Source organism: Melitaea cinxia, chromosome 22 (genome assembly GCF_905220565.1).
Source record: "Melitaea cinxia chromosome 22, ilMelCinx1.1, whole genome shotgun sequence".
Classification (NCBI taxonomy): domain Eukaryota; kingdom Metazoa; phylum Arthropoda; class Insecta; order Lepidoptera; family Nymphalidae; genus Melitaea; species Melitaea cinxia.
Window position 1 is genome coordinate 5,289,733 of NC_059415.1, and position 144,179 is coordinate 5,433,911.

A 144,179-nucleotide genomic window follows, 5' to 3' on the forward strand; every position below is an offset into this window, starting at 1 on the left:
TTGTAATTTTCTATATTAAAATTATATTTGTTTTTAACAAAATGATTATATTTAAAATGAAGAAGCTTGGTAGTTTCATTTTATCATTTAATGTCAATCAATATTCGGAATCGGTGGTCCGATTCAGAATATTGATTCTGAAAAGAAGAATCAGCAAGAAACTCCGCGGTTGCTATTTAAATACTTGTATTTGCTCGAAAAACGATAAAAAAATCAACTTCAATTACATTGACAGAATTAAGTAGACGAAAATTAGTCAAGTAAATACGCGCTATCTAAGATTACTCAAAAAGCAGTCATCAGATATCGATCAAATCGAATGAACAAGTTTAACCAAAAGACAACAATCCGCTTTCGATTTAAACAAGACTTATCAAAATTATTTATAAAGAATAAAGTGGTACCCTAGCTAATTCAACTTACTACGTTTTAGTAGATGTGGCCACATAACATCCTTTGATCGATATTCACTGAAGTAGTTTTACCTAATTTTGATAGATGGCGTTGGACGTCTGGCGTTGCAACAAATTACGCACCGTCTCATAAATACGCGTCATCAAAGATTACTCAAAAAGTACTCATTATATATCCATTATATTATAATGGACTCCCATTTTACATAAAAAGTTTTAACTTTTGATTTAAAAAAAAAAAACATCAAAATCGGTGCACCCAGTAAAAAGTTACTTACTTACTTGACAATTGCGAAATTTACATTCGTATTCTAACGATATTGTAGCCATTTTTTCATTGCCTAAAAACAGGTATAAAACGACATTTTCTAAAAATGAGTCATAGCTATATCGATTTATCGCCCCCGAAATCCCCTGCATACTAATTTAATGAAAATCGTTGGAGCTGTTTCCGAGATTCAGATTATATATCTATACTAATATTTTAAAGAGGTAAAGTTTCTAACTTTGTTTGTTTGTAGGGGGTAATCTTAGCAAATACTGATCCGATCATAAAAATTCTTTAACTATCAGAAAGCTACACTATTCAGGAGTGACATGAGCTATATTTTTATTGTAATTGAACAAAAAATTCATTGAAAAATAATAGTATATGTAAATCAAATGGAGAAATGCGGATGAGATGAATGCTTTACCGGCTTGCGCTGACTAAACGGTTCAGTATAGATGATTAATAATAATAATAATAATAATAATGATAAAAATAAAAACTTACCTAGCAATAAGATCTATGTCACAGGACCGATGGCCGTTGGAGTAGACGGCTCCTGGAGTGGAGACCGCGTCTTGGCAAACGCAGTGTGGGACGTCCCCCGGCCCGTTGGACCGACGATTCACGTAAGATTGCCGATGTAGGCTGGATGAGGATTGCGGAAAACCGGGATGTCTGGCGTGAACTTGGGGAGGCCTATGTCCAGCAGTGGACTGCAGTAGGCTGAGCTGACTGACTGACTGAGCGATAAGACCCGCCTTTGTGCATATTATTATTTTGTAAGTTTTTAGTTTTTAAGATACCTATTTACTTTAACTTTTATGCACAATAAAGTATATTTCTTCTTCTTCTTCTTCTTCTTCTAAGTTGTAATAGCTCAGATAGAAAATCGGCCGGTCGTGATCAACCGAGAAGACCACGCTTCAAATCCGCATGTCTCCAGGATCGATTATTTTTCCTCTTTTTCTAATTGCAGTCATGACTTTTGTTTAATAACCAGTTCATATTTTTTGTTATTATTTCAGTAAAATCGGAAAGGTTATTCATATTCTATCAATATGTAAATTCGTATTTAAATATGATTCCCAAAAACACGATTTACTAAGAATACCGAGCTAAGCTTGGTCACCCAGGTACTTAGATATAACTCGAAAAGTACTTGGCAAATCTCAATTAAATTTAAATGGGACCAATTGACGCGCAACACCTTTCAGTTCATCAAAATCGGTCAGCATCAAAATCTATTGAAATCGGTCTGACTAGTCAAAAGTTTTGAAGTAACATATATTTAAAAAAAATACAATCCAATTGAGAACCTCCTCCTTTTTTGGAGGACGGTTAAAAAGCTTTCTTTTGTTATAGATTTAGTCATACTTTACATGAAATACAGCGCCACGCACAAAACTCATACATCTTTATCATTAATATCTCATAATCTTACTATGCTTGGATAGATGGCGCTACAAGTAGCGATATTGATAGTAATAAAGTAAAAAAAAAACTTTTTTATTATAGAACTTCAATCACCAGAGAACGTTCTAGCGCAACGTTATAAGCTATTAAATACTGTAAAATAATAATAAATATTCTATGCCACTAGTCGTAGCCTGTAGTCTTTTCAGGAAAAGGCCATTTTCACTATTTTCACCCAAGTAGCATTCGGTCTTCCAGTTTCGACATCTACTACAACGACAAGAATATACCATTAAAACAATAAGATTCGACGGTCTTACTGAACTCAGTCAGTAATTAATGACTCAACAATTCATTCGCAACAGTTTTAAAGCACTATATATTTCATTATTAATTGAAGTTCTGTTCACTTTATGCTTCCTAAAACTAAAATCATATTATTACGTTAAATTATTTAATATATAGATTTTATATTATTATTTATATATTACTACTTTCGTTCTTCTGTATTTTTTTTTTTTTTTTTTTTTTAGATCTATCTATTTTTTCATTCGCAAAGAATTATTCAATTTCGTGCAGACATTCGGAAATAATGCGCGTACGTACATTAGTAAGTACATTTTATTTATACATATTTCATATAACAGCTGTACTCACAACTTCATTCAGGATTACACATTTGACTTTCATTTTCTGTTTTAAAATGACCATAGCACATAATTATAGTACTTAGATATCAATGAAACATATCAAGTTGAAATTCTCTGAATGCCTTTGCTGTCAATAAAGTAAAAACGTTAAACTGTTAACTGAACACTGGGTACATTACCTAAGTTTTTAATGTACCTAATGCGTTGTGTGTTGTTTTTACTACCTTTTTATTTTCAATAGTTTTTTTTTTTTTTTTTTTTGAAAATTTAAATACTTTTTGACGTTTGTTATGTGTGTTTAATCATCTTGTGGCAAATTAAATATTATCATATCATTTCGACTAATTCTGATATTATCAGTTACAAACAAACTGTGTTTTACATTTTAATTAAAATCTGATTACACTGCAGTGGTTATAAATATGTTTGAAAATATCTTAATCAAAACATAAAACCAACGAGAAAATTCTGTTTCAGTCTAAAAAGTCTAAGATTAAAATCTTTAGATAGATTATTTTGGAAAATTGGTCGATTATGCCGGAATAAAAAAATATATTTTTTCTTTATTATTAAAAATATTCCATTTCCAGTCCATTCTTGAAGGGTATCATTAGAATAGTATTATTTAGACTATAATATATCATATATCCAAATATCAGTCTGTTCGTCTTTATCACAGCTTATATAGTTGGTCGTCTATATAGTATGGACTATAATTACTAACTACAAACCTACATAGTAAACATATTTACAGTAAATCGATAAATATAATTAAAAATATATGAAATTTAAATGTAGAACATAGACTAGTATTTTGAAGCAATTATAGCTCGATCATTAAAATAATTCCCAATCTATACTTTAAAAAAAATGTATATCAATCAAAATTCAACACCATGTGTATATTATTTTTGAAAAAAATTATAACAGTTTAATTACGTGTGTCAAAAAAGAACCTTTATAATTAAAAAACCCAACTTCCGTTGGCTATCCTGTTTTTAATAACATGGACGATAAAGGCTGTAGGGAGGTAATTTTCAAGGAACCCTGTCAAAACATTTTTCAATTATAGGAAAAAAAACACGCTGTGTCATGATATATATTAACAGATGATAGACGTATTAACAGCTTTTGAAGTGCAAAAGTAATATACAATTTATTTTTATTTTAATTACGTATAAAATCGAATGATTAATTTTATTCAATGTAAATTTAAGTATGAAGAAAAATATGTTACATAATAAAATAAAAACAAAATAATTTATTTTGTTTGTTGAAACTCTCTCTAATTCTTCATTTAACAGGAGAATAGTACCTGTGTCAGTTATAGACGTTCTAGCTATAGGTATAATTTCAAAAACGTCGCTTTCATACTCCTAGGATTGCGGATCATGCTTTGGGGAATTGCAATCTCTAGATACACATCCCTAGAAATGAGACTTCAAAATAAAGAAAAAAATATCTCAGGTAAATCGTTGAAACTGATTGAATCCTAAATCAGACTTCAGACAGAATTTCGTTTGCTATTCGTCTCATTAAAGGAATCGCAAATCAGATAAAGCTGCTTTATAAATCAGAAAGGATTCAAGTCAGTCGAGTGCAACAAATAATCTTTAAACATTTTTGAATATCATATCAAAAATTGACCGCTCCAACGGGGTTCGAACCCGCGTGTCCGACTGACCGTGTCGGCGCTCTAGCCAATTAAGCTATGGAATGATGTACCCGCTAGATCGAAATTTTTGATATGATGATTTTTTTATTCGGTTTAAGCGAACCGTGGCGCCGTCTATAGTGAGCTCTTTACAGAAACCCGTAACTATTCAAAGTTTCATATTCAATGAAAATCTTTGACAGGAGACGACACCGTGCTATTTTTAATATCTACGATTTTATTTTTGTGTTACCCACACATTAGGAAATCTAAACATTTTTGAATATCATATCCTAATGTTAGTTAATTCCTAATGTTCGGGTAACACAAAAATAAAATCGTAGGTATTAAATAATCTTTAATTTCCCGACTAGAATATAATAAATTCATAGAAGTTCTAAGCATGTGTATTAACTGTAAGATGATCGCTCGCCTTTAAGAAACGTTGTAGAAGCGCAATGGTCTCAAATGATGTACTGTTTGTATTCTTTAATAGTAAAGTTCTGTACAGCGAAAACGAAACTGATATAATTTAAAAAGCTTGTTTGGTTGTCATTTTCACGATCTAATATCAATAATAAAGTTAAATCGTTCGAAAAAAATCGATTTATAGCACTAGATACAAAGCACCATTTCAATAAACAGAGACCTAAACCGTATACATACATTGCAGGACAACTATGCTGCCACATCTCCTCTAGGGCGTCATTTAGGCTATAATAGGGGTTATCAAAAAATAATTCAAACTCAATATCCAAAAGGAGGAATATTATAAGACTAAATCGACTTGTTACTCTCAAAATACCCTTAAAAGAAACAAAATTGTTGACAAATACAAACATGCAGATTTTTTTCGAGAGTGGTTCCAGCCTATCAGTTGATATGGACATACTCCTAATCCGCTTTGGGTTTGCGGCTCTATTTGTATGTTAAGTTATATTCAAAGTTATTACAGCTACAACATGTCAATAGTATGCTCAAAGCTTCACATCATCATATATTTTACACACAGTCACCACGCTGGGCTGGCTTTGTCGCACTGAAGACGCTGCTGCCCTGCTTAGGCTTGTGTATTTGAAATCCAGCAGTTGGATGGTTATCCCGCCATCAATCGACTTTTTAAGTTCCGAGATGGTAGTGGCGCTGTTTTAACCGTTAGTCGCCTCTTCCACAACCACGGTAAGAGAGATGGTGGCTATATTCTTTACTGCCGTAACCACACAGCATTCAGCTTCAAAAATAATGTTCGTTAAAACTTTCGATTAATAAAACAACTTCCAACATAAACTAAAAACTTAATGTAACTTCTTTTTAATCTTCTTAATGCTTATGAAATAATTTTATATACTTTATAAAACTTCTGAGAAATATCCCATTAAAGAGGAAAATTTAATGATGTAAGAAGTATCTTGAATCTATTTTATAAATCCAATTCACAAGAAATTTATTTGAAAAATAAAACAAAAACGCCGAGCGTATCATTGGAGTTAATGAAATCCTAGACTGGATTTCCTTTGCAATCAAACTCTTTGAAGGAATCGTAAATGCGATGGACCTGCTTCATAGAATCTAAAAGCGCTATAACAGTTAAGTGCTGAATTACGCTATAATTTCACTGTGATCAAATCTATTTGAGTCATAGAGAATTAAAAACTTTTGCTAGTAATATGTGTTAAGGGTATGAATGCATCAACTCGTTTATTTTGTGATATATATGTGATATTTTTCCTACTTCTACTACACTAACTACTAATTACTATATATATATATTCCCATCGTGCCTCGGAGAGAACGTGAAGCCGTCAGTCCCGGTGGTTGACATAAATGCCTGATAGCAATTGCTACTCTCAGTATGAAACATCCGCCAACCCGCAGTGGAGCAGCGTGGTGGATTAAACTCCAATCCTTCTCCTACATGAAGAAAGAGACCTATGCCCAGCAGTGGGATATTATGTTACAGGCTGAATACCTACAATGCAAAAAAAGTACTTCTGATTCCAGAGGCATTTAGTCATTAGAAGCCAAGTTAATTATTTAAAATTAGTAATTTAATAGTTATAGAAGTTTCAAAGATTCGTATCTTTTGAAACTTTCGAGTGAATCCTAATTGAGGTAGTTTTTATACTTTTTTAATTTGACCAAAAAGTATGAAATATTGAAACACCGTATCATCGTCACATTTCACTATATATCGACGAGTCTTTAAGTATCTCTATTAAAATCATTTGATAACTGAATCCACATTTACAGTAAAGTCTACTGAGACACGGTTAAGTACATAGCTCTTGGTTACGATTCCTATGGAACAATTTATGCCTATTTTTTTAAGCCTATGTCCCATTCGGGCTGAAAGGCTACGCGCATGCCATATTTCACGGCGATCAGTCGAACAGTAAAAACATGAAAATAGAATAAACATATGAACTGTCTTCCAAACTTATAATATGTAAATATATTGTTTTGTGTAAAATTGTTTACACTAACTTAAATGTAAAGTAAACGAGCGGAGCTGTATACACAAAATCAATGATTCTAAGAAAACCGATACTTATATTGTCTAACTAAATATAAATAAACAAATAAAATATTTAATCTGATTCTAATATATGTATTTTTTTGCTAATATTATTTTATGAGTAATTTTAACCGTGATAAAAGTAAATAAAAAAAAAACTAAACTAAATTTATCTTTTGAATACACATTGATAGCAATATTAGTAATTAGAAGATTAACTATTTGTTGTAAATAATTTATTTATTATGTTTTAAAACAGACAATTTTATTCTCTTACTATCAGTTTTATATTATTACTATATAATAATAGCAAGTAATCTTTTTTTATTGTATAATTATTTTAACAACATATAAGGGCACAGATGACATCCATCATAATCATCATCTACTACACAACTCTTAAGTTAAATGAATTGTTTTCGCCTCAAAAATCATTAAAATAAATTTAACGATTTTGTCGTAAAAGCTAAACAAACAAACAAAGTTTTCAAGCAAAGGTCGGTAATCTATTTCATCCCTTATGAGGTTTCCTTCCTTGTTTGACCTTAAAACTATCTTAAACAGATCTCATCAGTCATGTCAGTAGTTTGGTTACAAAAGTCACAGACATTACTTAGCTGATAATCTTAAGTATACAAAAAAATTAAGTTAAGATTATTACTTTTTGGTTATATGTATATCTTATTTTTTATCCATCTTATACAATAGAAAACTACTGTAATATCCTCTAAATCACAAATACGAAGCTGTAATTGGTCTATAATTATATCTATCGTCAATTATTGTTTACATTTAGATTTAATTACTTTTTTAAGCGTCTTCGGTGCGACAAAACCAGTCCTGCGGTCACCAACCCGCCTGCCCAGCGTGGTAACTATGGGCAAAACACATGAGTTCACACCGTTTTTGGCGTGAACTTGGGGATGCCTATGTCTGGCAGAGGAATGCGATAGGCTACAGTAACAAGTGACTTTTTGTAATTTTTATCTGCTCTTAAACAGCACATTCCTACATTGTAAAGATTGAATGTGTGAGACTAGTAATTCTCTCAAAATCCTGATAACTTGTATTTGAATCAATCTGTATGTTCTACACTGGTATTACGTAACGTTGGTTATCCTACTTCCTTCTAACAATTAGAGAGAACGTAGCGATGTTCAGAATAATTGTATTAATAACAGCAAGGTAATCAACAAGGTAAATAATATCCCCCAATATTAATTATTAATATTACAAGCGTATTATAGGAAATGCTTAAAATCAATTATTTTAAGAGCTAAATTAAATTCATTAGGTTACGAGAAGTACATGCCTCAGAAAAGTAATCAATATTTTATTTCAAAGCAACCATCCTACACAGCTCACTCTTAAGGACACTCATAATAATAGTACACTGATATTAGGTCTCCGATATACATATTGCAAAAAATCATCAAAATTCACACAAAAATTTAACAATCTGATGGAAACATAAACAGTTTTTAAATGATTTAGAAAAAAATGGGATTTCAATTTGACTGTATTTTTGTGTGTGTGTGGAGGTCCATAACTTTTTCGTGCGTATAACGATTCTAATGATTTTTTTTTATTTTTTTTTAGAAAGTTGGTGCTTGTCGTGTTATCATATTTAAATTTAATCGATATCTAATTAGGAATTTTATATATTTCCTGCATAATACGTATTTAATTGACTGTTTTACCGACTACGTACATCGAATCTCGATGTAATTACAGTCGGTCTTTTTTCATTCATTCGCAAGCAAATTTTTCAAGTTTTTTGGACTAAACTGTTACTAATTAATTTACAAATCCACTACTTAATAATATAAATCAGTTCTGTTTCCAAGCAGTTCTTGAGGTAACATGTTGATAGTTACAGCATAGTTTGAGGTGTAAACCAAAGGGATACATTATTAAAGCAGGCCCGCTCTGAAGCTTAAGTTATTCTTGTTAGTTTCGAGTTAGCTACTCGCGGTTAAGCGTGACATTGCTTTATAAATTACTGTTTATATGTGTAAATAACACAGCGAGTACACAGTATAACGTTTATTTTTAGACTTACTTGACACTTAAACAACGTAGTAAAGACAGGAAATGTTGCCACAGACAATATAAAAATCATAGTCACATATATAACATTATGTTAAGATGTGACGTAGTAACCGACTGCTAAAAAAAAAATAGTTTTTTTTTATAAACTTTCACTACACATATTATAACAAACAAATTGTTTTGGTAATACAAATACCTACAAAACTAGAAAATTTACAAATGAGTTGCTGGTTTATGCAAAAATAGAAGAGACACAAACATCTTATTCCTTTTTATATCTTTTATTAATTATTGCTCAATTTCTTAGTTTTAATATCCGCTCTGATTATTTGACAATTGTCCGTACAAAAATTTTATGAAAAGAACTCCTTAACTCCTCTCCTGAATAACTTAAGTTGGAATAAAACTACAAGGAACGTAGCTATAGCAGCTACATATCGTAAATTTACTTAGGATGGTACCATCGCGATATAGTAACTTATAGACTATATTAGATATTAATTACTTCTTATATTTATTATGAACTAACGAATTATACATGGCTCATTATTATTTCTCATTATTTATTTTACTTTCATCGCCTTCAAAGTGATAAGAACTGGTTTTTTCAAGTCCCCTTTAGTCACCAGCTTTAGTTTCATTTTATTTTGTTTCTACTTAATATCTTTATTGCAATATTTAATGGACATAAAACGTAAATAGAAAGTAAGACATTTATCACAAAGATTTATCATATTGTCAGCTATCCTTTAAGTTGGACTGATGCGGTTGTGATCGCGAAACAAATTTTCCCAAACGACAAATACAGTAATACCCCGACTTACGCTACCTCGACTTACGCGAATTCGGAGTTACGCGATTTAATTTTCTCGTCTATTCGTTTTTTGTTTGACTCCCCCCACCCGCATTATTATTCGTTCAGTTTACATCAGGCACAGACGTGTAGTGCGGAATCGGCGCGTAGGTACATAAGTTACGATTTTGTGTTTTTTGGGAATTGATAGTCAGATCAATTATGAAAAGTACCCCGCAAAACTGTACCCCGACTTACGCGAATTCGACTTACGCGGATAGCGCTCAGTCCCACCTATCGCGTAAGTCCGGGGTATTACTGTATTTGTATAGGCCATATAGTCTAGAGGTCTATATCTCATACTAGCTGACCCGGCGAACTTCGTATCGCCTAACAGTGACTTTTAAGTATTATCACAAATCTTTTGTATGGGAGTATAGAAAAGTGTTGTTTTTAGACTTTTTCAGGAAATTTAATTTTTTTTTTAATTTTTCTCTCCGTAAGAACCATCCTCGTACTTCAAGGAATATTTTAAAAAAAGAATTAGTGAAATCGGTCCAACCGTTCTCGAGTTTTGCGCTTAGCAACACATTCAGCAACTCATTTTTATATTATAGATAGGATTCCAATCTAAATAAGCACTTTAGGTGAAACCATTTTTTTCCTTTTACAGAAAAGTATTTAAATTTTATTTTTCAAGTCTGATGCTATAAGCTGTACTTTAAATCTCTAAGTAAAGTAACGCTGCAGGATTTACTTCTGAATTAAAGGAGAACAGATGCAGTTCAAATAAAGCTCGGAAAACGTTGATAGCGATGACTATGAATATTCATTATAGCAGCAAAACTAACTGAAACTTCACGAGTTCCGGAATTAGTTTAAACACCTACTTAGGTTTGGAAATGTTGTAAATGGTGATATCAACCAACTTTACATTCTTTCGATCACGTGTGATTTTTGCTGGGTTTACTTGAATATGGGTTAATTAAAAAGCTCAAAGAAAGAACTCGTAATCAATACTGAAAATACAAATAAATTATTGTTAGTACACATTCACTGTTATTCGAACTTTAATCATAGTTGCAAAACCGTTAAAGTTAGTACTAAGAAAACCATGCAGTTCACTACCAGTAATTAATTCAAATGATATCAAACTTTATAGTCTTATTTCGAATTTCAATTCAATTCAAAACAATTCTTCGTTTAAAAGGTTTTAGAACATATTCGTCGACGAGTGACAAAAGATAAATGACAACTGACAACTGACTGGACGGTGCGACGGGAAGTTGCATGTGTGCATGTGAAGTGCAATGCGAAATTTAAAACAAACAACGCAGGGCAGCGTATTTGAACGGATTTGGATGATTTGGCAAGTTATTGCAAGAATTTATAAGTTGGTGCAAGATCTGTTTCTTACTTACTCTGGTGGATAAAACATAATGTACACTGCTACGATAACATACCAAAAAAAATGCGTATATAGTGTGTGAAAATTAAGCATTTCAGCGAGAGAATACAATTTAATTTATTACTCTACTGCTACTTTGAGTTGATCTTTATGGACATATATGAATATCAGAAATCCTAAAAAAAATTGTACATGTGTAAAAAGTTACGCAAGAAATTTTGTTTATTTTTACCTGATTAAATGAATTTCATAGAAATGTAAGTCTAATACTAAAAGGTACGAGTATGTAACCTTTCAGTAGTCCGAATTTAAGCTTGCGTTTGGTAGGCTTATTCCAAGTAGATATGCCTTATCAAAGTCATCTAAGCTAAACACTAAGGGTAGGGAATAATTTATTATATAATACTGTTATTTTCGATAAAAAATTTGCTTGTTACATCCTTATTATGTACCTCCTCCTTATTATATCAGCTATGGTGAAAATCTCATCAAAATTGGTCCAGTCGTTTCAGAGATCAGCCGGAACAAACAGACAGACAGATAGACAGAAAAAAATTGTAAAAATGTTATTTTGGTATTAGTACCGTGTTAATCCATTGTATGCATTAATAAAAGCGGTTATTTTAATATTACAAACAGACACTCCAATTTTATTTATTTGTACAGATGTATAGATGAACATTCATAGTACTTAATTTTTTTAAATATATCAATCAATCAATCTGCTGTATGGTTACAGCAGTATAGAACATAGCCACCACCTCTCTTCCCGTGGGTGTCGTAAGAGGCGACTAAGAGATTACACAGTTCCACTACCACCTTAGAACTTAAAAAGCCGACCGATGGCGGGATAACTATCCAACTGCTGGCTTTGAAATACACAGGCCGAAGACGGGCAGCAGCGTCTTCGGTGCGACAAAGCCAGCCCTGCGGTCACTAACCCACTTGCCAAGCCTGCCTAATGTGGTGACTATGGGCAAAACACATGAGTTCACGCCATAATATCTGGCGCGAACTTTAGGAGGCCTATGTCCAGCAGTAGACTGCGATAGGCTGAAGTGATGATATCAATCAATAACTAATCTGACAGCTCAGAGATGACAGATATGAAAACATCAATATAATGTGATTAATGTGATTATAAACACGGTACATCGAAAATATATTTCACATCTCATTGACTCCTATGGTGACAGATGCTCTGGTACATTTTCCTCCTAAAGAATAAAAATAAAAAGGAAAATATGATAATGGGATCAGAAACTAAGTACCATTTGCTGGAAAGTTGAAACTACTCCAACAATATTGATACAAAGTTACTGCTTTAGTTTAATTTTGTGTTATAAATGAGAATGTGTTTAAATTTGACTAACAATCAATGCAAATATAATTTAGCAGACGTTCATTGTACTACACCACTGTTCAAAGTCTATACCCACATGGACTCCACATTGTGGTTGAATTAATTAATAATGTTCCATAATTTTGGGCAACGATTACTACTGAAAGTTCATTTATTTCAATTTTCGACGACAAATACGGCATATTATGGCTTGTGTATAACACTATTTGATTTAAAAAAAAATAGATTATGTTGCTCATTTCAAAGAAATGTTTATGAAAATGCAATGGACGAAAATTTTATAGATTCATACTATGTATGAATTTTACCTGTAATTTTGTGTAAAAATTACCACTCTAAGGGCCTCTTTCAACTGGTTCTGGAGAAAGTATACCTGCACATAAATTACGAATAGACTTAAACAGTGGGAGTTATAATAGCCCATTAGGACCTTTTTTTTAGTGCGGGGGCACCAGAGGGGATTCAGACTCATATTGAATTAAAACCACCACGTGTGTTCCGCCGATGCGCCTATGTGGGGGGGTCGCGGGGACGCTGTAGCATGCTTCCGCAAAAGGCCATTAGGACCTGGCAATTGCAAGTTTTAGATTCACAATTGCAAATAGAAATGTGCTATAAGCGTAGAGGAATTCAATTCTGAAAATATAATAATAAATTGTAAGCTTTTATCCGTTGGATAAAATCATCTGTCAAACAGCGTTAACGGCAAATTGTGAAACAGACTTTAAATGTTTAATGGTGGGTAAATGTTGAGAGTTGTTGTATTTTTAATGGTTGACGTTTAAAGGTTGGAAATGAAAGTTAGTGTATTAGTTTTTTTATTTTATTGTGATCTAATGATCACAATAAAAATGCAATATAAGTAATCTATATTGTATTTTTACACAAACACAGAGAGAGCCTGGTATAGAGACGTAATAATCAGAAAGGTTATCATTATTTATCATTATTTATATTTTTTTAAAGTATTTCAATAAAAACTTATCCGTAATAATAATGCTATAAATGTAAATGTAGGTTTGTTTTTTAAAAAACCGCCGCAGGTAAAAGCTAGCAAACAAAAGAATTGAATACTTTATTTCTTTCATGGTCAATAATTCTAATTATTAATTTACAAGTTGTAAAAGGAAATGTATAATCTCACCCTTTAGTGCTTTTATCTTATTAAACAAGTTTCAAGAGACAACAACAAACTTCAATCTCTTTCGAGACACCAAGAAATACTACTTTCCTAGGACTTAAAAGGTGTTATTAGTTTAAGTAACCAAGCGACTAAGACACGGTATCGCGCTGTCGTTTTTTCTTTAACCTTTGGACTTTATATATTAAAGTTTACTATCAATTTATAATCTGCTTTTTCATATTAACTAGACTTGTCTTACGGTTTCACTTGCGCTAAATTTTGGTACAGAGGTTTCGGTAAAGTGGTAAACGTCGTATCATTTGTTGAAAGTTGTAACGTATTGTGAGGTAAAATTTTTATACCATTTTCCAATTGAGATTGGAGGTTCCGGTTGTCATTATAAGCAACTAGTAATAATAAGAATATTATGGAAAAAGCATAAAGATTTTATAATATTTCTTCAATAAATAAAAAAAACAGTTTGATAAAAAAGAGATAAAAAGAGTATTATACAGTTAAAAAAAGATAAAATAAATAAAAGTGAGTACCTAATGAATTTTATATTTACAGAACAAAAAAATTGTAAATATAAAAGTATCTCTAGATTTATATTTTGCAGTTGTTCGTAGTTTGTGAAAATATATTTTCTATTGATAGTTTATCGTCTCACGATTTTTGGCTTTACCTTTGGGCGCCATCTTTTATGGAAAAGATGAATTACATTAACGGATATATCAACAAAACTCACAAGGGCACCGCCTCTGTCAGAAGTAATATTCTTGGTCCATTGGGCCTAAATTAATAAGATCCCGGGAGGACTACTCTCGGAGAGGAATTGCCCGGGTAAATAGACACAGCTTAGAGGATCGTACCCGGATGGACCTTGTCGTCCATTAGGAAGAACCCGACTGACTAACTAATGACACAACGAACGTTAGAATCAAAACAATGATAACTAATAACATATTCATAAATCTTTGCTTTCTTCGCACTATGCACATTACAATGTGTACAAATTTGAATAGAAATCTGTATTGTCGTTACCTAAATCCTCGGTCAACATAATTATCTGCTACTTTTTTTTCTCAGAAATATAATAACTTCCCAGGAGATTTAAAAACATTGGACATTCGTGCTTCAATTTTTTTTAGCCACATTTTGTACGTAATAGTAAATTTACATTCGAAAAGACTGTAATTTTAGCTGTCATTGTAAGTAAAATATAGGTTAATGTGGTGTTAGGTTGTAGTGGGTTGTAGTCCATTATTGTCCTTTTGAGTCTCTCGAGCGTGCATCGGAAGGCACGTACTACAATCGGCTCCGGTTGTAATCATAAGCACGTAGTAACAACAGACAGTCATGAAAGGTAATTTATTTGTTAATACGCACTTTAACTGCACGATGATTTGGTTTCCAACCCTTTCCTTATACACATTAATTATTTATTGAATCTAATTATAATAATGACATGGGCCTACATAAATTATAAAATTAAAAATACAATTGAAATCTATAACTAACTACTCCTAAATAACACACACAACTGAAGGCTATATTATAGGAGAAGTGATTTTGTATCTTTATTTCTTGTGCTAGAATAGACATTAATATGAAAGTGAGTGAATTTTATTATGATAAGTAATGTCAGAAAAAATAAAGCGAAATATTTCAGTAGGCGTTTCGGATAATTTTAATTATCTTTTGGGTGTTTTATATTTACTTGAGTATAACTTGAATTTAGTTACAAATAGCTACAATTCGTTACTTAAAAAATACCGATCTTTTTTAATTATTTATTTGTAAGCAACTGAAACTAATAAACGCCGATATAAGTAATTGGTCATGTTAAGGCAGTAGTAGCATAACAACACATTATTATGTTTATTTTCATTGTTAATCTGCTAATTATTGTATTTATAGTTAGTTTAGGTATAATATAATTACCGAGAGGTAGGTAGTAGAAGTTGAGGTATAGTTACAATAAATAACGGCAGTAAAACCGAGACAGACTTTTATTAATAAACAAATAGAAAATTGCGAAAATAAACCAATTATTCACATAATGTCATAAAAGTAAATATCTTCAATGCGTACAAAAATAAATATGTTTAAACTAAAATTTAATTGGACTAATCCAATTATAGATCAAATATAAAATCCGGTTTGAGAAGCTTGGACTTGCATTTTATCAATAACAGCTGTTCCGCTGATAATCAATTAGTGTTGTTTATTGAAATAGCAAGGAGTAACGGCAATCGTAGCTTTTATTAAAATTTCGTTCCAGAAGGACGTCATCTTCACTCACAGAACCGTGAAATAATATCTTTTATTTCTACAACTATACAAATAAACGCTTTCTATACTAAATGCATGCAATGATGTAATGCATGATGTATTCACGGTACATATACCAAAATAATGTTTTTTTATAATTTTTGTCTGTCTGTTTGTTCCGAAGCGGCTGGAACAATTTTGACGGGACTTTCACTGGCAGATGATGTAATAAGGAGTAACTTAGGATACTTTATTTTTTAGATTTTTTTATTTTAGTTTATAGCTCTACGAACTAAACAATAACTAGTTTGTTAAATTCCACGCGGACGAAATCGCGGGCACAGTTAGTTTTATTAATATAACAGCTTTCAAAGAAATTGTGTCTTGTGTTGAAGACAGAACTATCATTTCTGGGTATACGTTAAATAAGTAGGTACATGAATTCCTAGGATTTGTTGTCCTCATCGAAAATGACAATTTCATGAAATTTTTTAGCATTTTTACTAAAAAGGTAAAGGCGATATTTTTAGGGCTCGAAGTGGAGAGTAACAGGAAACAACGACGGGGGTAGGCAAGCCGGAATAGTCAACGATGACGATTCACCCATTTTACTGCAAGCGATTTTATTATACAATTAAAATCCACTGATATTTTTTTAAAAGATTCATTTGAATTGTACAATGCATAACTATAGATTATTAATAAATCGAAAAAACGGCTTCATAATAATTGTAGTTGCTCGCAAACGAAAAAACCAACTTCAATTACATCGACAAGTAAAATACAACGTAAGTAGACAAAAAAAAATTAACAAACGCACCAGTCGTCCCTACGATTTTCGAGTCCTCGATATCTCTGAGAATCCATCATCAGATCCTGGTTTTCTTATCATGGTACAACCTTTGGGATATCTTCTTTCCAAAAAAAAAAAGAATTGTCAAAATCGGTTCATAAACGACGAGTAATTTAACCCCGAATATACATAATATTATATATACGGTCGAGTTGAGTAACCTCCTCCTTTATTTAAGTCGGTTGAAACCATATAATTCTTTGCTACATAATCTAATTGTGTGAAAATTATACAATTATATTAGCATTTGCTATGCTAGCAAATTCTAATATATTTGCATAATTTTAACGGAGACAGGGCACAGCAAGAAATTTTCTGCTCAAAATATCGAGCAGCCAACTGTGGTAGTATCTCGACCTTACAGAAGATCACAGCTAAATAATACAGTTTTCAAGCAGTGTTGTGACCAGACCTCCTGGGGGTAAACTGGAGATAGGTTCGCCAAAGCGCTTGCGATGCTTCTGGTGCTACGGTGCCCGCTTAAAGATCAAGTGAACCGGGCGCTTGTTTTTCGACCTAGTTATACTAAAAAAGATAATTTTACCACTAACCAGTTAGGAAATTTTTAATTTAACAAAGTAGAAAAATAATATTTCGTAAAATATAAAACAAATCATTTTAAACGTCTTGCTTTTTATCAATGTTTTGAATAAAAGCTGTATAAAAATAATTTACGTAATTAAAAAGAAACGAACAAAAAACAGAAGAAAACACAGAACAATGGTGAATTTATTCTACACTTGTTCTAAATATATATAATTTATAAAGGTGACGTTTCTCTCAAAAAAATCCTAAGTCATGTAGGAAGCAAAAATGTTAAAATGCGGGACCAAGTCCTTTCAAGTACAAAGGACTCCCCGTAATATATGCCAGATCGACGATAAGCAACAATGCCTATTTTTCTCGCATTTACCCTAAAACACCGTCCATCTTTCAACAATATTTATTACTCCCTTTCTGAGTCTGATTTAGAACCTTCCATTGCTATCTTAATTTCTGAAAATGGTTTTTAACGCTCTTTTCAGATAATTAGGTTTGGTTTCTTTTTCGTAATTTTATTAATCGTAACAACATTCTTTGGCAAATTATGAATGGAGTATTCTCCTAGAAAAGAAAATTGAATTTAAAAGTTATTACATTTTCTCTCAAACAAGACAGGCAGTAGCCGCTCAGATGCGACAAAGCTAGCCCTGCGGTCACCAACCCACCTGCCCAGCGTGATGACTATGGACAACACACATGAGCTCGCGCCATTTTAGGCGCGAAATTGTGGAGGCCTATGTCCAGCAGTGGACTGCGATAGGCTGAAATGATGATAAAGAGATGATGACATTATCTAGTTATAGTTGAAATAAGCGCGTAGTAATAATTATATCTTGGCTATCCAAGTGTTATATTTTGATGGGTCTTCTAAAAATAATAGTCTAGGTCATCAATAAAATAGACAGTATAATGCCGATGTTTTATTTATTGCGTGAAAAATGTAACTTATTTACTTTTACAGCAGTTCTAGTACAACTAGATATCTTAAGGCTAACTTAACTAAGTAATATCACATATCACCAGCGACGTCAAACACAATATTAATTCAGGCAACACCTGAATAAAATGTTCCGAAGTTTTGGCAAGGTCACAGTAAATAGACATATTATGACATATGGTAAATAGTAGGATAAAAATACTAAATATTCCCATTTATTTAAATAAAAACTTATTGAAAATCAAGTGTTATGTGTACTTTATAAAGATACAACATTTTGTTAACAATGGTAACGATTCCATTATCCTTAAAATTGATATAACAAATAATTAATTTGAGTAGCTAGTCAAATAGTCAGCATAGTTAGAAAAGTCTCCATAAACTATGACTTGTCTAAAAACAAACTTGTCAATTGTACTAATTTGACAATAAAATAAATAAATAAGTACTGTCCAATAAATAAATTTATCGAAAAAAAAAATGAATGAAATAAATATACAATAATGCTTAAAAATAAATTAATATAAAACAATTAATGATAAGTACAAATTCGTATTTGAATACTGGGTATTAAATTTCAATAAGAAAAATCTCGATTTAATTTCTTTTTATCAAATTATTTTTTAACATTTCCTAATTCATTGATTCTAAATGTAATTGTACTTATATTATACTACGTTCGAATGCAATGTAACAACCACATGAACCATAAAACAACATATGCAGGTTTTAAAACAGCAGCCGATGATGTTGTATTATTGACATATACAACAGGCCACCAATGCGTTATCGATATAACTTGGCCATCGTTAGCATTAGGCTTAGGTGTTGTTGCATGTTCCAACATGTTATCTGGCATGTAATTACCGCACGTTGGAAAATCACGAGGAATCGGAGGCATATCTTTATCCTCACCTACTTTGAACACCAAAGCCATACCAACTTCTACGTGAAATTCTATATGACAGTGAAACAGCCAATAACCAGGGTTGTCAGCTTTGAATCTTATAACTGTGTAACCGCCGTCTGGTACAGTAACGGTGTCTTTTAAAGGAGCATTTTTAAGATTTCTCTTAAGTAAACCAGCTTCATCGTATGCTTTAACTTGTTCGATAGTCGTTTCATTAGCTAGACGTCTCATTCCTACTACTCTGAAATTATGCCCGTGTAGATGAAATGGGTGATTAGCGTCAAATGTTACGCCTTCATCAACTATAATAACCTCTACTACAGAATTCTTTCTAACAGACAATACGTGAGAACATTCGCAATAGCCTTCTTTGCACGATTCATCAATACTGGATGCGTTGCAGAAGTTGTCTGGCGATGGACGTGCAAGGAGAAGAGGACTTGATGGCATTTTCATACTGATGTGATTTAATTGTGGCGTGTATAGACGATCTAGGGGATCAGGAACTGTAACAAGGTTGTAAATTGTTAGTAAGACACTCTTTCATAATCGTTTTTAATTGTTAAAATAATAAAATTCTCAGTTTTTTTTTTTTTGAAATACTTGAATGTCTCTAGCGCGTATTGCATTAAATTGCATAAGGTAATTCTTTATAATCAATTATTTATATCATCATAAGTATTTTACTAGTATTTAGTCACTTGAGTAATCTTTACTTTTACATTGAGAGGAATCGTTACAGCGTGAAGTAACTGATACAGACCACGATGCCATTTGTGCATATATCTAAGAACTCTCTGATTTACAATGTTTAGAAGTTTACCATCAAGTAGCTTATCAGCATACATTTCAAGTATTAAAAATACTACTCACCTTGATAATATCCATAATAAGGGGATCGGTGAAAGTGTGAATTGTTCTTTGCATAAAAGTCATATGCGACATAAAACTGGTAGTCCGCTATTTCTTTCAAGCTGTCGTCGTAACCTTGAAGCGACTTCATCTCAGCTACGCTTATCGTTTCATCTTCTTCCTCGCCTTTGTTTAATGCGTTCAATTGCTGAAAACAAATTTTATTTACAATTGAAATTGTTTAGAAATAAATTTAAGAATCTGTAATTTTTGATATTATGATTTTTATATTCGGTTTAAGCGAACCGTGGCGCCGTCTATAGTGAGCTCTTTACAGAAACCCGTAACCGACACGGTCAGTCGGAGACGCGGGTTCGAACCCCACTGGAGCGGTCAATTTTTGATATGATATTCAAATATGTTTAGAATTCCTAATGTGTGAGTAATACAAAAATAAAATCGTAGATATTAAATCTGTAATTTTTAAATGGTTTACAGTAGAAATAATCAATGTAAGCTTTATTCTTATGGAGGAAATATTAAAAATGTATCTGTATATACTTATATAGGATATGTTTATACCAATATCAAGATCTATATAATTTAATATAATTTTAAAACCAATTATTTAAAGCTGTTTAAACGTCACTAAATAATGAAATTGTAGAAGTGACGCAATTATTACAATTATCAGTCAGTTAAATAAGTATATATAATATGCTATAAAATAAATCCATAAATTTCTTCATCAATTTTAGTTTCAAAATTTAAAAGCTTACTTTATATTACCTAGACGAATTTAATAAATTTAAAATAAATAAAACTTATTTATTGCTCCTAACCCACTTTGTCGAAGGAATAAAGTTGTAAATTGTAACAGCGTTAGATAGCAATAAATATTTACAAATACCAAACTTTGATTTTATTAATATTATTTACATAATCATATAATAAAGCTTGGAACATAATAAGTACATACGTATTGGTTAAACGTACGTCTTATTCAATATCATTAAATCGTAAAGACTGAACATAAATCCTTATTATTTTATATCGGGTAAGGGAAGTACATCCACTACACAACACATACAAGATATAATCGTGAAAATTTTCTATAAACACGTAATCATACATACAAATGTAAACATGAATATAAATGTATAGTTCAATGTAACTTCAGTACTAAATTCCTCCACGTAAAACAAAAAATTGAAACCTAGTATTTTCGGATACGTTTTTTCTCAAAATCTATAAGTTCATATTCTATTTGTATATAAAACGCGCTAATTTCAGGAGCTACTAATCCGAATTGAAAAATGTAATGTATAGCCCATTTACCGAGGAAGGGTATATAGCCTATTTTTCCTCATATTAACGCGTATGAAACTGTAGAGCATTATTAGTATACAAAAAGCTTTAAATATTTTAATAATGTTTTATTCAATTTTATTTTCTTTGGTCGCTTCAATATCAATAATAACCTAATTAATATTTTTTTCCTTATTAGCTATATTAATATCAAGTTCTTAAAAGTAATAACGCTATTAGTAATCAGGAAATTAAATATTCAAATACGTTATCATGAGCATATTTTTACGAAATAAATGATTTGTAAATTTTTATTAAAAATAAAAATAATGTACTCTTACTATCATATTATGTCATATCATATGCTATCATATCATATCAAGCAGTTGTACTAATGTAATACAAGCGCGTCTTCTCTGCTGCCGAGAACACGATGAATAAAATTTTTAATCTTTATTTGAAAATTAGCAGTATTAGTGTAAAGACATAAAAAGTATAATTATTAAAAAAGCACGCAGGACAAATTAAATATTACCTTGTATGTAATAATGATTCTCAAACAAAAAGAAACCGATTTCAATTCACATCAACAAGTATAGTTCAATACAAGTTATTAGGCATAACTAAAAATTTCACATCAGATCTCTCTCAATCTGAATATCCACTCGACAAGCTTTTGAATTTAAAAAAATCATCAATAGGTTTATCCAGTAAAATGTTATGACGTAACACACATACGAAATGTAATAACACAGCTAAATCGAGAACATCCTCCTTTTTTGAAGTCGATTAATAATGTTAATTAGGAAACAAGACCGTTACAAAGCTAAAATGTGTTGTTTGTTTTAGCATATTTTGTGATCATTTCCTTTCATAGTCCTCGTGAATGGATTTTCAAGCAACATTGCAATTATCTCTTCAACCAAATAATAGCTTAAGGCGCTTTACATTCAAAGGCGACAGCGATAATTGTCACACTTTAAAAAAAAATGATATTCATTCCAGGTTTAAATTTAAACCAGTATTTTATTTCTTTGATTTATTTCCAGACATTAGAAAATAACAATGATAAGACATTACACAATATACTTGTATAATGACTAAGAGTTGTAATAGAATTAATCACAAAATGTCAAAACGTATAAAACTCCTGCAGTAATATATTCATATTTATTCCAGGTTTAAATTTAAACCAGTATTTTATTTGTTTGATTTATTTCCAGACATTAGAAAATAACAATGATAAGACATTACACAATATACTTGTATAATGACTAAGAGTTGAAATAGAATTAATCACAATTTGTCAAAACGTATAAAACTCCTACAGTAATATATTCATTTAATATAATTCTTAAATTTTTATAATATACCTAATTTAGATGAAAAAATTGTTTGGGTGTATACTCTGTGACGTTCTAAGAAGATCGTTTAAGATCGTTATTATATGATTAGTATATTACTATAAAATGGCATAAGCTAAATGAAGCATTCCTGGATTATTTAAGACCAGTAGGTTAGTGTAGTTAAATCAACATTCGTATTCAACATACGATGTGATTGTGCGTTGACATGTTCGTATTCAACATACGATTTGATTGAGCGTTGACATGTGATTTATACATATGTAAGTCATTTATTTAATTAATCATTTTTATTAGTGAAATCATCTAACATTAGTACTTCATATTTTTAATTTCATTTACGTCTATTTCGCCCTCGTTGTTTATTTTGTTAAAAGGCTTCCAAATTAAATAGAATACAGTTCTTACAATTATTTTTCTAAATTAACTTTAATGACATCGTTTAATAGAAATGCAACGTCTCGAATATTATTAATTACAAAGAATCTTATTAAAAATCGCTCACGCTTCCGCTTCCTCTTACGCTGAATCTATGTCCTACCCCATAAGACATGGTTTGGCGGTACGCCAATCTACGAACGGATTAGGTTCAAGAAATTATAACAGTACACTATTTGAAACTAAGTGTCTAACAATGTATTTAGCAACAGATTTATATTTCTCGCCGTCTCATATATAACAACTTTTTGAAATAGAAACAAAAAAAAAATACTAATATTTACAACATCCAACACATACAACAAAATAATATATATTATGTTTGTTGTTAGTTACTTTTTGTTCACTAACACCTACTTCGGTACTATTTCAAGATTTTATATTATTTTGAAGATAAGAAATCTATATATAAATAATAATGAATGTTGTTAAGCGCATAACTCGAGAATGGCTCGACTAATTCGGCTAATTTATTTTTTGTTTCTTAAGGCCTACGGAAGGTTTTAATATTATATGAAAAAAGTGATCACTCGGAAAACGTTACATTTAATAAATTTTTACTATTAACGTTTGACAGAACAAAGTACGTCCGGGCAGCTAGTGAGTAAATTAATAAAACATTCTGTTGATATGTTAAACAAGTGCTTTCAATTTTAACTAACTGTAAATAAGTGACAGAAACATTTTATTGCATATTTGTAAATTGTAAAACAAAGTAATAAATATAAGTGTGTTAAGTGTACTAATGTGTGTGACAATGTATAACATGCAATAGTTAATGTGATAATTATATCAAATATTTTATTGTTCCAACTGTGTATTATTATACAAAAACATAATTATGATAATTGTTGTTATACATAAGTAAATAATTAACTTACAAGTCCTTCGTTATGAAGCTCCTCCCATGTAGGGTCGCCGGTTGGCTCAGACTCGATCGCGCCTTCATAATGCAGCACAGCTACTTGCTTGGCTTTTGTGAATCTGTATATGAAGTATACATTATTATATATGGACTGGTATAAGTCTTACACTCTCCGGCCCCCACTAGCATTACCTCTTTTCTCGCTTGTCCGTAAACATCTAAATACACAAACACAAACACCCAGACCACTGCAAACACATGCATGGCCTATACTAAAGTGTGCTATATGGGGGGATCAAACCCGCGACCGTTGACGCATCACTGTTGCTGTGTTCACTAAGCCAATATCCTCGACTAAATTATAGAAATTGCTTCACACAGCTGGCCCCATATGGTACAGAACGTTTGAAAAAATCGTATACTTTTTTTGTAATAATAGATTCGTAAACCATAAGATCCTGTATCGTGCCCTAACATAAACAGTTTTCATGAGCAGGTACCAAACAAGTGAACACTAGTGCAAGAATGTAAGAATAAGAGATTTATCTATTTACCAGCCGAACCAACATACATTGTCCTGTAATTTATTTATTTATTTATCCCATCATACATACTACGTAACACGTACATACGTAATGGAAAACGTTAAACGCGTGTTGAAATCAACCTTACGTGTTCTCAAATTATATGAAATTTTGGCGTAGTTTTCTGAATTTTTAATCCATAAGAACATTCTACAAAGCCTTAAAAAAGTTAAGAAACAAATTCGGCTAAAATTAAAGCTATTTCGTGTTTTCAGGCTAGCCATACATTAAGCGATTCATTTTATTTATATAGTCAGTCACTTCAGCCTATTGCAGTCCACTGCTGGACATAGGCCTCCCCAAGTTTGCGCCAGACATTCCGGTCTTCCGCAATCCTCATCCAGCCTACACCGGCAATCTTACGTAGATCGTCGGTCCAACGGGCCGGAGGACGTCCCAAACTGTGTTTGCCAAGACGCAATTAGAAACTATATTTTATACTCGTATAAATCAATTATTTATTAGGAAGACAAATAAAATTGAAGTGGAACTTTTATACAAGTATTTTTAAATTAAAACTCTAATATATTTCAGCTTGTAATAGTACTTAAATATAAAGAATTACGAAATTCAGAACAAAGGAAAACGCGAAACAATTTCTGTAGCTCGGTTATGAAAAAAAAAATGAAATTTTTTCACTATCTTTAATGACGCTTACCAACAATGGCGCCGACAAAAACAGTTACAGACTTCTTTTAACTGTCTTAACGAATACAACTGTAGTACGAGCTGTCTGTATGTATTTTTAGTTTTCACTAGCCGACCCGGTGAACTTTGTACTTCGATTTTTGGTGTGATTTAATTGACTTTACATTTTCATTTCTAAAAATCTTATCCTGACAACAGCGAGTACAAAAAGTATGTATATATACTAGCTGGCCCCGCAAACGTTGTTTTGCCATATATGTTATTAACCCCCTTAACCCCCCCCCCTCTCCCTATAACTTAGGGGTATGAAAAATAGTTGTTAGCCGATTCTCAGACCTACCCGATATGCACACAAAATTACATAAAAATTGGTCCAGCCGTTTTGGAGGAGTATGGTAACTAACATTAAAGTAAACTAGCATTGTGACACAAGAATTTTATAAATAAGATATTATTTATACAGTATCAATAATTTATAATGTAAATAAAAATGGATTACCAAAATTTATGTATGCGTATAACTTCCAAAAGATTGCACAAAGGTGGATAGTTCTTTTTTTTTTATTGTTGCCAGGACAAGGTAGAAAAGAACAATGTTTTCACGAATGAAATAATATGGCCACTAGGTTAGCTAGAATGTTTATTTTATCACAGAACAATAATTAGGTTTATATAGTACACAAAGTTTTGTCGTAAGCCAGAATTTCAGGCAGACTAATTACGACTAGGTCAGCAAAGGGTAGTCAGGGGGCAGAGATCAACTGCCGGAAGATGCTTATCGAATACTAATGGTGTTGCAAGAGCTTATAATTACTTTATAAGAGAGTTTAGAGTGGAAATATGTATATTAAATAACGAAGACAATGGATTTGCGCAGTCGTTAGGTGTCCAATCTCGCTTGTGCCAAATATATAAAGGCCATCATTTTATACCTGAGCGTTTGTGTAAGTGCAGTAAAGAGTGTTTTTTTAATAGAGTAACTGCGGACTATCTCACCGTTTCTCCTCTACGCTTCAGCCTGTAATATCCTACTACTGGGCATAGGCCTCTTTCCCCATGTAGGAGAAGGATCAGAGCTTAATCCACCATGCTGCTCCAATGCGGGTTGGCGGATATATTCCCTACTATGAGTAACGATCGCTATCAGGTGTACATGATAACAACTGGGACCGACGGCTTAACGTGTTCTCCGAGGCACAGTGGGGAGACCCACAAGGACTGCACAAACACCCAGACCACGGCAAACACCTGTATGTCCAATACAAATGTTTGTCATGTGCGAGGATCGAACCCGCAACCGCCAGCGCAACAGGTATAATCCATGGCTCTCCTCTACAGAATTCAAATTCCGTATTGATGTTAATTTCATTTAAACTATGATTAATTCAAACATAATTATATTTTTACAACAAATATAATTTTAATTTTTAAAATTCCGATTCATATGTATTTTTGAAGCGTAATTGAATAAAGTAATTTTGATTTTGCTGTTATATAACGCTTTTCTAGATACTCGATTGATTTACATCTCACTGGAATTTATTGAGAGTAATGAATCAATTAACATATTTTAAATCTTTACTGACGAAAATGGTAAAATTAAACCATTCAACCAAAAAAATAATCACCTTTCATCGCAGTCCATAAGTCCCCTGAAGCGTATCCAATAATTGTCTATCTCGTTGTTTGCCTCCAATATAAAATCGTACCTTTCCCCCGCATATGTCACGAGGGATGTTGCTGAAACAAACAATATACAGGTTTGCTATACACATCCATGAAACGTTTCTAGTATTACACCGAAAATGTTTCAGATATAAAAAGATATTCAGTACCATTTCATACATAAAACATTCAATATTGTCTGATAAAAATTAAAATTAAATATGCAATAAATATTATTTTAATAACATTATTAATTGTTTTTAAAATAAAATGGTAACTGTTTACTTTATTCATATTTGAGTCGATTTTAAAATACATGGAAAAACATTTTAAAAATACAATACGAATGTATTTTTAAAATAATTTATAATATTATTTTTAAGTAATAATTGAAAACAAAATCCTTTGAATGGACAAAATCAAAATCAGATTACTGTAAAGAAATAGGACTTTCTCGATCTTTGAATTTTCAAAGAAAAACCTCAATCCGATATAGAAGGGCCAAATGAAGGAGTTTTTGTGATTGCTGATTCGTTTCTGTGGATTTCATTTATGAGGCTTGTTGACTATTGGATAAATACAGCAGTATAGCATCTTATAGCAGACGAACAAAGTTATTTTAACTTGGATTTAAATTACTACAAAGTTATATACTGCAATATAATTCCATCATCAGTTATTTTCGTGTTTTACGCGCCTTTCTTAAGGATTTACATCAACTTATCAATTTGAACATGGCGTTCTTTCTAATTTACTACGATTTAATTGATCAAGGGGATTGCCTATGCTGAGTGACAACAATGAGTCACTATTTTCTTCACATGAACTATAGTTTGGTTTCATTGGCGCTAAATGAATGCTTTAATACGATTAAAAGAATATGTAACAAAATATCTGCCCTGAAATTAATTTAGTAAATCTTTATATACTAAAATATTTTTCTTCAATTCATTACACGCTCTGACGGTATCTTATTATATTATACTATTAAATTAAACGAGCAATTCTTGTATATATATATATATATATATATATATATATATATATATATATATATATATATATATAATCTGGATCTCGGAAACGGCTCCAACGATTTTCATAAAATTTAGTATATAGGGGGTTTCGGGGGAGATAAATCTATCTAGCTAGGATTCATTTTCAGGAAATGTCGTTTTATCCCTGTTTTTAGGGAGTGAAAAAAATATCGTTAGAATGCGAAAGTAAATTTCGCATTTGTCAAGTTAGTTGCAATAGCTCGGTGGGAAATCGGTCGGTCGGGACCAACTGAGAAGATCATGGTTCAAATCCCCATGTCCCTGGTCAATTATTTTTTCTTTTTCTAATTGCACTGGTTATTTTTTATTTAAATAGGCTGTTCCTACTTTTTTATTTATTATGTCGGTAAAATCGAAAAATATTATTCATATTTTATCATTATTATTTTTTAATTATTTTTTTATTTTTGATTTTTTATGTTTATTTATATTATTGTCGGTAAAAAATATATAATTCGTATTTAAATGTGATTTTCAGAAAAAAAAAAACAGTTTTTGAGACGCAATTACTCTCAATCTTGTAATTGTGTTTGACACGCGTTGCGGCAACGGTTACGCCATGGATTGTACCTGTTGCGTTGGCGGTTGCGGGTTCGATCCCAGCACGTGATAAACATTTGTATTAGCCATACAGGTGTTTGCCGTGGTCTGGGTGTTTGTGCAGTCCTTGTGGGTCTCCCCACCGTGACTCGGAGAGCACGTTAAGCCGTCGGTCCCGGTTGTTATCTTGTACACCTGATAGCGATCATTACTCGCTTAATATCCGCCAACCCGCATTGGAGCAGCATTGGATATTACAGACTAAAGCGTTGTAATTGTGTATTTTGTATCAATTTTTAATTTATCGTTATTTTTCATTTTTATTTTGCGTTAATTCATTATTAATAATTGTGTTTGCAGGCAAACGAAAAAAAAATCGACTTCAATTACATCGACAAGTAATACAATGTAGGTACACGAAAAAATAGTCAAGAAATCATCATTACAGCCTATACAGTCCACTGCTGAACATAGGCCTCCACAAATTTACGCCAAAAATAACGTGAACTCATGTGTTTTGCCCATAGTCACCACGCTGGGCAGGCGGGTTGGTGACCGCAGTACTGGCTTTGTCGCACCGAAGACGCTGCTGCCCGTCTTCGGCCTGTGTATTTCAAAGCCAGTAGTTGGATGGTTATCCCGCCATCGGTCGGCTTCTTAAGTTCCAAGGTGTTTGTGGAACCTTGTTATCCCTTAGTCGCCTCTTACGACACCCACGGGAAGAGAGGGGGTGGCTAAATTCTTTAGTGCCGTAGCCACACAGCACAAGCACAGCAGTCAAGAAATACGCATTATCAAAGATTACTCCAAAAGTTGTAATCAGATCTCAATGAAATATGACCACATGATAAACATCGGCATTCGATTAAGTTAAAAATCATCAAAATCAGTACACCCAGTAGTATGTTAAGTATTATGTAGTTAATGTAAAGTTATGCGGATTTTCGAGAGTTTCCCTCGATTTCTCTAGGATTCCATCATCAGATCCTGGTTTCCTTATCATGCTACCACACCAGGGATATCTCCTTTCCACCAAAAAAAGAATTATCAAAATCTTTTCATAAACGACGAAGTTATCCCCGAACATAAATTAAAATATATATATACTAGCGACCCGCTCCGGCTTCGCACGGGTATAAAATATAATTATAGCCTATGTCATTCACTGAAAAATGATTAAAATCGATCCAGTAGTTTTGATTTATTCATTACTGCCCGTGGCCCGCACGCGTTAACTTTAGAGTAAAAGCCGGCCGGAACTGTCGCAAACGCTACGTATCGCAATTTTTAAATCTATAATATCTTCAAAAATATTCATTTAAATCATATGCTATAAAGGGCTATATTAAATCAAAAATGTATTTAAGGTATTTAATTAGATAAGGATTAATGCTGTATTGGTTAAAATCACTTTGAAAATTAGCCATTATTTATCGTAAAAAGTAAATGACAAAAAAATGTTATTGTGGGATATCCATAAGAGGTAGACATATACTATAGCGGAGTTTTCTGTAGAACTTTTCAATGTGTATAATACTTAGTACATTATTTTGATAAATCTCGTAGGGTTCAGGCTGCGTTTGCAATGTAAGCGAAAAAAATGTAATTATTTACGACATCACATAAGAAACCTCAAAAATAACAGTATTTCTCCACTATTTAATGGATGTTATTATACATATAAACCTTCCTCTTCAATCACTGTATCTACTAAAAAACCTCATCAAAATCCATTGCGTAGGTTTAAAGATTTAAGCATATATAGGGACATAGGAACAGAGAAAGCGACTTTGTTTTATACTATGTAGTGATAGTGATATATATATATATATATATATATATCGCACCTTCGGTGCAACAAAGTCAAAACAGCTCATTTCTTAATTTTACAGGAGAGGATTTTCAATTTTTTTTTTTCGTTTTTACTTCCTCATTTCTGGATTACTATTTACAGTAGGTTTGAAAATTATCAAAAAGTCCTAATAAAAGACATAACAAAAAAAGTGTCCTGAATTGTGACTTTGTTGCACCGAAGGTGCGATATATATGTATTGAGTTTCCTTCAGCCAAATTGAGTAACCTCCTCCTTTTTTGAAGTCGGTTAAAAAAGACTTCATCCAAACCGGCAGCGAATCATTTTAACTCTCTCTTCTACTACTAATCCTTCACGATTTACTAAAAATACCGAGCTGGGCTCGGTCACCCAGGTACTTGAAATAAACTGACATAATCGAGTTTTATATATAAACAAAGAAAAAATTAAAAAGCTCAAGAAAAGTGAAAATCAGACGTGTACGTCAATTTTGGGCACCTACTACCTACATAATACCATCCATCCCCTCTTTAAACGGATTTCAATAATCCAGTATTCTGGCCCCTAAAATTTTATAATCTGGAAAACCTTAGTCAAACCGCTTTACTCAAAGTCGTCTTGGATATGTTGGTGTATACTATCGTCATAAAATTTATAAGATAGCAAGAAAATGCATGGAAAACATGTTTATCGAAATTTAAGTGTCTGTAAGGATATCTGAGCGTGCTATCATCTCGTAAGGAGCACCGAGTGTATATTTAGAATATTCTAGATAAAATATGTCGGCTTGTGATATTACTAGCCGAATATCATGTACATAAGCAGATACGTTCAGAATTACGTTTTAATGGACTTTGATAAAGAAACTGTGATGGAGGGGGCTGCTATTTTGCTTAAGAATTTTTTTAAAGCTGATTAATAAATCGTTGTGTAAAGGTAAAAGATTTATAGTGAAGGGTTACGTTTGACTAAAGGGGAGTAATCCTCTTTATTTTATACTTATTATTTTCTTAGCGTTTGTGGCTTTTATGATGCGAATTAACGTTTTTTTATGTATCAAATATTATGACAGTAAGTCATGATATTCTACATTTACGTTCTACCACAGCTATATCAATATACGTATACAGCTGTAATATATTCGGAAATATTAGCAACATATGGAAAACATGATTGATGGAAATTTCGTAGGCTGTATATCAAAAGCACAAAACAAATTTACACTGACCTAACTTGATACATTTTCCTTAAACGAGCTATTTTAAAATCAATCAGACTTATATATTTATAAAAGTAACTTATAGCATTAAATAGTACCGCTTGCAATAAAGGATATACCTTATAAAAGCCTCATTCGCTTACTCGACATTTGACTGGTAGGGAAACGATTGTCTTTTAGATTATACCTGAAAAGCTATGTTTGTCTATGTATACATTATTTTGTTATAGCTATTGTATATTTATTTACGTTTTATATGAGAAATTCAGTATCGAGTTTCTTGGTTTGGTTACTTTTTCTCTATTTTTTTCTCATTATAGGGAATATATCCGCCAACCCGCATTGGAGCAGCGTGGTGGATTAAGTTCTGATCTTTCTCCGACATGGGGAAAGAGGCCTATATAGAGCAGTGGGATATTACAGTCTGAAGCATATCTCTATTTGTTTCTCTTATAAAACTACGAGGTTCGATTTTTGAATTGTTCAAGTTACAGCATACCCTAAATTGTATTGCTATTATGTACAGAATTTATCAAAAAGCATATTTTTATTTTTATGATAAATAAAGTATCTTTAACCATAACCACTCTACCGGAGCGTTTAAAATATTTTACACTGAAATAACAATGTCGTAATAATCACCTATAAAAAAGCACGTAACTAAAACAAATATTTGTGAAAATCTTCCACGTAATGACGTTATTATACGGTGATGTTTGTTAATAATTAAAATTTCGAAAGTAAAATCAGAAGCGATGTACGAAAATCAACAATATTGACCTTAATACTTCATTACGCGCTTTCGCACGTAGCTCCGTTTGACTTGTCTATTTATAAAAAAAAATTAAATGGGTACCTTTATTTTATTATGTTTTTACCAGGAAGAATATATATAAGAATAAGTGGTTCCGATATAGAACAATCAAATATTTTTTCATCTGAGTTTAGTTATATTTGACAAATTAACTTGAAAACAAAATTATTAGTTACTTACAAATTTGATCTGCTTGGAATATATAATTAAGTATAGAGATTATACCTCTAAGACTACTATTACCTTCAGGTTTAAGCCTGCCGGTGTATTTATAACGTCTTCTGTATCTACGAGCTCTAGACTGTGCTATTTATATTTCACGAACATCAAATAGAAATTACTAAAACTGTAAAGGTAAATTTTGGTAATTCAAGCTAAGACGTCTTTAACATAACATGACAAAATAATCAAATCTCAAAGCGCTACAACGCTTTACGTACTATAATCTATATTACAAAGAGAGAGAGTGAATTTTATAAGTTTTTTTTTTTTTTGTTCAAATACACAATGTGTATGACAATTTGAAAGTTAATCTGCCTGTATGTACATTTGTAATTTGACGATACGTTGCCTTATAATTATAAAGTTAAGAACTTGATACCAGTTTTTTAGTAACCACTTTATTTATAAATACTTTTTTATAGATATACATATAAAAATACATATATTACTAACAGACTCTGGAGAGACATTGAACCGACAAAACCCTGATTATAATAACCCATGATTAAAATTAAGCTAAGTTATAGGTACAGACGAACCGATGAGCGGATGCTATGCAAAAAAGGAGAAAAGCTTCGTCCCGATCAAAGTTCCATTGTAACTGAAGTCTAATGAAACTGTCGAGTTCACAAATTGATGCTTTTAAAACTTCGAACACCCCTTTTAAGCTTTATCGTTACATTTTCGAATCATTACGGATAACCGGCTAATGTAACCCAATTATAACTGGCTTAATTAATGATGTCGGAGCACAACGACAGAATCTGCTTACAACTTTTGACCGGGGTCGAATTAATAAATTTTCTATAATAAAATCATTTATCTCGAAGCTGTTTTAATATTAAGGACCTTTTTCAAGTTGCGTGTTAAAATCCTCTTAATAGTAGTAGTTGAGACGTGGCTGAGGCGTTATTTGAGATGATATAATAAACGCATCTTGAATATAATTACTGTGAAATTTGTAACTACATTTAAGTACAAATATTAACATTTTTGAATATCATATCAAAAATCGACCGTTCCAGCGGGGATCGAACTTGCATCTCCGACTTACCGTTTGCTTTAGCCAATTAAGCTATGGAACGATGTACCCGCTAGATCGAAATTTTTGATATGATGATTTTATATTCGGCTTAAGCGAACCGTGGCGCCGTCTATAGTGAGTTCTTTACAGAAACCGTAACTATCCAAAGTTTCATATTACAATGAAAATCTTTGACAGGACACGACACCATGCTATTTTTAATTTGTACGATTTTATTTTTGTGTTACCCACACATTAATAATTCTAAGCATTTTTGAATATCATATCAATTTTGAATTTATATAGTTAGAAACATGAAGATTTATTTTTAAGTTATGATTGACCACGAGCCAAATTCTACTTTTAAAGAGGTGAAATTAATGTTGACAATCCGTAGTATACACGTACGTCTAAAAATCTGTCATTTCTGGAATTATTTAAGCATTAGGCTATCCTCAGGCTTTTGATCATTAACACAAAAGTACGTAACGAAATTTGACATTTTGTATATCATTGCGTCATTTTAAAATTTATTAATTATATTGAATACAATACTTATACTATCAAGTAATAGATAAATTCTAAAAAAAAAGAAAAATAGATATATTAAAAATAAGTTGATTAATTGTTTTGATATCAAAATTCCTCTTTATTTTTCAACGGCACATTTTTTCCTTTGATATATGTAAAAACATTTAACGGAGAAAAATACATTTGAAACAATCCATTTTAAATAATAAAGTTAAAACCATTGCTTATTTCGAAACAGCGGGTATTTTCGAACGGTATTATTATACATTTTAAGGTAATACTAGCACACAAGTTTTGATTTAACAAAATTAATTATGTATTTATTATTATTAACACTAAATAATACTGATAATAAACATTAAATAACGTCTGTATGCTTCATTGTACTTAAAACTTTAAGCCTATTTATGTATAACATTTTCAGTTTTGTTGCGATACAAAAACGTATTGAACAGGATGCAACAAAAAAGTGTGTGTGTGTGTGTCAGCTCCAACGGACGACTGGAGTTTACTCCTTCAGATCGACTGTCGAAATAGGCATAATAAGGCTTACTAGTCTAAAAAAAGATTAATTCTATATAAAAAGATAAATAAACGAATCAAGTAACGCCATCTATCGATAATACGTTACGACAAGATGGCGTTATTAAAAAAACGGCGCTACGCTTTTAGACTGTACACGATAGATGGCGTTACGAGAAACGCAACGAGATCATTCGTTCATTACATTTTACTCCTCATATTTTTTTCTTACCGGGGGCGATTATTAAGGAGTAAGCCCCAAATATTTGTAGGAAAATATCTAATAATAGCGAAATAAGTAATAGCACTAGGATGACAAAAAAGGTTACGTTCCGCTTGATGGTAGGCGGATACCGTAGCATTCGGATGCCTGCAAACACTACGAGCATCGCAAGTGCGTTGACGACTCTCAACCCTCCAAGATTTCTGGCTACCTTACACCGAAAGAACATAATACTGTTTGAGAGTAGTATTATTAGTGGTCTTAGGGTATGATGTACTGCCCCAGTCAGACTGCTCGGAAATTTCGATCATGATATATATCTGCTCGTACATCAATGCTGTATTGTATCTCAATTTATTAAATTAGTCTTATTTATCCCGATATTATCACTGTATCACTGTATCAAAAATTATACAGGAATAAAACGACAGATATAACCACATGACTATAGTCACGAAAATTTGTAATAAAGGAAAATGGGATGTTAGTTACTCCTTTACGCAAGCTGTTTCAACTTGACACAAAAAAAAAACAGTAGGAAAAGAGATACATAGAAATTGAAACAAATATTCGCGTGGAATTTTTAATGTAATTTTTAAAAGATAGCTTATTATGCACTTATCATTATAATTCTTGTCAAAATGTCTTCGGAAAATAAAATAACGTGAATAAAAAGGGAAACACAGTTGATTTAATAAAATTAGGACAGATTATGAAGGTCATTATGAAATTAAATCCAAATGACTAAGTTGGCAGACGAGAGCTCGGCTTAAAACAACATTTCGAAATCAGAATCACAGCGTTTAGTTGGACAGCTCTAACTCCTGCGAATTTACATATTCAAATGCAAGATCAAAGACCGTACATGATGCAGATGTGTGCTAGAAGCTTCCGTATAAAAATTACGTAATGATTAGAATTTTTGAATTTTAAATTAAAGTTTGGCATTTTAAATTAATGATGTCAATTAATAATTCGTTACGTCATAGATCAAAATAATATTATAATTCTAATTCAGGCTTTCAGTTGTACCAGGGGACACTGTCGATCTCGCCAATGTCACGTGGGAGAATCAAATATTATATACCTAACACTTATTTTCAAAAAATTATTAAATTACTTTTAAAAAAAGGTAAAGTCAAACTGTATTTTCAAATGTGAAAAAAATGAAAATAAATACTGGCTGACAACCTTTCAATTTAACACTACTCTGTTTTAAGTTTTTCGACGCAAATAATTCAATACAAAATATCAAAAGAACGGAAAATTATATCAACAATTTGTTTCAGAACATACGCATACGCATACGCTTTCAGCCTGTTCCATCCCACTGTTGGGCATTGGCCTCTTTCTTATGTAGGAGAAGAATTGGAGCTTAATCCACCACGCTGCTCCACGGCGGGTTGACGGATATGTTCCCTACAAGTAACGATGGCTGTCAGGTATTTATGATAACAACCGGAACTGGCATCACATGGGTGTGTTATGTTATTTTTTTTCTTAGTTTTGGAATCGATGGTTATCTATACTAATATTATAAAGCTGCATTTGCTTGCTTGCTTGAAGCTGTTTGTTTGCTTAAACGTGCTAATCTCAGAAACTACTGGTCCGATTTGAAAAATTATTTTAGTGTTAGATAGCCCATTTATCGAAGAAGGCTATAGGCTATTTTTTTTTAATTAACGCGTGTGGAACCGCGTGGCACAGCTAGTATCGGTATAACTTTCGTTTGCACTCTTATGACTTGTGAATCATAAATTCGCATACTTATCCAATAGAGTTCAGTACGCTATCGGCAGAGGGTAAAAATAACATTTGAGTTTTTAAATTTCAAAAATTTTACAGGATACAAAATGAAGAAAAAAAATTCGATGATCGATGCAATAACGCATTTTTAGTCAATTTGCAATTTTGTATCAGTGTTTGTCAACCGTTGAAATGTAGGCACAACAAATACAATAAAATTACAAAATTGTATAACATATCATAATATAAAATATTTTCCTACAAAAACTCATTCATCCTAATAATCATAACAAAACGAAGAAACATCAACAGACTACGCTCGAAATCTTGATACCAGTTATACGGAGCAGAATAGAACCATCTCATAATTTCCATAATTAAAGTCCGCATTGTGAGTACACGCGAAACTCCCAAACCGTAACAAGCACACTGTTGCAATTTGTAATTTTATGAAAATTGTTTCACTAAATTCTCCACCGCATTAAGGTCGCCATCCACGTGTCTTAAGAAGCGATAATATATTAATACTATAAAATGGAAGCCATAAATGTTTATTATGATCATAATGGTAATAAGAACTGTCTGCTGTACTTTATTGGACATAGATATGTTTGTTATAATGATAGACATATGATTTCCATCTTAATTTTTTTTAATATTTTGAACATATACAAGGTCGTCCTAAAATAGGCAATGTATTGTCTGTGTTGCTTAATGGTTACTGTAACATCCAGCTGGCGTACATAAATATATTTTATTTTTATTAATTTTCCTATCACTCTTGTTTAGTATACCAGAAAATTTCTGTAAAATATATCCATTAATCCATAATAAACTGTGTCGCTTCATAAAAGAAATTGTCTAATAAGAGGATAAAACTCATTTTACGGGATTTAATTTAGAAACAAAACGACAATAGCTCTGTTCCTAAAAACAATTAGGATTTTGTTGACAATGTTTTGTAAAGACACGTGTCTATTGTTTGATGTAACTCTATTAACAGCTTAAAATTTTCTGACATTCGTTAGATTAGGATTTTGTTACAACAAGACCCGAGCGATTTTTAAAAGCAATTGTAGTATTTGTATTAATTTATTTCAAATTTAGACTTTCCATTGCAGTCGTTTTTAAAGATACTAGGATTAATGTAAAATCTTTAACATTTTTAGACGTCCCATATATTTTTCTTAACGAATTTTTTTTATTAAAATTTATGTATAAAATGCCTGTGAAGATCCCACATAGATGTATACTATTTTTTTTTATACAATGAAAGGCTTGCGTTTGACCACTATTTCACCTGATGATAAGTGAAAATGCGGTCTAAGATGGAGCTCGCTTACCTAGAAGTAACCTATTCACTCGCGACTTAAAGATCCCCAGGTTATAGTTTTCCGGAAACACAGACGCTGGTAGAGAGTTCCATTCTTTGGCCGTACGGATCAAGAATATACTAGCGAATCGCTTAGTGCGTATACTAGTTGTGTCCTGCAGTGCAGTTTTGAGCACGCTAGTTTGGAGAAAAACATACTAAAATATTACACGACCTTCCCCGGTACATAGACTATCCAATACAATAAGAATTTTTCAATTCAAATGTTTTTGATTACTAGAAAATTAGTCTTTTAATGTGTAAGCGATACTATGTTGCGCTATAAATAGCTATAGTTTTGTGGAGGGTCTGGTCTTAATGTAAATGCATCCACAGTTGCATACGGCCAGTTCTCATCTCCGCTCATTTAAAACGATTGCTCGGGAGCTGCGAACATTGATGTTAATTCAAGTATTCCGATTCATATAATATAACGCAATATAATATAACACTAGTTAACGGATGACAGTACTCCGACAGTAAAAAGTTTTTGATTAATTATTATTTTTTACCATTGAATTCTTCAATGTTTATAAGATACTAGCTGCCCGGACAGACTTCGTTCAAGCAAAATTTGATAGTAAAATAATATTTTTTTTGTATTAAAAAAAAATAAATTAGCCGAATCGGTTGAGTCATTCTCGAGTTATGCGCTTAGCAACATTCATATTTATTTATATAGATTAGTGCTCTTCTAGTGATCGAAATTCGACCATAATTAATTTAAATTTTAAGTTTGAACATTATTAAGGTTCTCTTGTCAAAGACTATACTTCTATAATAATAAACAAAATAATGTATAACGTGTGTGTGTGTGTGTGTGTGTGAATGTGTGTATGTGTGTGTGTGTGTGTGTGGAATACATGGTAGTATGTGTATTGTTTTTTTTTTTTACTTATCTAATGTATTTTTAATGAATAATTTTAAAAAAATATTAGCATTCCGCATTATTTCTCTATATAAACTCTAAGTGTGCGAAATTTTCGTATAAAGGGCTACAAAGCTTTTTCTTCATGTATTGATATATAGATCTATTATTCTCATATATTAATCTTAAATATGCATTTTATTAATTAAGGAGAAATCGGTCCTACTGGCTTATTCTACCTCCCGCTGTCAAAGTCTATTTGTATCGTCATCCGTCAAATAGCGTTATCCACAACTGACAATACATAGCCTTAATAAATAAATAATTCTTACAGGGCTTTTCTTTGAATTTACACATATAAATTTATATATACATATAATATATACGTATTGTATTTTAATAATAATAATAATAATCTTTATTTCTTCAAACGTTAGTACATTATATTAACACATATTACATCAGTTATATTTAGTCACAGGTAGAACAGTATGTCTCTGGTCCCCACACTAGGATTCCCTGTGTCGTGGGGTCCAGTCCCTTCCATTAGCTTAATACGATTCCGTTAGTTTAAACAAAAACAATGCATTTAAAGTTTATAATTTAAAAATAAAATAAAAATAAAAAGATTAAAGTTTATTTGATTGGAACATACAAGAACTAAGGCAACAAATGGTGAGTGTGTGTTTGTGTGTGTGTATGTGTGTGTGTGTGTGTGTTGTGTGTGTGCGCGCGCGCGCGCGTGTGTGTGTGTGTGTGTGTGTAAGTACGTGTGTACATCAATGTCATTGTGTATAATAATAAATAATATATTTATACACTGTTTTTTATACCCCGACGTCTAAAGTAGTAGTGCTGATGATTGGTGATGTATGCCTGTCTGCAAGTGAGCGTGAGTGAGTGCGCGTGCGTGTGCTTGCGTGCGTGCGCGTGCGCACTGCATCAGTATGTCGCCTCTGCCAGCCCTACGACTAACGTCTTGGGATCGAGTTAACTCACTGAACAGAGGGGACAAGATACGATTCATTAACATAGATTATATATACATACATATACATACATACCCATGCACATATATATATATATACATAGATAATAGGTTTGCGTGCACATGATATTAAATATCTCTGTTCAATAAGGTCTCTGTATGGTCATAGCTTTTTGGTAGTAGCCATTTTTGAATGGTGGTTTTGAGATTGGACGATGTCAGGTTTAATATAGTGTTATTATGCTTAAAGAACTTATTGTATAGAAAGGGTCCCATAAAAGTAAAAGATTGACGAGCAAAAGACGAACGAGCTCTCGGTAGGTCCCATTTAAGAGTTCTGCCTGAGGCTCGGGCTATAGTCTTCGCAACTTTATGAAAGCGGACAAGCACCGATGATATGTAAATCTGTCTCACGCGGAGAATGTTACACTCCAAGAACAATGCGTTTGTGGAATAGCGCCATGGTTTGTTAAAGGCTGTTTTTAAAATGGCTCGCTGAGCGCGTTCTAGAGGGAGAAGATATGTCTTTTATTTTTATTTTGAAGGTTATTTTCCTATATTCTATGTCATCGCTTAGCACGTGATTAGTTTTTACTAAAGTTTAATTTCACAATTCAGAAGTCATAATATAAGCTTAAATAATCAAGAAAACTTTAAAAGATCAAACAGGCGATATAATATTTTGAATTTACACAATTTCAACGAGATCACACATCTTCAACGTTATCGGCGATATTTAAAGCATTCTCACCGTAATACGCTAAAAATCACGAGAATATATCGAGAGTTACGTAATTTTAAAATTTTCGTTTTGAAATATTTGATAAAATATTTCATACGTTGGAAGTGACGACGTGATGTTTACTATACGGAATATAAACCTACTTTACATTTTATAACGAAACAACAGTGTATTCAATTAACTCTGTCCAGTTTTATCCGGTTTTTGTCGACGTTATATTCCTTTTTTTTTGAGTAAAATTGAAATTATTCAAGAACCCGAATCGAAGGGAAACTCGTTGCTATCGTCTTTTTTTTTTTTGTTTTGTACTTTGTATGAAATAAATCTTTTATCTGTATCTATATATAGATATAAATAAAAATAAATCGCCGAAACGTATGTAGACGCATAATTTCGTAACGACTGCAAGAAATAAGATAATTCGTTTTTATGGGATCGTTATTATTAGAAAAAGGTTTTTATAAAAGCAAAGTTAAAAATATCTACATATTTACGAAAAAAAACAATATAACGGTACGAAGAAAAATATACAGGAATGACACAAATAATTACTATATGTCGGTAGAACTCATGCACGTACTAAATGTATAAAATTAACTTTAGTTTCCAGAAATTAATCACATTCACCGTTTTTACCGTTTAAGAAAAAAATATGCCATAAACACCTATTATTACTTTTAAAAAAGTTTTTTTTTTATATTTACGTTTAATTAAGTCCAAGTGCGAACTTTCACACGTCGCATTTTAAAAATGGGAAGACTCAAACTTTCGTGCTCAAATAACCCGTTCGGAAGGCGAAAAGAATCAGGTGTTCAGTTATTTCAAATCAAAAGCCTAAAAATGTTTTTTTTTTAATTTTTCTAGCTTTAAATGGTCAATGATACCAATAGAACTGCTAACTCGTCTGTACCATTACATTTAATTAAGTATGAAGAGAATAAGCACACGAAAACTTACAAAATATGAAGGTGATATATATTAATTTCTAATTAAAAAAAAAAACAGTTAAAAAAACTATGATTCATATTGTTTTTTTTTAAGGTAAAAAAGTGCCACAGGTAAAAATTTTCGCGCCATTATACCTTGTTAGAGATGAAAATTGCACCATTTTTTTGTTTCTTTATTTCAATGCTTGAAAATACAATTTTTTCCTTATCGGGCGTGACCATAATTATTTTTCTTCAATTTACATTTATGCAAATGAAAAAGTAGCATCTAATTGTTTAAAAAAGGGTTTATCTAAGCCCTTTTTTGTTTTTGTTTGTATATTTTATTTAAAAAAAAAATAACCGTCGGCACAGTTTGTAGTGCTTTCTGCTTCACGAGTTGCGGGTTCGATTCCCACCTGCATCTGGGAGTAATATATGTATTACTTCAATTTATATTTATAAAATAACATATTTTAGTTTGTAATGTCAGCTGTTCCCTATAACACAAGCATTATGTTGCTTACCGTAGGAACAGACAATCTTGTGTGTATATTTATATGATATATGCATATTATAGATAGGCTATGAGGAACCAGTTAGTCTCTCAATAAGGATATGGTATTACACAATACATATTTATCATTATATCTCATACTAAATGTGCTCCACGGTTCACACGCATTAATTTTGTGTAAAAGAAAAGCCTATAGTCTTCCTTGGTAAATGGGTTACCCAACACAAAAATGAATTTTCAATTCGAAACAGTAGTTCCTGAGAATGGCATGTTTAAACAAAGAAAAAACTTTTCAGCTTTATAATATTAGTAATCATCATCATTATCATAATCATGAGTGATATAGATACAATATTAATAGTAATTTTATTGGTGAAAGTAATCATCTGTATTCCTGTATGTCCATGTGATCTATGTATTTAATGAATTTTCTTATCTACTTTTTGTTCTGGAAATAAATCTTGACTAAGTGAAATAAAAGTAATATGAGAAAGGTATTTTTTTTTCTAAGTAGAAGAATTATATTTGATTTGAAATATTTATAAAAAAATAAACAAGTTTCGAGATTTGAAAGTCATATTGTTAAGTTATATGTAATTTATTTGTTTCGGCGAAGATGTTGAAAGTTATCACCCGTCAAAAAATATGACATTAGTAGAAATAAATTGGGTAAATAATTACTGAGTTTTTATTTCACTAATAAAATAGAGTCTCCAGTATTGTAAGTAACGTTGCTTACAATGTAATTGCCAACCGTAAAACAAAAACCACGAAACAACGTTTTGAGCAATATTTTGTACAAAAAACATTTGCTAGGAAATTCTTCCGTAAATCTTGTAGTTCTCACAATAATAATGGTACTGTAGTCTGCCAAAATTTAAAGCAATAATTTTTCGGTAGATAAATTTAGTTACGACAGACGGACGCCAGCCGAGTCGCTAAATAACGTTTTCTCTTTTTGGTGCCGAAATTACAACGAGAAAATATAAGTAAAACGTAGTCCCGGACAAACGAACCAGATTTCGTATTCAAGGGGAAACGAAAACAACGAACCGCTCACTTAGGGCTTATCCAGAATTCGTTATAAGCAAATTAAATTTGGAGTCGCTTTTAAAAATTGGCCATTCATTAATTTTATCCAGAAATAATGTTGGTCGAACTTATAAATGTGTTTTTTTTTCACGTTTTACAATATTGCTATCGTCGTTTCATTGTTAATTGTAAATTTCTGTCACAATTTATTTATTCTTTTGTTCATTGCGATTTCTTTAGGAATTTATAAACTGAAGAAATATTTTATTGTGTTAAATTCTTGTTATACTTCTAAGACTTTTTGTTATGTCAGTATTCGTTATTTACCAACCAAATATTTTTTACGTCATGTAGGATGTAAGACTTCTTTTTCTCAATTAATGCTTTTTGTAAAATAAATAGGAATACTAACTTAGACTATTTTCCTTATGTACTAGAAAATTGTTCTTAGCATTATAGAGTGCCTAAAACATGAACTTAAAAATCCAAAAGGCTCGTTCCTCCCTGATTGCATTACAATCCCATATCTGTAGTAACACTATAGTAATATTACTAACAGAATATTTAAATTAAATACCAAAAATATTACATTATATATTTTTTTTACTACTGCATTCGTGAAAATCGTACAAAATAGTTGAAAATCGAACTTACCATTAATAGCTTCCAGCTCGTAGCCATCCGAGGCGATCACAGTGATGTTATGTCCATCCACTGACATCTCAATAGGGCAGTTAAGGAATTCAGCGTTGATCACTCGAAAACGATATTTGTAACCCTGAGAACAAGCGCGAATTTCCCATGAAATGCTTCGAAATAATCTAATGGCAGTTGGAAACGTTCAGGAGTTTACTTCAGATAGTCTTTTCAGCTTAGCTGCGGTTTTTCAATTACTATTTGCCTAATCTCTCGAAGTGATTCCTGAGTTATTTTTCAATTATTTTGTTTTCTTCTATACGCTTTGTAGTCTTTGTTTAGTACTGGTTACAATATAATAAGTTTATATGCTTTTAAGCTATTTTATTTCATTTTTGACACAGCAAAATAGTAATGCACATTGTAGGTACCTCACCACCATTTAAATCTCACTGTCATCATTATTCTGATCAGATTATTATACAGAGCAAACCTCGCTCGTTATGTTATTTTATACAAAATTTGTATCATTATAAAGCACAGTTTTAATTTCATACGTTTCAAACAATATGTGACCTGACAAATTCCCAGCGGTAATTCGCGCCAATTGTTACTTGTCAAATATACCGCGTTATGCAAATTTCCGCATTAGATGTGCATTTGGATACACGTAATTGTATAAATTGACACAGAGCCAGTACGTTATTGTGTGAGCAAAAATTTATATTTAATGACGATATTCACTCATTTCGGATGGAACGAACGAAATGAACTGATTACATTTTGACGTTGTTTACTTTGTAAATATTACTCTTTCGTTTAATTAAATAATTTTTACTGAAAGATGTAATTTCATTAAAATTAATGTACCTATTTGTGTAATTAGATACATAAAATAATGAATGCTTAAATATGGAGTTTTATCTCGACATGTGGAATGTATATGAATTAAAAATGAACTACCTACATCTTATAAAACGACAGCAAACAGGTATGGTATATTGAAATCCAGTGGTACGATTTCAGATTCTTGAAATAACGTATAATATTATATTAAGATTACTTTGAATAATATACCTGCGAATACAATATTAATTAACTCCTAATTAAGGCTTCTATATTAATATTTAATTAACATCCAGTATTAAACTAAATTGACTAAGTCGAATTCAAAGCGTAGCGTCCTAATATAATTTCGGGTTTACGAAAGATATGACAATAATTTTTTAAACAATCAAACAAAATTTATAAAACTTAGTTAATGAAATAATTACAATTATTATTCAAAATTGAATATAAGTAAATTTACATGTAGTTATGTACACCTCATACTTTGTTATATGCTAATTAATTAGAGTAATTAATTACGCAGTTTTTTTGGTGTTTTTTTTTTAATTTGCTAGATTCACTATTTACTTTTTTAGTATTATATTTTCAAAGATTTTCTATTTACTATGTACTGTTTGTTTACATATAAATAAATTAAAAAATAAATACCTGTTCAACATCAAATCTGGCAGCCTGCATATACGTCGGCTTGGCTGAATCGTTGAAGAACCTGAAGCGCCCGACTCCGTTGATAAGGAGGGTCGGTGGTTTATTATCACCTTTAGCGTGGTGGTGGTCGGTGAACATTCCGACGGAGAGCTCGTGTATCCAGTCCGTTACAATCATTACGTGCTCCGATCTAAAAATATACATTGTTTTAGAAAACTATACATTTTGCAACTAAAAATAATGTTTAGTTGTTTATCTAATATATCTAGAAATATATTGATAATACATTATGGCAGTGATTAGCACGAGACAAATATAGGCTAATATACGCTACATAAATGTTTTCCGTTGTCTAGAGATTTATGCTTGAGCATTGTGTATGTTTCCGAAACCTCAACACAAAGGACATATCTTAGCGGGAAATGTTAAGTGACTCATTAATTCAAAAGTGTAAAATACTAGCTTATATGCATTCCCTGGCTAATTAAAAAATATTAAAAACTACTATACTTTAGTAGATCTAAACTTAGAAGAATAAGATACTTCATAAGATCTAGACTTATAAGTTAAATTTGGCACGTATATTTAAAACGGCTATTCAAGATATTTCAAAAAAAATGAAATAGAGGTAAAAGTTTGGGTCGACAAAATATTATATTTATGGCACTAAATATGGGGATTGTTGAGGAATTTAAATTGTTTGTGTATAAAAAAATTATTATAAAAAGATTACCAAACAATTACTGCTATGTTTTGCTAAAATAAGTAAGCTAAGTACGATTTTTTTATTTCACTAGGTCGGCAAACAAGCGTACGACTCACCTGATGGGGTAAGTGATTACCGTAGCTTATAGACGCCTGCAACACCAGAAGCATCGCAAGCGCGTTGCCGACCCAATCCCCAATCCCCCCAGGGAGCTCTGGTCACTTTACTCACCAACAGGAACACAATACTGCTTGAAAACAGTATTATTTTGCTGTGACCTTCTGTAAGGTCGAGGTACTACCCCAGTCGGGCTGCTCCATATTTTGAGCAGAAAATTCCTGCTGTGCCCTACCTCAGTTGAACACGATTTTTTTCTAATTCTTAAACATATTTAAACACATTGCCATAAAACAGTCACAAATGAAAGCTTAGTAGTCAGATGTTTCAAAGACCTAACTATGTAAAGCGCATTAGTCATAATTGATATTGGAGCTAGTTCATTGGCCGGATCACAAAATATTCTAAAAATCACGTGTTGATGACAAAAAACCGTGAATCATATTTCCAGAAAAGTTAACGACTTAACCTAATACATATAACATTGTTTATGTACGCGTAAAAAACTAGCTTTTGTCAGCAATTTCGTTAGCATGGAAAAATTACTTTGGGTGGCATTATTTATTTTTCAAAACGATTAATTATTTTGCTAATAATAGGATACCTACACTAAAATTGTCAAGTGGCTAAATACAAAGTAAATATTTATAGTCGATAACGACGAACAGTCACACAAACTAACCGAGTTAGGGCACAATTATCCTGCTCAAATCTGGTGAAGCCCGATTGAAAAAGTACCTCGACCTTACACAGCTAAATAACACTGCTTTAAAGCAGAGTTCTGCGCCTTTGGTGAGTAAGGTGAGCAGAGCTCTTGGAGATAGTTGGGGGTAGGGACGGCAACGCACTTGCGATGCTTCTGGTGTTGCAAGCATCTACAGGCTACGGTAAACGCTTACCTTCAGGTGCGCAGAAGCTTGTTTGCCGACCTTATAAATAAAAAAATCTTTCATTTCTTATTTCAACTCCTCCATACCCCTTTCTATAATTAAAGGTACCTAACTTAAGCCCTTTAGTCTAGTCTATCTCTGGACCTACTAAGCTTCACGAAACTCAGAATTGTGGTTTAGGCATAAAAACGTAACAGACAGACTTACAAAAGACAAACAGACTTACTTATGCACATTTTATGATTACTACGTATTTCATACCAGTTTCAATCGCTAATTCGAAATTTTATAAAATCTTTTATTATAAGGAAATTGTATTATAACTTTAATAGCAGTGGTGATGCCATTCAAAACCATATCCGGTAAAAACACTAAATTATGTTTAAAATTATTGACATCGTTTGAAATTTTAAATTAATTTGATTTTATATGACTATAAATAATAAATAATCTTGCAATATTTAGACAAGAAACAAATTAAGACACATTTTTTATCGACCGCAGTGATAAAAATGAAAATAATTAATAAAATCGTGCGACGATTTAAATATTACCTTGTACATAATATAATTTGAAAACAAAAAGAAACAGACTTCAATTCACACCAACAAGTATAGTTCAATACACGTTAGTAGGGATAGCTCAAAATTTTCACGTCAGAGCTCACTCAACCTAAATAGGACCCACTCGACAAGCTTCTATATTTCTATATTTATAAGGCACATTGACATTTATTTTACCGTTTCATTTGATTTAGGGGTTTGTAGGAAGCGTGTTTCAGAGACTGACTAATTTAAGACGAAACGGGTTTGGTTGATGTGAATGCAAATTGGCGCATTATATCACTCAGCATAGGATTTGGACTGCTCAGAAATGGTAATATCCAAATATGCATATTTGACATATTACAATAGTTATTTTAAAATAAAGATTCAGGTGTCGTTGTATGGAAACTCAGAGAATACATAGAAACATAAATTCTTTATTGTAAAAGAAAACTAGTAACAGGAGGCAAATCAGTGTGAAGTTTTCCATCAGACGGGACCAAGGCACGTAGAATTACCGTTGGAGGCTGAATGAGAATTGCAAAAAAACAGGATGTTTGATGCGAGTTTAGGAGGGCACATGTCCCGTAGTGGAATGCGATAGACTCAAGTGGTAGTTCTCTTTAGTAATGAAATTATCTGAACTAATGAAATAAGTTAGCGACAGAATAAGAAATGTAACTGTAATCAAGCTTCAAATGTTAGCCTATATTACGAGAAATATTAAATATGTTTTAACAAGTGCGAAAAATTTGTCTCTTTGAGAAATTTAAGGCTATTTAGATCAGACCAGTTGAAGAATCTCTATTAGTTAACATCACTTAATTTCCGTAAAATTATTTTTGTGAATACAAAAAAAAAAAAAACTTTTTGCGTTTTTAATAGCGGGAAATCATCCTATTTTACTTTTTTTACAGTATTTGTTTTATGAAAAGTTATTTAAATATTGTAATTATTTATTTTATATTATTTATTTTATATTATTTATTTAATTTATTATTACTGAAAAACAGTTTCAATCATAAATTGTTTTTATCTTACGTGTAAATCATATCAAGAACTCATATTCTTCAAATGTAATAAAATAAAAAAATTGATTTCATACAGCTATTTACGAGACGGATTAAATTATCAAATACTAGCGACCCGCCCCGGCTTCGCACGGTTGCAAAAATTACCAGTACTTCTCTACTATATTATGCATGTATAATACATATAAACCTTCCTCTTCAATCACTCTATCTATTAAAAAAAACTGTATCAAAATCCGTAGCGTAGTTTTAAAGACTTAAGCATACATAGGGACAGAGAAAGCGACTTTGTTTTATACTATGTAGTGATCACCCAAAGTCAGAAAAATCAATATACAATTTAGAAATCACTGTAAACATTGTATACTTGATAAATTGTAAAGTTAGGTACATTAAAAATTTAAGCATGTTTACGGTAATATATAAAGTACCTTCCCTATCTCACGGAACCAATACCGGATATTTCGTATCGATAATTCAGAAACAGATAAAACACAAATCGAGCACATAACAACTAATTTCCTATATAATTATTAGTAAGCGGAAATTCGTAAATTGAAAACGATCGTCACTGATGTTTGCTAATGATTTACTAATTATGTCTTTGTCAAATCGAATTAATGTCGAGCTGCGCTGAAGCCATTACCGCGGTTATACGCCAGGGTATGGAATATTTTATACCATACTCTGACGTAGCGACGAATGGAAAAGCTCGCCCATGGTTTGATGCGGAATGCTATCATGCAGAAGCCAAAAAGCGGTCGGCATACACTGCATGGGCTGAAGCTCGAGCGCGCAAGTCTCCAAATTCTCGGAATTTGAAGAAAGCTTTTAACCAAGCCGCCAAGGCATGTAAAAGGACGTTACGCAGGACTAGATTCAACCATATCAGCCGCATTGGGGCCAAACTAGCTTCTTACCCTTCTGGGAGCAAAGCGTTTTGGTCCCTGGCAAAAGCCGTTGAATCTAACCTTTGTCGGCCGTCACTTCCACCATTGCTGAGGACTGATGGATCACTGGCCCACTCTGCGAAAGAGAAAGCGGATTTGTTTGCATCTCTTTTTGCTGAGAACTCGCGTCTGGATGTTGCAGGAAAAGCTCCACCAATCTCAACTCGTGCTGACTGCATTATGGCGGAAGTACGCATACGCCAAAAAGAGATCCTTAAAATCCTGCAAACTCTAGACGTGAACAAGGCCAGCGGACCGGATGGTATACCAGCGATAGTCCTGCGTACCTGTGCCCCTGAGTTGTCTCCACCTCTTACACGCCTGTACCGCCTGTCACTTAAGACTGGCAAAGTGCCGAAGTCTTGGAAGCTTGCCAACGTGCAGCCTGTGCCCAAAAAAGGTAGTCGTGCAGACCCTGTCAATTACCGTCCCATCTCGGTCACATCCATACTCTGTAAGACTATGGAACGTGAACTTAACAACAAACTCTTGGCCCACTTGGAAGGTAACGATCTCCTCAGCGACCGGCAGTACGGTTTCCGCCAGCACCGTTCGACTGGGGACCTTCTAGTGTATGCCACACATATTTGGAGTGAGGCCATTGACAAGCACGGCGAAGCACTTGCCGTGTCTCTCGATATCTCGAAGGCCTTTGACAGGGTTTGGCACGCGAGCCTTATAAGCAAGCTTCCTTCATATGGTATTCCACCTGGCCTTTGCACTTGGATTTCTGACTTCCTGAGCGAACGTTCAATACAAGTTGTCCTTGACGGGTACTCGTCGGACCAAATGGCTATCGACGCTGGTGTTCCTCAGGGATCAATCTTGTCCGCTACCCTCTTCCTGCTGCATATTAATGATCTGCTCGTCCCCGGTACCTTTGGGTACGCTGACGACTGCACAGTGACGGACAGATACTTTTCGAGTGCAAGGGCTAGTAAGGGTGTTATCCAGTCTTGTCGAGAGGATATGGTCAGCCGCTTGAACGTCGCCCTCCAGGCAGTCTCCGAATGGGGCGATGCCAATCTGGTCACGTTCAACGCTACAAAAACACAGGCGTGTGTGTTCTCCTCTAAACGGAGCCCTTTACACCTGGCTCCGACTTTCCGGGATGTTTCTGTGGAAATTACCGACTCCCTACAGCTCCTCGGTGTAGAGCTATCGTCCAATCTGAACTTTGGGCAACACATCGAGTCCAAAGCAAAAACTGCAGCAAAAAAACTAGGTATTCTCTCTAAGGTCAGGCGATACTTCACTCCAGAACAGCTGCTCCAACTATACCAAGCACAAGTTCGGTCTTGTATGGAGTATTGCTGCCATCTTTGGGATGGATCCGCCAAATACCAACTGGCAACTTTGGACTCGGTGGAAAAACGAGCTAAGAGACACATAGGTGACCCTACTCTGACAGACACCAAGTTGCAGAGTCTCGATCATCGGCGTAGGGTAGCTCGTCTGTCGGTGTTCTACAAAATATATTTCGGTGAGTGTGCGAAGGAATTACACGATCTAATTCCCCCAACAACCTTCCGCCATCGGGACACTAGGCGCGGTCGATCGTTCCATCCTTATGTCATCGATATGCCACCTACGCGCACAAAACGCTTTGGCTCTACTTTCCTGATGCGCACAGCTAAGGAATGGAACTCGTTGCCCGCGTCTGTGTTTCCCGAACGATACAATCTGGGTGCCTTCAAGGCCAGAGTGAATAGGCTGTTATTGGGCAGGCATGCTCCACCTTCGACCGCATCGTCACTTAACATCAGGTGAGATTGTGGTCAAATGCCTGCCTATTTGTCGTAAAAAAAAAAAAAAAATGTTATTGGTAAATACGTAAATATGGAGTCATTATTTAGTTTATTTGACGCTCTCATGATTAGAAAACTGATTATTTGGTGATGGACTGACTGAGTCTTTGATGTAGTTGGCAACCCTGTTTTGGTTTCGTGTCGCAAATTTGACCGATTGTATATATATGTATGTGTGTACATATGGATTCAAAAGTATACTTTGAATATTTACATCAGTCATCTGTCACTAAAACACCACAACACCATACCTTAAGACAACAGATGACCACGTGTGTATGACAGACATACTCGTAATTATTTGTTTTATTATTAACTACATGATATACCTACAATCTTGTCATATGAAATTTTCATAAGTACTATATCCAAAATATTCTAGTTTAAAAAAAAAATGTTTTATACTCAACGGCCCTACTTGGATGTAGATCCAGTGTAACGGTTCCGAAGTCACACACAACATAATCAAAACCCAGACAACGAAATACTGTATCTGTACATACAAATATTAGTCATGCGTGAGAAATTGCAACCGTAGTGCATCAACCAGTTGCTATGGCAACGTATCTATACACAAAATTAATCCATTCTTACCTATCATAATCATACATATGTCCATACGGGTCTTGAGACTTCGGCTTCCTTATAATGAGAGCGCCCGCTGCGCCATCCGCGCGCTGCATTCCAGAATGTGAGTGCCAAAAATGTGTCCCAGGGTGTGTGGCATTGAATTGATACCTAAAACAAGGATAAAAAAAGATAATGAAATAATTTAAACTGACTGACATAAAATCCCAAACAGTAGTCTAGTAATAAATATTACGTAGAAACATTAATTAAAGTAAAACTCCCAAAAATAAGAACCCAATTTGCAAAAAAATATATTACTTTCGATGGAGCACATTATAACAAATTACCCTCCTATATAAAAAATGTAAACTCAGTTAATGGATTAAGTCTCGACTATCAAAATATATTTTAGAGAATACCCAACTTTATAGTGATTAAAATATATCAAACGACTTAATTATATTCTATTCCGTTAACTAAGTACCTACTTATAAAGCGAATGTTTGTATCATTACATTTATTATGTTGTTCTCATGTAAGTGAATTTTTCTTTTTGAGAATCAAATTCTTTAAACCTAAACCTAAAATTTCTTTATGCTCGCTTGATTCGGGGAGTAAGTTGATGAATGCCTGACGAGAGTGTTTCGAAAAGTGTGATCAAGCGAGGCGACCGGTAGTTGAGAGAGATATAAGTTAGTGAAGATATAAAGATAGAAAGTCAGGTTGTTCGTGATTTAATTAATAAGATGTAAGACAAATATTTTAACGTATATATTTCCAAATTTGTACACTAATTTGCTAACAAAAAATAAAAATATTTAAATTGTAACGATTAAGGAAAGATCAACGAATTTATATTAAAAGTGAACGTCGTGAACGTCATGAACGTCGCTGCTCGGGCGCGCCGTCCGCTGCTCCTTCACATCGATGCCGGTGCTTTGGTTTATTCATTTCGTCAAGAGATGGCGCAATTCGTAACACAGGTATATTATTACTTTTCTGTATGATATAGAGTCACGTTTCGTATATTATTGTAGGGGCAACTGACGAAGTTTTACTTTAGTGTTTTGGTCTAAAGCACAATCGTTTTTTTATACCATCATTGATAAGGTCCTCTTGCTGGAGAAACTTCATCTTCATAGAGCTAGAGTCTTAACCTCATAGAGATAGAACTTACTCCAACACGATGTTGCATTGCGGGTTAGCATAATTTCCCTATCATCAATAACAATCTTATTAGGGGTTTACGACAACAACTGATTCCAAATTTCAATAGAGAAGATGGCTGGCTATTACCACCTCCTTGGGATCCCATTATTGATATAATTAAATCAAAAACCAAGCATAATTTACCACAGATCAAAGACTCAATTAGCACATTCTGCGTAGATAGGACTAAATAAAATATTGATGTATGTCGGGTAGTTTCGAATAACTTGGTAACGTTCGGACGTCTGACACCTCAGTCCTCCCGTGACCATGGTTGCTGTAAAGTATTCGAAACGTCGGGAATTAAAAGTTAATAAACCGCGATAAAATCCGAAAAAGTTGTTTCATTTAAATTTAGCTAACAACTGATTTCGATAGCTTTACGCATTCTCTGAGTCACGGAGGGAGTAACAAGAGAAAAATACACCAAAACGGAAACAAATATTTGTATTGATACAAATATGTACCCTGAGCAAAAATGGAACCTGCGGCACACAGAATACCAGGTTAGTTATCATGGCTTTTCACTAGTTGCCAATATAAAAAGTTTCAAAGGTTATACGATCCATCAGTTTGGAATTTATATTACTCTACGAAATTTTTCGAATAATACAAAAATAACTTACGATTATTCTTTTTCCACATTTAGTATCGTATGCATGGAAAACACTCATTTCCCGAGGGACAAAACTGAAGAGGGTCATGGGATAAGACTATTGTCTAATAAGTAATATCTAAACCATGTCATAAGAATACTCGAAATAAATGACAAGACCTTTGGTGTTTTTATGAAACTATGTATATGTATTTTATTTCGATTATACAAAAAAAAAAACAGAAGCTCTTTAATTAATCCCAATCTTCTTAGCAAATTAATATTTTCTTATGAACTTTGGCTAAAATGGTCTATCGGGTACTCAAAGTTAAGAAAGGTCAATCAAAGGTACCTCGACCTCTGACGGTTCAATGATTTGAACTGTGCGTTAACTTTTCTTATTTTTATTTGTATACAAAACTAGACAAACGTTGCTGTTTTGAGTTCGTTGACGTTTATGACAAATTATTTTATGAAAATTTTCCTAGATTTTAGAGACATATCCTATATCACTCCAGCTATGGAAAACACTTCTCAGCTGAACTTTAACGCTTGCTTGCAACCGTGGTAATAATAAATAAAAAAGCAGTGTAATTTAGATCACACGACTAAAGTAAAACTTACTTCAAAACATAAACTTGCTCTCTCTCTCTCTCTCTCTCTCTCTTTCTCTTTCTATCTTCACTAACAAAAATAATATAAATCTTTCTCTCAACTTCCGTTCGCCTCGCCCGATCACATTTTTCATAACGCTCTCGTTACGCATTCACCAACTTACTCCCCAAGTCAAGCGTGAGTAAAAATGTTTACTTCAAAAACATATTCTCGATTTACAGAAAAATATAAAAATCTTTACCTAAATGTAGATTCAGGTAAAATTGGGCACTGAGTGACGTATGGCGTTCCATCCATGTACGGTGTTCCTCGCTGATGTTGTCCGTGCCAGTGAACTGTCGTTCCTTCCGTCATCAAATCGTTTTCTACGTCCACTATTATTCTGTCATGTTGGCACACCTGAATTACAAAAAGAAAACATATTAGTATTAATATATATTTCTTGTGTGCGTGTGTATGTCATTGAACTCCTTCCTCCTAGACGGCTGGACGGATTTTGATGAAATTTTTTGTGTGAGTTCAAGGGGATTCGAGGATGGTTTAGATTCACAATTTGGTCCACTGGAAAATGTTTATTTAACTATTTTTTCATTTATAAGTAGTTGCTAATTTTGGAATGTTTTACATTGAATCCGGTAGACTGCGTCACCATCGCAGCATCAAATATTAAATATTATTCTATTTTAATTTCAGTTCGTCCCGACAGTGGGTGCTGCGATCAAATTAAGAAAAATATTTGAAATTTTGTGTTATGGCAAAACAACGTTTGCGGGGTTAGCTAGTGTTAGTATTATAAACTTTTAAATGATTATTTGATGATATATTGAGGTTTTAACTTCTCACTGCTGGGCATTGACCTCTTTCTTCATTTATGAGACAGGGCTTATTAACATAAATAATTGTATTTATTTTAGCCATAAAAACGAATTATTAGCTAATAAGCAGGTAGGAAGTAGGAAGTCAAACTGGTTAATTACAATGAAAGGTAACACAAGATAGTTATTAGTTAACGGGGGGGGAACCAACTTCTTAGCATTCGATGGATTCAACGTGTCCATCGGGTGGCAGAGGGAGAAACTCTGAGCAGTTCCTAGGACTTACGATCTAGGTGTAGGTTTAAGCAGACCCTCTTTAAGATGCGCATCAGTGCTCACCTTCACTGCTCGAGTTGCCCACCCCGCCTAGCCAAATTATAGATCGTAGTATAACATCTAACAATTAATTCGTTTCCACAAATTAATTTTATCGAAATCATGCCAAGCCAGAAGCAAAGACTGCCTTAGCCGCGGTTGCACCGTTCGTTTTATACACGTCAGAATAACTCGACTAATATAATGAGTGAGGGTAGGTGAGTATCGAACGATGTGCTAGGTGGCGTGACCGGTGCATCTGTTGTTTATAAATTCCTTATTAATTGCCTACGGCAGCGCAACTGCCGACAAGTATAATATTTAAAATAATTTAAAAAACGGTTTTCATATTAAATGATAATTTGAATATATTGTACTTACACTTACACTTAAAAATAAATGTTTATGTATTCAAAAGGTTAAGAACTCTTCGTCAACTTCATAAACAATCAAAGAAACCAAATTCGTATACATTCTTTCATAATTTTTCATATGTCACTTGACTACCAGAACACATATACTAATAGCTTTTCTAAATAAAATTAAAATCAGTAAAGTCTTTATTCTTATTCATGTCATTTTCTAAAGGTTGTCTTGGAAAGATCGCTCTTTAGCGATAAGACCGGTTTTGTATACATAATTTTTTCTTTTATAATTATTTTTTGTTACATGTATTACTTCTGGTTGTACAATAAAGTATAAATGTATTTGTGTAAAGAGACTACAATATGCAGTCAATATACAATGTAATTTTATTCTTTACCAGACATTACAAAATATAATTTCTCAGTAAAAATATGTTTGTATATTTTTATACTCCACAGGATTTTCATTTTACAGCGTTACAGAGTGTCATTGAGAGTCGTGATACACACCCTAGCGATGCGAAAGTACCTGTTTAATTATGCAATACTTCAGTAATGTCTACCTTAAATATATGGGGATTTTATTCAATGACTTGCAAGTGGTCTTGAGCTGACTTTGCACTTAACATCGTTGTTATGTATGTTGTAGGCGACTAGTACGAATAGACGTTCAATTGGATGGCTAGACCTTTCATTATACAACGGCACTCGACTACATGCCTAGTTTTGTAAATGACTCATTTTGGTATTTAAAACTTTCAACTTCACAAGTAACTAAAAGGTGTGTTTGTTATTTTATTTTAGAAAAAGTTTGCAAATTATTTTAGGTTAAAAACTCATCACTTAAGCTTACAATTTGGATTCAAGTTTATTCTAGCTGTTGCCACGACGTGTCTGCTTTGTCTGTCGGCTTTTCAAATAATCATAAAAACCCAACCTTAAACACGTTTATTATCTAACAAATGATGTATATTATGAATTGCGCGTATGGTTAATTAAACAATTACTTTATTCTTTTTTTTTTGTTCAAAATATTATTTAATTTAGTAAAAAAATATTACAAAAAGTAAATATACATTATTATGCCTCGGCAAGTTATTAATCTCCAACAAAAAGGTAAACGTTTTTGTTGAGTTATAAAAAACATATACAACTATTGTAACCATATATCATGGATAAAAATTAAGTATTTAACACTAATTTTTTAATTTAGGATGTATGTACAAGCACATATAGTGTTTAAATATATTAATAGCGGATGCTTAGTAATGAATGGTTATTAAACTTTACCTCGATAGCAGGTCCAGGCATTTTCCTATTAACGACATTTAGCGCTCTATTAATCCCATCAGCAGGTATACAATCCAATCTCTTGCAGTCCGTTGCGTTATATGGACAATTGTAGCACGCCTTACTCATAGTTTGGTACCACTCTAAGTTGAAATGGTAGTAACAAATCATTGGTTCCACTCCTTCCATACATTCTCGGTGACAAGGATGATCACCACCAATTAATTCACCAGTCACTTCATCATATTGCACGTGAGCCCTGATATCATTCTTTTTTTCTATCAATTGCTTCATTAGTCTCCTTTTTACAACACTATTAACAGCTTCTTTCTCCGTTTTCTCTTCTCTGGTTTTCGTTTGGTATTTAAAATTATTGCTTGGAACGTTTGATACTGATGGAAACAATACTTTTGAAGCGCTTTCTGGTGTTTTTATTTGTTCATTGTTTTCTATGACTTTAACGTTTGATGATTCTGTACTTTCATTTGATTGGTTAGAACCGAAGTTTATAGATACATCACTTGAACTAATATTCTCAACTAGATGCGGTAAGCTATAGTTTGTCATCTGCTCTAAAGCCACTGCTTTTGTTTCATAAAGTGTTGTGGTTTCAATATCTGCTTGAAGATTGATTTCTTTAGCGTCTGAAACAAACAAATTTTTATATTGTATAGGGTTGAAATTAGAGAAAAAATCCTTATTATATAAGTCGAAACCAGATTTTTGATAATGATAAAAAATTAAACGATAGTTGATACGGATAACCTAAAGTCAAGTATTTGAGCTTTATACTACCACAAATCCTTACATCAAACAACTACCAGCATCACCTGCTCCTCTTATTTGAGAGTCATATGGTTCCTTTAGTGGATGATATATCGAACTTGAATTGGTTATAATCTTATGCTATTAGAATACGTTAAAATAATTTCAGATCTAGTTGCGTTTTATTTTAATGACCCTCCCAGTAGTATATCTCTTAAGTATATCAAAAAAAACCTGAAAATATAATGACCCTTATGTAAATAAACCTTGCGGGCTTATGTGCCTATATATAAAAACGTATATATGTGCGTTTATTTTTTTACTCTCTTATTCCACTACTCTAAATATATAAATAATCATATCTATAACACAAGCCCGAGGCTGTTACGGATCACCTTACCAAATACAATTTCGTTACGTTCTATTATATTCGAATACATGACTTCCGAACTTCTTAGATGTTGAAAATACATTTTCTTTGACCAAGTGGCTTCGTAAATAAAGTTATAAGCGACATTAATGTTCATGGAACATACTGCATATAATAGTTTCATGAAATTTATGATATTTGCTCTATAACTGTAAAGTGAGAGCGGAAATGTACTGAACATTATTTATCCTTATAAATCACGGTTTTGGGTTCCTGTAGTAAATACGAAATGAAAATTTAGCATCTACCGTTTTGTAAATAATATGTCCTATTGTATAAGTGGTAATAATTATTGAGGTGCAGCTGAATGGAATATACAGTACGAGCTATCATTGGTTTCAAACTTATAACGAAATTTATGTATGGGATGATGGATAATAAGCTATTTTTTTTTAATTTTGAAGGATTTGATTCTAATACATATTATATTTTAGAAGTATTGTTATTCAAATATTTTTTTTTTTTCTTAATTCAATAAGTTAGGACTACTTTTTGTCTCGTTTTAAACCTCACTACTTATATGGTATTAGTATTCTTGCTTCATTTCACTTAAATAAAGTTCCCGAACTATTATCATATTTTTGTCATTTACAAAAAAGTTTTTAAGCACGTACAGACCATTTATTTCGTATTTATTTTATTCTGAAACTTTCGCTGTTCTAAAATGTCTAGATTTTTACAAATAATATAAAATTATGTTTGTTACTACCAAGTATTAAAGCTACCTTTTTAACCGACTTCCAAAAAAGGAGGAGGTTCTCAATTCGACTGTATTTTTTTTTTTTTTTTTTTTTTTTTTTTTTTTTTTTTTTTTTTTTTTTATGTATGTTACATCAGAACTTTTGCCTGTGTGGACCGATTTCGACAAATTTTGTTTTAATCGAAAGGTGGTGTGTGCCAATTGGTCCCATTTAAATTTATTTGAGATCTAACAACTACTTTTCGAGTTATATCTAATAATGTGTTTTTACTTGACGCTTTTTTCGTCGACCTACGTTGTATTATACCACATAACTTTCTACTGGATATACCGATTTTGATAATTCTTTTTTTGTTGGAAAGGGGATATCTCTAGTTTGGTACCGTGATAAGGAAACTAGGATCTGATGATGGGATCCCAGAGGAATCGAGGGAAACTCTCGAAAATCCGTAATAACTTTTTACTGGGTGTACCGATTTTGATAATTTTTAATTTAATCGAAAGCTGATGTTTATCATGTGGTCACATATAAATTTTATCGAGATCTGATAACTACTTTTTGAGTAATCTTTAATAACGCGTAGTTGCTTGACTATTTTTTCGTCGATCTACGTTATATTACTTGTCGATGTAATTGAAGTCGGTTTTTTTTTCGTTTGCGAGCAAACACAATTATTTGTAAACTATTTATTTGATTGTGGTTTATTAAATTTTTATACCATTGTTTAGAAATAATATTTGAAAAACGAGTAAACGAACAAAACCTAAAAATTGTCTGGTTAAAAATGAAAATAAGCAAATATTTACATCAAATCGTTAATGTGGACAACATTTATATTTTATCTTCAAAATGAAAATATATCCGGCAAATGAAACCCGACTCCAGTTTCGACACACGATTCTGTTTTAATTGGCCGCTGTACAAAAGCTGGCCGTTTCATATACATCTCTACTAGAAATTGTCAAAGCTTTGCGGTTACGTGCAACGTCTCTGCGGTTAAGGGCATAGAGGCTAAAATTCTTCAAAACTTTGAAACAATTGTTATCGTTTTGATTTCATAGAATATAGAATCGTAGAATTGGTACGTCTCAAAGTTCTACTTATATTAGAAGATGCAAAAATTTGGTTAGATGTTGATTAGTTTTTTCACGTCAAAAATTACTATCAACCGAACTAACTGCAATAGATTTTATATTTAAAGAACTGAAGTTTTAGAACAATACATAGGATACTTTTCATCCCTAGATTCCAACGGGACCGTATTAGGTGGGTGAAATCACGAAGAGTAGCTAGTATTACTTATACAAAAGATTGAACGAAAGTTTGTTACTCTTTACACACTAAAACTACTAAATCGATTGTAATGAAACTTTGTACATAGAATATTTTTGATTCCGAGTCTCGCACACCATCTTAAATTGCGTTACTTAAACTGTGCGGCGATTGTTTTGAAAAAATCTGTGACACCCACTTATTTAATCACCAAAAGTATAATTTAAAGTAATAAGTATTATTTCAACTAAGTCTATTTCAACAGTTGATCGTTATCCATAATCAAAACCCCGTTTTATAAAAAATACGTCACCTATTTAATAAATTTTGCATTTTCCATTTATTAAATTATTTTATTTATTTATTTATTAAAGTTATTTATTTATATGTTTATCTTATACACTGTTTATTTACATTATTATTATATTCGATTGTAGGATTCACTTTGTTTTTAATTTAATCGCAGTCCACTGCTGGACACAGACCTCCACAACTTCGCGCAAAAAATGGCATAAACTCATGTGTTTTGCCCATAGTCACCACGCTGGGCAGGTGGGTAGGTGACCGCAGGACTGGTTTTGTCGTACCGAAGACGCTGCTGCCCGTCTTTGGCAGGCTTTTCAAGTTCCAAGGTGGTAGTGGAACTGTTTTATCCCATAGTCGCCGCTTACGAAACCCCCGGGAAGAGAGGTGGCTATATTCTTTACTGACGTAACCACATATCAGTATAGTTATATAGGATATACAAATAGACCAAAAATAATTATTTGTATATATACAAAAAAAAGTGTATGTGTCACCTCCGACGCACGACTAGAGTTTACTCTTTCAGACTGTCTTAGTAGGCACAAAAAAGGGTTAATAGTTTAATTAAAAAATTAATACCACATCGAATGGTAAATAAACGAATCAAATAACGCCAAATTAGATCATTCGTTCAGTAAATTTTATCCTCATATTTTTTTCATCCCCTTACATGAAAATAGAGTCGTAAGGAGTTAACTCCAATATACCCGTTTAGGCGACTGCAAGTGCCATTAAACTATAGCGGTTGTCAACGTATTACTGTACAAATAAGCACGTTTATTATCAAAGCATAATATATAATCTGGTATCTTAAAGCTTTCACAAAAAATACACAAAAAAGTTTTTACAACTTCCAGAAAACTCAAGGACGCTTCCAATCTACTAATGTAATTAAAGTAATATGTAATAACATAAATTATATGGGCATAAGAACTAAATAAATTAAACATAAATTACAAAAAAGTTTAACGCTGCGATTATTTGCGAGATTCGCTTACAAGCTTTTTTTACATATATTATACACATTGGTAAAAAAAAAATCTGGCCTTGCAAAAAAAATTATTTATATTATATAGATGAATACAAACAAAAGAATCATCCTATATGAAATAGAGACCTCACCCAGCACTACGTCAAATACTGACTTATTTATTCCCAATAAACTGTTAATATTTCCTCAAAAAGATTCACGAATTGGCCATAGCAACCTCAAAGACTTTTTCTTTTAGGTAACTAATACCAATTCTCGTAGAGTCCTTTCTACGCGCTAATCAAAACATAATAAAACGGATATATCCATCTATCCCTTCCACCGTTCCCCCAGTTCCGAGTCCCGTGCGAGGCGCGCTATCGTTTGATTGTCGCCGCAATCACGTACCACCAATCAAGGTTGTAGCGAGTTGCTCAACCTAATCGCACCATTCATCTTACACTTGTAGTGCGGCAAAGAATTCTTGATACTGTTTATATTAAAGAAAAATTTGAATAAATATTTAACCTACTACGTAACTTTGCATTTATTATATTTATTGTTATATTTTTTACTTTATTGTTTCTTCAACTTAATAATAAAGTAAATAAAAAACATTATGTAACAAATATTAACTTTACAATTAATTTTATTACAACTAATTAAAAAATGTTAAATAAAGTTAAAGTAGCAAATCGTGACAAAAATAGAATATGTAACCAAAATAAAGATATAATGTAATTGCAAAAAACGCCTAAATCCCAACTACCATCTACATCCCTAAGAGTTCTCTCTCTGTAACCCACCACAGTAACACAATAATAGAACTTATGAGCAGTGTTATTTAGCTGTGATCTTCTGTAAGTTCGAGGTATTTCCCCAGACGAGCTGATCCAGATTTTGATCAGGATATTTCCTAAAATGCCTCGATAAACCTTTTCCATCCATCCATTTAAACTGATTGTAATCAGTGCTTACCTATACCTAGTTCTTATTATTTTTCTTTTATAAATTATTTTAAGTCTTCATATCATCAAAAACTATGCTCAATTTCAAAACGTGAATAAATGACGCGCTACAACGTTCATTCCCGTCCTCAAACTGTAGTGTTTTGTCAATTAATGAAATTTATTAAGTAAGATGGTGCGCTACGGAGTATTTAGTTGAAATTGGTCCAAGAAACTTCATCGCGCCCTAACTTGGACCAAGTTAAATAAATTTCGTTGCGCGCTCGCGGCTCGCGGTCGCTAAAGTATTCAAAGTGGGTCGAAATGCAGACAGGAGAATTTTACTCCGAGGTCCTTTTATTGCATTAAATAGAAATTGCAATTTGTTATGTAGTTTTAAACGTTTTGGATTATTTTCTTGTTGGTGTCCTAGCTTGTTTACCATTGTACGTAATTCACATAAAGGAATTTATAATAAGTTTGAAAACTTTTCAATATTTTAAAAATTCAAAATATAAACCAAAGCTTAACATAGAAGAAGTGCGTTGCGGGTTGTTTAAAGTAGGTATCCGAAACGTCGGGCATGTAAAAAACCTAATAAATCACGATAAAATCTGAAAAAGTCGTTTCATTATAATGAGTGAAATTCGCGTAAACATTAGATTACTTACACAAATTAAAAAGGGTTTCCTTTTTATTTTTACTTAATTCAAGTTTAATTCCAGTTTTATTTTGTTTATATATAATCACAATATTTTTGACATTTAGCTGATTATATTACATATCCAAAATTTTTAAGTAAAATATCAAGATATCACGATCGAAACATAAGTTTCACAATTCATAGTTCGGCGGACATTCTCTGAAATCTGTAAGCGCGTAGTATTAGTACGATTGACTGTTATTGTTGCCGATTTTGTCGTTCAATTTAGGTTCAATTGAATTTATATTAACTATTTGTGCATTAATTTTAACTCCTTTATGACTTTCAATTGCATGAAAATAACACAGATTATTATGCAAATGTCACATAGAATAGAGAATGTACGAAGAATATTGATAGATGCGGTCGAGAAAAAACTTTCGTTCTTCGACTCAGGATCTTGAAGAATTTATAAATTTTATAAATAAACAGAAGATCGTAACCGTCACTTGTCACTTTAATTCATACAATTTAAAATACCAAGTTATATACATCTGTTAGGTATATTATGTTTTCGTACAATAAATGAAATTACGAGTAAGTATTACACGGAATAAATTAAAAACATTTTAAATTATTAATAAATAAAATTGGAGTGTCTCTTTGTAATATTATAATTGTGTTTGTAGGCAAACGAAAAAAAACCGACTTCAATTACATCGACAAGTAATACAACGTAGGTAGACGAAAAAATAGTCAAGTAAATACGCATTAATAAACTTTCCGTCATGAAATATTTACAAACGTGTGTATATTTAATTATCAAACATTAAATTCACTTAAACACAAAACAGTATAACTTACAAAATAACGACTACTAGATCAAGAGCTGCGTGTAATTGAGCTAAAAACAGGTACAGCCTTGGCACGTAGCAGCCCATTTCTAATACGACATGTTCAAACATGTTATGCAATCCATTTGCGAGCCGGAATGAGCAAACTTGCATGATCGGTTTTTGAATTTGTAAATTACGCTCGCTGTGAGATAGGGATTTTAAAGGTTTTTAAAATGATATTTGCTTGACAATTTTATTTTATTTAAATTTTGGACCTGTAGTGTAGCGGTGTGTTTTTCTCAATAAGTTTAAATATAATAATATCTAAATTTTTATTCAAAACATTCCCCTAACAATTTTTATCATTTTTTTTTTTTTTTTGGTTATTCAAAGTCAACGAAGTTAACGCAGTCGCACAAAATTTGAAAAAATTTACGAAATCTCGCAAAAAAAAACAGTTTAACATTTGAAGTCTTATTTATCAAAGTCACACACAGCTTTCGTAATAAATAACATTACAAGATTAAGATTTCATACGATTAGTAGGTATTTGAAATGTCGTCGTACGTCTTTAACGTTTTAAGTAAGCAAACTGTTGCCCAGCGAATACTAGTACAATGTAGTAACTTTGTTTTAAAATACGTAGACTGTTTGACTAAAGCACACATAGCTTAAAACTTCAACAAATATTTACATTGATCTTTACGATCATGCAAGCAGTTTTCATAATTCAATGTTAAACATTTTTAGATGTGCAATCTTTCGAATATTTTGTTACATGACTGACGTCTGAATGTTAGCGTCAATCTTTGACTCGTTAGTAAAATAATGCAGTTAAAAAAAACTTGGATTGGATTGAAGTTTAATTGTTTCTTGTCACGTTTATGGTGGCGCGTATGGGCTTCTATTAAGAAGCCACAATTATTTATATTAAACGTAATATGTTCGATTCCCAGCTACAAAATATTAAAAAAAACTTTGATTAACTATACTTAGTATTTATCAAAATCGGGATCGCAAATTTTATATTTTATATTTTTATTAAGTATTAAACGAATTATTAAATTTTATTCGTGTTAAAAAATAATAATAATGTAGTCTGATGTTAAATAATTATTATTGAATAAATTAATATGTGCTATTTTATAATTCGCATTATTTAAATCGGTTCAGTAACGCTCCTAGGTCCATTATCACTATTGGGTATGTGCATGTTATCGCATTAGAGATATAGGTATTCACTTTCTTGCCCTACAGCGGATTAAAAAAATGAAACAAATACTCAATAAGTCAAATTCAAAATCAAAATAAAACAAATCATTATTGACATTTTTGAATAATCAATAATAATTAACATTATATTCCTCATTATATCAGTATCCATTAGTAGTATACTGACTCATTTTGATTCAAGTAAATATTATAATACAACAACAATGAATTAATATTAATTAAAAGGAAATAATAATAATTAATAGTAATAATACGATTACATTAATCGGTGCTCAGTGTAATGACGGAGGCGTCGACAATTAACACAGTTTACTGGCCCTTACGTCAGTTAATCCTCCCTTTGCATCGTTTTCGTGTTACACGTCCAGTAGCAGGGCTGAGCTATATAATGTTGTGATATGTCACATATTTACGCTGATATTGAATATAATTTTTTTTGTATTCAAACTTCTTTACGCGCGCTTGACTTGGGAAGTAAACTGGTGAACACGTGACAAGAGCGTTACGAAAAGTGTGATCGCATAAGGTGAACGGAAATATAAGTGACGGATATATAAGTTAGTGAAGATAGAAAGAGACAACTACGTTTCGTACATTACTGTAGGGTCGTGTGGTCTAAATCCTCGATTTTTTTACACAACACTAATATCAATGAGTGTTGCTGCTTTAATTTTTTTTTTATGGACTTTGTTCATTACTATACTAAAATAATGTTTAAAACTTTAGAAAGATATCAAATAATCTATACATAATACCCAATTTTAAGTCAGTATAATCGCGGCCTGTGAACATTGTCAGCGCAATAGAAGCCGCTAATGCAATGTTGGTATACAAAGTAAGTAAGGCGTAGTAGGTCGATATTTCATATGAGAAAGTATAGGATAAGTTATTATATGACTTTTTCATACACACTATCAAACAGTAATTCACATTTTTTGCCGATATTTAATGTTATATATTTAGTTTAAGAAATTTTACTCAAAGCTAGGCTATGCTACAGCAAAATGTAGCCTGTCTTCTATCATGAACATAGATTTTATAGTAATTATATCTTATAGCTCCGCTCTACCACTGTACATACGTACTTAAATCTCAAATTCAAGTTACTTGAATATTGAATGTCCCGCGATTATCTATTCAGGGAGCGACAGATACTGAGGTGTAAACCTTAATTAATATGTTAATTGAGCTGCGGTACTGCGGGTCGACCTTTACGGTGGGGTGAAAGGACACCTGGATCATACATTAATATACGAAAAGGATTTTTTTCTAACAAATCCTAATGTATGTATCGAAATGCTTCTGAAAACATATATTTCTACGTATAGCTTAATTCTGAAAACGGATTATATTTTTGTTTAAAACAAACCTTTTGATAAATACGCTTCAGTCTCTAATATCCCACTGCTGGCGGATATATTCCCTACTATATGTAACGATAGCTATCAGGTGTACATAATAACAACCGGAATCGACAACTTAACGTGCTCTCTTAGACCCACGAGGATTGCACAATCACCCAGATCACGGCAAACTTCTGTATGGCCAGAACAAATGTTTGTCATTTGCGGGGATCGAACCCGCAACCGCCAGCGCAACAGCTACAAACCAGTACTGTAACCGTTGCGCCAACGTATCGTCTAATTTATAAATACGTATCAGTTCTATTGTCAAGGAAACCATACTACTAAAAATGACATATGTTTCTATTACTGAGACAACAGAATGTTTGTCTTTAACAGAAACTTTAGTATCTTATCTTAATTTTACTACAGGAAGTAGAATAGGCCATTAGCATCAATTTCATTTAATTTAATAAAGTACAGCTTTTAGATTTATTTTTGTGAATCGAAATATCTCATAAATAGAGTAAAATTCGATGGCGAAAAAGAATAATACATCAAAAACTTTTATCACCACCCGTCAAATAGCGCTATCCACAACTGGTAAATCAGGCCCTAATCGGTAATATTGTAATGTCAGAAAGTAAAATAACAAAATATCAGATTTCACATCATCATCATCATCATCATTTCGGCCTATCACAGTCCACTGCTGGATATAGGCCTCCACAAGTTCACGCCAAAAATGGCGTGAACTCATGTGTACCATGTGCCCATAGTCACCAACTGGGCAGGCGGGTTGGTGACCGCGGGCTGGCCTTGTCGCACCGAAAACGCTGCTACCCGACTTCGGCCTGTGTATTTCAAAGCCAGCAGATTGGTAGACGTAATAAATTATACTTAAATACTAATAATACTTTCCTAAGAGACAAAATGAAATAACGGAATAAATATTTAAAGTTATCTTTTCTACAAAAATCTTCACCACTTGCTTTTCCTGTTCGCGGGTATTCCCTCCTTCTTGTTTTGGAACTAAAGATGGTAAATACCAGTTAACTGGTTTTAAAGATACGGCTATGCATGACTAACTTCTCAGGAATGGTGCTTTTATGATTAATAATATCAACATGCCTTCGTCGAGTTAGCCCTACTGTTTACTGAGTAAAAATGTTTTATTTGATAGTTTTTTTTTACCATGCATATAATAAGATTAATTGCTATCGTCATAATTTTAATCATTGCACACACTGACGGCTATTTTTTTAAGAGTAACAGCGTTTCTTGGCGATTGTTTTCTTCAGAATATACATTCCGAATCAATGATAGCTTAATTAAAGTATAATTAATTGATTAGAAAACACAAAACAGTCGAGTTGAATATACTCGTGAATCGGTAGTATATCGTCGATCATATATATATCTAGGTTAGTAACTTAGCACTGCAGTTTGCAATTACTATCCTATACCTATGTCTTTAAATGTTATGATATATTCAACGATAACAAAAAAATACAATACCGACAGTACAATTATATTTTTCGTATTTCATAAAAATATTTTTGTACATGTCTCACCGAACTCCTATTTGTTCAAAGCTACTAATTACTATTTATTATCTAATAATAATAAGTCACATAATGATAAAATATTTTATATTCCATTACTTTATTTATTTATTTCAATTTTAATCACAATCACCGTACGATCGAATATTATTTTTGTATCGAAGATAATTGGAAACATCAACATACATAATTACAATCACTCGTACAACTAAGGGCAAGTTTCACCAGTTATGGATAACGTTATTTGACGGTCGACAGTATCCAACAGATAAAATTTGATATGGTTTTTTTTTTACCATCGAATTACATTTCGCAAATATGAATCTAACAGTATTCATTAATTGATGAAAGACAGGTCGTAATGGTCTTTATTACATTCTGCTTTAAGAGCAGTATTCTCGTAAATTATAAGCCTATCCGGAAATTATTTGCCGGGATGAACATTATGTATTATCGATGAAACCGACCCTAAGAAGTGCAAAATAGTGCAAAACTGTTATTTTTTAATATCATATAAAAAATCGACCGTTTCAGCGGGGATCGAACCTGCATCTCCGACTAATTCGATCCCCGCTGGAAACGTCGATTTTTTGATTTGATATTAAAAAATGTTTAGAATTCCCTAATGTGTGGGTAACAGAAAAATAAATTAGTAAGAATAAAGAAATAAAAATTTTAAACTTACAAGTTGAAAACGCCAAAGCCAGGAGGCAGACAATGTTGTATACACTTATTTGATGCATTGTTGTGAATTCTGAAACAATATAAAATAAGTAATTAATAAATATTTAATTTTAATATTGTTAAATATAAATAAACACACAAACAAATAATAAGCATAAGTATACTGTAATAAAATATTAGGAAATCACATCTAGTAATTGTATCTAAAAATAAATAAGTATCTAAAAATTGCTGTATTTATGTATATTTGTAATTTATACACTATTTTAAACGACTATTCAAGAATGATTTTGAAGCCTTTTTGAACATAAAAGTTTTAGGTTTGTGTTTCGATGGTGATATAATATGTTATGTTCCTTAAAGTTCGACCACTTTAAGGTTACCTAGAAAAGACACAGGTATAAGATCGCCTTATCCCTAAATTAATTTCTAGTTATTATTATTATTATTATTATTTGTATCGTAGATTTACTCTGTAGTATACAGTAGTTATAGTCTGTAGTTCAGTATATTATATGTACAACTTCGTGGTCTATATAGCAGCAGAAAAAAACCAATCGAAACAAAATCTAATTACATAATGTTTTTCATAAAAATTGTGTATTTAGGTAAGGTCAAGAATATTAGTATTAGTTACTAAAACATTGTTAAATATTCACCGACCGTAAAGAATTTCGCAATAAAAAATCTAAACAACCAACTGTCATATTACAGTGTGATATGAGGTATTATTTTCCGTTGAATGACCTCAAGGCTTATTCTGGTTACATTTTATTTATTTATTTATTGAAATTTTAATACAAGATAATTACAACTATTAAAACTTTTTAAATGAAGAGAATTGTAAAGAAATATTTTAATAATATATTTAACATACACATTCAGTCGTCTGTTTCGAAGATAGGTCACTTAATATCTTGTTTTTTGGCAACTATTGGCATTTTTGTAATAAGTATATTTACATATAATACATATGTAAATAAAAATAATACACCCAGACTCCAAATCCTAAAGTAGAGAGCTTGTCAAGCCAATACATGTATAAAACATAAATTATAATACACACAATTTACCCTGACAGCATTTGTGTGTCAATGAAACAAATAAACACTAGTCTTATAAACATAATGTTGTAGAGATTACTGCAACATTAGGAAGTTTAATGTTAAGACGTCATTCGCGTAATATTTAATTGATAAACTACATTCATCCTCTTAAGAAAATGATACAGTTATTTAATAGCTAATTGAACAAGTCACGCACATTTGTTTCTCAAGAATTAATAAGTCATGCTGTCCATAAATGCAAATTGACCCGGATATTTAAGCATTAATATTGGTATCAATACTAATTTTATTAAGCTTAAGAGGTGAAAAAACAGTTTTTTTTTAATTTGATAATATCCATAGGCTCAAGTTCTACCTTTTATCAAACATAATGGGTTACGCTTATCTACACTCGATTTACTGCATAAGACCGCAGATCGAAAGACCCGTGAATGTCTAGTAAAGTTAGAACATGGTCCAACCCTGATAGCGTTTCTTTGTTACAATTTCTTGTTTGTACGTGCTACTTTCAGGAACTACTGGTTCGAATTTAAATTCTTTCTTCTTCTTTCTTCTTCTTCATAATAGATGCGGAACATCAATGAAAATTGTGCGAAAGTTATAAATATGATGATATTATAATGATATGATGATGATACAGATATTTGTCGTGATGTGCGCTTTTGTGTTTGTTTGTGTGGTTGCGGATCATGGACACAGAACTATAATTCTTAATAGAATAGTTGGATAAGGTGCTAGTGTTAAATTAATGAACTTTTCCGGTTTTACTTGATTACATAGATTATTTATTTAGATTACTAGGTGTTTTATAACATACTATTTTTCATACATTACAGTTTTCTAAAATCAGTCCTACAATTTTAATTTATCGATTTAATCAAACATAAATTTTATCTTTTTATGTATGAGGATAACAAGAATAATTTACATATACAACAAGGATAATTTAAATTTACGATTGCATCATTTAATTTTTATCACCTACAATAAAATCATTGCAATCGTTTTAATTTACATAAATTATTATGTAAAACAATTATAAGAACAATAAAAAAATATTATTATAATAATTATCACACAATAACACGAATACATAATAGTATATATCACTACAAATATATACGAAATTGAGTTCTAAACTGTCCTATAAGCAACATGTTTTAACCAAAACCAGACGAGAATAATTGAATAATTAATTGTGTAATATTGCGTTTTTTATTGTTCTTTTTATGAAATTTCATGCTTTAAAAATAATCTATTTATATGAATAAAAACGATCGATGTATGTAATTTATGTACGCGCATGACCGAACGAATTCACCAGATTGGTTTTTTAGTTCGATATTGCCAGGCTTAAAAAAAAAAATAAAAAATAAAAATAAATATCGACACATTCACAAAAATGTATAGTTATACTACGTCCGCAAGTTCAGCTAGTTTGATTTTTAAAAGTTTGTTCATAACAACATTAAAAGTTCGTTCGCTATAACGTCGTAAAGGTACAGAATAAGCTCGTGGGGCGTTACGTCACTCGCTATGTGTGTCAATGACGTTAGCCGACATTACTGTTTTGAGTCGATCAGCTGACTTGCCGCATGCCTAATTTATCATATTACGCTGTACATTATTCTAATATGTCAACGGTCAAGTAAACGAGTAAAAATGCTGATTTTTTTTATTGATTAAAAAAAATGAATTTTGTCGATTTTTGAAGCTTGGAAGTAAGCTGGTGATTGCGTGACGAGATCGTTACGAGAAGTGTGATCTAGCGAAGCGAACGGAGAAAGAGAGAGAGGAGGCGAGCACACATTTTATTGCTCTCTTTCTCTCATAGCCATACTTTTCGTATATCTAAGACACAGTGCAGGCCTGTTGTAAAAGTGTGTGGTAAAGAAGTTTAAGCACACTCGTCCTTTTTTTATTATTGGGTCCATAATATAGAACCTTTTTCATAAAGCCATATAAAGCATTATAGGATATTGCATTTTTTACAAGATTTTTAATTAGCACTTTATCCTGGTTTTAACTTATTTAACTTATTCAAGAAAAACCTTTTATTTCTATACTTCTAATACTATAAAAGATATGTTTTGGTTTTAATGGATAAACTTCAAACTACCGGAGCGATTTTAATAATTCTTTCACCAGGAGAATGATATAAGGATTATCATTGAAATATATAAGGCCATATTTTAACGGGAGAAAACGGGATAGAAAGCAGTAAGCTAGTTTTAAATAAAGTGCTCTATTAGTGATAAAAATGAAGTAACTATTGCTTTTATACTAGTGAAGTTTGATTGAAGAAGCTCATATCAGGAACTTATATTAAGGTTCGAATTCTTGTAGTGTTGGATAGCCTATTTGTCGAGGAAGGCTATAGACTATATCGAACCAACAATTTATACTACGCCCACTCGAATTTCCAATAAGTTGGTTTTTAATGCGAACTTGACAAAATGTGTTTTATATGTAATAAAAAAATTTGAAATTGCAATGAATAAACTAACTATTAAAGATACCAAATTGTATACGTTTTTCCCTTTTATAAACCTCTATTGTAAAGTTCACTTTTATGAGTAAGCTTAGACAAATTTCTGGTGTCGATATGATATTTTAGTACGTTTTTTTTTTCAAACTAACGCGGGTGAAGTGGGCTTACAACTAGTTTATGATATAAGTATAAGCTAATACATTTATTTGGCCACAAGTGTACTTGTACACTATAAGCTCAAGGCCTGCGGTGTTTATACTGCGGATATCCATTTCAACTTAAGACAGTTATTACGTTCGTTATGTTAGTATGTTGAATTCCGCTTGCACAACACACTAAAAGGCCTGAGAAAATCATTGAATGAATTTTAATGACAAATATATACGTATTTTTTTTTTACTTACGAGTTTATTCTATAGTGGGAGAAGAATTGTGAACATATGCAAGATATTAATAATTATCAATTTTCTTAATTATTTATCGAAGCCTTACTTAATCATTGATTAAATACTCGTAACATGCTCAACGTAAAAGACAGATGCGCACGACATAACTTTTGACTTGATTCATACTTTTACTTTTAAGATAATAACTATTGTATTGTTTATTTGTTAGGCTTGTGACACTGTCTTTTAACTAGGCTAAGAGTAATAATTGTGTTTGCTTACAAACGAAAAAAAAAGACTTCAATTACATCGGCTAGTAACACAACGTGGGGAGACGAATAAATATCCAAGTAAATATCCATTATTAGATACAGCACACCATCAACAACTTTCGATTAAAAAGAACCATAGAAATCTATTCACCCAGTGAAAATTAACGAGGTGACACTCATAAAAACAGTCGAATTAAGAACCTCCTCCTTTTTTGAAGTCGGTTAAAAAATAATAGAAGTGGCATGGTGACATATACTCGTAGTATTTATTTTTATAATTATCGGCGCGGATATTGAACGCTGACCTTCAACTTTACTTCAAAATTTTATGGATATAGATATATAGTGAGTATTTAATAATTTATTTTTTTGTATTTTGTACTGAAAAAAAAATATTTTTTGATTGTCACACGTTGTGCTAAGCGCTTCTAACTCTCTTGCCGAGTACTCAATATATGGATATTGATTACTCGGCCGATACCTATAGACCATACTAAATTCTACTTGAAACAGTTTTGGAATTATCTCTTTGATACATATCTACATATGTACAATTGTACATGCATACTCACACTAACACAAATACCGTTTCAGAAATTGTAATGAAATAATTAAAACTTAAGGAAATTAATTTTAACGGCTTATCCAACTATGCCACTTCTTTCAAAACTCTGTTCTTAGTTATAGTTATCATTAAAGAGGATGAGACATACCAATTTAAGTTACACAACTATCTGATTAAGAACAAGGGTTCAAGAGCAAAGGTAGGCCAATGTTGTGTAAATGCTATTATGACAAAGTTAACATAACTTGTTATTAAGTTTAACATGACTTTAGTCGCGTAATTTTCGATTTTATGTGAATTTCAAGTGTCGAATTGACCCTTTAAGAAACGATGTATGTCCTATGATATGAACGATTTAGATTGTTTCGTACAATGAGCGGAAGTAAGGCTCATTAGTCATTTTTTCCAGACAACCTAATGTCTGGATATTAATACTTACACAAAATACAAAACTGTATAAAATAAAGGCCGGTACAAAGAGACATTGCAATCAACGCAGTAGTTATTGTATAGCGTATAAGGCATACATACACTTCTTTATACATTCAATCATACAAACTTTCCCAATTAACGCAGTAAATAGTACTATTTACGTTAATAAGTACTTATTACGTTGTTTGGAATTCGCTTACTGCTCTAAAATTAACATATGAATGCGCTTTTATTACTATGTACTGGATCGATTTAAGGCATATTTTTACTCGAGAAAATACTTTTCTTGAGGTATGTTACAAGCCATAAAACATCACGCTATGACTTATAAGAGCATCACGGAATGCAAAAAGCCAATCAATTTCTAGAAATAAAGATTCAGATGTCATTTATATATAGATATAATATTTTTTGTCATGACTTAACAACAAACGAATTACTCATTCCATTTTACACAACAATTTAATTTATTTTTTCTGAATTAAATAATAAGAAATTACGTAAAATTACAAACAATCAATCATTCTTTTCTTGTCCATTCGCTAATTCGTTTTCCGCGTCCATTATGGAAAGGTCTTTGTATTTTTAACCGACCTTGAAGATGGCTTACGACGGATTGTTTTCTATTCGGTGAGATTATGAATGGCAAGGTTATGGGGTCTGGAGGAAGGAAAACATTATCTATGGTTGACCACTTTTATTTTAGCTTAATAATGAAAATATGCAAATCTTAGTATTGACTTGTACTGTTCAACTCTATATAATACTTATGTGATGACACTACATACTGTAGATATGTATATTTTCGTACGACTAGGTCGGCAAATAAGCGTCCTAGGGTAAGCGGGTGCTGGGGCTCGTGGATACCTGCAACGCGCTGGCTACCTTATACCACCACGGGAACACAATGCTACTTGGAAGAAATATTATTTAGCCGTGATCTATAAGGTTGAGTTACTTCACCAGTCGAGCAATTCCAAATTATGAGCAAGATATTTCCTGATGTGACCTACCTCAATACGATTAATTAAGCCGTAAAACACTTTCAAAGTGCCCGCATATGCATATATTATAAAGTAAATTGACTGTATCCAATTAAACATACAATTAGTGTAAGTTAACTCACGGTTATAACTGTAACAAAGTCAGTGATTTGATGCATAGTAATTTTGCAAAAAGTTTTGTAAGAATATCAATAAATTACTCAGTCTGTCGGCGTCTAACGGTTTTTCGATCTACGGTCATTAGGTACATATACACGCTAATCTATAAAAATAGTTTTAATAAATGTGTTTATCATTTTTTGTAGTTTATTTTCATTTAATAGAGGTACAGCAGGAAATACCTATCTAGCTCATAATCTACAGCGGTTCGATTAGGAACAGAATTCAACTCAATACAAAAGCCAAATAATGCTACTCTGAAATAGTATTGTGTGCCTATTATAAGTCCTCGTAAGATAGTCAGAGCTCCTGGGATTACTTTGCGTTGGCACGCATGCAATGCCTTACATTTTGCAATGCTTGCTTTTTGGTATTGCAACACCAAGGCTTTCATAGCCATCAAGCAAACTGCTTGTTTGATATACGAGTTATGTACAAATAAAAAAAACTTAACTACTAATGCAACAATTAAATCCATGAAGGCGGGACTTATATTAATAATACACTCATGATATAATGAATAATAGGAATAAAATTGCAGTCAGCAATTACTTTTAATTTTTATACTGATAAATATCTATCTAGTGTTAATTGACATTGAACCACGAGAAAATAAATGAAAACTGACCTAATTGCAAAAAAAAAATCAAATATTTACAGAACAACATGAGATGCACTTTTAGTATTTGTTTTTTAAAATTGTTTTCGTTATTTTTATACCACTATAGTGACAATCAAGCGTTAACGCTCACGCTTATAGTAAACGTTTATAGCCTGTAAACACCTGCAACAATAGAAGCATCACAAGCGTGTTGTAGATTTCGTACACCAAAACAACAACAAAAAAAAAAAAACAAAAAACAAAAATCAGAATTATACCCGTAGATTAAGGAAAATTTTCAAATATGATGAATCTAATCTTAACAAATGACGAAATAGCCATTTTGAACACCAGTAGAATATTTATTGACGATTACAACAGCAGCTAAAGTGACAAACAATCCTCTTTACTGAGATGTACTCGTATATTATTAGTACATTTTTAAACGAGTAAATAACATATTAGTCTACATAAATACACCGCTACTCTTACTATGAAATAAAAAGTGAATATTTTATCTCTCAATTCTCAAAGACTTCCGCAATTTAGACCAAAAGTTTATTTGGGATTTTTTATGACTATAAATATTTGTAGCCTAATTTTATTGATATATTTATAATTGTGTTTGCTGGCAAACGAAAAAAAACCGACTTCAATTACATCGACAAGTAATACAACGTAGGTAGACGACAAAATAGTCAAGTAAATACGCATTATCAAATATTACTCCAAAAGTTGTAATCAGATCTCGATGAAATTTAAATTTGACCACATGATAAACATCAGCTTTCGATTAAATTAAAAATTATCAAAATTGGTACACCCAGTAAAAAGTTATGCGGATTTCTGGTTTCCTTATCATGATACCATACTAGGGATATTTTCTTTCCAAAAAAAAAAAGAATTATCAAAATCGGTACATCCAGTAAAAAGTTATGTGGTATAATACAACGTAGGTCGACGAAAAAAGCGTCAAGTAAATTAGATATAACTCGAAAAGTAGTCGTTAGATCTCAAACAAATTTAAATGGGACCAAATGACACACACCACCTTTCGATTAAAATTTTTTTTGTCGAAATCGGTCCACCCGGTCGAAAGTTCTCATGTCACATACATTTAAAAAAATACAGTCGAATTGAGAACCTCCTCCTTTTTTAGAAATCGGTTAAAAAGATTAAATTAGCAATAATATAATAATAATATATAAAACAATTATTAACATTTCTTTGGTTTCCAATAACCTTAACCCTTAATATCGTTCATAAACTTTTTTAAAGCCTTTAAAGGGATTGACGTGTTAACTTCAACCACTATCCTACCAATTTTTTTTCTTCTAAGTAAAAAGGTCATTGTGCTAAATGAATGAAACGACAAATTTATTTCGTAGAAATTTTATCATCAACTAAAACCAATAGACTTAATTAAAACCCTTTTTTTAACTCATTTTTAAATGAAGTCGGACCGAAAATATTATTGTAGACTCTCAACAGCACGGTAACATTACAGAAGAATTATAATGAATTTATAAGGGTTTATTAAATTATTTTCAATATTAGTCAAATCTAAATTTTAAGATTGTAATTTTGCCTAAATCAAATGTCCTTTGTGTATTCTTCTTTCTACATTACTTTAGCTAAATCATCTGGCACTATTGAAGCCATTAAACCAAAAGAAGATGAAAAATATTATATATTTGCGTTATTTTGGTTTATATTCAGTGGCACTAAAAAAATTAAGTAATGACCGAATAACCTCAACGAGGGTGGAATCACACAAGTCATATGACAAAGTAATATATTATATGAAAACGGGATTTCCTTTTAATTTTCTTATCATTTCCTCCTATTAAATAGTTCGTTTAGGTATATTCTGAGATAAGGTAGGGTTTTACTGTGGAAGATATGTACTTTCTCACGTTTAATATATTATGACACGATGAGATATCCCCATAATTACGCATTCAAGATAATTCATTGAATTCATTTTTTGTTATCAATATACAAATACCGTTTTATTATAAACATTAAGGACATATCATTAAAATGACAGTATTAAATATAAAATAAAATATATGACGTAAAAACCGCTATGTATTTTATTATATATTAAGATAACGATATTGTTAACAGCCTCTTAGGGTTTTAAATTTACCAAATAAACTTTTGTTTAAATAAGCAAAATAAATGTGACATTATTGTTAATAATAATTTTTTAAGTTTTGTATAATAAATATATATAACAAATTGAAATAAATAATAATAATAAATAAATATCTTATAACATTCACACACGGTCCTCTGCTCCTATGGTAAAAACTAAATGCTTGTGCTACAGGCAACAACCGACTGTTATAACTATTTTTTACGATAAATTTACATAGAAATAATACACATATAAATAAATACAAATATTACACCCAGACTCAGGCGGGAATCTAACCCGCAACCCGCGGAATAGGAATCAAGGCCACTAACAACATTCTAAAACGAATAACGAGTAACAATTTAACGACAATATATAAAATAAACATTTTATTTTCGCAATTTTACATTAATGAATGGTTCACACTCAACGGCCCTCCGTAAGATTATCTCCTGTGTCCGAAACCATATACAATACACAAGCACAAACGCCCAGACCTCTGTATCCATCCTCTGTAGACCATCTGTATGGCCAATACAAATGTTTTCCATGTGCGGGGATCGAACCCGCAACCGCCAGCGCAACAGTGCTGTGACCGTTGCGTCAACGCGTCGTATATATCATACAAATATTATATATGTATAACCTTAGCATCCCATACCATTTCATACCACTTGATTGATCTAAAAGTAATTATTTAAAAATAATAATTTATAGTGACATTATATTATTAATATAGGTATATTAATAATTCTGAAGCTACCGTGTCTTCATATTCTTCTGTCTAATTTTCGAAATTAAAATATTTTATTACATCCGCGTTCTATAATTCTTGATTAAATAAAAACGTTATAATGAAACAAATTTTTCGGATTTTATCGCGGTTTATTAAGTTTTTTAGACGCCCGACGTTTCGGATACTTTACAGCAACCATGGTCAAAAGAAGACCATGAGGATAAACGGTTATATAAAAAACAAAACAAACATTAAATCAAAAGGCTCTTAATTCAAGCACGTAATATTTGGTAAACATTGTATCAAGGCGAACGCGTGATTTACTTGTAACGCCAACAGTGTCCCATAATTTATCTGCGTGTTACAGTTTAGTTCTTACTTGACAAAATTTGAAGTGGCAGTGGGCTGGTCATCTGTGTCGCAGGACCGATGGCCGTTGGAGTAGACGGGTCCTAGAGTGGAGACCGCGTCTTGGCAAACGCAGTGTGGGACGTCCTCCGGCCCGTTGGACCGACGATCTACGTAAAATTGCCGGTGTAGGCTGGATGAGGATTGCGGAAGACCGGGATGTGTGGCGCGAACTGGGGGAGGCCTATGTCCAGCAGTGGACTGCGATAGGCTGAAGTGTGACAAATTTTTACGCTACTTTTGACGGTGTTTTTTGAGTTACTATCGAATTTTTTATGTACACATAAATAAATGATTATTTTATGTAACAATATTTTTTAACGTTCATAAATATATTCCTAGTATTTTTTTTGGATTAATGTTGTATAAACCAACAAAGTAATATGCTTAAATCTGTATTAATCCTAATCCCACGTGACATTTAAGTATATTAAATTTCAATTCACGTAACTAATAATCTAAAATGTTAAACCAAAAAGTTAATTATAATTAACAACCCATTTTAGGTTAGTAACTAATTCAAATAAAATTAATGTCACGTATTTTGAATGTTTTAATAAGGAATTAGACAAGGACTTGCAATAATCATATGTTTGAAATATTCTGACATAATTATGCAAATTCAGAATTCAGCATAATTAATTGTTATATCATTCTTTCGCTAATATACCTATATCCGTTTTACTGGAGATCGCTACATTAGCGATAAAAGCGCTTCTTATTTTTTTTTTAATTATTTTATATGTATGCCATGGAAAAATATTACGTATAAATATGCTTTTATTGTATTTCAAGTGACAGCCGACTGATAAAATGGTTTCTAATATTCATCAAAATAAATATGCGTATTACTCGTGGGGCAATAATAATATAATCGAACACTAGATCCTGAAGCGGAACGCAGTCATTGCCAACTGCACTAATGCCCAAGCCATATTACAAAAAATATCTTCATTAAATTTATATAAATCATTCCAATACCTACACATTTTATATACGTACGTTTTCCCCTTGACAAAGTGAAGTTAACGATTATGATTATTTCATAAGATAAAAACAATAAAAATGTAATCTGAACTAACGATCTCTTATTGACTAACACGGACCCGTTAAATGTTTCATAATGCGTTATCTCATAAATGTTCACACATTGATGTATGTACTTACTACATGTGTACACTCTAGGGTCAAAAGAGCCATAGCTCAGGGTAGCACTCTGACAGGGGCGGCGCGAGCCTAACACGAGGGGTGGCTCAAGCCGGGCACACGTACTAGGGATGTGTAAAAAAAAAGGTCAGCCGAAACACAATGTGTGTTGTTAATTTCATGGAGAAGATATTATACATTAAAATTACGGGATGGATGATTTAAAAACGGAATAGCTGATCTAAAAAAAAGTCAGCCGAAAATTTTCAAACACAATAAACGATTATTTATTTATCGATTTAATTTCGAAAGAGACATCCCTGATACATACGCCGCTTTTACGTTTTTCACTTAATTTATGAGGCAGCTTTATTAGCCCGGGGCGCTGAATTTTTAAATATACCACTGAATAGGTAGACACATAAAATTTCTCTCCTTAAACACTTAAACATCTACATTAACTTGAAAATTTCAGAAACGTCTACACTACAAGCACTTCTTCCTTAAGGGGATCAACTCGCAGACCTTCCCCCTGCACGTTTTATAATAACGCTATTAAAAAAAATCCCAAATTTTATTAATTTTTTAACACAAATAAGTATTGCGATCAACCGACCAAATACAGATGATTTGTTTCCGGGACTGTTTTTAGTTTAAATGTCTAATATTATTCTAGATCTTTGTACTAACGTATTATGTTAAAGTGAGAAGATAAAGAAGAAAAATAATAATTTGAATGCGTCCATGAAAAGTATCTTAAAGAAAAGATTACCTACTAGTGATATGGGTGTATAAAGCTGAAATACTTATTTATTTCTTTTAATATACCAACTTTAAAATACAAATGACACAAAAAAAAAGTAGGCTGACAGAGAGCATTGAAAGACAGTCTCATTTGTGATAAGTAATCTCTGACAGAAAAGCTTTAGTGTGGGGAATTACATCTTTATATAATTTTGGAAAATTTGCGTGATATAATTGGAACGACATATTATAAACCGGAGTTATTTTTCAAGTCTCTAGTTATGCTCATCAAGTCATAAGCCTATAAACTCATTACAGCAGAAATATAAGAGAATAATGGTGAACTACTAATACAACATTATTAATATATTCATTGATATCCCCTCCACTTATAGAGTTTAAGTTAACTTATAAGTAATTTATTCTCAAGGATAGTCATAATAAAATTGGCATACTGTATGTTATTGTCGCATTTTTTTTTTGTGTTTGTGATAAAAAGGAAACTCATTTCTAAAAGCGTTTTATTTTTCATAATATACATATATTGTTTGACATGTCAGTGACATAGTTTTATAGCGTTCTTTTTTCAATTAATTTTCTTTCTGATAATCAAACATGCTAAATAGTATTTTTACAATAAATAACGAATTCCTATACAGTCTTTTATTTTTGTACGAACAGCTTAAAATACTTTCAAATTAAAAAAAAATCGGATTTAGAAATTGTCAAATTCAAAAGTAGGATGTCAGAATAAAAATAAAATTTATTTTAAGATTTTACATAAAAAATTAAAATATATTGTATTTCCCGTTTTTTTTTTTTTTTTTGTACAGTTGAAATAAAAGTTCCATAAACGCTGACGCCACAGTGACCGTCTTTGGTTCGATTTCCGCTTTGAGCGGATATTTGCCTTTGTACAAATATCTTTTCTACAGTCGAGCAGTCGTTATTAAGTTTCAACCCCACTTCTTTGAAGGAGAAGCAGCTCTTGTCCAATGCACCATTGACAACCTTATTCATTATCATACTTTCATTATAAATTTTAACCGACTTCACAAAAAGGGGGAGGTTTTCATTTTGACTGTATTTTTTATCTGTATTACCTCAGAACTTTTTTCTGGGTTATGTCGATTTTGATAAATTTTTTTTAGTCAAAAGCTGGTAGTTACTTGTCATGTGGACAGATTTAAATTTGATCGAAATCTAATTATCACTTTGGACCTATCCTTAATATTGCGTATTAACTTTTTTATTGACTACCAGCATCGTATTGCTTGTTGATGTAATTGAAGTCGGTTTTTTTTTTCATTTGCAAGTAAAGAGTTTTATCCTCAAACAGTAATTTATATAAGTTTCGATATTAAATGTGGAATTTTCTGATGAATAAATAAAATATCATATAAAAATAGGTAAAAAAACTTTTTAAGTTAAACGGTTTTATGTTAAACATACATTGCAATGTTTAAGATAAATGTACTAAAAACCAAAAAATAATAAAATAGATACAGTCGTGGGAATTATAAACATATGCATAGACTAGACTAAAATAAAACCGTGGGGCACGTCAATTGTCTACAATCGTTGATTAAAATGTTTGTTTTGTAATGTTACACTATAATTAGGCAGTTGTTCAACCGACAACGATGGACGTGTGATAAGTAGGGCTAGAATGTGGAAACAAGCTAGCAAGCTCGATTATAAGCGAGTTTTAGGGTTTCATAGTGGTGAGCGAGTAGTACTTTTATCATATGTTTTGTCGATTAAAGACAAACTACGAGCAGTGAAACGATTCCTCGCCAGCCAGCAGTGTGAATGTCCAACGATAAACTAGTTGAAACATCTCTTTTATTTACATGGAGTGTATAACTATTGGAATTTCCATGAGCAAGAAAATAGTAAGTAATTTCCTCACCGTCTGCGGGCCAACTGCCTATTTTAACGACGAATTAAACGATTCTTCTATCGCACATTAAGTCGATAATTTGTAGACAATTGACGTGCCCCACGGTTTTATTTTAGTCTAGTCTATGCATATGTTTATAATTCCCACGACTGTATCTATTTTATTATTTTTTGGTTTTTAGTACATTTATCTTAAACATTGCAATGTATGTTTAACATAAAACCGTTTAACTTAAAAAGTGTTTTTACCTATTTTTATTTTCTAGTTTTTAGTTTTTATTTCGCATTCTGTTTAATTCATTCAGTGCTTCATTATTGCAAGGCCCATCTTAAATATTGAGGTTGTATAGTGCACTGTATTCTTCTTGTCAAGCCCTTTTATTTGATACCCATATTGGTGGGATTGATAAAAAATTGTTATCAGACATTCGGTAGCGGCGGCCAGCTTAGATTTCAATTTTGCATAGTAAATTGTATTCTACTTGTTGAGCACTTTCATTTGATACCCATATTGATGGAATCGATAAAACCTACGTTATCCGCCATTTTGTAGCGGCCGCCATCTTGTATTTCAATTTTTTATAGTATATTGTATTCTGCTTGTTGAGCCCTTTCATTTGATACCCATATTGATGAGATTGATAAAACCTACGTTATCCGCCATTTTGTAGCGGCCGCCATCTTGGATTTCAATTTTTTATAGTATATTGTATTCTGCTTGTTGAGCCCTTTCATTTGATACCCATATTGATAGGATTAATAAAACATAAATTATCCGCCATTTTGTAGCGGCGGCCATCTTGAATTTATAATGATAATGAATAAACATAATTGTATTGTCACCAAAATCCAAAGTGTATACAAAATTTCAGATTAATCGGTTGACAGGAAGAGGATGAAATTTGAATTACGAAATTTGACCCAAGAATAATAAAAAATAAAACAAACGGGGTGAGCTAAATAAAACCGTTTAATAATAAATAATTCATTCTTGTCGTGCAATTGAATTAGTTTTGTATAATATATTCGTCACACATTTTATTTAATTATATATCTCATTTGTACTCTTCAATTACATCTTATTCGACCTTTGCAATGACGAAACATTGTAGACATTATCTAAAGATTAAGTGAACGTTTTAACCGTCGGTAAAACCGAGGCCGTTCATTAACATATTTTATCGTATTGATGTCATTTTTAAGTATTTTTAACAATTTGCAATAAGTTAGCGTAAATAATTATAAACATGGGTAATTCTTAAGATAACAAATTAACGCCAATGCGCTCGTCTCACATAACTGGTCCAAAGAGGACAATATCCTATATAATCCTGGAAACACATTTGTATTGACAAATAATAATTCCCATCATGACAAACCATTCAACATTTATCACAAAAAGGGATCGAACCCGCGACGAAAAAATATATATAAATACGCGTTATCAAAGATTACTCAAAAAGCTGTAATCAGATCTCAATTAAATTTAAATGTGACCACATGATAAACATTAACTTTCGATTAAATTAAAAATCATCAAAAAAAATCGGTACACCTAGTAATAAATTTATGCGGTATAATACAACGTAGGTCGACAAAAAAAATACTCAAGTAAAAACGTATTATTAGATATAACTCGAAAAGTAGTTTTTAGATCTCAAATACATTTTAATGGGACCAAATTACATGCACCACCTTTTGATTAATTTTTTTTTGTCGAAATCGGTCCACCCAGTCAAAAGTTCTGAAATAACATATTTTAACATTAAAAAAATACAATCGAATTGAGAACCTCCTCCTTTTTAGGAAGTCTCTTAAAAACAATTTATGATATGTAAGGTTACAGCAAACTTATTTTACTTTTTCGAATTAGAGTAAAAAATATTTACTATAATTCGAATAAAAATATACGTATGTACACTATGATTTATATGTAAAAACGAAATGTTTGTCATATGTGCACCTTTGGCGCTTGCAAATCAAATCAAAAATATCGGAAATTCAAAATCACCAACAACAAACAAGATAAATATCCCGTTTTACAACTTAATTATAGTGTCGGTGGCCATGAAAATGTAAAAGCTAAAGCATTCGATAAATAAATAAAAAATAAATTAATTTAAGCAAAATAAATAGTCTGTTAAAACTAATCACTGAAATGTGTGTACGCGCATAACTCCCCAACGAGTGCACCAAGCTGGATGGTTAATTCATTTTTACTGGATGGTTATTCATTTACTCCTAGCAGTAATATTTTCAAGTCCTTGATATTATCGATCAGTAAAAAAATAAATGTAAAAAACCCATTCATATATTTATTAATTTTTACTTAACACTTTATTGCGTTTGAAATTACATGAGGAAAATAACAATATTACTTATCAAAAGCGCAAAAGCGGCCTCATTGTGTATTATATCCTTATATTTTATTTTTTAAGTGAAACAATAGTAGCAAAAATTAATGCATTAATAGGTGAAAGTTGTCATAGGAAAGATTAAAAAAATAACACTAACAAATAAATTATACGAATATGACTTGTTATTTTAAGTATTGTGAATAACTCGAGGTATACGTATAGTTATGATTCAAGATGTATTGCTTCGCTGTGTGCGTTTATCTTGTTTGTATACAGAAGCTAAGTATGTATATATATTTAACAAAATATAGAATCAAGAAAATTTTATAAAGTCAGTTAAAGTCCCACTGCTGGGCCAAACCTATGCCTCCCTATAAAGATTACTCCAAAAGTTGTAATCAGATCTCGATGAAATTTAAATGTGGCCACATGATAAACATCAGCTTTCGACTAACTTAAAAATCATCAGAATCGATACACCCAGTAAAAAGTTATGCGGATTTTCGAGAGTTTCCTTCGATTTCTCTGGGATTCTATCATCAGATCCTGGTTTCCTTATCATGGCACTACACCAGGGATATCCAGTTTCCAACAAAAAAAGAATTATCAAAATCGGTTCATAAACGAACAAGTTATCCCCGAACATACATAAAAATATATATATATATATATATATATATATATATATATATATATATATATATATAGATTATATATATATATATATATATATAAGATATAATATTAAGGATTTTCGCAGTTAAACACAAATTGTTTCTCTGAAAATACAAAGTTTTATTTAACATACTTTTAATTTTACCATATTACGAAAAACTATTAGAATTACATTTTTATCTCACCTGAAAATACAAAGAAACGACATTAATGTTCACTAATATATCCTTTCACTTATCTTTCTACCAGTTTTTTTATAAAATTAAAATCTTAAAATAATTTGCAAGTCATCTGTCATTGAAATGCGAGTCACTCCGATGCGGCTTCTACTCACTTCCACAGACAACCGCAACATCGCAACACGCGCGAAGCGCGGCAAATTCAATTAATGAAATTTCATTTCATTACATCTCCCCCTCTAAGAGCGAAAATTCTAAGTTATCTTCATATTAGTTTTCTTCTACTTCATCTTCTTCAGCTTCTGTTGTGACAGGTTGTAATTTTGTTATGTGAAATAAAGTTGATTCTGTTTTTCTGTCAGTCTCAATCCTATAAATGGAGTTCGATATTTTCTCTACTATCTTAAAAGGTCCTATTTTTAATTCGTCTAATTTCTTTCTATTCAATCTATTTCCATTTTCTACATATACACTGTCTCCTACATTAAACTCTTGCATTTTCCTATTTCTATCAAATATTTTCTTGTTGTACTTGTGGGATTTTATTGTATTCTCTAATGCCAATCTTCTATCAGCCATCCACTTGTCTTCCCTTTCTGTTGTTTTTAATTCATTTGGTAGAATACTGACATTCGTACCATCTAGTAAATATTTTGGTGCAAAGCCTGTAACGGAGTGTTCTGTTTCATTATATTTCTGTATACATTCTCTTGCTATTGTTGTCCATGTTCTCTTATTATTTTTCTCATTTATTTTACATCTTATTCTATTTACTACTGTTTGATTTAATCTTTCGTTCAAGCCGTTAGAGAATGGTGTATTCACAGCTGTAAAAATTAGTTTAATATTATTCATTTGCAAATGTTGCTTAAATTCTTTCGAATTGATGCCCGGATATTGATCTGTCAGAATCATTCCAATCTCATCTGTCTCTAACACACTATTTGTTAGTTTTATAAAGTCATTTGCATTTTGTGTTTTTGAAGTCGCAATAAATGCATATCTTGTGTAGTGGTCTACTAAAAGGTGTAGGTATTTTTTTGTTGACCTAGAGCCTCCAAAGCCACCAATAGTATCCATTGACATTATCTCAAATGGCCTTGTTGCTGGTCCCAGTTGTGACATTAAACCAAATTTTCCTTGAGATCTTGATTTATTTTTTAAGCATATTTCACATCTTTTACAAATATTTATGATATTTTTTGTTAAGTTTTTAGCTGTGTATATTGAACTGATTTTTTTTTTTTTTTTTTTTTTTTTGCAATTGTCTGATCCCAATATGGTATAAATCTTCATGCACCTTTTTTATGAGTTTTTTACTAAATTCTTCCGAGAGGATAATTTTTTCATGTTTCTTTATTTTTTTATAATAAATTTTATTTTTTTGAACAAGATTTGGTTTATTTTCTTTTATTGCTTCATTTTTCTCTTGGTCTTCAACTATATCTTTTATTTGTATTAAATTAACTATTTTCAATAGTTCCTCTTTGTTATCTTCTGATCCTAATACAGGATTTCGGCTCAAACAGTCCGCTTCCACATTTTCTTTACCAGGTATATATTTTATTGTAAAGTCATATTGAGACAGGTAATATATGAGATCACCCAATTCTTCGTCTGTCCTGCTTTTAATGTTCATGTTTTCCAGAGGTTTGTGGTCTGAGTAGATAGTGAATTGTTTTCCAATGAGCCAATGTTGCCAGTATTTAACCGCTTCTTTAATAGCAAAACATTCCAAATATATAGCCTTTTTTCGTTTTTGAGATTCATTCAACTTTTTTGAAAAATATGCCACCGGTTTGTCTTTACCGTCCAGTTGTGTTTGTTTTAGTATTGCCCCGATGCCCTCTATGGATGCATCTGTAAAGATTTTTATTGGTAAGTCTTTGTCATATATCTCCAATACTGGTTGAGAACATAAATATCTTTTTATTTGATTAAATGATTCTTCACACTTCTCTGACCACACAAACTTTTCGTTTTTTCTTAATAAATTATGTAATGGCTCTAAAATAATTGCGCTTCTTGGTATGTATTCATGGTAGAAGTTGATTTTTCCCAAAAATTGTCTGATATTCTTTTGCGTCTTTGGCGTTGGAAAATGTCTTATTGAAATCAAATTGTCTTTAAGTGGTCTTACCGAATTGTTCTGAATTACATGGCCAAGATACTTTACCGAGTCTGAAGCAAAGGTGCATTTCTTAAATTTCAATCTAAAGCCTTCTTTTATTATTGCCTCTAATACACTTCTTATGTGTTTTATATGTTTTTCAAAGGTGGACGAGTATATCAAAATATCATCAATATAATTTACAGAATATTCTGTGAGATTGTGCTTTCTTAGAATGTTGCTTAAAATTCTCTGGAAAATTGCTGGTGATGTTTTCAAGCCAAAAGGGAGGCAGGTCCACTGGTAGTGGCCATCTTGTGTGACAAATCCTGTTTTATTTCTATCTTCTACCCGTAGTGGTATTGCCCAAAATGCTGAGTTTATATCCAGTGTAGTAAAATACTTACAATTTCTAGTTTTAATAATCAAATCATCTATTAGTGGGAAAGGTTGAGCTTGAGGTACAACAATTTTATTCAGTTCTCTGAAATCTACACATAAGCGGGATTTTCTATTTTCACCTTTTTTATATGCTAATGTCACTGGTGCGGCAAAAGGACTGTAGGATTCTTCTATTAAATTATTCTTTAGTAACATGGATATTTGCTCTTCAATTTCTAATTTATCCTCTATTGTGCATCTGTATGGTCTCTTACTACAGTATCTATTTACTAGTAAATCTATATGAGCTTCATAATCTTTAACTGATCCAATATCATACTTATCCCTAGCAAAAATTGTTTTATATTCCTTTAGAATTTTCTCTATCTCAATTTTCTTTTTATTATCTAAATGGTCGGTCATACTAACAAATTCCTCTGTTTCTATGTGTTCATTGAAATTTATTGCATATGTTTTTATATTCTTATCTTCATTTGTGTTATCTTTAGACATCCTGTCCATTTTATTTGTTATTTTCTTTTGTTCTATCTGCAAGTACTCATTTTGGGTTAATTTGAATTTCTTTATCATATCCAATCCGATTATAAAATCATCAAAATCATCATTTTCTAATATATATACATCCACCTCCTCTTCTAAATCAAAGATTTTTATTTTTATTGTTATCAAGCCATCCGTCTTCTTTACACCATTAACCGTTTTTATATATGCTATATTCACATTGTCTTTTATTTCTTTTACTTTAAGCAGTCTTGAATTTATTAACGAGATCTGTGAGCCTGAATCATAAATGCCGCTCACTTCTAGTTTATTTTCTAATAAAAGCTTGATTTTGATTAATGGTGTACTTACTCGTTTTTTTTTATTAGTGTTCATATCCACTTCAATAATGGAGTTATTATTTACATTTTTGGCTTTAAAGACCTTTTCAGATTCATTTTTATTTTTCTTGAACCAACATGACTCCTCCGAATGATATCTAATTCCTTTGTCCAAAGATTCACAAGTCTTACATGGTTTCTTCTCATTAGTTTTATTTTTATAAAGAAATGTACCACTTTTTACTATAGTTAAGTTTTTCTTGTACATTATACCTTCATATTTTCTTATCTCGTTGAACAAATCAGTAGTGTTGTGGAGTTCATCCCTATTTAACCTATTTAAGATAAACCCAGGAAGACCTGTTGCAATCAGATCTATCATTGTTTTCGGGTCTATTGATTTGTTTATATCTAGTATAAGCCGTTCTTTTCTTATAGCATAATCAATAAGCAGTCCTTCTTTATACCTGAATGTGAGAGCAGTTGTGACTATGTCCCATCCTTGGTTTCTAAAAGTTTCCAAAAATTTGTCTTTCCATTCCTTCCATTCAGAATTTACTGTTAGTTTTATAATCATCGAGCTATACCAATCCAAACAAGATTTTTCTAAAAATAACCTCAATATATCTATTTTTGTTTCATCTTTTGTTATATTAAAGCGCTCACATTCTTTTTCAAAATTCTCTATCCATTGCTTTGCATTAGGGTTTTTGCTTGTGAATTTTTCAATAATAAATTTCTCTGAAATATGTTTTAGGTTATGTTGATTTTCTTTCTTGGTTGTAGTTTCTATTAATTTTTCCAAAATATGTTGCAAACTGTCATCTTTGTCTTTTGGTTGTTTTGTGCTCATTTCTTCTAAATATTGATCTAAAAATTGTATATTACCTTCCTCATCTATATATGTTTTCTTTAGATTTTCATCCAATTTTATCCATATTTTCCTACTTTGGTGCCTTTTCTTTATGCTATTTTTTATTTTAGAGAAAGTGTTCATTTTAACAATATATGTATGATGAACCACCGGCTTCAGCTCATCGGGTAAAATATAACATTTTCCTTCTTCTGTAGATATTGATGTTATGGCTAGTAGATTCGATTTGCCATCATTTGAAGCTATCATCGTAAATTCAAATTGCAGCCGGTCCATCGTCATTTAGTTAACGAAAATGTCGTTTTATAAGATATAATATTAAGGATTTTCGCAGTTAAACACAAATTGTTTCTCTGAAAATACAAAGTTTTATTTAACATACTTTTAATTTTACCATATTACGAAAAACTATTAGAATTACATTTTTATCTCACCTGAAAATACAAAGAAACGACATTAATGTTCACTAATATATCCTTTCACTTATCTTTCTACCAGTTTTTTTATAAAATTAAAATCTTAAAATAATTTGCAAGTCATCTGTCATTGAAATGCGAGTCACTCCGATGCGGCTTCTACTCACTTCCACAGACAACCGCAACATCGCAACACGCGCGAAGCGCGGCAAATTCAATTAATGAAATTTCATTTCATTACATATATATATACTGTCGAATTGAGTAACCTCCTCCTTTTTTGAAGTCGGTTAAAAAACCATCGGTGTTAATAAAACGTTTAAATTACTATATCAGAATTATTATCTTTATATAGCTCTATTTTTCATGTTCTCAATTTTCGTCATAAAATCTCTGTAAATTTCTGCATCAAAATATTAAATACAGACAGCCTTGGGCCAAAATTCATACGACGAAGTTACATGAAAATTTTAACAAGACAAAAAATAATATATATAATACTGACATTACATTCTTAGTCGAATTTAATTTTAATTTAAGTATTATATAGCTTTAAAAACATTTAATAAAACGTATATTTCATGCTACTACTGACGCATATTTATTTATTAGGGATGGTACACAACAAAGAAAAATTTATAAAAAAACAAGAATGAAATATAATCATAAAGATCAATTACGACCATTAACCCGTTTAAAATTAAATTACCAAACGTGAAAATAAGAGAAGGAAAGACAAAACAAATAAATCGATAAAAGCAAACCAAAAAAAAAAGAAAACAAACTTATTTACATTATAATATTAGTACCTCTTTATATTATAATATTAGTGATTTGTATATCCAAGGTAGGGTACAGCAGGAAGTATGCCCAAAGTCTGGAGCAGTCCGACTGAGGCTACTTAAATATTATTATTGGCTGTGATAATAGACAATGTCTAAATAATAAAATCATTGTATAAGCACATAGTTTAATCGATAAGATTTATTGTTAAAAAAACCTTACTAACACGGAAATTAATTTATAATAGTTAATAAGTAACATAGAGCGTATAAGGCAATTGAATATGATATTCGTATAAATTAAGATTTTAATAAAAATAAATTTTATATTGCACAAATTATATCAACGTAAAATAATAAAAATGGCAACGATTTTAATTTATACTGCATTTATAATTTCGAAACAAAAATGAACACATCTAAAGAAATACTACATTTAATAATGTTAAGTTTTAATATTCTAAGATCAATAACACCGGCACACAAAAAAAATGAAGTGGAATGTGCATTTGACCGGACCTACTTACGGGTACGTATTTTGGTCCGCTGAATCCGAATTTGAGGTCAGTTTGACCTATACACCCTCAGAATTTCGAGAAAACTTAAAAAAACCGTAAAAATGATGAAAATCGACAGTTTTAATGATGTAAAAAATTTTTTAGAACTAAACTAAGAGTGATTTTTGTGTATTTCGATCCGCTGAATATGTGTCGAAACTTTATTGAGACCATGGGCCGCTTTAAATGCAAAAAAATCGCACAAAACCCTCGAAAATTCCAAAAAAAGTTTTTTTTTTGCTTTTTCACTTTTGTTTTTGACTTTTGAAGGCTTAATTGCTTGTGCCTGTAACCAGGGCACCTCCACGTGGTGACGGTGGGCAATAGAACCATCTGGCAGTGTCCCTGGGTAAACGGCGTGTGTGCCGTCATGGCAGGTACAAGTGATAAGTACTTTACGATGCAGGGAGTCGGAACCCCAGTATCGGCGTCTGGTCAGAGTGAGAAAGCAGGCTCGCAGGCGTCGTCATCAAGCGACTGCAGCTCTTTAGAAGTGGGCAACTTGGCTACTGGAGAGTATACTATTACAAGAAGTAATTCTCATCTGTGTAATAAAAATCCTGATTCATTTTGTTACATTTGTGGCGAATTCAATTTGGAAAGGAATCGAAGATCGTTATCTGATAAGATCAAACAAATTTATGAAGAATGTTTTGGTCTCCAAATTACTAATTTGGATTCAACGTGGGTTCCACATACGATTTGTAGTCGATGTAACATGATGTTAACCCGGTGGGAAAAAAACAAGAAACAGGAAAACTTGAAATTCACAATACCAGTGATATGGTCTTCACCAACTGGTTTACAGAATTCGAGGGTTTTGTGCGATTTTTTTGCATTTAAAGCGGCCCATGGTCTCAATAAAGTTTCGACACATATTCAGCGGATCGAAATACACAAAAATCACTCTTAGTTTAGTTCTAAAAAAATTTTTACATCATTAAAACGGTCGATTTTCATCATTTTTACGGTTTTTTTAAGTTTTCTCGAAATTCTGAGGGTGTACAGGTCAAACTGACCTCAAATTCGGATTCAGCGGACCAAAATACGTACCCGTAAGTAGGTCCGGTCAAATGCACATTCCACTTCATTTTTTTTGTGTGCCGGTGTAAAGAACTGTGAATGTGAATAAGTAATGAAGCGGCATTATTTATCACCATCTTATTTGATACCAATATTACTGAGAAATGCGGTTATTTGCCGAGTATATGAAGCCATGGATTCGTAATCATTATAATATTTATTTATTGTTAAATCTTCCATAACAAATGACGTCATAAAACCTCAGAAATTAAACACAATACTGTATTTGTCAAAACATTTTTAAGTTTTCTAGGAAGTATTAAAATTCACTTAAGCCATCATCACAAAAATCGTTCCCCTAATACGTTTGAAATTTCAAATTAACATATTATTATCGGAAAATTACGAATCAATTTTTTTTTAAACTTATTAAAATAAAAAACAATAATATTGATATTTATTATATTATATATATTTATTAACATATAAACGAATATTTATAGCACAATGAAATTTTTATAACACATCTAGCTACCCTTATATGGTTGAAAATGCAAGCAGCATTAACCCGGCATTTTTACACTTGTGCAAGTGCATTACATAATAAAAAAAATGTAAATAAATCTATACTAATATTATAAAGCTGAAGAGTTTGTTTGTTTGTTTGTTTGTTTGTTTGTTTGAACGCGCTAATCTCAGAAACTACTGGTTCGATTTGAAAAATTATTTTAGTTTTATATAGTCCATTTATCGAGGAAGGTTCGGTTTTAAGAATCTTTATTTTTTTCATAAGACATACAATTTCAGTATATAAACATTAAAAAGAATATGAAACGGTATAGTAATGTTCGATGCGTGTGTCTACATGTTTTGGTGGGTGTGTGTGTATGTGTGTGTGTGTGTGTGTGTGTGTGTTTGTTTGTAGATGTGTGTGTATGTATGTGTGTGTTAAGGTTATAGGCTATATATCATCACGCTAAGACTACAAGGAACGGAACACTAATGATGAATGTTTCAAAATCGGGGGTTCTTTTTTCCTTTTCAGAGCTTCCGCTGGGTGCGCTGTGACAGTTAAAGTTTCGCAAAAATCATGTATGAAAGAATTGACCCTCTTTAAAAGTTCTAAAAAAAAGTCCGCAACAGCATATATCTATCTTTCAAGGTTGGCTCACTATAACCTTTTTTATGCTAACCAAGTTTGTTCTAAAATAATGCGTTATTCGCGAAGCATAATATAATGCATTATCGCGAATTGTTTTTATAAACATGATATTAATACATGATATAAATACGTTATTCTTCACAAGTATTTAATTTAAAATAGCCTTTTCCCTAATTCGATTTCAATGAGTATCTCAGGAGATATCGCAATTTTAAAATAACATCACAGCAAAATACTGATCATGTATTGCGCGCGCCTCTGTTCCATGCGGACGAAGTCGCGCGCAGAAGCTAGTAAATTATAAACTGTCTTGTTTAAGTCCGCGAGAGCATACGTAATAGTTTTCTGTACAAAATAAATCACAAGCAGTGACAAAAATTACCTAATGTACATACATTCACGCATACAAAAGTACAGTCGTGTTACACAATATTTCGTGACGGTGTAAAGGTAATCTTAGCATGAATCCCTTCAACTAGTGATGTACTAGTTGAAGGTAGATGCTACCTTCCTTGAGAAGCAACCTTGAACTACAATAAGGCACTGAGAGCCTTGATGAGCAGACTATGATTAGATCATTCAAACAAACGATTTATAATTTTACTTATGATAAGTTTGAGTGCAATATTTAAGTATGTAACTATGTAGATATTAAATTATCTTGTATACATATAGCTAAAATTGAATTGTCCGTCTATGATTTCAAAATAACTGTGTTTTTTCAAATGCATGTATTTTTTAGACGATACTAAAACACAAACGAGCCAATTTCAATTTTTTGTCTGTCTGTATGTCGTTCTGTTTATCCTAAACCAAACCACCAGAACGATTAAACCGATGTTTTCGGGACTTTCACTGAAGGATAGAGGAAGTTCTGGAGCAACATGTAGGCTACTTTTCATCCCGCAATCTTAATTGTAATTTACGCGAAAAACCCCGCAGTTATTACATGCGAATACCTACCGTCCAGACAGATATGAAAAAACAAACAAACTCCTATTAAATACGCCGATTTTTGAGAGCATAAACAACTAAAATTCCAAAATAAGATAAAGAAGGTCACATTGTACTTTTTATTCCATATTTCCCACAGGATCAGGAGCACGCTGTTCAAAAAATTATTAATGTCCAGAAACAAACTCCCACGCGAATGAAGTCGCGCTCAGCTAGTAAGTAATATGTAAGTATGTGTATCAGTCTGATCTTACCTAAATATTTTGAAGATATTATTTACTACTAGCCAACCCGACAGACGCTGTCCTATCTTGTATACTGTCATATGCGAAATTGGAATAGTTATGTTTTCTGTAATTTTTTAATTTTCTACGCAATTTTCATTTTATAAAGAACTGTTATCAGCCAAATCAGCCAAAATGGTCGAGCCGTTCTCGACTTTTGGGCTTAGATTTTTATAAAAAGATTGTGAACATTTTCTTTGTCATATATTTTAACTTGCATATTTATTCTTTCTTCGAATATAAAAGCATCTAAACGGCCTTGAAAAATACAATAAATAGATAATAATTGATTTTCATGATTCAGATGTACTCTATATTACATAAAAAATGTACAAGAATGTATTGGCGGATATAGATATTTATGGCTGGTGCAAAAACGCAAACAAAAACCACAGAACAAGGATTTCAAGCAGTATGTACACGATTTTGATGTTGACGGAAAAACCGATATCGGTCACTTAGTCCGGCTTGTCGAAACCTTATGAACATGATAAGAGAAATAATCGATTACTTTTATGTATATATTTTTAATGTACTATTATATCTCATATTATCTCAAAGCAATGTAAATTAATATTTTTTTTTGTTAATTTTTTTATACTGACTAATTAAAAATAATACTAAATAACACTAATTATAACTAGTATATATAAATAAAGAAATACATTTTTTTATTCAGTTTAAAAACTTTATAAATACAAAATTATTTTATTAAATACTATTTTATTTTAAAAATAAAATGAAATATTAAAATGAATCCGAAATATACTATTTACAAGCTACTGCGACTGCATTATTTTGTTATTGATTGATTTATAAAACTTGGAGGGTAGTTATGTAAAAATGTTGATCGTATTGGTAACAATAAATAATAATAGTAACTTATTTTTGATATTGTGAGCGTAGGATAAATCAACAATGATTTTTGTCACACCCTTAAATACTAATGTTTAGTTAAGATTATTTTGTTTTTTAAATAAATAATAAAATAATGTATTTCAACGACATAGTTGTAGTAAAATAAAAGAGTTCATTTTTAAACGCATCAGTAAAGAGTGATAGTCAAAAGTATTTAAACATAGGAATACGTGTGACTGAATAGTATAATACGCTTCGGGTTTTGCACACGTAAGTCGGGCATAACGAAAGCGATAATATAATGTAGCAGCAGTGAAAGAAAATAATGATAATTATAATTACATACTTATCCTTGGCAAATTATTATTAAATACCTGAAATTATAACTTAACTGAAATTTTATTTAATGCCTGAATAATATGAGACGAAAAATAAATTTCAGTGCAGAGGTTATACAAAAAATTATTAGGTAACTATTACCTAATAATTTTTTGCGATATTTTGACAGTTCAGCGTACTTCATCTTAATTAAAAATTCATTTTTTTATTATTATTTTATATCTACTCATTTTTAGTGTGAATGCAATATTATTTGTGAGCCATAGTGTTTTTTTTACTATTGTTATATAGCTCTCGCAACGCTTCATCAATAGGGCGAATCCTTTAAACATGCATTATATACCTAAGTAGGTCATACTTTAAGTACTAAGCTAAGAACGTTTTGAAGTAAGAAAGGACGTCGTAATGTCTGTATTAATATTTCTAAACATAGGAACTGCATAATATTAATGTTACTATCGATTTTAGTTGCTGATACTAAATAAAATTTTAAAATTGAATACGATTTAATTATAAAAATTATTAGAAAGTTATCTAGTAAACATCAAAATTGCAATATATTTCATTCTTATTTAAATTTGATGTAAGAAGAATATCGTTCTTCATTAGAATATAGAAAGATCGAAATATATCAAAACATATATTACATTCTATTTAAATTAGACTTAAGAAGAATATCATTCTTCATTAGAATATAGAAAGGTCGAAATATGTGTTACTAAATGAAAGATAATAATATACTAATACATTAATATTTAAAATATTATAAAATATTCTTATAGCTACTTGACTATACTCTAAAATCATACCAATAAGGAAAAAAAATATTTTATCAGCTTACATACAAATCTATACGATTAACGATCAAATCCTAAATTTTATTACTTTTATAATAAATGTTTAATTAAATTTATTATTTTATTAATAATATTTAGCACAAACGTCTGCAATAAAATAAAAATAAATCTATCAAAATGCTGTCAAAAACTTTTTTTTTAATTATTAATATAAATTTACATTAATTATATAAACTAAATTATTATAAATATTTAAATTATGTTAAATATAAAATATGCGTAATGCAATCTGCTGTTATGTTTATGCGTCTATTACGTAAAACTAGTTTACTACATTTGTTAATATAATTTAAAATGTAAACTATGAACATTAAGTCAAAAGTGAGAGTAACATTTTTGTTTAAGTACTAGTTACGTCTTGCTATTTTAATTTTACGTACAATATAGTATAGTTTATGTGTTAGTCTGGATATATTTCTATATAATTACCAAGACTCATCAAAATCGACTTAGTAAATTTTTATGTAAAAGAGTAATAAATGTCAATGCATCCATTCATAGTTAAAAAAATCATTTATAGTATCAGTGTCCTAATAATATAAGTAAAGTAGGATAAATACTGGTTATATTAATAAAATTCAAACGCTTTTATTAGTATCTTATCCATAGATAAATTAATTATGACAGAAAATTTATAAAATAAACAAACAGTAATATATATTAACTTAACGAAAAAGAACTATAATAAAATTTAAAAAAATTAAATATAATTAAAAATTTAACTCACGTTGTACATCCAAAATTAAATTATCTGTTAAAACAATCCAATTATAAACATTTCGTAAAACACAACCACAAAGAAGCACAAAATCAAAAAAAAAAAAATACAATAAAAATATATTTATATTTTTGAATTTCGAACGCCGGCGTTCGAAACGTTCGCCCGCGAACGTTGTATATGGTTGGTGGACGTTAAATGACCATAGCACTATATATCACCTGCGGAACATCTTAGCGTACAGCGTTCAAACAAAAAAGTAATTAAACCTTGCAAGCGAAAATTTATCGTATACAGTTACAGTTCATTTTACCGTAAACGAATAGTGCAATGGTTGATTGGTTTAAAGCACATCGATAAAGTAACATTAAGGTCATGTAAAACTAGCATTTTGACACAGTCCTAATATGTTTCTAGAATAATTTTGCGAACCGAATTGATACCGACTATCTAAACCTATAACCTACATCCCGAGTTACAAAGTTTGAGAGTTGTGTAATAATTATTTAACATAATATTAAAAGAAAGATAGATAAAAAAATTATGAAAGGCTCAATGCCAAATGCACTTCTATAATTATCTGTTTTGAATCTGTCGGTACAACGCTTGTATTAAAAATACAGTAAGAAAACCGTAAAATGTATCCTTAAGCAACATAATAAGTGTTCATTTCATAAAATCGTGTTACTCAATCAAATTTGTGTTGGAACTGAAATGATGAGCCCATAGCTGGTAAATGTGTAACGAGAACGTTACGAAAAGTGTGATAGGGTTAAGTGGACGGAACTTGAGAGCGAGATTAAAGTTAGATGGAGATAAAGAAGCTTTACTTCAGTTGTGTGGTCTAAAGCACACTCTTTTGTTTTTCATCCTTATATGTCAGTGATGTATTTTTATATTATCTAAATTTCAAAATACGCATATTTTTATGTCTGCAAAAACGGAGAATGTTCTTATTTCGAATTGTTCTGAGTTTAGTTTGTATACGTTTATATTTTGAATATTAAGGAGCCGTATTTTATAAAGCTGTTAATTAAAAAATTTACACCTAATACAAGCATAGTTACTATGAAACTATCTATGTAAGTATGTATGTTTATTTATTGAGTTGCATTCTATTATTTTTTATAAAATTATACTCTACACCTACACCGTCAATAGGTATATCATCTCCTTTGCCCTAAGGTTGCCTGGAAGAGATTGCTCTTAAGCAATAAGGCCGCCTTTTGTACATTTTTTTTCTACAAATTATTGCTAATGTTGCTTGCTTATTTTATTTGTATGGTGTACAATAAAGTGTTAAATAAATAATAAATAATAATATGAATACATTTTTTTAATTAATAAAATAAATTATACATTAAGTACAATAAAATTACAATCGTACCTTACATATGTGCTAATAATACAAAAACTCTATAAAAATAAAAAACATAAAACACCACGCTCCGCCTCACTAATTACCACATCATACATTAACACTAAGTCAAGAATATTTATCATGTATAAAAAGATGATTTGTATCCAGCTGATTCTCTCAGTTTTGCTTGCATATAAATTGATTGTATTTATTAAGAGGCTCTTAAATATATTACACATTATTTTATAGGAGGTGGCAAACAAGCGCGCGGTCCGCCAAATATGTAGTAAGCGAATAACGTAGCCTATAGATGCCTCAAACACCGGAAGCATTATAAGCGCGTTACCGACCCTATCCCCTTACATGCATTGTCTATTACTATGCCAAAAAATAAAGATTCATAAAACTAACATTAAAAGTGACGAACTTCCATAGAAAAGTTCAACTATTATTTCGGCCCCTGAAGGAAATAAATTAAAAAAAAACCAGCCTTAAATGACGCTTACAGGATACGCTTACAATGTATGGTCGCTTAGAACCGAATATAAAATCATCATATCAAAATTTTCGATCTAGTGGGTACATCGTTCCATAGCTTAATTGGATGAAGCACCGACACGATCAGTTGGAGATGCAGGTTCGATCCCCGCTGGAACGGTCGATTTTTGATATGATATTAAAAAATGTTTAGAATTCCCTTATGTGTGGGTAACACAAAAATAAAATCATACAAAATAAAAAATGCTTACAGTATAATCAATATTATCGCAAGGTTTCAAACTTCTTTTATCAGTTTCTTGGGCTACGTGTGACACGTGACATTGCATTTTATATAAATATGTACATTTTATATACATAAATACATAGATAAATACATAGATTGTTGTCGTATTATATTTTATTGACCGTACCGATTTTTTTTTTATACAACGGGGTCGGCAAATAATCGTACGGCTCACCTGATGATAAGCGGTTGCCATAGCGTATAGACGCCTTCAACACCAAAGGCATCGCAGCGCGTTGCCGACCCTAACTCTAAACTCCTAAAGAAGCTCTGGTCACCTTACTCATAGGAACACAACACTACTTAGAGCATTGTTTGCTGTGATCTTCTGTAAGGTCGAAGTACTTCTCCAGTCAAAGTGCTCCAAATTTTAAGCAGGATATTTCTTGATGACCGATGATGAATGTTTATTAGCAGTTTTCTTAACAATTTATTTCAATAATGTATTAACCAACCTTCCTTAAGAAGACAAGAAGAGTTATTAGAACAATACCAATTTATTTAATATAATAATAATATAAGATATAATATAATATCTAACTTAGGGTTATATATTTTTAAAACAAATGATTCCAGATACAAATGTACAGTCATAAAGACAAACAATTAAAAAAGTTTTTAGTTTATCATGTAAATAAAAAAAAATAGCTTTAAAGACTTGACACAACACAGTATTTTTTGTATGCAGTTGATGTAGTATTTTAATTTTATTTGTTACTACTTTTTTTATTTAAACCTATTGGAATTTTAGTTGCTTTTCCGCGCAAAAATTGTCGTATTTAAAAGAAAAATGTTCGATTATTTCACACCTATCTGAGCGATAAAGTACCCTCGCACGGTATAATCGATTTTTCCCGCGTAAATCCCGATTTCGCAAGCATCCTGGGATAAAAAGTAGCCTATTGTTGCTCCACAACTTACTCTATCTTCCTAGGAAAATCCCTTAAAAATCGGTTCCGGAGATTAGACCAGACAAACAGAAAGACAGAGAGACAGACAAATAGATAGACAGACAAAATTTTTAAAATCGTTTGTTTGTGTTTTATTATCGTTGAAATAACTGTAATCACTTTAAAAAAACACATTTTTTTTGAAATTACATATAGGCACTTCAATTTTATTTATATGTATATAGATTTAAAAAGAATTACCTGTTATGTTGTTATTATTATTTTTAACGCCAAAGATAAAAGAAACAAAGAGTCAAACGTTATCCTCAGTCCGTTAGTGTCACTTTTATTACACGAAGCTCTTAAAACAACATAAACACACTTTAATGTCTTTCTAACAAATAAATAGTTGTGATAACTCAAAGGTACATGTTTAAATATCATTCAAACTCACGTAACTATGACATAATTGCAATATATTTTGTTTTTAAAGCGCATGTCGCAGAAATTACTACTAACGCATGAGGCGATTCCACTAAGGGTCACTTACTGTCCCAAGTAAGATGAAAATCCTGTATCCTATCCTATATAAATACCAAGATTACGACAAATATATGTATGGCCTATACAAATATTTATTACAAAATGTGCTCTACGGTTTCACCCACTTTAATTTAAGAAAAAAGCCTTCCTCCATATACAAATCGACAAAACTAACAAAAACAGTCCTGACGTGACCATAGTTGCTGTAAAGTATCCAAAGACGGGCATCTAAAAAACTTAATAAATAACGATAAAATTCAAAAAAGTCGTTTCATTATTAACAAAAGATATTTTGACTTCAGTATCAATGAATAGAGGTGTCCTCAATAATTTAAAATTTATTCAAGATACCGTTGGTTACGCCTTGTTAATGTTTTATTATAGGTATATAGATAAGTATTTTAATTACTACATCGTATGATAAATATTTTAATGTATGTACTTGTAGGCGACGCGTTGGCGGTCACAGTGCTTGACTGTTGCGCTGGCGGTTGCGGGTTCGATCCCATAAGTAGTAAACTTTTTTTCTAATTATTTATGTAATTTTATACTGTCGACAAAAATAAATAAAGCCTTATGTTTTTTTATTTCACTTAATAGTTTGAATTATTATTATTATTATTATTATTATTATTTTGTTTGATTTATTTTATTTTACGGTATTTGTTATTTTCTAAAATACAAAATTTCCTAAATACTTTTATGTACTTAATTAAAAACCAATCAACAAAATTAAAAAAAAAATCAAGAACTAGAAAATATATATAAAATTCAACATTTTTTTTTCAAATTATGTTGCTTCTCTACTATCCGAAGGAACTTCGTTCCTACCTGGTGTCCCATGACATCACATATTTTTTTTATTTATTTATTTATATACTAAAATAGAAGTAAGTAAAACCAAATGGTGGTCAGTAAATCTGTTGATAAATGTTAAAGTATAGTATTAACTGCATCTCGTGGTTTCATCCGTCATATGGAAAAATCTTATAAAACTCATAAAACATGGATAAATTCAGACGGAATTTTCAAAGATCTCATAGCCTCTCATAAGTGGGCATAAGAATTTGGTCTGCAAGTGTCCATATTTTTATGAGGTTTATAAATTTTTTTTTTCATAGGGCACGTTATTTCCAATCCCGTGAGAACTTTAGGAAAAAAAGTGGCCTGAGCGTTATTTTGGGTCTCTAAGTATTTACGTACAAATTTTTATTACAGTCAATTTTGACGTAAAAAAGTAACACATAACCATCCATTTTATTATTAGTAGAATAAGAATAGTTTTGTCACTATCAAATAATCTTATCTTGCTATTATTATTTTAAATTAAATTTTGGATCATCATTTCATCATTTCAGCCTATTCCAGGACATAGGCCTCCACAAGTTCATGCCAAAAATGGTGCGAACCTATGTGTTTTGCCCATAGTTACCACGCTGGGCAGGCGGGTTGGTGACCGCAGGGCTGGCTTTGTTGTACCGAAGACGCTGCTGCCCGTCTCCGGCTAGTGTATTTCAAAGCCAGCAGTTGGATGGTTATTCCGCCATCGGTCAGCTTTTAAAGTTCCAAGGTGGTAGTGGAACTGTGTTATCCCTTAGTTGCCTCTTACGACACCCACGGGAAGAGAGGGGGTGACTATATTCTTTAATGCCGTAGCTACACAGCATGCTGAGCTGCCTAAGCTCTGCGCCACCCTCTCGACCTCACTGGCTAGGCCCACAGGAACGACGAGTCGATACGTGTGGAGCCAATTCGGCTGCAGGAGTCTTTCGCATTTTAGAGCTATGCCACGAATGCTTGACAGAGACCCCATTCCGGGTTTCAAATGAAGTTTTCCTTCTTCAGGACTCTGATGATTTTGGGCCAGGTTTATCCTTCGGTCGCCTTTTACGACCCCAACGGTGCTGTGTGGTGTCGGCCGAGTAGAATAGCACTACCCGCTTTCTAAGACTAAAGAGATCTGGATTAAATAAAACATGACATGAGACATGTTGAGTTTAACTATTATTATTTTTTACGGTTTTGAGTAATAAAGACAAAATGTACCGTTTCTGAGTGATATTTTTAGTTTCATTTTTCATAGTTTTACATTTGTAATTTCTTTTACGTTGACATATTTTTGCATAGTGATAATTCAGGTCAAAAATGGATTATTTACGGTTCTAATGGGGAACGTAACAATTGTATCGTATAGTATCAATTCTCATATACACATGTCAAAATCATACAAGAGTTAGTATATCTTAAATTACCAGCCATATCAATGTAGTTCACGCGATTATTAATATCGGTAGGTATTAGTTTATACGTTCGTACAAACAAATAAAAAGGATAGTTTATATTATAAAATATCTTTTACAAAAAGTGAATCATCGTTTGTTTTCCTAATTAGATAAATATGAATCAGAGCAGATAATTATGTTCAGAGAGTGAAAGAGTCAGGGAATGTTTTTTGTCCTTCTCGTACTTTATAAGCCTCTTCGACTTCTCGTAGTTTACGCGAGAGTCGCTTAGAATATTTCTTATTTATATGTTATGTAATAAAAATATATAATTATTTTCACCGCTTATGGAAAAGAAATGTTGATTCCCCGCTATCATTCAAATTATCAACATTCATTGTCATATTCCTAATGTTGCAAATATTGCACTATAAAAATTGAGTGCTGGAAGGCATCTTATAATTCTTATTTATTTAAATTTTAAATCCCGTTATTTTTTTGAAAACAAACAAATAGAAATTATACAATTTCTACTGGGAGGGTCTTGATTGGGGATAGGCTACTAGGGGGATTGGATAGGGTCGGCAATGCGCTTGCGATGATTACGGTGTTGCAGGCGTCTATAAGCTAATCTATGGTAATCGCTTACCATCAGGTTTACCGACCTAGTTATATATATAAGCAATTATTCTAAACCAGTGTTCCCCAAAGTGGGCGATAACGCCCCCTTGTGGGCGCTGCAGTACTAAAGGGGGGCTAGGGTAAGAGAGCTAGAAAAAAAATGGTGGCGTTGTGTAGAGGCTTGGGGGGCAATTTGTCATTTAATCTATAAGGAATCTCGACTACAACTTGTGATCATCAACTAATATGCATTAAAAGATTACTCAAAAGGGGCACTATAAAATAATTTATTCTCTTAGTGGGCAGTAGACAAAATAAGTTTGGGAACCCCTGTTCTAAACTATTTAACACATAACCATATAAGACAATTTAACACTAATAGAATTTATTAATTTAAGCTAATATTTATTTCTGAGATAACGCGTTAGTAGAGATACGCGTAGTAATTAAACTTTATAATATTAAGTAATTTGGATAAAAACTTCAGAAATCATATTGTTAAAACATTTTTACTGCCTGACAGCACACTTCAATTACCATACAAAAAATTTAATTGTATTTCTGTATAATGTGTAATATTCACTTGTTAAATTTGTATCTTAATATATATAAATCTCGTGTCACAATGTTTGTCCTCAATGGACTTCTAAACTACTTAACCGATTTTAGTCAAATTTGCACACCGTGTGCAGTTTGATCCAACTTAAAAGATAGGCTATATTTTATTTTGATATATTATGTTATTATTATATTTCAGAAAAAAATAAGGTGATACGAAGTTCGCCAGGTCAGCTAGTATTATAATAATTTTATAATCACGTGCGCCATTTTTAACCAACTGCAAAAAGCAGTATGTTCTCAATTCAAGTGTATTTTTTTTTTGTATGTTACCTCATAACTATTAACTGGGTGTACCGGTTTTGATGATTATCTTCTATGAAAAGCTGGTACTTGTCATATGGTCCTATTTAAATTTATTCAAGATCTGACGAGTAACTTTTGAGCTATCCCTAAAATTGCGCATTTAATGAACGGTACTATGACGTATTTACGTGTCGATGCAAATTGAAGTCTGTTTTTTTTTCGTGTGTGAGCAAATACAATTATGTTATTCTAAATTCAAATTTAATAAAAGGATATGTTTTAGTCAATGACAAGGAAGGTTGGCTCACGGCCTCGGGCGGCGATGACTACGACTAGAATAACGTTTATTTGACGGAACTTAGATGCCGGATACCGAGATCCTTGACGTGTACAATAAATAATATAAATACTATTGGTTATTACTTGTACTAATTTCTAAGACGATTTTAATGTTTTCAATGTAATCATGCAATAAGAAATTAAGTGTTGGAATTCCCTGCCTAATACAATCCGTTACGCTGCTGAACCCGACTAGAAAAAAGGTCGAGCTCAACCAGATCCTGTATCTGGACCGGATCAGGATAGAATAGCAACTGAGGTAGGGCACAGCAGGAATTTCCTGCTCAAAATATGGAGCAGCCCGACTGGGGTAGTACCTCGACCTTACAGAAGATCACAGAAAAATAATACTGTTTTCAAGCAGTTTTGTGTTCAGCAGGCAAAGCAGGGAGTCCATTTGTACACAGTGGAGCAGTCGTAAGTAGAAGAAAGTAGGTAATTAGTAGTTAATTATTAGAAGTTAATAAATATAATTTAATTAATATAAAAAATAAAAATAAAAATAAATAAAAATAATTAATATTTAAAGTAAAAACTTAAATAATAATACATTGGAAAAAATAAACGGAAATAAATATCATAATAACGGGAAGAGAGGGGGTGGCTATATTCTTTGCTGCAGTAACCACACAGCTTCGGTAATGCTTATCAAATCATAAACAAATGACTCATGACGGCAGAAATATAAGGGAATAATGATGAACTACTAATATAACAATATTAACATATTTGTTTGTGTTGTATGGATTGTACCTGTTGCGCTGGCGGTTGCGGGTTCGATCCCCGCACAACACAAACATTTGTATTGGCCTTGTGGGTCTCCCCACCGTGCCTCGGACAGCACATTAAACCGTCGGTCCCGGTTGTTATCAAGTACACCTGATAGCGATCGTTACTCATAGTAGGGAATATGTCTGCCAACCCGCATTGGAGCAGCGTGGTGGATTAAGCTCTGATCCTTCTCCTACACGGGGAAAGACTCCTATGCCCAGTAGTGGGAAATTACAGGCTGAAGTGTAAACGTAATATATTTGTTTATTTCCCCTCCATTGACTTAAGGAATTTTTATAGTTTTGTGTTTTGTGAAGCCAGATCGAATAACCTAGCAAGGTGCTAGCCTAGCTAGCCTAGGTACATATAATGAGATAATATTATAAGAAATAACACTATTAAAAAAGGTAAGAATAATTTAAAAATCGAATACACCGAAACCCAAAAGAAGTTTTAAATTTATTTTAAAAATAAAGTGAGATATACTACGTTGAAAAATAATCGAAATAATTTTAAAAAGTACACTTAAATATAAAAAGTAAACAATGAAACAACAGTAAGAAACTCGTACCTAAATAAAAGTCTGTGCCAAATATTCTCACGGGATTAAATTTACCGAAACAGGCTGGCAATTAAAATTCTCTTTAAGATTTAAACACAAAATCGTCGCTCTTTCGCAACTTTTGGCGCCAACATTAATGCGTATGTTACAGGATACGCTAGTGTTAAAGCCTCGTGTACATTGCGATAATTTTTTTTTTAAAGTTTAGAACGCAACATTTTATTATTTAATACTGATGTTTTTTTTTTATTTGTTTATTCTGAAACGATATGTTGATTAAATTTTTATTTTTTAAATTTAGAACAATACGAATATATAGATTTTAATAGAAATTTAAACCTTCTTATGTTTATTATGTATTGGTTCAGTTCTTTTTTGTACGTATTGCACAGAGAAAGAAAGAAACTAATAAATTAAGTAACTCAAGGACAATTCGAGTGACTTAATTTATACAAATAATTTAAATAATACTTAGCGAACAGTAACAACCACTACAAAACTCACTGCCTCTGTTATAAAAACTAGTAAAACTATTAGAATAATTGCAATATTTTTGTTTTTCATGAAAATCAATGTATCATTTTCACTAATTATAATATAATATTTAACTTATTTTTCTTTACTTATAATCTAAGGGATTATAGATATCTTAATTCCACACGTGTAGAGTATACCTTACTTCTTAACAATATGCAAATTATAATGTTGCGACGTTAAAGTGATAAAAAGAGACTTTAAACTATTATGAAACATATTTACACCTGTAGAAGTATCGTTACAATATTATATATAACAGTAATAATCGTTAATTTGCGCAAGTACCTATTTACATATTAAAAGTAATTCACTATATTTTATACTCTGTTCTCTTTTTCTCTTGCTCTATAAGCTTGGTCATAAAGATAAGCAGATGACATTAAATTAAACAGCATAGAATACGAGTACATACATACTATTTCTAAGCTATTTCACACTGAAGATTAGAAGAATACAAACGAACTTGACAACTGCTTATGTTCAAACAATACGTACATAGCTTAGAAATAATAATAGAATACTGGATATTTTATAATGTGACCTTTCATTTTCTGTTTTTATTAAATTAATTTTCATTAATAAAACTACCGCCTATTTCGAACAGCCAAGAAACTCCGCAGATACTCTTTTAAAAAACTTCCAATCGTTATAAATTACTTACGTCTAGCATGAAATACATACAGCTCAACAAACCCCATATATCTTTATTGTTAATTTAATCTTAAACTGAATAAACTTAAGCGAGAATAAAAAAGGCTATAACGCAATTTTAGATTTCAACGTTGAAACGTTTTCTCGCTTGAAATAGTTTTCAGGAAAATGTTTTACTATCATTGTAAACAATTAAATTATTGAATTTGTTTACTATTTATTTAATTAAAATGATAAATATATTGATTATATCTGAATAGCTTGATCAGTCGAGTGGTACTTAAAAACGGAGTAGTGCTATGTAAAAATCTCCAATATACGTAAAATAGCAATTTCTAGATAAAAACGATACAACTTGTTATTACGTTTTAATGTATATATTAATGTAAAATATAAAATGTTTTTCACTGTAAAATAAGACATTGTATCCAATTTATTTAATTATGTAACTGTTTGCTAGCAAATAATATTAAAAAAAACTGACTTCAATCAATATCGACAATTAATACGATCGTACAACGTATGTATGTAGTCGAAAAAATAGTCAATTAATCAAGCATTATTAGGGAAAACTCAAAAATAACTCATCCTAATTATTTCGATTAAGTTTCGATTGGATCACACGACAAGTATCAGGTTTCGATTAAAAAGGAATCATCAAAATCGGTACACCAACAACATAAAATACAATCGAATTAAGACCCTTCTTCTTTTTAATTCAATTGATACTGACTGAATTGAAACAACGCGTAAGCACTTGCCCAGCAGTGGATTTGGTGCACAACTAATTTGTTTTTTGTGATGTGTAGTTTTATTTGTAGAGATTGTCTCAAACCTGAGAGATAGGAGCACGTGTTACGACTTCCATTTCCTTTTTAAGTACAGTGATATCAAAACATTACTAATTAAGTATTGTTTGATTACATATCACTCTAACATTATGATTAATTAATTTATTTATGTAAAGTTTGCTAACAGACATTAAATATATAATATACACACATACATCTGTTGTAATGTAATTGCTGCTCTAATTATAAGCAAAGCTCCGTTCATAGATACAACGACTTATAAAATCTTGACAACGAAAGCAAGAAAAAACAATCGCTATTTAGTGATAAGATTGCCTATTGCACTACATGTACCTATCTAATATTAAGGTTTGCTATGTATACTATCTTCAGTTGCAATAGAGTGGTTTATTATTATTATTATCCTCTCTAGCCTCTTGTACAACACATTCTTAAGTTGTCTGTATTATTATTATTTTGTATTTGCATATTGTGGTGTTCAATAAAGAGTAAATAAATAAATAAATACATTATTATTAAGGACATTTCAGACAACTAATGATAAATTAAAATAAAAAAACTTAAATATTATTGAAAAAGATAAAAAAAATCTATGGAAAAAGTTTAAAGCTTCTAACTTCAGAAATAACGATTTCATACAAATGTCATCCTATTTTAACCATTTAAGGTTAGAATTTTCAAAAACTGAAACTCTTATTTATATTTCTAGTGTTGTACAAAGAAAATCCGAAAGCCTTTAGACTTCTTTAGTGCAACCCTGCCGCAAAATCCGTTACTGATGGACGTCTATAAACTATTAAATACCTTTATCAAATTTAAAGTTCAAAATTGTAAGTTTCTAAGTTGGTGATAGGCGACTGATGTAACGAATATACATTTTTAACAATGTATACATTACACATATACCAACATTACAGCCATATATGAGGCGAGAATTAATTATAATAAATAATTGCCTCACTTAACACTCTCACAGGAAAATATTGGGATCTTAACCCATCTATAATGAGGATTAGCAGAATAGTTTTATAGCAAGAATATAATAACTGTCATCATCAGATATTTATGATTATATTTATGACTAGCGACCCGCCCCGGCTTCGCACGGGTGCAATGCTGATACTAAATATACTACAGAATGTCTTTATTTATAGTGTGAAGCTAACTTATGACATGGTTATTAACATAATAACAACATTCAAATATGCGTCGTTAGATTACACGTTGTTACAGAATGCGTTGAAGAAATAAAGATTCACTGCTCGTTCCCCGTAGGTGATAGTGTGATAATATGTAGCCTATATATTGACCGGACTTCTTAATAATATTCGTGGCAAATTTGAAGTAAATCAATGCAGTACTTTTTGAGTTTATCCCGGACATACATACAGACAAACAGACAAACAGACAAAAATTCTAAAAACTATATTTTTGGCTTCGGTATCGACTGTAGATCACACCCCAAGTATTCTTTAAAAAAAATTTCAATGTACAGTTTTAACTTTCCTACCATTTTATTATATGTATAGATAATGATACAGAACGACACCTTAAGATGCTTTACGAGGCACGGTTGAGAGATCCACGTGAACATATACCAGACCAGATACAAATATTTCTATAAACACAAATATTTCCCGTCGGATACCAAATCTCTAAACGTCGTTGTAATGACAATTTAGCACCGAGATTCAACATCAAGATGACTACGCATCTAATTGACTTGGTCATGAAATATTATACGTAATGCATTACTTTGATAACGCGTTGGCGCAGCGGTCACAACACTGGCTGTTGCGCTTGCGATCGCGGGTTCGATTCCAACTCATAACAAACATTTTTACAGGCCAAATAGATATTTGTTATCGTCTGTGCATTTTTGCTTGTGTATTGCATATGTTTCCGGATTCCCAACTTAAGCCAAAATCCTTCTGAGGGCTGTTAAGTAATGTTTATTTATTTATTTTACTTATTGAATAATTGCATGACTTTGCATATGTACTTGAATTGCTTGTATTACACATTACTTTTTTTTAGAATCTTACAAGTTATTATTAGATGTATCCGTACGAATAAATATAAAAATAAATTTTATTTAAAAGCCGGAAAATAATTAATGCACATGAACTTCACAATAAACAAAGCGATCCGATAGCGAAGCAATAATGCAAATCCCAATGAATCGGAGTGATGAAAAATTTACCTCTATCAAATTATAAGACAAATCTGTAAAAAAAAAAAAAAAACAATGATTTTGGATGATAATCATATGATTACTATCATTATTTATAAAAATCTTATATATGTAATTCTCGTGTCACAATGTTAGTTAAAATAGTCCTCCGAAACGGCTGGATCGATTTTTATGAAATTTTGTGTGCATATCGGGTAGATCTGAGAATCGGCTAACATCTATTTTTCACACCCCTAAGTTATAAGAGGGTTAAGGGGGTTAATAACATATATGACGAAATAACGTTTACGGGGTCAGCTGCCTCTTTATATCTTGATGTATGTTTGCGGTAAACTCAAAAAATACTTAAAAATTTGATTGTGTATTTTGTTAGGGTTTCGTCTAAATTTGTTGAAATAAGACGATATTTGTTAAATATATGTAAATAAATCAAACCATCTAGCTTTCATAGACAATTCCTTTACAATGCCTTTGTTATATACAGTACCTGGGTGACCGAGCTTAGCCAGATATTTTTTAGTAAATCGTGTTTGTTGGAAATCATATTTAAATACGAATTACATATTTATAAAATATGTATAATATTTTTCGATTTTAACGTCAATAATAAAAAATATGAACTGGTTATTTAAATAAAAAATCATGAGTGCAATTAGAAAAAAAAAAGGAAAAAAGTAATCGATCTGGAGACATGGTGGTTGGAACCATGGTCTTCTCGGTCGATCTCGACCGGCCGATTTCCCACCTGAGCTATTACAATTTTATTGAAAATTATGAAATTTACCTTCGTATTATAACGATATTGTAGGAATTTTTTCATTGCCTAAAAACAGGGATAAAACGACATTTTCTAAAAATGAATCCAGCCAGATAGATTTATCGCCCCCGAAACCTCATATATTTAATATATACTAAATTTCATGAAAATCGTTGGAACCGTTTCCGAGATTCAGATTATATATATATATATATATATATATATATATATATATATACAAGAATTGCTCGTTTAAAGATATCAGATAACAAAATAATGGATGACGAAATTATTCCTTATTTAAGTCTACAAAAAGTTATAATAATAATATCGTAGTCGCATAATCATATCTTACATAAACTTATTAAACTTGATTTTCCTTACAAAATATATAAACTGGTACTTTTATTTATCATCGGGAGTTTAAAAAAACATATTAAAAATTTTGTAATTTAAGAATCTTAAATGAATCTTATCCTGGTGCGTCAGCGCATCCTGTTGTCCTGAACGAAAAAATATAGCAACAAATGCAAGGGATAGTTTCATCCATCATACTAGTCTTCTGCAGATTAGTTTATAAGTGGGAAACTACCCATTATGAGTAACGATCGCTACAACACACATCAAATAGGCAAACTCATTAATTTGGCGACTGAGTCACCCAAGCGACTTACTAATAAGTAATTTACCTATTCCTCTGTCTATTAGTGTGTTTACGTTTATTATATTTATTCTATCTAAATTATTATATTATGACTAAAGTAATTTTATTTGTTAAAATTGTTAAATAATAAGAATTTTTTATGTTTAGTTTTTATTGAGGAAAATTATAATTCACTAACTATTATAAATGTTATACAAACACTAAATTGCATGGTACGTAATAAAACAATCACTCTGGCGTAGTGGTGCATGTAGTCGCCTAAAACACCGATGGTTTGAGGGTTTGATCCTTCGCTCGGAATGGACATTTGTATTTGTACAAATATTTCTTTCCGGTTTGTGTATCTATCCTTATGGATATGCCTCCCACCGTGCCTCGGAGAGCACTTTAAGCCGTTTAGTAATAATAGGGAACATTATACATCAACCCGCAGAGGAGCAGCGTGGTGGACTAAGCTTCGAACCCACTCCTACATGGAAAAAGAGGCGTATGCTCAGCAGTGAAATGTTACAGGCTGAACGCGTAATAAAATAATAAACAAATAAAAGCCTCATACTCAACTGTTCCCATAAGAATTTGCTCCAGTTTCGGGGTCGGGAAACACGCAATACAAAAGCACTAATGCCCAGATTATGTATCTTAAACACTAAAATGATTTCAAGGAAAAATTTAAAAATTTATTTCAAATAACAGAGCGACGGATTCATACTCACATGACGTTAATTAAGTTATCCTTACCTCAAAACGTGATATATGTGATTGAGATATCTAATAGCTAATGCACGCGACTTCGGCGTCGTAGTTTTAAAACCGCAATACTTAAAAAATACATAATTATAAGAGATATCGACAACATAAGTGTCTAATAGAATAGCTAAATAATATATGGATTTAAATTATACATATAAATCTTTATATGTATAATTTAAATCCACATATTATCTATATCTATAGAAAGAGGGATAAAAATAAAAAATATATTTATTGTACATATAAGTTTTTGGCTTCCGAATTGATTATAGCTTACCCTCTAAAAAATCTAAAATTTCTAATAAATTCTGCAATGTCTGTACATCGACTCTGGGGTGTCTTTCACTTAACCTTCTGACTTAACAGCTTTATTGTTTGTAGAGGTTATTATAAACATCAACTCCGAAAAATTTATACAACTTATTATTATAATATATACAAATATTGTTTAGACGGAATAATAATAATTAAAATATGCCAGAAGAAAATATTTTTATAGGTTCTTGTCGTGTGGCCCCTATCTAAATTTAACAAGATGTAACGATTAGTTTTAAAATTATCCCTAATAATGTACGTGTATTCATTCATTTAAATTGAAGTCTGTTTTTGCTGGAGTTTTCTCCTTAAGAATCGATTTTCATGAAAAGCCCCCGATATGATAAAAATAAGAGGAGTAAAATCTACTGAACGAATGACCTGATAACGTTTCTTGTAACGCCATAGGGTTCCGATTGACGACATCTTCTAATAACGCCATCTATCGCAACCCAATAGGGATCCGATAGATGGCGTTATTTGATTCGTTTATTTACCATTTAATATTGTATTAATCATTCTCTTAGGCTAGTGGGCTTTTATTTGCCTATTTAGACAGTCGATCTGAAGGACTAAACTCCAGTCGTGCGTCGGAGCTGACACACACTTTTTTTCTCCAAGGTTTTTCGTTAGTTTTTTTAGTTATTTCTATATTTAAGTTTAAAATAAGTAAAATTACAGTTATGTTAACAAACAAACGTATCAACTCCGTTATATTTATATAGGTACAATAAAAACCGTCATTAAATATACTACTAAGCCACCGACCGACACTCGCGCATAATTTTTAGATTAATGTAAAAACTTTCAATGGAAAATCCGAGAGTCATTTATAAAGATTACTATAACTTTTCTATTCAAGATCCTTGTAAAACTATTCTTTATTTTAAGTCCTTACAGTCCACTGCAAAAATATAAGTGTTTAATTTTTATTATTTTATATATTAAAATAGAATTGTAATTCTTACGTTATGTATCCTGTCAAATAATACTGAATCCTTATCGATATAATGTATACATAAATGCGTATTTATAACATTTTAGCATACCTACTTGACCTCAATAAAGTTAAGTCATACAAATTATTCAAAAACATCTTCAAAATTATCAAACGAATAAAAAAATTAACATTTAAATACAAACAAATAACAAAGAAAAACCGAATTAAAATCCCCGACTTGTTTTTATTGCCGGATATCACCCGGTAATACCTAAATGATATCATCGATAAGTGACATAAGATTCTGCATTTAAAATGCCGATTCTTCTCTACAGAATCTACATTTTCAATCGGTGGTAAGTTCGCTTGTAACTGTAATTAAATAATTAAAACTAATATAACTTTATTTTGTAAAGTGACGTTTCAAAAGAGAACAGAAACTAGTTTTGTTTTGTATTAAAATAGAAATAAATAAAATGTAAAAGTATTTAGTACTTATTAAATATTTATTAAATATTTATGCTGTGTGGTTACGGCATCAAAGAATATAACCACCCCCTCTCTTTCCGTGGGAGAAGTAAGAGGCGACTAAGGGATAACACGGTTCCACTACCACCTTGGAACTTAAAAAGCAGACCGATGGCGGAATAAACATCCAACTACTGGTAATGAAATTCACAGGCCGAAGACGGGCAGCAGCGTCTTCGGTGCGACAAGGCCAGACCTTCGGTCACCAACCCGCCTGCCCAGCGTGGTGACTATGGGCAACACACATGAGTTCACACCATTTTTGGCGTGAACTTTTCGAGGCCTATGTCCAGCAGTGGACTGTGATAGGCTGAAATGATGATGATTATGATAATGATTAAATATTTACTGTCCATAAAATGTTGAAGTGTTTATCTAGGTAGGACACAGCAGGAAATCTCCAGCTCAATATCTGGAGCAGTCTGACTGTGGAAGTACCTCGACCTTAACACAGTATTATTTTGCTGTGATCTTCTGTAAGGTCGAGGTACTACCCCAGTCGGCCTGCTCCATATTTTGAGCAGGAAATTCCTGCTGTGCCCTACCTCAATTTGAATACTCACGAAATATTAAGTTTTGTAATATCATTATTTAATTTTATCTATAAGTACTTTTCGTTGATCTCTCATATCTCGACAGTAAATGAGATATACATATGTCAGCGCGTAATTTTCTAAGTTATCTATAACGTTAAACTCAAATTCACTCAACTAAACTTTCGAACAAAAATTACCAGATGCAGATGATGAGATGAGACCGATTAATTAATATTGAAAGCAAGTAGGACTTAAAATAAGTTACTAAGAAACCCTACTAACCCTTATAGCTTCCAAATACTGGCGTTAAAGTGGAATAGTGAAAAATGGTAATCAAGTAGTTTTAAAAATTAACTGCTTGTATTTTGAGAACAAATATCTTTAGTAGATATATTCATATAAGTAAAAGATTTTACTAACGTACGTCGCGTTTATAATTGTAAGATTTAATTTTTTTCTTAATTTCATTAAAAAGTTGATTACTTTAATTAAATATGTTAAACATTTTTTTTGAATATCATATCAAAAATTGACCGCTCCAGCGGGGTTCGAACCCGCGTCTCCGACGTACCGTGTCGGCGCTCTAGCCAATTAAGCTATGGAACGATACACCCGCTCGAGCGAAATTTTCGATATGATAATTTTAAATTACGGTTTAAGCGAACCGTGGCGCCGTCTATAGTGAGCTCTTTACAGAAACCCGTAACTATTCAAAGTTTCATATTACAATGAAAATCTTTGACAGGAGACGACACCGTGCTATTTTTATTATCTAAGATTTTTATTTTTGTGTTACCCACATTAGGAATTCTAAACATTTTTTTTTTGAATATCATATCAAAAATTGACCGCTCCAGCGGGGTTCGAACCCGCGTCTCCGACGTACCGTGTCGGCGCTCTAGCCAATTAAGCTATGGAACGATACACCCGCTCGAGCGAAATTTTCGATATGATAATTTTAAATTACGGTTTAAGCGAACCGTGGCGCCGTCTATAGTGAGCTCTTTACAGAAACCCGTAACTATTCAAAGTTTCATATTACAATGAAAATCTTTGACAGGAGACGACACCGTGCTATTTTTATTATCTAAGATTTTTATTTTTGTGTTACCCACATTAGGAATTCTAAACATTTTTTTGAATATCATATCAAAAATTGACCGCTCCAGCGGGGTTCGAACCCGCGTCTCCGACGTACCGTGTCGGCGCTCTAGCCAATTAAGCTATGGAACGATACACCCGCTCGAGCGAAATTTTCGATATGATAATTTTAAATTACGGTTTAAGCGAACCGTGGCGCCGTCTATAGTGAGCTCTTTACAGAAACCCGTAACTATTCAAAGTTTCATATTACAATGAAAATCTTTGACAGGAGACGACACCGTGCTATTTTTATTATCTAAGATTTTTATTTTTGTGTTACCCACATTAGGAATTCTAAACATTTTTTTTTTGAATATCATATCAAAAATTGACCGCTCCAGCGGGGTTCGAACCCGCGTCTCCGACGTACCGTGTCGGCGCTCTAGCCAATTAAGCTATGGAACGATACACCCGCTCGAGCGAAATTTTCGATATGATAATTTTAAATTACGGTTTAAGCGAACCGTGGCGCCGTCTATAGTGAGCTCTTTACAGAAACCCGTAACTATTCAAAGTTTCATATTACAATGAAAATCTTTGACAGGAGACGACACCGTGCTATTTTTATTATCTAAGATTTTTATTTTTGTGTTACCCACATTAGGAATTCTAAACATTTTTTTGAATATCATATCAAAAATTGACCGCTCCAGCGGGGTTCGAACCCGCGTCTCCGACGTACCGTGTCGGCGCTCTAGCCAATTAAGCTATGGAACGATACACCCGCTCGAGCGAAATTTTCGATATGATAATTTTAAATTACGGTTTAAGCGAACCGTGGCGCCGTCTATAGTGAGCTCTTTACAGAAACCCGTAACTATTCAAAGTTTCATATTACAATGAAAATCTTTGACAGGAGACGACACCGTGCTATTTTTATTATCTAAGATTTTTATTTTTGTGTTACCCACATTAGGAATTCTAAACATTTTTTTTTTGAATATCATATCAAAAATTGACCGCTCCAGCGGGGTTCGAACCCGCGTCTCCGACGTACCGTGTCGGCGCTCTAGCCAATTAAGCTATGGAACGATACACCCGCTCGAGCGAAATTTTCGATATGATAATTTTAAATTACGGTTTAAGCGAACCGTGGCGCCGTCTATAGTGAGCTCTTTACAGAAACCCGTAACTATTCAAAGTTTCATATTACAATGAAAATCTTTGACAGGAGACGACACCGTGCTATTTTTATTATCTAAGATTTTTATTTTTGTGTTACCCACATTAGGAATTCTAAACATTTTTTTGAATATCATATCAAAAATTGACCGCTCCAGCGGGGTTCGAACCCGCGTCTCCGACGTACCGTGTCGGCGCTCTAGCCAATTAAGCTATGGAACGATACACCCGCTCGAGCGAAATTTTCGATATGATAATTTTAAATTACGGTTTAAGCGAACCGTGGCGCCGTCTATAGTGAGCTCTTTACAGAAACCCGTAACTATTCAAAGTTTCATATTACAATGAAAATCTTTGACAGGAGACGACACCGTGCTATTTTTATTATCTAAGATTTTTATTTTTGTGTTACCCACATTAGGAATTCTAAACATTTTTTTTTTGAATATCATATCAAAAATTGACCGCTCCAGCGGGGTTCGAACCCGCGTCTCCGACGTACCGTGTCGGCGCTCTAGCCAATTAAGCTATGGAACGATACACCCGCTCGAGCGAAATTTTCGATATGATAATTTTAAATTACGGTTTAAGCGAACCGTGGCGCCGTCTATAGTGAGCTCTTTACAGAAACCCGTAACTATTCAAAGTTTCATATTACAATGAAAATCTTTGACAGGAGACGACACCGTGCTATTTTTATTATCTAAGATTTTTATTTTTGTGTTACCCACATTAGGAATTCTAAACATTTTTTTGAATATCATATCAAAAATTGACCGCTCCAGCGGGGTTCGAACCCGCGTCTCCGACGTACCGTGTCGGCGCTCTAGCCAATTAAGCTATGGAACGATACACCCGCTCGAGCGAAATTTTCGATATGATAATTTTAAATTACGGTTTAAGCTTAAATTACGGTTACGGTACGGTTAAATTACGGTTTTACGGTTTAATTAAGGTTTCTGTAAAGAGCTCACTATAGACGGCGCCACGGTTCGCTTAAACCGTAATTTAAAATTATCATATCGAAAATTTCGCTCGAGCGGGTGTATCGTTCCATAGCTTAATTGGCTAGAGCGCCGACACGGTACGTCGGAGACGCGGGTTCGAACCCCGCTGGAGCGGTCAATTTTTGATATGATATTCAAAAAAATGTTTAGAATTCCTAATGTGGGTAACACAAAAATAAAAATCTTAGATAATAAAAATAGCACGGTGTCGTCTCCTGTCAAAGATTTTCATTGTAATATGAAACTTTGAATAGTTACGGGTTTCTGTAAAGAGCTCACTATAGACGGCGCCACGGTTCGCTTAAACCGTAATTTAAAATTATCATATCGAAAATTTCGCTCGAGCGGGTGTATCGTTCCATAGCTTAATTGGCTAGAGCGCCGACACGGTACGTCGGAGACGCGGGTTCGAACCCCGCTGGAGCGGTCAATTTTTGATATGATATTCAAAAAAATGTTTAGAATTCCTAATGTGGGTAACACAAAAATAAAAATCTTAGATAATAAAAATAGCACGGTGTCGTCTCCTGTCAAAGATTTTCATTGTAATATGAAACTTTGAATAGTTACGGGTTTCTGTAAAGAGCTCACTATAGACGGCGCCACGGTTCGCTTAAACCGTAATTTAAAATTATCATATCGAAAATTTCGCTCGAGCGGGTGTATCGTTCCATAGCTTAATTGGCTAGAGCGCCGACACGGTACGTCGGAGACGCGGGTTCGAACCCCGCTGGAGCGGTCAATTTTTGATATGATATTCAAAAAAATGTTTAGAATTCCTAATGTGGGTAACACAAAAATAAAAATCTTAGATAATAAAAATAGCACGGTGTCGTCTCCTGTCAAAGATTTTCATTGTAATATGAAACTTTGAATAGTTACGGGTTTCTGTAAAGAGCTCACTATAGACGGCGCCACGGTTCGCTTAAACCGTAATTTAAAATTATCATATCGAAAATTTCGCTCGAGCGGGTGTATCGTTCCATAGCTTAATTGGCTAGAGCGCCGACACGGTACGTCGGAGACGCGGGTTCGAACCCCGCTGGAGCGGTCAATTTTTGATATGATATTCAAAAAAATGTTTAGAATTCCTAATGTGGGTAACACAAAAATAAAAATCTTAGATAAATATGTTAATTTAGGGAATAATAGATCTTAATATTATTTTTTTTATTACACAAAACATTATATTTGTAAATGTTCTTTTATATTCCAGTATATATAACTAGCTTCTGCCCGCGACTTCATCCGCGTTGAATAGGAACAATTCGGTCGTACATGATTTTTGCGAAACTTTGACTGTTTACTTAGCGGAAGCTCTCAAAAAGAAGAAAAACGGTTTTGAAACATTATTCGTTGGCGCTCCGCTCCTATTGGTCTTAGTGTGATGATATATAGCCTATATAACTTTTCTCGATAAATGGGCTATTTAACACTGAAATAATTTTTCAAATCGGACCAGTCGTTCCTGAGATTAGCGCGTTCAAGCAAACAAATAAACAAACTCTTCAGCTTTATAACCTTATATATAAAATTCTCGTGTCACAATTTTAGTTACCATACTCTTCCGAAACGGCTGGACTGATTTTTATGAAATTTTGTGTGCATATCGGGTAAGTCTGGTGTGTTTTCGGGGTCAGCTAGTATTAGTATAGATTTTCTATTTACTCGATATGAAAAGTTCATTTCACATCAATACCTATTCACTTATGATTGATTTAAATTAAGTAATAAAAAATTTACGCGATTAAATATCCAGTAGCCGTGATTGCCACATAGTATACTTTTCTGTTCGTGCTGAAATTATGAAACGTTTTCTCTACAACAAAGCCTAAAAACTTCAATATTGGCACGTATATGAAATCAATAAATACGCGGGTGGAGCTGCGGACAGCCGCTAAACTACCAAACGTAGTTTGTTTCCAATGTAGAGGGGCTTAATAAAAAAAAAACTGCGTGAAATACCAAGGGATGTGCCCCACGAACATTTTTTTTATTAATAATGTCATTCGATTCAATTTTGTTACTTTTCGAGTTACATTAAATTTTTATATGGAATAAATCTGACCATCTTCGTATATAATTGTCTTTGCTCACAAACGAAAAAAACCCGACTTCAATTTCATCGACGAAAAAATAGTCAAAATCGGTACACCCAGTAAAAAGTTATTGCGGATTTTCGAGAGTTTCCCTCGATTTCTCTGGAATCCCATCATCAGATCCTGGTTTCCTTATCATGGTACCAAATTAAGATATCCCCTTTCCAACAAAAAAAGAATTATCAAAATCGGTACATCCAGTAGAAAGTTATGCGGTATAATACAACGTAGGTCGACGAAAAAAGCGTCAAGTAAAAACGCATTATTAGATATAACTCGAAAAGTAGTTGTTAGATCTCAAATAAATTTAAATGGGACCAAATGATACACACCACCTTTCGATTAAAAGAAAATTTGTCGAAATCGCTCCACCCAGTCAAAAGTTCTGAAGTAACATACATAAAAAAATACAGTCGAATTGAGGACCTCCCCCTTTTTTGGAAGTCGGTTAACAAAAAATATAGCATTAAAATGTATGTACGTGCATTATTTAAGAACGACTGCATTAAATTGAATAATTGTTAGTTTTGTATTCGTAATAGTTTTGTATAAGATAAATAAATTCACGTAAAAAATGGCGGTACGAAATTCGGTGGGTCAGCTTTTTTCGAATATTTATATGGAAATAATACGGTAAGAGGTGTCTTAAACAGAGCGAGGACATGGAGAGAGCGTTGTGGGCCAGATGTTTGTCATCAGACCTAAAAGATTTCATTTGAAGGAAGATATTAAAATTAAGAAACTCATTCACTTTCATTTATTTAAGTTCATGTCTTCCGACAGTGTTAAGAATAGTACAGATTATCTCTTCATGTTACGTAGAATGGAGTTGACAGGATGAAAACAGGAAGATGATTCGGTGCGGTCGAGGCTACAACTGAATTTTGATGATCGCAGAACTAGTAGGTACTTTGTAACCCTTAACCTAATTAAGAAACCGAAGAAGCAACGAAAGAGCAACATTGATAACAAAGAAGAAATATTTTAACATTGTCTAATAAACAGTTTCACAAACTTACAGGCAAGTTTTCAGCTTGAAATTAACGTTTATATCAATGTAATATATGATACAAATTTCTTTAAAAAAATATTCTTGCAGAGAGAGTGGAGAAAATAGTCTTCCTTCTTTTTAAATCATACCTAACCATAACTAATTTTTACACTGTTTAATTTTTTTAGTTATGGATGCCGGTAGAGCAAGCAATTATCGTGGTAGTATGATATATAGTGAAGTTTTTTTTTTTTTTTTTTTAAAGGCAAACATTAAAACCTTAGCGTATTAATATATATATGATTGAAGATACGTATATTTGTATCTGGCATATACATATATCATGTTGTTTTTAGTTTATTTTCGAAAATTACGAAAAATACCAATATTTTAACTCATTTCTTGAAAATTATCAAAACACAATTGTAGCTTTGGTATTGCTGCAGTGATAAAATTAATAAATCGAGTGTAACTTACTAATCAACAAATTGCAACCAGACTCAATTTACGTACTTATCCACTCAATCACTTCCGTATTCCCCTTTTCCCATTATTTAGGCTCGATTTTCCTTACTTTACGCCATAACAATCTATCTTGGCTTGTCGGCTGGTAATTGGACTTGCTTGAGTTTTTCTTTATATTTTTCAAAAAAATATTGAGGAAACGAACTCAAGCTCAAACTAATGAATAAAAACTCAACTAATGAATTGTGCTACAGATGTTTTTTTGGTGGGAATTTTTTTTAGAAAATCAGAATTATAATATTAATCGCTTAAGAAGTATTTTTAGTAACTTATTGGCGCAGCTTGTAAGGATCCTGGTTTCTAATCCAGGAGTTGTGGGTTTGATTCCCGCCCGCAGTTCTGTGTGTAATATATGCACTATTTATAAAAAAAAGTATTTAGTTATAAATACAGTCGGCGGTTACCTATAACACGTGTTTTAAGTAGTCTATCTTAGGAACAGGCGACCTTGTGTTGTGATTATTATTTTTTTCACTCGATACAAGCTGCCATGGTCACTAAAACAATGTTTTACATACAAAACGGCTATTTATCATGGCTCATGTACCTACGATAATGAGAGCGTATGCAACAATGCCGAAACATCGAGAACTCAAAACGGCCAATAACAAATATGGTAAGTATGCCGTTTCATATATAAATCATTATATTTTTTACTTCTTTTACGATTTATAATCCTGAAGGCTATCTGTTTCTATTACGTGAACCAAATTTATTAAGGAACTTGTCTAAGTCTTTGCCTTTAACACACATCCAAAACGTTTAAATCTTTCAGTTTTCAATAAACCTTAAATCACAACACTAAACTAAAGGTCACGGCACCAAGACACGTCACTAAATGTAGTCGCGAATAATTTTACCGCAAATAAAAAAAGTTTTATGTTGTTTCTCATCGATATGAAGGGTGAATACGCCATTGTAATTCAGAAACAAGGGTTATCGCAATTTTCGTGCCGTTGTCAACAATAAACGCTTTTGCTAACAAAATTTTCCGGCTTGATTTAAATATGAAAATAAAATATGGTATGAATGACCTCCATGGATTTGCTCGTAGTAAATTACTATTCAACAATTCACCAATTCAACATTTTAAAGAATGAAATAAACCATAAAACCTTTGCCATTTTGTGAGCTTACTTTATATCAAATTAAAAAAACGAAAAATCTTTAAATTTTTTTCACACACACTTCAGCCTATCGCAGTCCACTGCTGGACATAGGCCTCCCCAAGTTCGCGCCAGACATCCCGGTCTTCCGCAATCCTCATCCAGCCTACACCGGCAATCTTACGTAGGTCGTCGGTCCAATGGGCCGGAGGACGTTCCACACTGCGTTTGCCAAGACGCGGTCTCCACTCTAGGACCCGTCTACTCCAACGGCCATCGGTCCTGCGACACAGATGACCAGCCCACTGCCACTTCAACTTGCTAATTCTGTGGGCTATGTCGGTTACTTTCGTTCTCTCGCGGATAGTCTCATTTCTAATCCTGTCTTTGAGAGAGACCCCAAGCATAGCCCGTTCCATTGCACGATGAGCGACTTTAAACTTGTGGACCAGTCCCTTCGTCAGTGTCCACGCTTCGGCTCCGTATGTTAACACAGGCAGGACGCAAATTATTTTCTAATCCGTCCAATTCAACTCGTGTCAAAAGCGCTTAAGATATTGATTAAATTTATACAAATCAAATTGTTTAGATAACATTTTGTGTGATTATATTACAAAGTCTATGTCAAAGAATTTATTATTTATTATTTATTGTATTGCTTGTAAGTATTAATGTGTAGATATTTGTATGTAAGTTTATTACAATATAACTGCACCACCTATCCGATCCTCAAATAAATAGTATTCAATCCTATTTCGGGTTGTCTGGAAGAAATGGCTAACTAGCCATAAGACCGGCTCTTGTACTACACATTCTTAAGTTGTCTGTATTATTATTATTTTGTATTTGCATATTGTGGTGTACAATAAAGAGTAAATAAATAAATGAATAAATATTTATTAATATTGCTTTTCAACAACATTCTAAGTCGATTTATAGTAATTAGCATATAAAAACGTACGTATGCTAGCATGAAACGCGCAAATTAACTCATTAACAATGTTTTTTTGTCGAAAAACGTTACGGCTTAATTACTTTTTAGTCACGTATGAGACATGTTTATGTTAAAAGTAATTGCAATACAAAACACGAAAAACATACATGACTAGTTACTAGCAATGTTTTTCGAATCTCAGTATAACTTAAAAATGACTAAATCTCTTGTTATTTTAGTGGGTACCAGACAACGAATAGAATTTGATATTTAATTATATTTCACTTTTAATAACTGCTTACTTTCAATTTATTTGTAATCAACATAAACAACATTTGCCAAAAATTATCTAAGTATGTACTTATTTTCTTCTAACTATATCTACAATCAACTTCTACCTTCACACAATTTTTCGAATCGCGATATATTTTTAAAAAGAAAACTAAAATAAATTTTATATTTTCGTGTAACATCGTGAAATATGACTGTACCAGTATTATTATATCACAAAGGATTCGTCAGATCCAATTTGTAGAGACGAATAATGCTGTTTCTTTTTACACACAAAAATTTCTCTCAACTTATTTATTTCGAATGTCCTTAGATGTGCGTTTCCATCGAAACACTCCGCAACTTTCGCGCTTTTAACTGATTACCTTTCTTCAAAAAATGTTGACTGGAAGAGGCGTCTCTCAGAAAATAAGTTCACCCTTGAAATGTTCTTTTCAAATAAAACTAGTAAAAATAATTTTGAAGTGTGATAAAAAATATTAATTCCAAATAGCGAACTATTTATTATTGTACTAAATTAAGAAAGAATTAAAAGAATTTTCCTCAGTATATTTAAAATAAATCATCGATAAGCAATATTTGAATTGCCAACAAGCAAAGTAAGTAAGATATGTATTACTCGTGGAGATATATATATATGCTAAATTACCTATAGTTTGTAATCATAATGTGGAGTTCTTTTTTCTTAAATGATGGTCACAAAACTGATTAAAAAAAAACACATTCACTTTTAAGATCCACTTCTTATAAGTAAAGAAACTAAAAATTACACACCACGAATCACGGAACGGATCACTGCGGAAGCCCTCTATCCCAATGAGGGGTCATAGGGTATTAAGTCAAGTAGTAAAGACAAACGAAAAACGAATAGATACTTATATTTTCGAATTTATATTTACATTTACACGTACTGAAGACACAAAACACGCCAATTTCCCTTCAATGGAGGATCAGACTAACTATTCGCATAGAATTCCGACCGACAGGTCCGGAGCTAGACGCATTATCCGCTCACCTATCGTCTACTAGTAGCGTATTCAATTGCGCAAATTGACCGTTAGCACAATCTGGACAATCATCTTGACATTCCTCTTTATTCTCATGTTCAAGATTTAGTGTGGGTGTCTGAACATATAGTTCTGAGGATGTAAAATTGGCGCGTGGAGTGTAATTTTATCAAAGTAGTGTGTAAGCTCGTATTGGCTAAAGTAACGTTGTAATACAATTTTACAAGATCACCCTAGACAAATTTAGAATTTTCAGTTATTAAGAGGCTTGTAATGGCTAAAATTGAATTAAAATTTGCTAGCAGGTACTTTAAACTCGATTTCATTTCATCGATTTCAAAAAGTTATTTCAAGAGTAAAAACATTGTACATTGTAGCAAAATAATACCCGAAAACGTAAAAACTATGGAAATGCAAATTTAAATTAATTAAATAAAATGAAATTAAATTCGAAATTTATAAGACTCAGTTGTGGAATTTTATAGATTTTTTATTGACTATTACAATCTTAAATTAAGACGTAAAGACATCTGTTACGTAATTGTTTTTAACTCCAATACAAATTGTAAATATAACCTAAAACTGACACTAAAATTTCCTAGGATATCACACTACTAATTAGTACTGTAACCAAAAACATAATGTAAATTTTCCTCTGTATATATTCTGACTAACGTAACATTATCCCTGGTTAAAATAACTGATAAACGCCCACTTTACAAAAACATTAACAGACCATTAAGTATTTAAAAACTAATAATTTTGCAATAAAATAGTTAGGACATACATTACAATATATTTTCTCAAAATTATTTCCAATGTGAGTTTGTAGTAATGTTCGATTTATATAATATATATTTCTTTTTGTTTATTTTTCATGTTATATATATGTCATATGTACAATTACATTTTATTGTATTATGTAATATATTTGTTGGTTTTTTAAGTAATAATTTCACGTTTATAGATATATATAATTTCAAAAATATACTAAGCCTGGACTACTGTTATGATTCTAATATCTATGTTACCGGCCAAACCCGATTTCAGGACAAACGAGTTTTGCCTAGGCTAAACTAGTTGATCCTATACGTGTTAGGATTAACTAGTATAGTCTAGGCAAAACTAGTTTGTCCTTAGCCCGATAGGATAAACCAGTTTAGGCCAGTCCAAACTAATTTGTCCTAAGCCCGATAGGATAGCCCAGTTTAGGCCAGGCCAAACTAGTTGATCCTGATATAAATACGCACACTTTCGGATAAACTGGTATGGCCTAGTCTAAACAGTATAAAAAAAATTTGCAGAGTCGAAAGTAATTGAGCAAACATGTCAGGACATGTTTGCTTCACACATGTACAAACATGCGGGAGTTCTCAAATCACGCCCCGCGCCGCTCCTCGCTGATTTGGCTCAGTCTTGGATGAAGGACAACGTTTCAACGAAATGGTCAGAAGGTTTGAGATACGTTTAATTCATGAAAAACCGCGCCTACCATTCAGGGATAAAACAATCTTCTTCACTTGTATGGTACAAGGCATTATTTGGAATAGAACCCAGAGTAGGACTTTCGACTTCCTCTTTGCCGCAAGAAATCATAAATGATATTCAGGACGAAGATGATTTAAGGAAGGTAAAAGAAGATGATCGTAATGTTAACCTAACAGAAGATAGTGATGATAACGTTGTCGAAATTAGTAATCGAGAAAAAGTTTCTTCATCTGAAAATGACATTCATAAAGCTAGAACAACTGCAGCAGAAAATCTTGTGAAACAGGCTAAGAAAATGAAAGCTACTTCTGACAAGTCTCATCCACCTGCCAACATTGGAGATAATGTGACTATACCGATTCCAGATGTTGAAAAAGGCAAAGGTGATCTCAGAAACATTATTGGACTTATTCTTCAGAAAAATGACGAAGGTTTTTACCAAGTCCAAACATGGAGTACTTCGGAAACAATATTGCAGGTTTTATTTTTTTGTTACTTAGTTACTTATCTATCTTTCTGAAGCATTAATGATATTTTAAAGTAGCTAATATGTTTTTACTTTATTTTTTCAGATCAGAATTCGGCATTTGCAATCAAACTTTTTTAGAGGTGGCAGATGTAAACCAAGGCTCTGAAATATCGTTAAGGACTACAGCTACGAAACATTCAGTTGGATCAGGCCTATGTTTTGTGAGATGCAGCTGCTACAAAAACTGTTCCACAAACAGATGCCAGTGCAAGAAGGCACTCATACTCTGCAATTCTAAGTGCCACCAAAGTAAACCATGTAAAAATAAATAACAATTTTAATAATTGAGATATGATTATTGATTCTATTAATAAACACTTATTATTTGTTATAGTGTGATTGTTTGTATTACCAATTATCCATAATTTTTAACGACGAATCATTATGGTTTTAATAAAAATAATTATTTTTTCAATTACAGAGTATTTTATTCACTTTATCTATTTATTTTGACTTTCTTGATATACTATAATGTTTAGACTAGGCCATACCAGTTCATCCGAAAGTGTGCGTATTTATATCAGGATCAACTAGTTTGGCCTGGCCTAAACTGGGCTATCCTATCGGGCTTAGGACAAATTAGTTTTGACTGGCCTAAACTGGTTTATCTCATCGGGCTAAGAACAAACTAGTTTTGTCTAGGCTATACTAGTTAATCCTAACACGTATAGGATCAACTAGTTTAGCCTAGGCAAAACTAGTTTGTCCTGAAATCGGGTTTGGCCGGTAACATCTATAATAAAAATTATAACTACTACCGAAAACGTTCAGCTTAGTAAATTAATATGTTTACATTTGGCACTTGCAATGTTTCTTTTGGTTTTCAACGGTAGATTTCACATTCAGAGTCGTTCACGGTGTACAGAATTGAGAGATTCTTAAAGTAACGATTCAATAGGCTGTAAAAATCTACACGAAAACGTACAAATATATTTAGAATATGAATAAAGTGACGACTCAATAGAGAATATTTGAATAAATATGCTTCGGCTTTAATTGTACAATGTATTATGGTTTTAGTAATTTGTACCTAGATTTAGAAAGACAATAATAATAATAAATTTATAAAAGAAAATCATTATAAAAAATCATTTTTGCTGAATCTTCTTCTTAACCCTTTATTGATCACTAGCTGACCCTGCAAACGTTGTTTTGCCATATATCTTATTATACCCCCCTTAATCCCCCACCCTTATAACTAAGCTGTATGAAAAAAAGATGTTGATCGATTCTCAGACCTACCCAATATGCACACAAACTTTCATAAAAATCGGTCCAGCCGTTTCGAAGGAGTATTGTAACTAACATTGTGACACGAGAATTTAATATATAAGATATTTCACTGAAATTTTCGTTCAATCACAATAAAATATAGCCTATATCACTCCTGAATAGTGTAACTTTCTGTTAGTGAAAGAATTTTCATGATCGGATCGGATTTGCGAAGATTACCCCCTACATACAAACAAAGTTATAAACTTTACCTCTTTATAATATTAGTATAGATAGATAACACATGAGTCTTACAAGTAGGTACTTATAAGCGTTTAGTTATATACAATATTCAATTACGCTCCATTTAATCTAATTAATTTTAATTTGATACGATATATTTGTAATTTGATGTAATTTCGTTCATAATTATATAGGAGATAATTGATATATAATATTTTATTTAATTCATTTTAATTCCATATAATTTAGTTTAATCTACATCAAATTAAGTGCTATCATTTAAAAGCTGTTTTCAAAACGAGCTCTCCTGGATAGCAAAATTTTTTTAATCACTAAGTAATAGCTAAAAATAGTTGTAATAATGACAATGACAGCCTTAACGAAATACCTTGACTCCATCTTATACTATTAAACGAGCAATTCTTGTATATATATATATATATAGAATCTGGATCTCGGAAACGGCTCCAACGATTTTCATAAAATTTAGTATATAGGGGGTTTCGGGGGAGATAAATCTATCTAGCTAGGATTCATTTTCAGAAAATGTCGTTTTATCCCTGTTTTTAGGGAGTGAAAAAAATATCATTAGAATGCGAAAGTAAATTTCGCGTTTCTCAAGTTAGTTGCAATAGCTCGGTGGGAAATCGGTCGGTCGGGACCAACCGAGAAGATCATGGTTCAAATCCCCATGTCCCCTGGTCAATTATTTTTTCTTTTTCTTTTTCTAATTGCACTGGTTATTTTTTATTTAAATAGGCTGTTCCTTCTTTTTTATTTATTATGTCGGTAAAATCGAAAAATATTATTCATATTTTATCATTATTATTTTTTAATTATTTTTTATTTTTGATTTTTGATTTTTTATTTTTATTTATAGTTTTTATTATTGTCGGTAAAAAAAATATTATTCATATTTTATAAATATGTAATTCGTAAATATGATTTTCAAAAAAAAAAACGATTTGTTGGAGCGCCTATCAGTTTTGAGAAGCAATTACTCTCAATCTTGTAATTGTGTATTTTATATCAATTTTTAATTTATCGTTATTTTTTATTTTTATTTTGTGTTAATTAATTATTAGTAATTGTGTTTGCAGGCAAACGAAAAAAAATCGACTTCAATTACATCGACAGGTAATACAATGTAGGTACACGGAAAAATAGTCGAGAAATACGCATTATCAAAGATTACTCCAAAAGTTGTAATCAGATCTCGATGAAATATGACCACATGATAAATATCGGCTTTCGATTAAGTTAAAAATCATCAAATTTAGTACACCCAGTAGTATGTTAAGTATTATGTAGTTAATGTAAAGTTATGTGGATTTTCGAGAGTTTCCCTCGATTTCTCTAGGAGCCCATCATCAGATCCTGGTTTCATTATCATGCTACCACACCAGGGATATCTTCTTTCCACCAAAAAAAGAATTATCAAAATCTTTTCATAAACGACAAAGTTATCCCTGAACATACATTAATATATATACTAGCGACCCGCTCCGGCTTCGCACGGGTATAAAATATAATTATAGCCTATGTCATTCACTGAAAAAAAACGATTAATATCGATCCAGTAGTTTTGATTTATTCATTACTGCCTGTGGTCCGCACGCGTTAACTTTAGAGTAAAAGCCGGCAGGAGCTGCCGCAAACGCTACGTACCGCAATTTTTAAATCTACAATATCTTCAAAAATATTTATTTAAATCATATACTGTAAAGGGCCATATAGATCTATATTAAATCAACAATGTATTTAAGGTATTTAATTAGATAAGGATTAATGCTGTATTGATTAAAATCGCTTTGAAAATTAGCCATTATTTGTCGTAAAAAGTAAATGACAAAAAAAATTTATTGTGGGATATTCATAAGAGATAGACATATATACCATAGCGGAGTTTTCTGTAGAACTTTTCAATGTGTATAATACTTAGTACATTATTTTGATAAATCTCGTAGGGTTCAGGCTGCGTTTGCAATGTAAGCGGTAAAATTGTAATTATTTACGACATGACAATAGAAACCTCAAAAATAACAGTATATCTCCACTATTTAATGGATATTATTATAGATATAAACCTTTCTCTTCAATCACTCTATCTATTAAAAAAAAACCGCATCAAAATTCGTTGCGAAGTTTTAAAGATTTAAGCATACATAGGGGCATAGGGACAGACAAAGCGACTTTGTTTTATGCTATGTAGTGATATATATATCGCAACTTCGGTGCAACAAAGTCACAATAGCTCATTTCTTAATTTTACAGGAGAGGATTTTCAATTATTTTTTTTCGCTTTTACTTCCTCATTTCTGGATTACTATTTATAGTAGGTTTGAAATCTTTATAAATTAATAGTTTACTTTCTTTGCTATAGTTTAAAAATCTTATATTAAATTATCAAAAAGTCCTAATAAAAGACATAACAAAAAAAGTGTCCTGAATTGTGACTTTGTTGCACCGAAGGTGCGATATATATATATTGAGTTTCCTTCAGCCGAATTGAGAAACCTCCTCCTTTTTTTTGAAGTCGGTTAAAAAAGACTTCATCCAAACCGGCAGCGAATCATTTTAACTCTTTTCTACTACTAATCCTTCACGATTTACTAAAAATACCGAGCGGAGCTCGGTCACCCAGGTACTGTTAGTTTATATGTACATTTCTACTAACAAAAGAAATTTTGAAATTAATTATTATAAAGTGTCGCGGTGACTATAAACTAATATTAAAAAAAAAAAAACGCTAATTATAAAAAATATAATATTATTACTTACAGTCAGTTTTATCAATCAAGTAACTTTGTAATGTCCACATTTTATAACACACTTTATCTTCTGGATAAACAAAATATTTTGCTAAGATGATCTAACCTGTGCGACCAGACCCTGGCTGTGACCATGAATGAAGCATGGAGTGTACAATAGTGTTATAACACAGGTACGTCGACCTTTGATATAAGCAAGTAATCTTCCTGCTTCACCTGGATAATTCAGCGGCATTGTATGCCAATCGTGATTCAATTGGTTCATTGTGAGCTGTTACAGCATACGATGAAGGTCAGAGTATCGTATACGAGATAAGTATTATACTATTTATCCCCTTTGTTTTTTTGAAATCTACATGAATAAAAACAACCTTGTTGGTCTCCCCACCATGCCTCGGAGAGCACGTTAAGCAGTCGGTCCCGGTTATCATGTACGTTTGATAGCGATCGTTACTCATCTGTAGTAGGGAATATATTCGCCAACCTATAGTAGAGGAGCTTAATGGATTAAGCTCTGATCCTTTTCCTACATGGAAAAAGTAACATATTATATAAATAACATAACATAACCCCAGCAGTGGGATATTACAGATTGAAACTTTATATGAACTACACCTAGATTCTAGGTAGGAATCGAATTTACAACCCGGGAACATAAAGCAGGAACATTAATCTAATTATCTAATCATATTTCGTCATTATTAGGCACTAAACTTTTGAAAATTTAGCTTTACCAACCACAATTAATTCCCTTGATCGTCTGGTTATTTTTATTCTTTGTACTCTCCACCGTCAAAACTGTAATAACCTCATAAAATCTTCTTCTTCTTCTTGATTAATAACCTAATAAAATCGTAATTGAATATGATACGCAAATAATACCAGCATGGTTTTAAACACATTTTTCACACGTTACATCAAAACCCGCATGAAAAAACATTCGCATTATACCATCAAAATAGAATTTCTTTATTTCCTGTTTTATTTTTCATTTTAATATTCTATTTTATATTTCAACGACATATATATCGTGAATAAAAGTTTTTTTGAAGTAAAACTTCTTTACAAACGCTTGGGGAGTAAGCTGGTGAATGCGTGACGAAAGCGTTACGAAAAGTGTTATCGGGCGCGACAAACGGAGTAAGGGAGAGAGGTGCGAGCACACATTTTTTTCTCTTTCTCTTCTGTTACGTTTCGTATATCTAAAACACACTGTAGGTTTATTGTGAATAACTTGAACTTCAGTCATGTGATCCAAAGCACACTTTCTATTATACGAAAAATGACGAACTTAAAAAAACTTATTCAATTAGGTGCAGTCATTCGCGTTATGCGAAGAAGTTACGTGCGTAAATACATTTCAGTGAGTTATTTTTGCTTGCATAGATGTTTATATTTGTATGACTGACCAAATCTTTTAGTATTATCGTTGTAGCATTTAGATATCAATTACTTTTAAAATATAACATTATAATTGTGTTTGCAGGCAAACGATGAAAAACCGACTTCAATTATATCGACAAGTAATACAACGTAGGTAAACGAAAAAATAGTCAAGTTAATACGCATTATCAAAGATTACTCCAAAAGTTGTATTCAGATCTCGATGAAATTTAAATGTGACCACATGATAAACATCGGCTTTCAATTAAATTAAAAATCATCACAATCGGTACACCCAGTAAAAAGTTATGCAGATTTTCGAGAGTATCCCTCAATTTCTCTGAGATTCCATCATTAGATCCTGGTTTCCTTATCATGCTACCAAACTAGGGATATCTCCTTTCCAACAAAAAAAGAACTATCAAAATCGGTTCTTAAACGACGGAGTTATCCCCGAACATACATAAAAAAAATATATATATACGGTCGAATTGAGTAACCTCCTCCTTTTTTTTTGAAGCTGATTGAAAAGGACTATACTGCACTATATTTTTATAATTTGTAAAAGGATACCCTTATTATTTATTAAATAAGCTTCTTTTATCTTTGTTTTAATACTCGTATATTAAAAGACACCGTTCTCTTAGTGAATATACTTCTTTTTATAGTCTTCATTACCTTAATTAATTTATCATTATAAATTGTTAGCTTTATAAAGCTGAGAGAAGGTTGAAAGGCGGCGTAATATACTTTAGAACTTAACTAAACCAAGTCAGGCTAAACACATCCAATTGCTGAGCAAAGGTCTAATCTCCGTATCTCCATATAGGTGAATTGTTATCTTGGAGAAACTTCTCTATGTGTATTGGTAGACAAGCAGTAAAAGAAATTAAATTTAAGAAACTATCATCATCGGATTATTATGAACTCAATAAAACCCGATGGTTTTAAATGCTCTCCGAGACACAATAGGGAGAGCCTCAATATTATACATCCAAATCAAATACATATATGTGTTCAAATACAAATTATCAACCAAATAAGAAATTCATATTTAGTGATTATTTTTCATTTTAAGCCAATATGGACCATTTGAACACGAATCTGTATATGTATACACACACATACAGACACTAGACAGTTGCGTGTTCGCATGGAAAGATACCGCTGAGTCTTCAAATGTTTAACTTATCTTTACAATTTATCTCGATGACAGAGATCATATTAACGAAGTATGGTAACAAACTAATTTTCGGACTTGTGTTTACGCTATTCTGCAGAGGAGCAGCGTTTGTATAGGCTTCAGTCCTTCTTATTTACAGAAGAAGAACCCTATTTTATTCTATTTTTTATTTCATTTATGAAACAAACGGTACAATAATACAACAAATGCTCTGTAGTAACCCGTTCATAAAAGAATAATTAGAAAATAAACTATAATAATAATGCATCAGTACTGTAATTAACTGTAGGACTCTAAGTAAACAAAAAAAAACATAAAATTCATCACAGATATGGCAAATAAACAGAGCTCAGCAAATATAGATCTAATAAGTTAGCATAAGTAAGCTGACTCACTTCTATACGGCCTTCTGCCTACAGAGACATTTTATAATTGAGATAGAGGCAAATAGATCTTATTTTTGTTTTGATACTCTTAGTAATCTGGTAACAAATTTTACTGCAAACAAGTAATTAAAGAAACGCCTCAAACTCAATGGCCATCACCAGAATTTACTCCTGTGTCTGAAGTCCGTAAACACAATAAACAACCTAACATGTCATCAAATTGTCACGGTAGAGTACATAAATCTTAATGTTTAATGTTGAGGTCTATGACTTCCCGCGCACAATCTTAAACCCACGCTTTTTAACTGGACATTACGCATATTGCGCCTCAAGTGCTTTTGTCGCACAATCAGTTCCCCGTTGTAATTTATAACTGTTTACTTGTTTTTATATTATATATTTCGCTCCATAAAATAGGGAAATATTACTCTTGGTCTATGGCATAAAAATAGATCTATAAAAGAAATAATAATGCATTGAGAGTTGATTTTAGTACTGCTTTGAGTTCGTCATATTACAGAGTAACTACTTGCTGCATAAAATTGTATCTAAGAATTTTCTTGCTGATGATTCTTAGCAGAATTCTTAATCCCAGTGTAGACTCACGTTCTTATGGCTACTTAATTTATATACTTTGTAAAACGACGAATCGAAAGTACATTTGCTTTATTTAGGTTTTTTTGAGTTATTAAACGTAATAATTGGTCATAATTTGAATTTCTCGCGTTAACCTTATCTCAAATTTTGTATTTCATTCCTTTAATAGTCTATAAATGTTTTGCTGTAGTATCTCTTCTTTTAAAATTACAAACTTGCTTTGTAAACTGTGTACCTAGTATATTGTAGCAGGAAACATATTCTAGGTCACAAATTCAGTAACAGGAACTCCATATTTTAAGACTTATTATCTTTCTCTTATACAAAAGTACTTATTTATGGTAGTGTGTTTGATGCTGAGCTAACAACAGTTTTTAACAATGAAGCTCTTAGATATTTTCGATATGACATTTAACAATTTAATCAATAATAGAACGAGCTAAGTAAATAAATAAAAATCTCAGATATACCTACGTGCAATATTAGATGACTTTCGTGATCATTTTAAGAAGTTGATAAACCGTTTGCCTTATGAAGCAATTTTACATACTTCAATACTTTGGACGCTGTATTCAAACTGCAAACACTGGAGTAATTATCTAGCAATAGATTGTTAATTCAGAGCGATATTTCTGTCGTTCTTTTAGGCAAGCTTTTTCAGATAAGATAAAAACTGAATTTCTAAACTGGAACTTTTAAATTGATTTAGATTAATTTAGTTACATAAATTTTTATTTAACATAAACACTTCTTATATATATTCTTCATTGCACTTAAAAAAAACATAATTACAAGTCATTTCTACAAAGAATGTTGGCAAGGGCGAACTTATCTCTGTAAGAGATCTCTACCAGTCTATGGTAGTGAGAGATGATGTTACCGCGGGACTCATAAGCGCATTTGTGATAAAGTAAAAAAAAAACTGAACAAAAAGTTAAAAAATAATAAAAAAGTCATATAGGTACTTATTTTGCAACATATACATTCAAAACTAGTGATATAAAATACATATATACTTAACTATATACACACTTATATGCACATATACATGCATACATACCGACATACATACATACATACATACACAGATACATACATATATACATACATACATACACACATACATACATACATACATACATATATTGAGAGTTCAACAATTATGAGAGGTTCATAGCTTCGGAGAAAAGATAATTCCTTAGCCAGTCCTTGAAAGCATAAATTGAAGTGCTGTCTTGGATCACTCTCGGTAAATGATTCCAAAGTGTTGCAGCGCGTATTGTGAATGAATTGAGGAGGTTGGTGTTATGTCTGGGGACTTCGAGCATCGATGTGATTCAAGACCTTCTAGATCGTGTTGGGGTAGGAGAATGAAGGAAACGGGACCGAAGTTAGGAGGAAGCATTTTGGTCATGGAGTATGTTATAGAGAAAAGAAAGGATGTGCATATCACGGAGAAGTTGGATTGGGAGCCACTTAAGTTGAGTACGAAATTGGGTGATGTGATCGTATTTACGTAAACCAAAGATGAAGCGTATCGCAAGATTTTGTAGACGCTCTAATTTATTAAGTAGCTCCTTTGTCACATCTAAATAGCACACATCTGCATAGTCGAGGATAGGTAAAAGAAGGGATTGCGCAAGTAGAATTTTGGTTTGAACTCGCTACACCTAAAGTTCGTAACTATTACGGTAAACGCACAAATAGATATTTGATACCCACTTTAATTAACCAAATACCCAGAACTGTACTTCTCGATATTACAAAAGATAATTACAAATATAAATTTAAAAAAAAAATTCTGTGAACAACTGCAAAAAAATAAGAAATATTAAAAAACTCAAATTTAATAAATGGATATGTCTATGTATGTATAATATGTATTTTATTGCTATCTGTTTTTGAATAATTAGTAAATAGAAGTAAAATATATATGAATATAGTAACTAATTTACCATAACAACCTGTATACTGCTAGCTATTTCTGAGCAAATAAAAACAAATTAACTTTCTCGCTTACACCCGTATGTTTTTTGTAATCGTTTTTGTGACCATACCGTCGATGATAGTATTGTTTAATTAATAAAGGAGAAACTATTTTTAATAAGTAGGGTAGACGCAAAACTTTGTTTAGCAAAAATTATATAAGCGTAGTATAAATATGTTTTTGTTAATACTGTAGTTTTTAAATGTTATAGCAATATATTATAAAGTTTTATGTAAAATGTGTGAGACTGTTACTTGCGGACAAGCTTAAGGGCTTTTGCAAGTAAATATAATTTGACGTATGCTTTTCTTAATGTTACAAATAAATTTTAAAAAAAAGACGCTTAAGAGAGTGGAAGGTGTAGTGCATCCTTCGGCTGACTTCGTTGACATGAGCTATCCACGATAAATTTTTGTCCAAAATCAAGCCTAGGTTTCTAATTTTGTCGCAGTATGGTATCGGTGTTCCACAGTACAAGACTGGAGGTACTACCTAGGCAATACGGTTTCTCAAACGACTGCTACCGATAATTATTGCTTGAGATTTTACTGGATTTATAATAAGTCCAAACGAATTGGCCTATCCTCTCTCTCTGAACTTGACAGTCTCTCAACTCTCTACCGTCATCTTGGGCAACTCAGTCAGCCCAAGATGGCGGTATATTTGTAAATCGTCTGCATACAGGTGAAAGGGAGAAGAAATAGCACTGGAGATGTTGTTAATAAATATAGAAAAAAGTAACGAGGAATGTACGCCGCCTTGTGGGACACCAGTAGTAAGGGTCAACCAATTCGATGAGTTAAAATCAGTCGTTACAGACTGCTGATGTCCCGAAAAATATGAGTGAAACCAGTCAATGCAAGTGGGGGAGATGTTAACTGCACGAAGAGTGCCAAGAAGTATGTCATAGTCTACAGAGTTGTGATGATGGAATCCCAGAGAAATCGAGGGGACCCTCGAAAATCGTAGTAACGTGCGTTTGTTAATATTTTTCGTCAACTTACGTTATTTTACTTGTCTATGTAATTGAAATCGGTTCTTTTTTTTTTCGTTTGCGAGCAAACACAATTATTGTTTGAGATCTCTCTCGAGAATATCTCTATCGATTTCTTTGGTCTTCAAATATTAACTTTTAAAAAAGACATCTAAATCACATTTTCTTTTTTTTGTTTTTTCTTATAAATAATTCCAGATTGCATCGACAAGGACACTCTGAACTGATTTTTTTTATTTTTTTTAACTAAAATTTAATGAAGTTGATTTAAAAAAAGAATGTGATTTAGACCACACGACTGAAATAAAACCTACGATAGTAACTCTCTTTCTATCTTCACTAACTTATTTCTCAATATCAACTTAATTTAGCCTTGCCCGATCACACATTTTGTAACAATCTCGTTACGCATTCACCAGCTTACTCCGCAAGTTAAGCGTGCGTAACGTAGTTTTACTTCAAAAACATGACTTTTAAGTTAATAACACTCTGTATTATACTATCGAAGTTAATAATAACTTAAATATACAGACATAATCATTTCTTTTGCACGTGAATCTAACATCGTCACAGCCAGACAGAAGCCAGGGGACTGACATTTGGTAAACCCTTGCGGTCAACGGACTGTCAGGAGACTGAACGTGAAACCCAATGCAGCAATGTATAATTGTCTGTGTAAACGTACATTTTATTAATAAAACGGTAAATAAACATATACTATTTATTAAATTAGGGCTACGATAGATAATATTATATACATTGTTTAATCGTCAAGAAACCTTTAATTTTGAACAGTGATTTTTACATATTATGTCGATGTGAGCGGGCGTAGGCATATATATATGTACATAGATTAATTTCATTTTGTGTTATTCTTAGGTTCCCCTATTTGCCAATGATATATTTAACTCTCATTCAATTGTTGATATTAATTGATAATTGGCTCTCAATTGTAAATTCGTTTATTTTTAAGCCCTTTATTTCTGATACATAACATCATGTGAAATTCAAATATTTTTATTAATTCTTAAATTTTTGCTAAAATTGTATTTTAAACTAGCGATTCGTCTGGCTTCACCCTGATGGGCACTGCCACAATTCATTAACGAAAAATGATAAACAGGGGTAGAAAAACAATTACATTTTATTTTTAACCGACTTTCAAAAAGGGAGGAGGTTTTCAATTCGACTGTATTTTTTTTATGTATGTTACTTCAGAACTTTTGACTGGGTGCGGAATATAGAACCTCCTTTTTTATTAATTGAAGTCGGTTTTTTTTTCGTGTGCGATCAAATACAATTATTAACATTTAAAATTTTGGTTAGTTAGGTAAGTATGTGCTGTACAGCTATTTTAAATTTACGAGTTTCTCAATACAACTAGTTTGAGAGTAATTTGTCCTGGCAATTATACTAGAAAAGTTGAAGTTGAAGAAGCATAATCCAAAAAGTTTGCTAATAACAGAATCCAATGAAGGCCACTTCAATATTAGTGTAGCGAATGTATGAAACATTAATCGAATCAACATACTGAAAATTAAGTAAAAAAACAATTAGATAAAACAAAATAGCGTTTTGGTTTCGTTCCTATTAAATAAAAATGAATAACAACAATAGCATGATACAAATACTGAAATTTTATTAAGTAATATAAGATAAAATAATTATTCTACTTATAATTATAGTCCTTGTAATTATGTATTCCTAGTATAACCTTTTTTAAGTCCAATTCTCCCGAATAAATTCTTTTTTTTTTTAATTATTTCATCATATTTATGATAATTATTGTTTTATTGTACTTATAAACAAATAATGATAGCACATAACATCTTTGATAAGAACATCTCGTATTTGTTGCCATATCTCAGTACTAAGCGATAACAGCTTTAAAAGATTTTGACGCAATGATAAAGATAGAATGGAAAAGTGAAGTTATCACATTCATTGATAAATTTGTTTAGTTTCATCCTAAAATAATATTTTTTCATAAAAAAAAAAAAACATTAATGATCTTCAATTTTAAAACACCTTTAAAAAAGTATAACGTCATGCCATTTCAATTTCCGTAATTAAAAAAAGAGAAAAAACATGAAATCAATGTTATAAACATAATATTATATATTAAAAAATATTTTAGTAAATAGTGATTACATATATTTTTTTTCTATTTGTAAATGTATTTATCAAATATTGTCTATAAATAAGTTACAAAAAAAAATCTTACCTCTCCAAATACTTTATTGCAGTCGCTGTTGATATGTGAAATTCTTACAGCCGAAAATAGCGACAATATTATACGCTACGATTAGTAAAGTTCACACGTAGCTATAAACTATAGAAAAACGCAACTTCTTCTTAAATATTTTCATCTTCCTCTTTACGAACGGATCCACTGTGGCAGTTTATATTTCAAAGCAAAAAAAAAATTAATTGAACATTTTTAATTCACTACAAATCGCGCTGGCCACTAAGAAAGCCACATGCATTATGAGTGTAAACTTTTGTGGTTAAATTTTGAAAATAGAACGCTTAAACGTCATCGACGTTTCGGCGCGGCTAAAGGAAATAAGCTTGTTGGGTATATTATTTATTTCTATTGAAAGATTAGCCTTTTATTGCCGGAATGGTGCGTAAGACTTGCCCACGCTCGCGACGCGACTGACTGCGATCCTTTTCGTCGTCAAATATTCTCCTTAATAATTTAAGACCGGTGTACATGATATAGGGCTTTGTATATGGATCGCGGTGTCACTTAGCGTGTAGGTATACACGAGATATTTGCTGAGATGAGACAACATATATATATTTACTTTTGTCTTAGAAATATATATAGTATTTTTATTCAATTTAGCTTAAGATAATTTAAATCAATATAAAAAGGTAATATCATTATTATCTTTTCCTCTATTTAAAGATAAGAAAATCCTGATAAAGACATCTAAACTGATTATAAAATTCGACATTGCTAGGGGCACATAATCGTTATGTTACCTTTATCATAAGCATGACCTATATGTAAACTTAATTTCTTAATAAGCAAATTGGTAAAATAAAAATTTTACAATATCATATTAAGAGTTTTTATCATGTTTCATTTCTCTATGTTTTATATATTAGAGAGGTGGATATATTATATATTTTTTTCTAAGTTTAATCGTTTAAGTTAAACATTTTAACAACTCTATATGATTTCCGATATACGATTTATACGTACATACATCAATAATTTTATTGTACACTTAGAACGCCTACATCTTAGTCTTTGTTCTGTAACCATTATAGTAGAAATTTGTTCGGTCAGCAGCTCATTCCAAAGATGGTTGTCGATCTTATAAAAACACACACTCAAAAATAGATTCTATTCTTTATAACATAACAACTAAAATCGCTTCCGTGTTGTCATATTTTATTAGTATAAATCGATCGTCTGGACAGAACACTTATGCTCTATGTGTTAGACGTGGTCTCATTGATCCTTATGTATTAGAATCCCGTGAGGAACACGTGCAAAGATTACTGTATTAATTATTACTGACCTTACTGATCATTCGATACAAGAGCGGAATCTTGTACGTCTTTCTCATTTTTATACCAACTTGTTGGTTATAAGTGCATAAAGATTCATAAGCAAAACTTATATCGTGACACACACTTCAATGTGTGTGTTGAAACTTCTTATCCATATTTTTGTTAATCTTTATATAATACTAGCTGACCTAACGAACTTCGTATCACCTTATTTTTTTCTGAAATATAATAATAACATAATATATCAAAATAAAATATAGCCTATCTTTTAAGTTGGATCGAACTGCACATGGTGTGCGAATTTTATTATAATCGGTTAAGTGGTTTAGGAGTCCATTGAGGACAAACATTGTGACAGGAGATTTATATATATTAAGATTTTACGATACTTATGCAACAATTTTGTGTACACTAACATTAATGAGAAATTAAGTTTTAAAAGTTAATTAGTGCATTAGGATCACACAGGGTTACAGGCAGCTAACGCAGTATTAAAGTTTAAGAAGTTATAGAACAGGGGAATTTAAAAATCGAAAAAAATCGATTGCACTATTTTTTACACTATTATGAACGGCTTGGTCCGCCAGTCTGGTGGTAAGCGGTTACCGTAGCTAATGGACGCCTGTAGCCCCAGGAACATACCTCTTTTGGAGAACTCTATAATATAGCAAAAATCTCGGCATTAATTTTATTCCAAAAACTAATCTTTTGTGGGAAGGAAATTCTTTAAAAAGTATCAAAATCTAAATAAACTCGGTATACCTTCTTTAGTTTTTATAATACTGGCTGTATTAATGAACGCAATAAAATGTTATGCAAAATATATTATCAATAGCTTTAGACTTTATTATTTAGTACCAAAAGAGATTTTTATCTAAAATGGCTCGAATGATTACATTGTGGAAAATACATATTTGATATATCTCGAAATAATCAAATGTCAAGTGCGTACAAATTGTGAAGAAATATGATATAAATTATATCGTCAGAGTTTAAAATTATAGGTATATATATGAGGTTGTAATGTCGACTGCACCGAATCTCCTTCGTTTCTCTTCGGTTCTATATGACATTAGCAAAACCCTTTGCGCTATTTTTACATTATTGGTAGTCATTAACACAAACGAATGAATGGATATGGCCAAGCGTAGTACCGTCAACTGAATGAATATTTTATTAATTGCTGCACTTAAAAATTTAAAATTCATTTAAAAAGGAGTTTAAAAACATACTGTTAAATACTTGTTAACGAAAATTTATTACTTGGTGCACGTGACTAAAAAAATAAAAAGTGTAAATGACACTTGTGTCGCTAAAATCTCAACGCAAAATAATAAAAAAGCTATCGAAGACACATGTAATGCCCAACAATTTTTTTTAGTCATTAAAATATTAAGATGAGACTTAATTTTCATTTTTACTATATTAAAATATTGTGTATTGTGACATCTTATCGATGTTACATTATATCATACTTTCTAAGACTTCTTCTTCATTACGGGAGTGGATTTAAGTTCTATTGATTCACCAAAATGTCTTATAATATTCTATAAGTTACGTTTAATTTAATAACATTGTGTCCTATATTTACTGAATCGGAAGTTACATCTTAAAACCTATTCAATAAAACTAAAATCAGGACTGCTTATTCCATTTTGACCAGGTAATCTTTCTGTAGAAATGTATTTTAAATTTTAATATGTTGTCTTTTATAAACTTCAATACATATTAATCTCTTATTTGTAATCATAGTTATATTACATACAAAACAATCAATTATAATATTTTATTACGTGTCTTTTTAGTAACGAAATGTTTAATGTTAATAAGTAACTTAATACAGTCAGACACATTACTATAAAAAATATCGCTTAAATCGCGCATAAA

At 31.8% G+C, this 144,179-nt stretch overlaps 1 protein-coding gene and 1 long non-coding RNA gene across 2 annotated transcripts; one reads left to right on the plus strand and one right to left on the minus strand.

The window, feature by feature from the left end:
* Nucleotides 1-16,671: 16,671 nt before the first annotated feature.
* Nucleotides 16,672-29,462, plus strand: LOC123664745. The gene is made up of 3 exons (XR_006744884.1): nucleotides 16,672-16,771; nucleotides 28,016-28,018; nucleotides 29,446-29,462. It is a non-coding gene; the product is annotated as an uncharacterized LOC123664745 (long non-coding RNA).
* Nucleotides 18,233-98,326, minus strand: LOC123664743 (laccase-5-like). Its single transcript, XM_045599235.1, has 11 exons — nucleotides 98,136-98,326; nucleotides 68,704-68,772; nucleotides 57,008-57,651; nucleotides 54,464-54,621; nucleotides 51,828-51,971; nucleotides 45,187-45,376; nucleotides 43,708-43,831; nucleotides 26,860-26,971; nucleotides 24,016-24,118; nucleotides 20,046-20,232; nucleotides 18,233-19,678 (listed from the first exon to the last, which is right to left on the minus strand). The coding sequence occupies exons 2-11, from the start codon at nucleotides 68,759-68,761 to the stop codon at nucleotides 18,936-18,938; spliced, it is 2,463 nt and encodes an 820-aa protein (XP_045455191.1). The 5' UTR covers nucleotides 68,762-68,772; nucleotides 98,136-98,326; the 3' UTR covers nucleotides 18,233-18,935.
* Nucleotides 98,327-144,179: the final 45,853 nt, after the last annotated feature.

Excerpts from the sequence above, each read along its gene's own strand:
- LOC123664743 (XM_045599235.1), bottom strand. The coding sequence starts at position 68,761 with ATGCATCAAATAAGTGTATACAACATTGTCTGCCTCCTGGCTTTGGCG. Across the intron at positions 26,972-43,707 it reads CGAGCTGGAAGCTATTAATG|CAACATCCCTCGTGACATAT; the intron begins GTAAGTTCGATT and ends TGTTTGTTTCAG. Across the intron at positions 20,233-24,015 it reads AGCTTCATAACGAAGGACTT|CAATTGAACGCATTAAACAA; the intron begins GTAAGTTAATTA and ends ATTTGTTTTCAG.